The sequence below is a fragment of the Bos indicus genome, chromosome 29, assembly GCF_029378745.1.
Source record: "Bos indicus isolate NIAB-ARS_2022 breed Sahiwal x Tharparkar chromosome 29, NIAB-ARS_B.indTharparkar_mat_pri_1.0, whole genome shotgun sequence".
Classification (NCBI taxonomy): domain Eukaryota; kingdom Metazoa; phylum Chordata; class Mammalia; order Artiodactyla; family Bovidae; genus Bos; species Bos indicus.
Genome location: NC_091788.1, coordinates 42,323,420 through 42,461,835, shown reverse-complemented (window position 1 = coordinate 42,461,835; position 138,416 = coordinate 42,323,420). Strand labels below are relative to the sequence as shown.

At 44.8% G+C, this 138,416-nt stretch overlaps 5 protein-coding genes across 8 annotated transcripts; 2 read left to right on the top strand and 3 right to left on the bottom strand.

The window, feature by feature from the left end:
* Positions 1 to 6,055: 6,055 nt before the first annotated feature.
* On the bottom strand, positions 6,056 to 20,523 carry LOC109554705 (phospholipase A and acyltransferase 3-like). Of its 4 annotated transcripts, XM_070782545.1 has the most exons (6): positions 20,438 to 20,466; positions 16,535 to 16,637; positions 14,699 to 14,902; positions 11,128 to 11,547; positions 6,692 to 6,799; positions 6,056 to 6,295 (listed from the first exon to the last, which is right to left on the bottom strand). In XM_070782545.1, exons 4-6 carry the CDS (start codon positions 11,458 to 11,460, stop codon positions 6,218 to 6,220), a joined length of 519 nt encoding a protein of 172 aa, XP_070638646.1. In that variant the 5' UTR covers positions 11,461 to 11,547; positions 14,699 to 14,902; positions 16,535 to 16,637; positions 20,438 to 20,466; the 3' UTR covers positions 6,056 to 6,217. The 4 variants fall into 4 exon arrangements, 3 of the variants coding, with proteins under 3 accessions (XP_070638646.1, XP_070638645.1, XP_019810932.2); XM_070782544.1 differs by lacking the exon at positions 14,699 to 14,902 and having other exon boundaries at positions 11,128 to 11,396; positions 20,438 to 20,523; XR_011564851.1 differs by lacking the exons at positions 6,056 to 6,295; positions 14,699 to 14,902 and adding an exon at positions 8,658 to 8,741 and having other exon boundaries at positions 11,128 to 11,396; positions 20,438 to 20,523.
* A 4,630-nt stretch (positions 20,524 to 25,153) lies between these two features.
* LOC139180686 (phospholipase A and acyltransferase 3-like) lies at positions 25,154 to 45,155 on the top strand. Its single transcript, XM_070782806.1, has 2 exons — positions 25,154 to 25,390; positions 45,048 to 45,155. The coding sequence occupies exons 1-2, from the start codon at positions 25,154 to 25,156 to the stop codon at positions 45,153 to 45,155; spliced, it is 345 nt and encodes a 114-aa protein (XP_070638907.1).
* Positions 45,156 to 68,236: 23,081 nt separating this feature from the next.
* LOC139180633 (phospholipase A and acyltransferase 3-like) lies at positions 68,237 to 83,040 on the bottom strand. Its single transcript, XM_070782583.1, has 5 exons — positions 82,869 to 83,040; positions 79,087 to 79,189; positions 73,688 to 73,956; positions 69,003 to 69,110; positions 68,237 to 68,606 (listed from the first exon to the last, which is right to left on the bottom strand). Exons 1-5 carry the CDS (start codon positions 82,875 to 82,877, stop codon positions 68,529 to 68,531), a joined length of 567 nt encoding a protein of 188 aa, XP_070638684.1. The 5' UTR covers positions 82,878 to 83,040; the 3' UTR covers positions 68,237 to 68,528.
* Positions 83,041 to 86,404: 3,364 nt separating this feature from the next.
* Positions 86,405 to 97,366, top strand: LOC139180685 (phospholipase A and acyltransferase 3-like). Its single transcript, XM_070782805.1, has 3 exons — positions 86,405 to 86,414; positions 87,731 to 87,999; positions 96,753 to 97,366. The coding sequence occupies exons 1-3, from the start codon at positions 86,405 to 86,407 to the stop codon at positions 96,870 to 96,872; spliced, it is 399 nt and encodes a 132-aa protein (XP_070638906.1). The 3' UTR covers positions 96,873 to 97,366.
* A 22,637-nt stretch (positions 97,367 to 120,003) lies between these two features.
* On the bottom strand, positions 120,004 to 138,040 carry LOC109554185 (phospholipase A and acyltransferase 3-like). The gene is made up of 4 exons (XM_019954490.2): positions 137,954 to 138,040; positions 134,038 to 134,140; positions 128,640 to 128,908; positions 120,004 to 120,928 (listed from the first exon to the last, which is right to left on the bottom strand). Exons 1-4 carry the CDS (start codon positions 137,960 to 137,962, stop codon positions 120,830 to 120,832), a joined length of 480 nt encoding a protein of 159 aa, XP_019810049.2. The 5' UTR covers positions 137,963 to 138,040; the 3' UTR covers positions 120,004 to 120,829.
* Between the last annotated feature and the right edge of the window lie 376 nt (positions 138,041 to 138,416).

Here is a 138,416-nt window from a genome sequence, read left to right as displayed (position 1 = left end):
CAAATCCCAGAGTCCACCCAAACCCATGTCCATTGAGTCAGTGATGCCATCCAGCCATCTCATCCTGTCGTCCCCCCTCCTCCTGCCCCCAATCCCTCCCAGCATCAGGGTCTTTTCCAATGAGTCAGCTCTTCACGTCTGGTGGCCAAAGTAGTGGAGTTTCAGCTTCAACATCAATCCTTCCAAAGATACCCAGAACTGAAATCCTTTAGGATGGACTGGTTGGATCTCCTTGCAGTCCAAGGGACTCGCAAGGGTCTTCTCCAACACCACAGTTCAAAAGCATCAATTCTTTGGTGCTCAGCTTTCTTTATAGTCCAACTCTCACATCCATACTTGACCACTGGAAAAACCACAGCCTTGACTAGACGGACCTTTGTTGACAAAGTAATGTCTCTGCTTTTTAATATGCTGTCAATGTTGGTCATTGGAGAAGGCAACGGCACCCCACTCCAGTACTCTTGCCTGGAAAATCCCATGGACGGAGGAGGCTGGTGGCTATAGTCCATGGGGTCGCAAAGAGTCGGACACGACTGAGCGACTTCACTTTCCCTTTTCACTTTCATGTATTGTAGAAGGAAATGGCAACCCACTCCAGTGTTCTTGCCTGGAGAATCCCAAGGACTGGGGGAGCCTGATGGGTTGCCGTCTATGGGGTCGCACAGGGTCGGACATGACTGACGGGACTTAGCAGCAGCAGCAGCAGGTTGGTCATAACTTTCCTTCCAAGGAGTGTTTTTTAATTTCATGGCTGCAGTCATCATCTGCGGTGATTTTGCAGCCCAGAAAGATAAATCAGCCACTGTCTCCACTGATTCCCCATCTATTTGCCATGAAGTGATGGGACTGGATGCCATGATCTTAGTTTTCTGAATGTTGAGTTTTAAGCCAACCTTTTCACTCTCTTCTTTCATTTTCATCAAGAGGCTCTTTTGTTCTTCACTTTCTGCCATAAGGGTGGTGTCATCTGCATATCTGAGGTTATTGATATTTCTCCTGGCAATCTTGATTCCAGCTTGTGCTTCCTCCAGTCCAGCATTTCTCATGATGTACTCTGCATATAAGTTAAATAAGCTGGGTGACAATATACGGCCTTGATGTACTCCTTTTCCTATTTGGAACAAGTCTGTTGTTCTGTGTTCAGTTCTAACTGTTGCTTCCTGATCTGCATACAGATTTTTTCAAGAGGCAGGTCAGGTGGTCTGGTATTCCCATCTCTTGAAGAATTTTCCACAGTTTATTGTGATCCACACAGTCAAAGGCTTTGACATAGTCAATAAAGCAGAAATAGATATTTTTCTGTTATTCTCTTGCTTTTTCTATGATCCAACGGATATTGGCAATTTGATCTCTGGTTCCTCTGCCTTCTCTAACTTTCAGCTTGAACATCTGGAAGTTCACGGTTCACATATTGCTGAAGCCCGACTTGGAGAATTTTGAGCAATACTTTACTAGAATGTGAGATGAGTGCAATTGTGCAGTAGTTTGAGCATTCTTTGGCATTGCCTTTCTTTGGGATTGGAATGAAAACTGACCTTTTCCAGTCTTGTGGCCACTGCTGAATTTCCCAAATTTGCTGACATATTGAGTGCAGCACTTTCACAGCATCATCTTTCAGGATTTGAAATAGCTCAACTGGAATTCCATCACCTCCACCAGCTTTGTTCACAGTGATGCTTCCTAAAGCCCACTCGACTTCACATTCTAGGATGTCTGGCTCTAGGTCAGTGATCACACCAGCATGATTATCTGGATTGTGAAGATCTTTTTTGTACAGTTCTTCTGTGTATTCTTGCCACCTCTTCTTAATATCTTTTGCTCCTGTTAGGTCCATACCATTTCTGTTCTTTATTGAGCTCATCTTTGCATGAAATGTTTCCTTGGTATCTCTAATTTTCTTGAAGAGATCTCCAGTCTTTCCTGTTCTTTTGTTTCCCTCTATTTCTTTGCATTGATTAACTCATTAATTTACACCTTTTTCTTTCTTTCTTTTTTACATCTTTTTCTTTCTTAATGTTAGAATTCATGGTATAAACTTCTTTCTAGGTGTCTCTTTAGTGGAGTAACCGAAATACTAATATCTTTATATTTTTGTTATCATCTAGTTCTAAATGTGGAGAAGGCAATGGCACCCCACTCCAGCACTCTTGCCTGGAAAATCCCATGGATGGAGGAGCCTGGTAGGCTGCAGTCCATGGGGTCGCTAAGAGTCGGACACAACTGAGCGACATCACTTTCACATTTCATTTTCATGCACTGGAGAAGGAAATGGCAACCCACTCCATTGTTCTTGCCTGGAGAATCCCAGGGATGGGGAAGCCTGGGGGGCTGCCGTCTATGGGGTCACACAGAGTCGGACACGACTGAAGTGACTTAGCATAGCATAGCATAGTTCTAAATATTGTCTAGTTTCCCTCGTGTTTCTTTCTCTGACTCATAATTTATCGAACAGTGTGTTCTAAAATGTCTTAAAGTATAGGGTTTTTCTAGCTATCTCTTTGTTATTGATTTCTAACTTAATTGTCTTATGGTTAGAAAAAACGATCTTTGTCTTACCGGTCCCTTGAAATTTGTTCAGACTTGCTTCAAGGTCAAGGACATGGTCAGTTTCATAAGCATTCCTTTGTGTGTGGTCAAAAAGAATCTGTATTCCACAATTGTACTGTATGTGTTCATTAAACCAGCGTGTAGGTAACTTCTTCAAAGCTTCTGTATCTTTACTGATTTTTATGTACCCTTAATTTATCAGTTCCTGAGAGAGGCATCTGTAGATCTCCCACTGTCATGGTGAATTTGTTATTTTCTCCTTGCAACAGGTTAACATTTCAATACCTATTTGAGGACTGTTATGAGATGCAAACAATTTTAGAATTATCGTACTTTCCTACCAAGTTGCAACTGTTATCAGAATTGTTGTGGAGTATTTTTTAACACCAGCCACTAATTCTCCGAGTTCCAGACACCAACTGGTTGCTCAACAAGTCAGTTCGATTTTGACACTAACCACAGACCTTGCAGTGTCAGTGGTCAGCACCCTGACTGCCCTCCTTCACCTTCAGATGCTGTTCACCACTTGCAAGTCCCAGGCCACATGTATTTCTGACAATGGATTAAAAATCACAGGTTCCCACAACCCCTCTGATGGTTCAATAATTTGCTAGAGACGCTCACAGAACTCAGGAAAGCACTTTAATTATGTTTAGTGATTTATTGTAATGGATACAACTCAGGAACCACTAAGTGGAAGGGATGCATAGAGCAAGGCGTGGGGGCAGAGGAGGCAAGCAGCTTCCCTGTCCTCTTCAGGCAGCCACTCCCCAGATACCTTGGTATGTTCACCACCAGGAAGTTCAAGTCTCCTTACTGAACAGTTTTTATAGAGCTTAATCTTCAGCACCCCCTCCCACGTTCCCTTCTTAGAGATCTGTAGCCTGAAATGTCCAACCCTCTAATCACTGGGTCTTTTCGATGACCAGCCCCATCGTAAGGCTATCTTAGGGTCTAAGTCACCCCATTAGCACAAACTCAGGTTGATCAAAGGGGTTCCTTAGAAATAGCAAAAGACAAGCCTATCACTTGGGAAAGTCTGAGGGTTTTAAGCACTCTGGCCAGAACCAAGGACAAAGGCCAAGTGTAGTTCTTATTATGCCACACTTTTTATCCTCTTTCTGTCTAGTAATCATTTTTTGCTTTAAAGCTGATATATAAGATATGAAAGTGCTATACAAGCTTTTAGCTAATTAGTATTACTAATTAGTAATTAACCAATTTTTAGTTAGTACTTGCCTAGCATATCTTTTAATTAAAAATAATTATATAATATATTGAAATAATTTCAATTTTCAATTGAACAATTAAATTTTCAAGTTCAAATTTCAGAAATTTTAAAGACGTTTTATGTGAAAATTTTAATATACACAAAGTACTAGAAAGACTAGTACAATGACTATTTATATACCCATTGCATAGATTAAAAATTTGTTTTTTGTCATAATTTGCTTTATCTGCATCTATTTTTAAACTGGATCATGTGCTTTACATAAAATTTCATGCCTATCACATTTAATAAAATTCATAATTTCTTAATATTGTAAAATACTCATTCCATATTTAAATTTCCCCAGTTATTCCAGATTGTTTTATCATCATTTTTCACATTTAATTGTTTTGCCTCCAACATATTTTTCCATCTAGGACAATTTATACACACTCTCAATTTTTCTTTTTGATAACATTAACATTTTAAAGTCATCAGATGAGTTGTCATGTAAAATGTCCATCATTTTAATTTGTGTTCTTATATTTCATTTTATCTGCTGTACACAGTATTCCCTGGTTAGTTTTGTAATCCAGTGTAATGTTTGCTTTTGCTTGGCAAGTTTGGCAACTTTAATCCATTTCTATTTATGGTCATGACTAATACATTTGGAATTAGTTCTTCCATCTTATCTGGTTATTTCTACCCACCACAGTTTTTGAGTTTTCTTTATTTTTAACTTGAACTGGGCATTCTGACTTGCTTTCTTGTGTTTAGTTTTCCTCATTCCTCTTTTCCTACATAGCTAGTTTGGAGGTTTATATCTATGTGTCCACATCACATTCTGCCCCATGTGAGAGAAGGGGCTCTAAGATACCCACCCTTTTATGTTTGGCCTGTGTCTCTTGGGTTTGGGGAGCTTGAGAGCTGGCATGACATGTTACATCAATAGGGCTGAACCAAAAAAGAAAAAAAAAGCTACATCAGGAGAAAATTATTCGTATATCAACACTGGGCATAAAAGGGCACAAGCTTATCCTAGGCCACATATGGTCCAAGCAGGAGGAAGCTGGCAAGGGGCCGTTTATAAGTTCTGTCCAGGATTCCACAGACAGATGGTCCCCATAGAGCGGAGCTGATCAAGGAAACACTGTCAACTAGATGGAGCAGAAGACTTGTCCTGTGGACTGAAGGACAAATTGGTCCCATCAGGGTGCTTTTGAGGAACACATGAAAGCTCTTTTCAGGAAAATGGTCACTTTGAACATCTGCCAAGCCCAGTGAGTGATAGCAAATCTCAAGGGTCCAACCGGGAATGGTCATAACTCCTGCCCTAACCCCTCCCCAGAGGCCTCAGCACCAGCAGGTCAGGTATAAGACCATCCACACCCACACTCCATAAGGTCTGAGGCAGCCTTGTACCATGTGACCTGGCTCCACTGGGCAGAGCTGATTGGTCTAGTGGGGCCACTTGACCCAATGGCAGTCAACCAATCAGTAGACAGCTCAGTGTGGTGAGGGAGCCAATCTGATTCTGTCTTAGGAGATTGTGCTAGGAGCTCTTCTCAGGCCAGGGGTAGAGATGGCGCTGAGCGGATATGGGAAGAGAAGCCACAGGAGTGGGTGTGGGATCAGAGACTTGGGGGCCTTGACAAGCCCCAAGAGGAGAGGACACAGGATCACTGCGGGCTGCAAGTGGTAAGGCAGAGAAAAGCTGTGGAGAGCAGGGGAGGTTTTAAACAGAATTGGCCAGAGCATATAATTTTCATTATGGCTGTGGTTTGGTTTGGTTTGAGCCCCACTGGACATCTACAGACTCCGGCTGCTGACTCCTGGAAGCCAGCCTGGGTCTAGTTCCAGGTCAAGGGTCCTGGTTTCCCTTGCTTCCTGTTCTTGCATATCAGTCAGGTTTGCCTATCTCTCTTGCTGCCGACCTCTTCCTATACAACTGGAAACACCTATTACTTGAGATAACCAGAGCTGGACCTTGTTTTCTGCAGGCAAAGAACACAGCCCACAAATCGAAAGTGAGAAAAAAATCATCAAAGAGCCAGAGCAGAGCCTGGCATCAGCAGGAACACAGCCTTGCTGCACCCTCAACAGACTTCATGCCAGGCAGTTCTTGATGCATGTCCTCCAATAAAATCCTCCTTTACTGGGTTTTGTTTTTATTATTGTAAGAAAAAATGAAATCCACAAAGCAAACCAGAAACTGATAGCTTATGGTGTTTGGTGTCGAATTTGTGGTCTCCAAAGGAGAAGATTTAACTCCAGAACCAAAGATGCAGTTTCAGTCACTCAGAGTTTTGCACAGCAAAGATATTTATTTAAAGTAAAAGGAGAGAGAAAGCTTCTGACATAGATATCAGAAGTAAAGTAGAAAGAGTGCCCACTTCACTAGTTTAAGCAAGGCATTATATACTTTTCTACTGGCTGCTAAGAATAGATTAAAAAAATGCCTCAAGACCGAGATTTTGGAGTGATTTTGTATAACAGGTTCAGTATCATGATGATAGCTGCTGGGACAGCATCTATGACCTGCAAGAGAGAGGAGAGTGAGTCAGACTCTGTGTCAGTAAGCTGAGTACCCACTGTACATTCAACAAGGATGTCCAGCTCAGGGAGCTTCATGTGCCTCATAGCCTCCTTGACAAACTCAGGAGTCAACAAGTATTGGCTGGGAAGTGCAGAGAGGAGGGCAGCATGAGGAAGGAATTTGTGAATGGGGCAGCTGGCCAATGACATACACAGGCCTGAAGAGGGAAATTCCCTTCAGCCTGCGGGTTTTTAAAGCAGACAGATCCCCAGAGGGTGACTGTGGAAAGGACAGGGAGATGAAGCCAGACGGTTGAAATCCTGGCTGATCAACAGGGAGCTCTTGAGATACACATAAAGTTGAAGAGGAATTGCTATTGAACCTCAGTGAACTCTGACCTGGGTCCTAGCAGAGCCCTCACTTGTCTTCAGCTTTGCTGTATCCCCAGCGCCCAGACCTGTTAAGGCTGCAAGTGCTGTCTGCACTTTCTTCCATACATGACTCACCTATGAAAAAGAGTGGTGATGTTATACTTTAAATTATTAAGATATCTTACTTATATTGCTTGTATTAGAAAAAAACCCCAGAAAAGTAAGAGTAAGTTTCAGGGTAAAAACAGAACATGTATCAAATTTCACTCCTTCCTGAACTCCAAATAAAAACAAAATAAGACATTAGTTTTAGGCATAATTCCACTAGGACTCAGAGAACACTAAAGGCTAAGGCAGCTGTGAAAAAAGCTGAATATTAATCCTAAATACATTAAGTCCCCTACATAGTAACCTGGTCAGTTCTGAGAGCACGTTCTTACGTCCAATTTGTTCATAAGTTCAACAAAGTTAGCTTAGGTACCCAAGTAACACAATGAACTATACAGTACTGTACTGTAAAAGATTTATAATACTTTTCACACAAAAAATACATAAAAAACAAAAACAAAGAATAAAGAATACTTTTTTTAAAAAAATTCAACTTAAATTCTTTATTATCACACTCAAAGATAGTTATTGAAAGTGAAAGCTTTAGCTGCTCAGTAGGTTCTTTGGGAACTCATGGACTGCAGCCTGCCAGGCTCCTCTGTCAATGGAATTCTCCAGGCAAGAATACTGGAGTAGGTTGCCACTCCCTTCTCAAGGCAGACTTCCTAACCCAGGGATCGAACCCCAGTCTCCTGCATTGAACACGGATTCTTTACCATCTGAGTCATCCTCTTAAAAGGGTTCTCATACATTAAAAAAAATTATTCACTTATTTTTGGCTGCACTGGGTCTTCATTGCTATGCTCAGACTTTCTCCAGTTGCAGGAAGTGGGGACTCCTCTTTGTCATGGAGCATAGGCTCTAAACTTGGGCTCGGTAGTTTTGGGCTCAGCAGTTGTGGCACACGGGATCCTCCTGGACCAGGGATCGAACCTGTGTCCCCTGCATTGGCAGGTGAATTCTTTACTGCTGGGACCACCAGGGGTGGCCCTCTGATGTATTTTTAATCTTACAGTATAGTACGTTGAAAAGGACAGTAGTGAAGAACAACAGCTGGCATCCAGGGGCTGGTGTCACGTGAACAAGCAAGAAGAGTTACTGACTGGAGGAGGGAAGGAGGTGGGAGATGGTGGAACTGAAGGATTGTCAGCAATAGGAGACGGAGGGCACGCTTCAATGCCACTCATTCCTGACTTTGCTGGGACCCAAGTTCGCATCTTTGAAAGTTCAAAACTTGAATGTTTATATGTCGGGGGCTAACTGTGTACAACAGAATCCCAGAAAAAGATCACATATTAACATCACCAGGTACTTCTGGAAGCGGGTGAAAGAAAGAGAGAGTTGAGGCCGCTCCCTAACCTCAATGAAAATCAGAAGATTTGGGGTCTGAAGCACATGTGAGGGTGTGGGTATCATACCTCCAAAAAGGGATTGAAAGGCCATAAATATGCTAAATGGAGACTCTTGGCCTTCCCATCCCCTCTGCTTCCAGTACTTTACCCTCTACATAAGAGTCAGGAAAACTCTTCTGGGGAATCGGACTGGCCCAAGTGGAAACAATGAAAGGTACCAATATGAGGGTTCCCAGTCTACTCTGAAGTGAACCTCAAAGTCAACAAGTCACTGTCCCCTCTGAGCTCACTCTGCAAGCCCCCTACTCTTAATCATGAGTGCACAATCTAGATGTAGCAGACATCTAGCTGCTGCTACTGTCACTTCAGCGTGTCTTCCCCATAGACGGAAGCCCACCAGGCTCCCCTGTCCCTGGGATTCTCCAGGCAAGAACACTGGAATGGGGTGCCATTTCCTTCTCCAAGGCATGAAAGTGAAAGTGAAGTCACTCAGTCATGTCCAACTCTTTGTGACCCCGTGGAGTGCGGCCTACCAGGCTCCTCTGTCCATGGGATTTTCCAAGCAAGAGTACTGGAATGGGGTGCCATTGCCTTCTCCGAGACATCTAGCAGGACCTCTGAAATAGAAGACAGACAGCAAAACAAAAGGAAAAGGCAATCTGGAGAAAGAAAAGACAACATTTTTTTAAAAAAAACTGTCTTTAGAGAACAGAATGTATACAGTAAAGAAGAGGGACTTCCTGGTGGCTCAGTGATAAAGAATCCACCTGGCAATTCAGCATCCCTAGGTTGGGAAGATCCCCTGGAAAAGGCACTCCAGGATTCTTGCCTGGGAAATCCCACGAACAGAGGCACCTGGTGGGCTATGGCCCATGGGGCTGCAAAAGAATCAAATATGACTAGAGACTAAACAACAACAATAATAAAGAAGGACACAGTGCTATTAAAAATAAGGGAATGTTGAGAGAAAAAAGGCAATTCTCAGAAAATAAAAATATGATGGAAATTACAAACTCCATTTTAGAGATAAAGTTGGGGAAATCTCTCAGAAGGAACAGCAGAAAAGATGAAGCTATAGAAAACAGCTTCCAAAGGCAAAAATAAAGAAATAATGTGGTCAGTATAACATTTGAATAACAAACTTTCCAAAAAGAGGGACTAGAGGAAACTCAGAGGAGGGGAAGCAAGAGTGAAATAACTCATGAAAATTTACTAGGACCAAAGGATATATGTTTTCAGATTGAAATGGTGCTTTGAGGATAAAAGCAGACCTATGCCAAGACACATTAAAGTGAGATTTTAGAACACTGGGTAAAGACAAGACATTACATCTTCTAGAGCAGGAGAGAAAAACAGGAAACCGAGAAAAGATCAGGAATCAGAATTACTTTAGATTTCTACATAGCAATGCTGGAAGCAAGAAGACAATGGAAGAATGCCTTCAAAATCTTAAAGTAAAACAATTTCTAACCTAGAATTACATACCTATGTGCTTAGTTGCTCAGTCGTGTCCGAATCTTTGCAACCCTATGGACGATAGCCCACCAGGCTCCTCTGTCCATGGAGAATCTCCAAGCAAGAATACTAGAGTGGGTTGCCACGCCCTCCTCCTCCAGGGGATCTTCCCAACCCAGAGTTTGAACCCAGGTTTCCTACATTGCAGGCAGATTCTTTCCTGTCTGAGCCACCAGGGAAGCCCAAAAATACTGTAGTAGGTAGTCTATCCCTTTTCTAGGGGATCTTCCTGACCCAGGAATCAAACCAGGGTCTCCTGCATTTCAGGAGGATTGTTTACCAGTTGAGCTACCAGGGAAGCCTTGGCATTCTATACCAATACAGACTATTAAATCAAGTGGGAGGGTAAATTGAAAAATAATTCAGACATACAGGATCTCAAAAAAAATTCTTCCATGCATCCTTTTTTAGGAAGCTGCTGAAGGAGTTTCCACCACAAGAACTGTGTAAACCAAGACAGGGCTTCCCAGGTGACTCATTGGTAAAGAATCCACCTGCCAAAGCAGGAGACATGGGTTTGGCCCCTGGATTGGGAAGATCCTCTGGAGAAGGAAATGGAACCCCCTCCAGTATTCTTGCCTGGGAAATCCCATTCACAGAGGAGCCTAGAGGGCTAAAGTCCTTGGTGTCGGAAAAGAGTCAGACACAGTTTAGCTATTCAACACTAAAAACAAACCAAGAAAGAGGACATGAGATTGGAAGATGGTGCTCTGGTGCAGGAGACAAGAGAGGGAAATCTTTCTAGAATAACAGCAAGAGGATCTCCCAGGACAATAACTGTACCCAGTGTAAAGAGTAACTGGTAGGCAGTAAAAATATCCCCCAAAGATGTCTAGGTCTTAATTCCATAATATGTCCTCATTCCTAATACTTGTAAATACATTATGCTACATGGAGAGAGAGAATTAAGATTGCAGATAGAATTAAACTTGCTAATCAATTTACCTTAGAATAGGAAGATTATTCTGGATTTCCAGTAAGCCTAATGTAATCACAAAGTTTCTGATGGATGTGGGAAGGAGTAGAGTCAGTATCATAGTGATGCAATGGGAGAGAGACTCAACCAGCCATTTCTAACTTTGAAGACAAAAGAGAGCCACAAGGCAAGAAATGCAAGCAGCCTCTTGAAGCTGGAAAAGACTAGAAAACAGGTTCTCTGTGAGAGCCTCTAGAAAATAACACAGCCTTGCTGACACCTTGATTTTAGCCCCGTGAGACCTGTTTCAGATTTCTGACCTCCAGAAGTATAAGACAATACATTTGTGTTGTGTTAAGCCACTGAATTTCTGGCCATTTGTTACGGCAGCCACAGGAACTCATACAGCAATCAATTCAAGTTCGATCCTGGCATGTAGAGTTAACTGTTGTCACCATTATCCTATATATCTTACTGCAACTTCTGGGGGATGCGTCCTACCTGAGTAAGAGAAACAGAAGAGAAATTAAAAAATAAGAGACCATGGATCTAGGGACACACTGAGGACCCACCTGGTCGCTGCGGGAGACCCCGTAGCGCAGCTCATTGACGAAATGCTCGCAGTTGGCGCAGAGCACATGGTAGAAATACTCGTGGCCCGCCAGCTTCTCTGCCAGCTGGACGATTTTGCTGGGAGGGAATGGGTTGTACTTGTCATCGTGCTTGTTGTTGACCTTGTACGGATCTTTGCCAACCACGTTACACAGCCGCTCCTTCTTTACTCTGGCCTTGTCGGCCAAGGAAGACCCGATAGTGGACCAACCAATTCCAGAGATTTTGCCTGTGGATTCAGGGTGAGGAACACGATTGGTCTTGGGCCAGCAGGAGCCTAGCATCCACCACATCCACAATGGTATGAGCAGATGAGTCAGGGTCAGAGCTATGTGGCTTTGGATAAGACCATTGTGGTCTCTGGTCCCTGGTTTTCTTATCTGAAATAAAGAGGAGTAAAATCCTGTGAATTGTTGTGATTTTTTTTTTAAACATAGAGAAGCTGGTCTTGTACACCCTGTGACTCTTCAGAGGCCCTCTTGATTGTGCAGTATGGGCCCTGAGTACACCCACTTCCCTGGGGGAAGAGAGTGTGAATTTTTTGTGACCCTGCCAAGGCTCCACTTTTCTGACACACACAAAGCTGATTACTGCAGAAAACTTGAATGGGTTTGCAGAAGGGGATTCCATCCTTCTGGGAATAAAGGGACCAAAACCCCACAGCTGCTCCCAGAGGAGTGACACCAGGGAGGTCAAGGAGGGGTACATTCGCACAGCCCTGGTCAATGCTGAGGGCCTGGAAGGTGCAACAGATTTCCAGAAATAAAGCTGCCTTGAAGAAAGGGATCTGGGGTCAAAACAGGGGCCAGAATGGTGTGGAGCGAAAGCTGGTACCTGCACAGAGATCCCTGTTGAGGTCACCAGCTTGTATCATGTAGGGAGGGTATGATGACTGAAAACTGGGCTTGCATTAATGAGGTGGACCCCAGGGAACATCGCAGCAGAGACTCATGTCCCTCAGAGAGCCTCTGTGGCCCTGCCATGATCGGGAACCCCTGGTCTCTCCCAGGAGGGGAAGAATCCCATGAGACGGGGCAGGACACATGTTGCACTGTGACACCACGTGACAGCAACAAGTAACGGCCAGAGGGTCTGATCAGAGTGCAGGTCCTGTTCTGCTCAGCTTTCCAGAGAGGACTGAACCCCTCTGCCCAGAGAACAACCATGAGATTTGGAAAATCAGAGGAATTCAGATTTCCTCCTAGTAGGGCAGGAGGTGCTTAATGGATTCAGTGAGGTAAATAGAAGATGATGCTGTGTTTGAGCCCCGAGTCTATTGAAAGGGTCAGCGTGGGGACTGGATCAGGGGAACTCTGGAGACCCATCCAACTTCAGCCCCTCGGCAAGCAGGTAGGAGGCTGGGACAAGGGGAGAGGCAAGCAAGGTGCCTGGGGCACAGAATTTCAGGAGTTTCCAGCTCCAGAGGTGCAAGTTCAGAGTCGACACCCAACAGTGAGGGCTTCCTTACACTCCACACGCTGGGTGCCACCCTGGTGAGAGTGTGTGCAGGCTCAGAGGCAGAAGCAATGGGTGCTGATTCTGGTTCCATCACTGCATGGTCTTGACATGTCACTTAACTTAGCTGAGCCACCGCTGGGAATTCACAAATACAAGCTAAGATGGAATCATTAACACACATCAATTTAGGAATTTAAGGCTCCTTTTAAAAGAATTATTTTCCTTTTTAAAGTTAGTCATGAGAGACTGTTTTCTTGGGCTCCAAAATCACTGTGGATGGTGACTGCAGCCATGAAATTAAAAGACAGTTGCTCTTTGGAAGAAAAGTTATGACAAACCTATACAGCATATTAAAAAGCAGAGACATTACTTCACTGACAAAGGTCCATGTAGTCATGTATGGATGTGAGAGCAGGACAATAAAAAAGGCTGAGTGCCAAAGAATTGATGCTTTTGCAGCTGGTGTTGGAGAAGACTCTTGAGAGTTCCTTGGACTGCAAGGAGATGAAACCAGTCAATCTTAAAGGAAATCAATCCTGAATATTCACTGGAAGGACTGATGTTAAAGCTGAAGCTCCAACATTTTGGCCACCTGGCTCAAAGATCTGACTCATTGGAAAAGACCCTGATGCTGGGGAAGACTGAAGGCAGGAGAGGGGCATGTCAGAGGATGAGATGGATGGTTGGTATCACTGACTCATTGGACATAAGTTTGAGCAAACTCTGGGAGATGGTAAAGCACAGAGAAGCCTGGTATGCTGCAGTCCATGGGGTCACAGTGAGTCGGACACGACTGAGGAAGTGAACACAACATTAAAGAAAATACCAATTAAACAATTGGAGAAAGAGCACATGAATATGGCAAATAATCAATGAATGAAATTTGGGGAACCTCAGATTTCATAGCAGAGCATCAGGTTTAAAGGCAGGAGATAGGGTCAGGGCCAGGGTTTCAGTCCCACCACTGCGACACTCTGCTATATGACTGTGGACAAGTTGCTTAACTTCTCTGAGTCCCCAGTTCCTTGTCGAACAGGTCCAATAAGTCCCACCTGTGCCTACAGCTGTGGATAAGGAGCTGCAAGGATTGAAGAAACAGATTAGGTAATGTGCCCCCACCAGTGCCTGGCATAGGGTTAGTGCCCAGCAAGTGTTGGCTCTCATTAGCACTGGGCCGTTCTCTAAGTTTCCTTCCAGCTCTGGCTTCCACCATTTTCTCAGTAGTATGAGGTCAATCCCCCTGCCTCACCTATTTCACAAAATTCCTGTGAAGCTCCAATGAGGAGATGCAGATAGAAGCATCTTTTCCCTTTAAGGAGCATTGCTCACCCATGATGGGTGTCACACTGTCCACCAAGACCTCTGTCATGCTTTTCCTGTCTCCTGTCCAGCATTTACACCCACTCAGCACAGTCAGTCAATACTGAGGCCCTACTATGTGCCAGGCCTTGTCCAAGGTGCTGAAGCCTTCCATGAACTTGACAGCGTACCTGCCCTCAACTAGTATACACTCTAGTGAAAGGACACTGACAGTGAACAAATAAAACAAAGAAAACACTTTCAGGTTTTGAAAAGGCTGTGGGGAAGATTAAGTGAAGTCACACAGGAGAGGATGACCAGGGGAGGCTGCCCTCGCTCAGGCTGGGGAGGGCCATGCCCAGGAATGGCCATGTGAGTTGAGACTTGAATGATGAAAGGGAGGCAGCCTTGGTGAGAGCCAGGAAAGAGCATCACAAGCAGAAGGGAGAACAAAAGCAAGGACCTCAGGAAGGAAGGCTGCCAGGAGGCCAGTGAAGTCTGGAGACCCAAGAAGAGAGAAGAAGAGGAAGATCAGATAGGCAGCCTGGGCCAGACCATGCCAGGCTCAGAGGCCACAGCACAGATTTGAAACTTTTTCTATATGTGACAGAAATGCCAGTTGAAATTTTAGGGAGAGGAGTGACATAATCAGATTTATATTTTTCAATGATCATGCTGGCTGCCCAGTAAAGGAAGGACTGACAATCGTGGACAAGAGGCAGAGAGACCAAGCAGAACTGCAGTAGCATCAGGTGAGAGAGCATGGTATCTTACCCCAGGCACATCAGTGGAGATGCTGAGAAGTGATCAGATTGCGGGTCTGCTTTGGAGATAAAGCCAATGGGATTTCCTGATGGATTAGGTACAGGTGAAAAGGATCAAGGATGATGTGTAGACTTTGGTCTAAGCAACTGAATGGTGTTGTCATCTGGAGCCCTCCATCTGAGGTGTGTCAAGTTCAACATGCCAGTTCGACACCTAAGTGAAGATGCCAAGTAGTCAAGAGGTTATACAAGTCTGAAGCTGAGCAGGATGAAGCCTAAGTTAAGGTTGTGGTCTTAGGGAGATATCAACAAATAGAAGGTATTAGAATTCAGGACACAGATGAAGGAGGAGTAAAAATGAGAGATATGGGAGAGCAAGAGGAACCCACCCTACCCGCCTCCCACAGGAGGCCACAAGGAAGGGCCTAGTGGGAAAGGAAGAAAGGCAGTGCCAGGGGAAGCATAGAGAGAGGTCACTCGTACTAAATGCTGCAGAGAAGCAAGAAGACGTGGAACCAGGATATTGATGAAACCTTGATAAAAGATGTTCCAGGAGGGGCATAAATACCCCCTGGTGGAACAGAAGAGAGGATGGGAAGTGAGGAGCCAGCAATGGCCACGGCAGACAAGAGATCTACCCCATGGGAAGTTAGGTAGAGAGAATGTGTGGTCAAGGGGGTCTTTGTTTACCAGTGGGAGATATTCCAGTGGTTTCAAAGGCAAGAGGAACAACACAGAAGGCAGGGGGGAATTTGAGGGCAAATGCCTATCAAAGTTAGAGGAGGAGTCCAGGGCCCTAGTCCAACCCAGGGCTGGCTTTACAAATAAGGGCAAAGGCAGATTCTGTGGATGTTGAGATTGGTGGTTTGGTTGATCAGGGTGGGGATGGTGACTTCTACTGTGGTTACTTTGATTTCTCTATAAATACAGCATGAGGTCACTGATTTTGCTACCACCCTAAGTCAGCAGAAGACACACCCAAGAATGTTCACAGCAGCCACATGCGGAGCAGCCTACAACTGGAAACATCCAATGCCAATCAGCAGAAGAGTGGTTAACAAATTGAGGGATTCCCATTGTCTGAGGATACACAGCAATGGAGAAGTAAGAACAGCATGGGTGACTTCATGGGGCCAGTGAAAGAGCTGGACACAAGAGTTGCCCTGAAGTTCTAGAACAGGCAAAAAAAAGCAGGAGAATCTAGGGGAGTGGCTGCCTCTCGGGAGGGAGAGAGGGTCCTGAAGAGCTATGAGGGGCTTTTAAGGGCCGTGGAGATGTTCTAGGCTTTGATCTGTTCATCGTCACATGGATGGGTATATTTTTAAAAATTCATTGACTATATACTTGACTATATTGTTCATTTTACTGCATTTAGATTTGTCCACAGTTAAATAGTTTAGGAAAAGGGAGTGGGGGAATCCTTACAACAATACCCCAAGTTAAGAATTTTCAACCTCAGTTTACAGATGAGGAAACAGAGGGTGGAGAATGAAACTGGATCCACAGTCACCTCTGCTGCCCAAACACCTGTGCTCTTTCCAAGTGATTTATTTAATTAAGATTAAAGTTAAAAGTTGAATGTGTTTTATACAAGGTCATAACATATAAAATGCATTACAGTAGAAATGCACCCTTGGAATCCCACCTCAATTTCTCTGCACACCCCTTGGGTTCCAAGGAGCAGAGTTTGAAAACCATGGCCCTACACCAAGATGTCTTCTTGTAGCATTCAGGAACCAACTGCCAGTTGGGGAGCAAGAGGAATGTTGGGGTCCCTGGTTACCCACAGCTCCCCTATCCCCTCTGCTTCCAGCCTCAGCATGGTGGAGGCCCTGGGTGCCCTTACTTAAGGGTGCCAGGTGGACCACATATCCGCCGCCAACGTAGACAGCCCAGTGTGAGTAGGGACCGCGGACGATCTCAATCAGGTCTCCAAGCTGGGGTTCGGGCTGCAAAACCAAGAAGAAGGCTGTTAGAGGTGATGGGAGAGCTGGGAACCAGGGTGGGCTCAGACCCGAGGGAGCAGCTGAGCGGCCTTCATCTCACAGCTCTCCAGGACGTCCTTCTGAGCCCTCCCAGCCACGCTGGTGCCCGGCCCACTTCACATGTCTGCCAGGGACTATGGGCCTGCCCACCTGTCATTACTACTTGCAAAGTGTACACCTTGCTGGGACTTCTACCTTATTGTTATTCTTTCTAGTATATTATTTACTGAACGCTTACTCTGAGCCAAGGACTCTGCTGACCAGTTTTACAGGAATAGTTCAATAAATTTACACAACCCGCCTATGAGGTAGGCTCTGTTGTGAACCCCGTGTGATGAAAGAGGAAATCAAGGGTCAGAGATGGAGAGGAGATTTTGCAAAACCACCCAGCCCTGAGTGATGTGAGCAGGACTCAGCGCTATGCCGCCTGATTCCCAGGCCATCGTCTTGACCACCATAGTGACCAATATGCAAGCACATGGGTTATCTGACTACTGCCCACCTGTGGGCCCTGCAGAGGCTGCCAAATCTAGGGGCAATGGTATTCCACAGACACTCCCCCTACCTGACCCAGAGCCTGGCAGACAGGTGGAGTCTGCCTCTGGCAGTAATGTCCCCCTGGCTGCTCCTCCTAAAGGTGAGAGTGCGTGCATGAGCGTGTGACAAGCAATGGAAAACTCTCTCTGCACTGTGCTCACTCCTCTACTTCTGACACCGGATGTGTGGGTTTCCCACACTAAGCAGTTCAATCCTCGGTGCACACTGACTGGGTGTCCCACTGTTTAACTCGGTTCTGACACTCACGGCTCAGAGTCAGCGCAGACCCTACAGGCTTAGTCCCAGGAGACTGAGCTTCAGATGCCAGGTGCAAGTTGAAGTTGTTTCCTGCGCTCTCAATAACTGGCTGTAAATTGATGGTTCCCACAGTCCCCTCCCTTGGGTTCAGTGGTTTGGTGGAACAGCTCATAGAACTCAGGAAAACAGTTTACTTGCTAGATGACCCATTTACTAGAAAATATGCAACTCAGGAATGCAGAGGGCAAGCTGTGGGGCAGAGGGGGATTCAGAGCATCCTTGCCCACTCCAAGGAACTCTGCTCTCCAGCACCTCCACGCTCTCACCAACACCCCAGCTTAGCAGTTTTATGGAAGCTTTATTATGTAGGCTCGGTTGATGAGATCATTGGCCATTGGTGATTAATGCTACTTCCAGCTCTTTGATCACTTGGTCAGTTGAAAGGGGCTTCTTCTGAATGATGAAACGGATTCCTCTCTTCCCTGCTGCTGCTGCTAAGTCACGTCAGTCGTGTTTGACTCTGTGCGACCCCATAGATGGCAGCCTACCAGGCTCCGCCATCCCAGGGATTCTCCAGGCAAGAACACTGGAGTGGGTTGCCATTTCCTTCTCCAATGCATGAAGGTGAAAAGTGAAAGTGAAGTTGCTCAGTCATGTCTGACTCAGCGACCCCATGGACTGAAGCCTACCAGGCTCCTCCATCCATGGGATTTTCCAAGCAAGAGTATTGGAGTGGGTTACCATTGTCTTCTCTGCCTCTCTACTCTACTGCTCAGGAAATTACTCGGGTTTTAGAAGCTCTGTGGCAGGAACCCAGGACCAAGACTAAATATACATTTCTCATTACATCACAGTGGGCATGTGTGGGAGTGAGGGTTTGCGTGCGTTTGCAGGGGAAGGTGGGAAGGATGCTGAAACACTCATCAGAGCCCCGCCCTGTGATGGGAGCAGTGGCCCAGAGCCTGAGAACAGTCAGGAGATTTTCAAGATCATTGTCATTCAATGTACTGAGGTCCCAATACCAGACACTGTGCTGAGAGCTGCAGGTAGGGGCACTCCGATCTGGACTTCCCTCGTCTAAACCAACCATAAATCCCTTTGGGACACCTGGAGACAGAGCTCCTCAGAGGTTGTTCCAGCCCTCTGTCCTTTTCCACTCACCCCTTGCTCTTAGGGGACAGACCCATAGGGGCCTGCCCACATCCCACCTCCAAACTCTGGCCTGACTGAGAGACTCCATCAAAGATGAGTAGGGAGTGTGGACTCCCCCATGTATGGCCTCCCCTAGGATAGCAATGATGGGCAGTGGGAATAGCTCATCACCAGTCTCTAGTGGCTGTGAAGCAGGGTCAAGGGCAGTTCATTTCTATTTATAGAAGCACTAAAACTGCAAAGAAGTATCCCATGTGGCAGGAAAAATATCTTTTTTTGCTGCAATTTTACAGACAAGTCATGCTATCTTATTGCAGTAACTATAATTTATCTTCCTAGAAGAAGTCACCCAGACCTTACTGAGAACCAATTTCAGAACACTGGACAATGGTCACAATTTATGAACCTCATTTGTTTTCCAGAATAGAAGAAAAAAAAAGTACATTAATTGTTGGGTGAGAGTTAGGAGGTTGTCAGGGATCTCAGTGGAGAAGGAAATGGCAACTCACTCCAGTATTTTTGCCTGCAGAATCCTATGGACAGAAGAGTCTGGCAGGCTACCTTTCATGGGGTTGCAAAGAGTCAGACACGACTGAGCGACTGAGCACAGGGCTCCCCAAAGGGGAATTTAAATGAGTTTTTCCATGAATAATCCAGGACTTAAAGGCAAGGCAGAGACCCAACCCTCAAGGAGTTTATAGATTAGAAAAAGACATTTTGGACATGAGTACTATGGGGTCAAGTAATAAGCTGCCAGTAGGTACACAGACTCAAGGAGTTCACTGTGTCCCAGGAAATGCCAGTGAAAGGAGAGCTATACAGAGAAACAAGCTTGTAAATATATAGATATGTGTGTGTGTGTGTGTATACACCCAGCAGCAAAATTATCTACAGAGAAACTTGGACTCATCTCACCCCCCCTTTCTTTCTTAAGTTCATGTCCAACTGAGAAGGCTGACCCTAAAAATTGTCCCTGAATTCACTGTCTCCTCATCTCCCGTCCACTGACTTGGTCCGGGGCAGCCCCTGTGACTCCCTCTGACCCCTGAGCTCCCCACCCCCACCCCACTTCCTGTCTCCATCTGGAGAACATATAGATGGACTGTTCACTCCATCCCTAAGTAATCCCAGATGTCTAAGACCATGGCCAGGGTACTGGCAACAGCAGACAGGGAAAAGGCAGAACATCAGCTGTGTCTCTACTTGGAAAGGAAATGGGGCAGGAACCAGGCATGAAGTAGCTCAGAGCGAGGCTTGATCCCTCCTTTCTTTAGAAATATGACATCTCTTCCCAGAATTGGTTGATTTTCAGTAATGGCAGGAATCTGGCTTGTTCCTTTCCAGCAGCACCCTAGGTAAGGAGCCTGCCCCCCCACGGAAACTTCTCTCATTCAGAAACACTGGCTGCTTGGGAGAGAGCTTTTCAGTAACAGAACGCTGAAATGCAAGTGCATTCTCTGCAGCAGGACTGATGCCTTGGGTGATGGAGGAGGCAGAGCAGGTGGGCCGCATTCATCTCCCTTGTCCCAGGGTTGCCCCCTCTGCTGCCACGCCAGCTTCCTCCCTGCGGCCCCCAGAGCACCCACCACTCCTCCCCATGGAAGTCCCTACCCCCCACTGCACTGGGTGCAGACAGGAAGCTCACTCTGCCCCAAGACCTTGCGGTTCCAGCAGGAAAAGGGAGTTTTAAACAACCAATATATTTTCCTATGAAAGCCGAATCCAGACAGGCTCTAGGAAGAGTAAGATCCGGCCTTTACAGGAGGGGAGCTGCCCTCTCATTTAGAGTCAGTGGTGGGGAGTTTCAGGGGACTTACCGAAGCCATCACAAGCCAGAGTAGTACTGCAATCTTTCTGCTCTCATATCAGCTTTTATGTTAAAGCTAAGAATTTCGCTTTCGCTTTTCTTCTCTTCTTAAAAACTACAAAGCTGTAAACTTTTTTTCTTCTTTTTTTAAAGGGAGACTATGGTTTGCTGTAAGTGGAAAGGTCAATGATTACCTACCTCAAAACATAAAGTCACTGGGACTTTAAAGCCCCCTGGAAGTAGAGTAGGAGGCTGGTGCTATCATCTGGCCTTGCTTGAGAAACACAAGGTCTCTTTCAACAAAATCCTGGATGACTGTTCCTACTCCAGGAAGAGGGGCATTTAGAGGCTCAGAGGTGCCAACCCCCTAGTACACCTTCTAGGCCATTGTAATGACTCTATGAGATACTGGGGCAGAAGCCATGGGGTGGGCCAGATGGGGTGTTGCACTCCACGGGACAAGCATTCAGGAGGTGGGTGCCTCGTGGCATGTGGGACCCAGGACCTCGATGCCCCTGTAGGATGTGTTTGGCTGCAAGAAACAGAACTTAACTAAAACAGGTTTTGACAGCCTGGGCAGTCACTGACTCTGTAATAGGAAGACAGAAGCTGGTGACTCAGATCCATTTCAGTAGCTCATCGAGGCCACTAAGGACCTAGGCTTTTCCATCATGCTGGTGCTGTGTCCCCAGTGACACCCTGGTGGTCACCATGGCTGCAGCAGCCTCAAGCGGCACATTTTTTCCTGGCCATGTCCAAATGCACTAAAGGAACATCTTTCTCGTCACTTGTCTTTTTTTTTTCTTTTCCTCCAGGGAATACAGTCTTTCCTATAACCCCCTGGCTGGCCTGCTCTCCCTCTTCACTGGCCAGAACTGAGTCATGCTTCCCCTTCCAAACCAATCGTGGGCAAAGAGAAAGGGGCTTCCAGAGCAGCTTCAGACTACTCACGGTGCATCAACTGGAGCTGGAGGGTTGCCTGCTGCCTGATTAACAGCAGGATTGTGAGCCTGGGAGAAGGTGAATGACTGTGGTATATGCGTGCATCACGGGGAGGGATGGCTACTGACTATCCAATCAACATATGGGATGCACTCACTTGCTTCTCATCTGGGTGAAAACCAACTTATTTCAAGGCTACAAACAGACAGGAACCAGTTCTCCAACAATCAGACAGCATCTGGATGGAAAATCAGGGGCAATTGACTCACTGGGAATGGGAGGAGGATGCAAAGCAGGCTTGTGGATATGTAGAGAGCCCCCGAGTTACTGAAACTCAGTCAATTCCTGGAAAAGGTATCATATTTCTCAGAAGGGCGGGCCTGTGTGGCTTTGCTCTGTGGTGCTCTGCACCTTCATCCTGTCCATTTCCTTTCTAAGTAGAGACACAGCTGACTGCCTTTGTTAGTATCTGCTATTGTTAGCTGTTGTTACCATCCCAGCTGTGGTCTTAGACAACTGGGGACATTTGGGGATTGAATGATGGATATAGGAGGTCTCGGGGGCAGTCAGAGGGTAGAGGGGGTCACAGAGGCAGGGTAGGGGCTGGCCTGGATCAAGTCAGTGGATGGGAGATGGGCAAGGCAGTGAATTCAGGATAAACTTCCAGGGTGGGCACTGACTGGACTTTGTGGTTGGATGCAGGTGGCAGGGGTGGGTGTGAGTGTGGGGAAGAAGGAAAGGATGTGTAAGGGAGCTGGAGGACTTCGGATGGCCCTCTCTGGGGACTAGAAAACCTGGAAGAGGGGTTGGAACAGGGAACATCATTCCCCAGATCAGGAATGTAGCGGGAACAGAAAAATGATCCGTTTTTGCAGCTGGGGTGCCCTGGGGTGGAACACAGACCATGAGGAATGGGGTGAGGAAAGGGAATCAGGCAGGACTGTGGGGTGCCTAGTGGGTGATGTGGACAAAGGCCCGGCTTGGGCTCTTGGCACAAGTGACCTTGAGCAGGGCATCGCCCTCTGGGAACCCTGGTTCCTGTGCCTCCACAATGGGATGATGCTTCTTGTCAGGTTGTGTGGGTGGAAGGGCCACGTGGCAGGTGTCCACCCCATTGCTGACTGCTGTGTGATCCCACAAGGTTCTGGTCCCTGAACTGCACGTTGGGTCACATTAAGATCTCTCCAACTTGCATCTCTCAAGACATCAGGTATGAGAGACGGGCATCCTGAGGGCAGGAGGGGACCTAAAGATGGGGCTGAAGGAGGCCATGGACACCATGAGCACAGGGTGGTGGGCTTGGGGGTCTGTCCACAGACTGACTGCCCAGCATTGCCCTGGGTGGGCCTGGTGCTGGGACATGTTGGGAAAATGCTGTGCATGCTGTGTCTTGAGTACACACGTGCAGAAACACATCCGCACAGCCCCGGGCATGTGAAGGTACACCTGAGTGAACACGGACTCAGCCAACACAGTCCCAGGACCCTCCCTCCTTTCCCATGTCTCAGCAGGGGTGGGGGCTGGTGCCCAAGACAAGTGCTTGCACCGTCCTGGTTGCCCATCACGTGATGAAGACTAAGCATCACCCCTTCTCCCCAAAGAAGCCACTCTCTGGGAGATGGATGGCTTAGGTTCATGTTCATCTGGTTTTTCTAGGGCAGGCAGGCCAAACGCTCTACCTGGAGATCTGGCTGAGATGTTTTCAAAGTGGCTATTAGACAACAACGTGGTCCATCTGGTCCCTGAAAGCAAGGAAGGATTTTCTGTCTAAATGTCAGTCCTGTCTGACTCTCAGTCATGTCCGACTCTTTATGATCCCATGACCTATAGCCTGCCAGACTCCTCAGGCAGGAAGTCTCAATGGATGTTAGCAAACATTGTAAAATGAACAAAAAAGCAAACACAAAATATCAAAATTTGTGTGCTATAGATAAAGTGCTGAGAAAAAATGTATTATCTTAAATGCTTATAGTAGAAAAGAAGAAAAGTTTAAAATCAGTACTCTGAGCTTTCAACTGAAGAAATTAGAAAAAGAGAGCAAAATAAACCAAAGCAAGTAAAAAGAAGGAAATAGAAAAGATAAGGGCAGACATCTATAAAGTTGGAGACAGGAACCAGTAGAGAAAATCAATAGGATCAAAGCTGTTTTTCTGAAAATACCATTAAATTGGTCAAACTCTAGTGAGACTGACAAAGAAAAAAAGGGGAAAAGATTCAAATTACCATCATCAGAAATGAAAGAAGGATTTTCACTAAAGACCCCACAGACATTGAAAAGATAAGAAAATCTTATGCACTGAGTGTATGTATTACATTTGATGACTAAGATTAAATGTAGATTGGTACAGCCACTATGGAGAACAGTATGAAGATTCCTTAACAAATTAGGAATAAAATTACCATATGACCAACAACCCCACTACTGGGCATATGCTCTGAGAAAAGCACAATTCAAAAAGACACATGTACCCCAGTGTGCGTTGCAGCACTATTTATAATAGCCAGGACATGGAAGCAACCTAGATATTCATCGATAGATGAATGGATAAAGAAGATAGTGTACATCAGTACAATGGAATATTAATCAGCCATAAAAAGGAATGAATTTGAATCTGTTGTAGTGAGGTGGATGAACCTAGAACCTGTTTTACAGAGTAAAGTAGTCAGAAAGAGCAAAACAAATATTGCATAGTCATGTATATATATGGAATCTGCATTAAATGGACCAATTTCTTAAAAAACAGAAACTATCAAAAGCAACCCAAGATAAAATAGATACACGGTCTATTTCTATGTCCTATTAAAGGAATTGAATTTTTTTTAAATTTTATTTTATTTTTAAACTTTACATAATTGTATTAGTTTTGCCAAATATCAAAATGAATCTGCCACAGGTATACATGTGTTCCCCATCCTGAACCCTCCTCCCTCCTCCCTCCCCATACCATCCCTCTGGGTCATCCCAGTGCACTAGCCCCAAGCATCCAGTATCACGCATCGAACCTGGACTGGCATCTCGTTTCATACATGATATTTTACATGTTTCAATGCCATTCTCCCAAATCTTCCCACCCTCTCCCTCTCCCATAGAGTCCATAAGACTGTTCTATACATCAGTGTTTTTTTAATTAAAAAATCTTCCAAAGGAAATATCCAGGTCTAGATAGCTTCCCCAGCAAATTTCATGAACAGTTTAAGGAAACAGTCCCAATTTTTACAAAATTTCAGGAAGTAGAGAAGGGGACAGCACTTCTGAGAGAACACACAGATGGAAAATTAGCACATGAAAAGATGCTCAACATCTTTAGCTGCTAGGGAAATACAAATTAAAGCCACGAGATACCTCTACACATCAAGAATGGATCTGTTCCCCAAATCCATACACCTTTTGTGCAGTAATCAGCTTTGTGTGTGTCAGGGAAGTGGAGTCTTGGCAGGATCACAACAAATTCACACTCTATTCTCCCAGGGAGGTGGGTGTGCTCAGAGCCTGTATTTGCACAATCAAGAGGGCCACTGGGGTGTCACAGGGTGTGCAAGGCCAGCTGCTGTAGGTTAAAAAAATCCCAACAAATTATGGAACTTCATTCCTCATTTCAGATAAGGAGACCAGGGACCAGAGACTACAAGGGCCTTATCCAAAGCCACACAGCTCTGACCCTGACTCATCTGCTCATCCCCTTGTGGATGTGGTGGGTGCTGGGCTGGGGGCCAGCCCAGGACCAATCGTGGTCCTCATCCTGAATCCACAGGCGGAATCTCGGGAGCTGGTGGGTCCAGTATCATGTCTTCAGTGGCCGACAGGGCCATAGTAAAGAAGGAGCGGCTGTGTGACGTGGTTGGGAGAGATTTGTACAGGGTCAACAACAAGCATGGTGACAAGTACAACCCATTCCCTCCCAGGAAAATCGTCCAGTGGGCGGAGGAGTTGGTGGGCCAGGAGTTCTGCTACAGTCTGATCAGCAACAACTGTGACCATTTTGTTAATGAGCTGTACTACGGGGTCTCCTGCAGCCACCAGGTGGGTCCTCAGTGTGTCCCTAGCTCCATGGTTTCTTAGTTTCTTATTTCTCTGCTGCTTCTCTCACTCAGGTAGGCCACATGCCCCAGAAGTTGCCTTAAGATATATAGGATAATGGTGACAACAGTTAGCTCTACATGCCAGGCTCAAACTTGAATTGGTTGTTGTATGAGTTCCTGTGGCTGCTGTAACAAATGGCCAGAAATTCAGTGGCTTAACACAACACAAATGTATGGTCTTATAGTTCTGGAGGTCAGAAGTCTGAAACAGGTCTCACGGGGTAGAATCTAGGTGTCAGCAAGGCTGTGTTATTTTCTAGAGGCTCTCACAGAGAACCTGTTTTGTAGTCTTTTCCAGCTTCAAGAGGCTGCCTGCATTTCTTGGCTTGTGGCTCCCTTTCGTCTTCAAAGTTAGAAATGGCTGGTTGAGTCTCTCTCAATTGCATCACTATGCTGACTCTACTCCTTCCCCCTTCCATCAGAAACTTTGTGATTACATTGGGCTTACCTGGAAATCCAGAATAATCTTCCTACTCTAAGGTAAACTGATTAGCAACCTTAATTCTATCTGCAATCTTAATTCTCTCTCTCCATGTAGCATAATGTATTTACCAATATTAGGAATGAGGACATATCATGGAACTAAGACCTAGACATCTTTGGGGGCTATTTTTCTGCCTACCAGTTACTCTTTACACTGGGTACAGTTATTGTTCTGGGAGTTCCTCTTGCTGTTATTCTAGAAAGATTTCCCTCTCTTGTCTCTTGCACCAGAGCACCATCTTCCATATCTCATGTCCTCTTTCTTGGTTTTTTGTTAGTGTTCAATAGCTAAATTGTGTCTGACTCTTTTCTGACACCTTGGACTTTAGCCCTCCAGACTCCTCTGCCCATGGGACTTCCCAGGCAAGAATACTGGAGGGGGTTCCGTTTCCTTCTCCAGAGGATCTTCCCAATCCAGGGACCAAACCCATGTCTCCTGCTTTGGCAGGTGGATGCTTTACCAATGAGTCACCTGGGAAGCCCTGTCTTGGTTTACACAGTTCTTGTGGTGGAAACTCCTTCAGCAGCTTCCTAAAAAAGGATGAATGGAAGAATTTGTTTGATATCCTGCATGTCTGAATTATTTTTCAATCTACCCTCCCACTTGATTTAATAGTGTGTATAGGTATAGAATTCCAGGGCTTCTCTGGTAGATCAACTGGTAAAGAATCCTCCTGAATTGTAGGAGACCCTGGTTTGATTCCTGGGTCAGGAAGATCCCCTGGAAAAGGGATAGACTATCTACTGCAGTATTCTTGGGCTTCCCTGGTGGCTCAGACAGGAAAGAGTCTGCCTGCAATGTGGGAAACCTGGGTTCAATCCCTGGGTTGGGAAGATGCCCTGGAGGAGGAGGGCCTGGCAACCCACTCTAGTATTCTTGCTTGGAGATTCTCCATGGACAGAGGAGCCTGGTGGGCTATCGTCCATAGGGTCACAAAGAGTTGGACACGACTGAGCAGGTAAGCACATAGGTATGTAATTCTAGGTTAGAAATTGTTTTACTTCAAGATTTTGAAGGCATTCTTCCACTGTCTTCTTGCTTCCAGCATTGCTACGATGAAAGCTAAAGTAATTCTGATTCCTGATCTTTTCTCAGTTTCCTGTTTTTCTCTCCTGCTCTAGAAGATGTAATGTCTTGTCTTTACCCAGTGTTCTAAAATCTCACACTAATGTGCCTTGACATAGGTCTGCTTTTATCCTCAAAGCACCATTTCAATGTGAAAACATATATCCTTTGGTCCTAGTAAATTTTCATGAGTTAGTTCACTCTTGCTTCCACTCCTCTGAGTTTCCTCTAGTCCCTCTTTCTGGAAAGTTTATTATTCAAATGTTATACTGACTGGATTTTCCTTCATTTTTACCTTTGGAAGCTGTTTTCTATAGCTTCATCTTTTCTGCTGTTCTTTGTGAGAGATTTCCCAACTTTATCTCTAAAATGTCTATTGAGTTTGTAATTTCCATCATATGTTTTATTTTCTGAGAATTGCTTTTTTTCTCTCAACATTCCGTTATTTTTAATAGCACTGTGTTCTTCTTTATTGTTGTTGTTGTTTAGTCTCTAAGTCATATTTGATTCTTTTGCTGCCCCATGGGCTATAGCCCACCAGTGCCTCTGTCCGTGGGAGAAGAATCGTGGAGTGCCTTCTGCAGGGGATTTTCCCAACCTGGGGATCCTGAATTGCCAGGTGGATTCTTCACCACTCAGCCACCAGGAAATCCCTCTACTTTACTGTAAACATTCTATTCTCTAAAGACAGTTTTTAAAAATATGTTTTCTTTTCTTTCTCCAGGTTGCTGTTTCCTTTTTGTTTTGCTCTCTGTCTTCTATTTCAGAGGTCCTGCTAGATGTCTTGGAGAAGACAACGGCACCCTACTCCAGTACTCTTGCCTGCAAAACCTGATGAATGGAACAGCTGGCTAGGCTGCAGTCCATAGGGTCGCAAAGTGTTGGACATGACTGAGTGACTTCAGTTTCATTTTCACTTTCATGCCTTGGAGAAGGAAATGGCAACCCCCTCCAGTGTTCTTGCCTGGAGAATCCCAGGGACGGGGAAGCCTGGTGGGCTGCTGTCTATGGGGTTGCACAGAGTCGGACATGACTAAGTGACTTAGCAGTAGCAGCAGCAGCAGCTATATGTCTGGTACATCTGGATTGTGGGCTCATGATTAAGAATAGGGGGGTTGAGGAGTGAGCTCAGAGGGCAGTGTCTTGTTGACTTTGAGGTTCACTTCAGAGTAGACTGGGAACCCTCATATTGGTACCTTTCATGTTTCCACTTGGGCCAGTGCGATTCCCTGGAAGAGTTTTCCTGACTCTTATTTAAAGGGTAAAGTACTGGGAGCAGAGGGGATGGGAAGGCCAAGAGTCTCCATTTCGCATATTTATGGCCTCACAATTCCTTTTTGGAGGTATGATACCCACACCCTCACATGTGCTTCTGTTTTCAGACCCCCAAATCTCCTGATTTTCATTGTGGTTAAGGAGGGACCTCAGCTCTCTCTCTCTTTCACCCACTTCCAGAAATACCTGGTGATGTCAATATGTGATCTTTTTTAGGGATTCTGTTGTACACAATTCAGTTCAGTTCATTTCAGTCACTCAGTCGTGTCCGACTCTTGCCAACCCCATGAATCGCAGCTCCGCAGGCCTCCCTGTCAATCACCAACTCCCGGGGTTCACTCAAACTCATGTCCATCGACTCCGTGATGCCATCCAGCCATCTCATCCTCGGTTGTCCCCTTCTCCTCCTTCCCCCAACCCCTCCCAGCATCAGAGTCTTTTCCAATGAGTCAACTCTTCGCATGAGGTGGCCAAAGTACTGGAGTTTCAGCTTTAGCATCATTCCTATCAAAGTACAACCAGGGCTGATCTCCTTTAGAATGGACTGGTTGGATCTCCTTGCAGTCCAAGGGACTCTCAAGAGTCTTCTCCAACACCACAGTTCAAAAGCATCAATTCTTTGGCACTCAGCTTTCTTCACAGTCCAACTCTCACATCCATACATGACCACTGGAAAAATCATAGCCTTGACTAGATATCTGGACCCTTGTTGGCAATGTAATGTCTCTGCTTTTGAATATGGTATCTAGGTTGGTCATAACTTTCCTTCCAAGGAGTAAGTGTCTTTTAATTTCATGGCTGCAATCACCATCTGCAGTGATTTTGGAGCCCCCCAAAATAAAGTCTGACACTGTTTTCACTGTTTCCCCATCTATTTCCCATGAAGTGATGTACACAGTTAGCCCCTGACATACAAACATTCAAGTTTTGAACTTTCAAAGATGCCAACTTGTGTCCCAGCAAAGTCAGGACTGAGTGACATTGAAGCGTGCCCTCCATCTCCTATTGCTGACGATCCTTCAGTTCCTCCATCTCCACCTCCTCTCCCTCCTCCAGTCAGTAACTCTTCTTGCTTGTTCACGTGACACCAGCCCCTGGATGCCAGCTGTTGTTCTTCACTACTGTACTTTTCAATGTACTATATAGAAACTCCCCAGGTCAGTAGGTGCCCAATATGCTACTGGGGATCAGTGGAGAAATAACCCCAGAAAGAATGAAGGGATGGAGCCAAAGCAAAAAGAATACCTAGCTGTGGATGTGACTGGTGATAGAAGCAAGGTCCGATGCTGTAAAGAGCAATATTGCATAGGAACCTGGAATGTCAGGTCCATGAATCAAGGCAAATTGGAAGTAGTCAAACAAGAGATGGCAAGAGTGAATGTTGACATTCTAGGAATCAGCGAACTGAAATGGACTGGAATGGGTGAATTTAACTCAGATGACCATTATATCTACTAATGCAGGCAGGAATCCCTCAGAAGAAATGGAGTAGCTATCATGGTCAACAAAAGAGTCCGAAATGCAGTACTTGGATGCAATCTTAAAAAGGACAGAATGAACTCTGTTCGTTTCCAAGGCAAACGCTGAAGAAGCTGAAGTTGAACGGTTCTATGAAGACCTACAAGACTTTTAGAACGAACATCCAAAAAAGATGTCCTTTTCATTATAGGAAACTGGAATGCAAAAGTAGGAAGTCAAGAAATACCTGAAGTAACAGGCCAATTTGGCCTTGGAATACGGAATGAAGCAGGGCAAAGACTAATAGAGTTTTGCCAAGAAAATGCACTGGTCATAACAGGCACCCTCTTCCAACAACACAAGAGAAGACTCTATACATGGATATCACCAGATGGTCAACACCGAAATCAGATTGATTATATTCTTTGCAGCCAAAGATGGAGGAGCTCTATACAGTCAGCAAAAACAAGACCAGGAGCTGACTGTGGCTCAGACCATGAACTCCTTATTGCCAAATTCAGACTTAAATTGAAGAAAGTAGGGAAAACCACTAGACCATTCAGGTATGATCTAAATCAAATCCCTTATGATTATACAGTGGAAGTGAGAAATAGATTTAAGGGCCTAGATCTGAGAGAGTGCCTGATGAGCTATGGAATGAGGTTCGTGATATTGTACAGGACACAGGGATCAAGGTCATCCCCAATAAAAAGAAATGCAAAAAAGCAAAATGGCTATCTGGGGAGGCCTTACAAATAGCTGTGAAAAGAAGAGAAGCGAAAAGCAAAGGGGAAAAGGAAAGATAAAAGCATTTGAATGCAGAGTTCCAAAGAATAGCAAGGAGAGATAAGAAAGCCTTCTTCAGTGATCAATGCAAAAAAAATAGAGGAAAACAACAGAATGGGAAAGACTAGAGATCTCTTCAAGAAAATCAGAGATACCAAAGGAACATTTCATGCAAAGATGGGCTCGATAAAGGACAGAGATGGTATGGACCTAACAGAAGCAGAGATATTAAGAAGAGATGGCAAGAATACACAGAAGAACTGTACAAAAAAGATCTTCAAGACCAAGATAATCATGACGGTGTGATCACTGACCTAGAGCCAGACATCCTGGAATGTGAAGTCAAGTTGGCCTTAGAAAGCATCACTATGAACAAAGCTAGTGGAGGTGATGGAATTCCAGTTGAGCTATTCCAAATCCTGAAAGATGATGATGTGAAAATGCTGCACCCAATATGTCAGCAAATTTGGAAAACTCAGCAGTGGCCACAGAACTGGAAACGTTCAGTTTTCATTCCAATCCCAAAGAAAGGCAATGACAAAGAATGCTCAAACTACCGCACAATTGCACTCATCTCACACGGTAGTAAAGTAATGCTTAAATTCTCCAAGCAGGCTTCAGCAATATGTGAACCATGAACTTCCAGATGTTCAAGCTGGTTTTAGAAAAGGCAGAGGAACCAGAGATCAAATTGCCAACATCTGCTGGATCATGGAAAAAGCAAGAGAGGTCCAGAAAAACATCTACTTCTGCTTGATTGATTATGCCAAAGCCTTTGACTGTGTGGATCACAATAAACTGTGGAAAATTCAGAAAGAGATGGGAATACCAGACCACCTGACCTGCTTCTTGAGAAATTTGTATGCAGGTCAGGAAGCAACAGTTAGAACTGGACATGGAACAACAGACTGGTTCCAAATAGGAAAAGGAGTACATCAAGGCTGTATATTGTCACCCTATTTATTTAACTTATATGCAGAGTACATCATGAGAAACGCTGGACTGGAAGAAACACAAGCTGGAATCAAGATTTCCGGGAGAAATATCAATAATCTCAGATATGCAGATGACACCACCCTTATGGCAGAAAATGAAGAGGAACTAAAAAGCCTCTTGATGAAGGTGAAAGTGGAGAGTGAAAAAGTTGGCTTAAAGCTCAACATTCAGAAAATGAAGATCATGGCATCCAGTCCCATCACTTTACAGGAAATAGATGGGGAAACAATGGAAACAGTGTCAGACTTTATTTTTCTGGGCTCCAAAATCACTGCAGATGGGGACTGCAGCCATGAAATTAAAAGACACTTACTCCTTGGAAGGAAAGTTATGACCAACCTAGATAGCATATTCAAAAGCAGAGACATTACTTTGCCAACACAGGTTCGTCTAGTCAAGGGTATGGTTTTTCCTGTGGTCATGTATGGATGTGAGAGTTGGACTGTGAAGAAGGCTGAGCACTGAAGAATTGATGCTTTTGAACTGTGGTGTTGGAGAAGACTCTTGTGAGTCCCTTGGACTGCAAGGAGATCCAACCAGTCCATTCTGAAGGAGATCGGCCCTGGGATTTCTTTGGAGGGAATGATGCTAAAGCTGAAACTCCAGTACTTTGGCCACCTCATGCGAAGAGTTGACTCATTGGAAAAGACTCTGATGCTGGGAGAGATTGGGGGCAGGAGGAGAAGGGGACAACAGAGGATGAGATGGCTGGATGGCATCACTGACTCGATGGACATGAGTTTGAGTGAACCCGGGAGTTGGTGATGGACAGGGAGGCCTGGCTTGCTGCTATTCATGGGGTCACAAAGAGTCGGACACGACTGAGCAACTGATCTGATCTGATACTGTAAGATTAAAAATATGAGATGGCCATCCCTGGTGGTCTCAGCGGTAAAGAATTCACCTGCCAATGTGGGGGACATAGGTTCGATCCCTGGTCAAGAGGATCCCACATAAGGTGAGATAACTAAGCCCTTGTGCCACCTCTACTGAGCCTGAAACTACTGAGCCCAAGTTCTAGAGCCTATGCTCCACGACAAAGAGGAGTCCCCACTTCCTGCAACTCAAGAAAGTCTGAACACAGCAATGAAGACCCAGTGCAGCCAAAAATCAATGAATAAATCTTTTTTTGTGTGTAATGTATGAGAACCCTATTAAAAGGATGGCTCAGATGGTAAAGAATCTGCGTTCAATGCATGACACTGGGGTTCAATCCCTGGGTTAGGAAGTCTCCCTTGAGAATGGAGTGGCAACCTACTCCAGTATTCTTGCCTGGAGAATTCCATGGACAGAGGAGCCTGGCAGGCTGCAGTCCATGAGGTTGCAAAGAATCAGACACAACTGAGCAGCTAATGCTTTCACTTTCAATAAGTATCTTTGAGTGTGCTAATGAAGAATTTAAGTTGAAGTAAGAAAAATGTGTTCTTTATTCTTTGTTTTTGTTTTATGTATTTTTTGTGTGAAAAGTATTATAAATCTTTTACACTACAGTACTGTATAGTTGATTGTGTTACTTGGGTACCTAAGCTAACTTTGTTGAACCTATGAACAAATTAGTGTTAAGAACGTGCTCTCAGAACTGACCAGGTTAGTATGTAAGGGACTTACTCTATTTAGGATTAATATTCGGCTTTTTTCACAGCTGCCTTAGCCTTTAGTCTTCTCTGAGTCCTAGTAGAATTATGCCTAAAACTAATGTCTTACTTTATTTTTATTTGGAGTTCAGGAAGGAGTGAAATTTGATACATGTTCTGTTTTTACCCTGAAACTTACTCTTACTTTGCTGGTTTTTTTTCCTACTACAAGCAATATAAGTAAGATATCTTAATAATTTAAAGTATAACATCACCACTCTTTTTCATAGTTGAGTCATTTATTGAAGAATGTGCAGAGAGCACTTGGCGCCTGGCAGGTCTGGGCGCTGGGGATACAGCCAAGATGAGGACAAGTGAGGGCTCTGCTAGGACCCAGGTCAGAGTTCATTGAGGTTCAATAGCAATTCCTCTTCAACTTTATATGTATCTCAAGAGCTCACTGTTCATCAGCCAGGATTTCAACCATCTGGCTTCATCTCCCTGTCCTTTCCACAGTTACCCTCTGGGGATCTGTCTGCTTTAAAAACCCGCAGGCTGAAGGGAATTTCCCTCTTCAGGTCTGTGTATGTCATTGGCCAGCTGCCCCATTCACAAATTCCTTCCTCATGCTGCCCTCCTCTCTGCATTTCCCTGTCAATATTTGTTGACTCCTGAGTTTGTCAAGGAGGCTATGAGGCACATGAAGCTCCCTGAGCTGGACATCCTTGTTGAATGTACAGTCTGTACTCAGCTTACTGACACAGAGTCTGACTCACTCTCCTGTCTCTTGCAGGGCAGAGATGCTGTCACAGCAGCTACCATCTCAGGAGTGGGCCTGATAGCCCTATCTGCCTGAGTCATGTTCTCAAGAAACCAGAAGCAAAGTCAATGACCTGAAGGGAGTGTCTTGTCAGCAGTGACATTATACATTGAGGGGAGTCTTGTTTTGCTATACAGTTTTGAGAGAGTTAACAGGCAGGTTGATAGGGAGTCCAAGGCCCCTTTTAGGAGGAAGTAAACTTTCTTTCTTTTTCATATCCTTTTGCCTTAGTCTCTTAGGCTCTGAAAGCTATGATATATCTTTCCAAGGATGGGCTAATTTGAAAAGCTCTGTGTTAACTTTGCAACAGTCTATTTCTTTTGAAAACTGGCCTTTTAAGCATAATATATCTTACTGCTGGGTATGCTTTTCTCAGACTCTGTGTCTCTGTTAGTCATTATAACTGTAACAAATGTTGCCTGGGAACCTGTTTCCTCACTGCCTACACAGCCATAACACATCTCTGCCAGGGACAGAGTGCTTGAAATCCATTTTACCAGACTAGTCTTGGGCCACTGTGATCTCAAGATGTATGCTGTGGAAGAGGGTCTGGATAAAACTTTCTCAGTCTTGAGGCATTCTTTTTATCTATTCTCAGCAGCCAGTTGAAAAGTATATAATGCCTTGCTTAAACTAGTGAGGTGGGCACTCTTTATACCCCCTTCTGATATCTATGTCAGAAGCTTTCTCTATCCTTTTACTTTAAATAAAAATCTTTGCTGCACAAAACTCTGAATGATGGAGACTGCATCTTTGGTCCTGGAGTTCAATCTTCTCCTTTGGAGACCACAAATTCGACACCAAACACCATAGGCTATCAGTTTCTGGTTTGGTTTGTGGATTTCATTTTTTCTTACAATAATAAAAACAAAACCCAGTAAGGGAGGATTTTATTGGGGGACATGCATCAATAACTGCCTGGCTGGAGTCTGTTGAGGTTGCAGCGAGGCTCTGCTCCTGCTGATGCCAGGCTGTGCTCTGGCTCTTTGGTGATTCTCTCTCATTTTCTATTTGTGGACTGTGTTCTTTCAGTTCAGTTCAGTTTAGTTCAGTCACTCAGTCGTGTCTGACTCTTTGCCACCCCATGAATCGCAGCATTCCAGGCCTCCCTGTCTATCACCAACTCCCGGAGTTCACCCAGACTCAAGTTCATCGAGTCAGTGATGCCATCCAGCCATCTCATCCTCGGTCGTCCCCTTCTCCTCCTGCCCCCAATACCTCCCAGCGTCCGAGTCTTTTCTAATGAGTCAACTCTTCGCATAAGGTGGCCAAAGTACTGGAGTTTCAGCTTTAGCATCATTCCTTCCAAAGAAATCCCAGGGCTGATCTCCTTCAGAATGGACTGGTTGGATCTCCTTGCAGTCTAAGGGACTCTCAAGAGTCTTCTCCAACACCACAGTTCAAAAGCATCAATTCTTCAGTGCTCAGCCTTCTTCACAGTCCAACTCTCACATCCATACATGACCACAGGAAAAACCATAGCCTTGACTAGATGGACCTTTGTTGGCAACGTAATGACTCTGCTTTTGAATATGCTATCTAGGTTGGTCATAACTTTCCTTCCAAGGAGTAAGCGTCTTTTAATTTCATGGCTGCAGTCACTATCTGCAGTGATTTTGGAGCCCCCCAAAATAAAGTCTGACACTGTTTCCACTGTTTCCCCATGTATTTCCCAGGAAGTGATGGGACCAGTTGTCATGATCTTCGTTTTCTGAATGTTGAGCTTTAAGCCGACTTTTTCACTCTCCACTGTCACTTTCATCAAGAGGCTTTTTAGTTTACCTGCACGAAACAAACTCCAGCTCTGGTTATCTCACGTAATGGGTGTTTCCAGTTGTGTAGGAACAGGTCAGCAGCAAGAGAGATAGACAAACCTGACTGATATGCAAGAACACGAATCAAGGGAAACCAGGACCCTTGACCTGGAACTAGACCCAGGCCGGCTTCCAGGAGTCAGCAGCTGGAGTCTGTAGATGTCAGTGGGGCTCAAACCAAACCCAACCACAGCCATAATGAAAATTATATGCTCTGGCCAATCTTGTTTAAAATCTCCCCTGATCTCCACAGCTTTTCTCTGCCTTATTACTTCCACCCTGCAATGATCCTGCATCCTCTCCTCTTGGGGCTTGTCACGGCCCCCAAGTCTCTGATCCCATACTCACTCCTGTGGCTTCTCTTCCCATATCCGCTCATCTTCATCCCTCCCTGTGGCCTCTGAGGCCTCCTAGCACAAGCTCCTGAGAGAGAATCTGATTGGCTCCCTCACCACACTGAGCTGTCTACTGATTGGTTGACAGCCATTGGGTCAGGTGGCCCACTAGACCAATCAGCTCTGCCCAGTGGAGCAGGTCACGTGGTACAAAGGCTGCCTCAGACCTCACGGAGCGTGGGTGTGGATGGTCTTATCCCTGACCTGCCTGCTGCTGAGGCCTCTGGGGAGGGGTTAGGGAAGGAGGTGTGACCATTCGTGATTGGTCCCTTGAGGTTTGGCTCTGTTACTAGTTGGGCTTGGCAGATGTTCAAAGTGACCAGATTCCTGCAAGGGGCTTTTGTGGGCTCTCGGAAGCACCCTTCTGGGGCCAATTGTCCTTCCCTCCACAAGGCAAGTCATCTCCTCCATCTGGTTGCCAATGTTTCCCTTGGCAGCCTTGGTTGTCTGGGGACCATCTGTGTGTGAAATCCCGGACAGGACTTATAAATGGCTCCTTTCTAGTTTGCTCCTGCTTGGACCATACCTGGTCTAGGAAAAGCTTATGCTCATTCTTTCCCCAGTGTTGACATAAGCATAGTTTTCTCCTAGTTAGTTTCTTTTCGTTTTATCTTAGCTCTATTGATATAACATCTCATGCCTGTTTTCAAGTGTGCCAAGCTCAAGGGACACAGGCCAAAATTAAAGGGGAGTCTCTTGAAGGCTCTTCTCTCACACTTGGGAGAATATGATATGGACCCATGGAGTATAGATCTCCAAATTAATTATGGAATAAAAAGGAATGAGGTAGACTAAACACAAGAAAGCAAAACAGAAGCCCCCTGTTCAATTAAAAAATAGTGAAACATTACCTATAAAAAGTGAGATTGTGCAAATAATCAGATAAGATGGAAGAACTCATTCCAAATATATTGATAGTGACCATAAATATAAATGAACTAAACTTGCCAAGTAAAAGACAAACATTATACTGGATTAGAAAACGAATCCAGGGAATACTGTTTACAGCAGATACAATTGAAATATAAGGACATAAAGACTGAAGGTTACGTGACAAGTTATTTGACATCTTGAAAACATTAATGCTAGGGAGAGGGTGGGATGATTTGGGAGAATGGCATTGAAATATGTATAATATCATATATGAAACGAGTCGCCAGTCCAAGTTCGATGCACGATACTGGATGCTTGGGGCTGGTGCACTGGGACAACCCAGAGGGATGGTATGGGGAGGAAGGAGGGAGGAGGGTTCAGGATGGGGAACACATGTATACCTGTGGTGGATTCTTTTCGATATATGGCAAAATCAATACAATATTGTAAAGTTAAAAAATAAAACAAACAAACAAAAATAAAACATTAATGTTATCAAGGAAAAATATTGAGGGTGTGTATAAAGTGTCCTAGACTGAAAGACATGTTGGAGACAAAGTAAGTAAATGTGAGAAAGGACTCTAAAAGCAATTTGGGTTTCCTGGGGAAATTTGAATGTGAATTGGATAATGAAGAATATTAAGGAATCATGTATCTTATTGAGTGTGATAAAGTTATGAGGCTTATGTAAAACACATGGCATAAAAAATAGATGCAGATAAAGCAAAATTACCAAAAATCAGATTTTAACCCATGCCTTAGGTATATGGGTGGCAATTTTACTGCTACCTTTGTATATGAAAACATTTACATGCTATATACCTTATAAATAGTTGAAACTTGAAAATTTAAACAAAAGAAAACTTTCCAAATTATTTCAATAAATTTTATAGTAATATTTTTAATAGAAGATATACTAGGCAATTACTAGCTAAAAACTGGTTAATTAGTTGATATTAATTAACTGAAAGCTGGCATAGGTATATTGATATCAGAAAATATAAGCTTTAAACCAAAAATGACTATTAGACAGAAAGGATGAAAAGTGTGGCATAATAAGAAATACATTTGGTCTTTGTCCTTGGTTCTTGGACAGAGCGCTTAAAACCCTCAGAATTTCCTTGTTGATAGGCTTTATCTTTTGCTATTTCTAAGGAACCCCTTTGATCAACCTGAGTTTGTGCTAATGGGCTGACTTAGACCCTAAGATAGCCTTAGGATGGGGCTGGTCATCAGAAAGACCCAGTGATCAGAGAGTTGGAAATTTCAGGCTACTGATCTCTAAGAAGGGAATGTGGGAGTGGGTGCTAAAGGTTAAGCTCTATAAAAACTGTTCAGCGAGGAGGCTTGATGAACTTCCTGGTGGTGAACATACCAAGGTATCCGTAGAGTGGCTACCTGAAGAGGAGAGGGAAGCTCCTTGCATCTTCTGCCCCCATGCCTTGCCCTCCACCTCTCTTCCATTTGGTTGCTTGATGAAAGTGAAAGTGGAGAGTGAAACAGTTGGCTTAAAGCTCAACATTCAGAAAACAAAGAGCGTGGCATCTGGTCCCATCACTTCATGGGAAATAGATGGGGAAAAAGTGGAAACAGTGTCAGACTTTATTTTGGGGGGCTCCAAAATCACTGCAGATGGTGACTGCAGCCATGAAATTAAAAGACGCTTACTCCTTGGAAGGAAAGTTATGACCAACCTAGATAGCATATTCAAAAGCAGAGACATTACTTTGCCAACAAATGTCCGTCTAGTCAAGGCTATGGTTTTTCCTGTGGTCACATATGGATGTGAGAGTTGGACTGTGAAGAACCTGAGTGCCGAAGAATTGATGCTTCTGAACTGTGGTGTTGGAGAAGACTCTTGAGAGTCCCTTAGACTGCAAGGAGATCCAACCAGTCCATTCTGAAGGAGATCAGCCCTGGGTGTTCTTTGGAAGGAATGATGCTAAAGCTGAAACTCCAGTACTTTGGCCCCCTTATGCGAAGAGTTGACTCATTGGAAAAGACTCTGATTCTAGGAGGGATTGGGGGCAGGAGGAGAAGGGGATGACCGAGCATGAGATGGCTGGATGGCATCACTGACTCGATGAACTTGAGTCTGGGTGAACTCCGGGAGTTGTAGATGGACAGGGAGCCCTGGCGTGCTGCAGTCCATGGGGTTGCAAAGAGTCGGACACAACTGAGTGACTGTACTGAACTGAACTGAATTGTATCCATCCTAATAAATTGGTAAACATTTAAGCTGCCTTTCTGAGTTCTGTGAGCCTTTCTGGAAAACTGCTGAAATGTAGGAGGGGTTTTGACAAAAATACAGGTGAGTGGTGAAAGACATCTGATGTGAAGGAAGACAGTCTTAGGGGACTGAGCACTTAGGCTGTGAAGTCTGTGTTTAGTGTCAAAATCGAACCGATTCATGGAGCACCCAGTTGCTGTCTCGAAACTCAGAGAATTAACTGCTGGTGTCAAGAAACGCTCCACAAAGATTCCGAAAAAACTTTCAATTCCCTAGGAAGGTATGATATTAAGAATTCTAAAATTGTTTGCATCTAATAAAAGTCCTAAAAGAGATATTAAAATTTTTGGTCTGTTGTAAGGAGAAAATGACTAGTTCACCATAGTGGGAGATCTACCTATTCCTCTATCAGGATCTGATAAATCAAGGGGACACAAAAATCAGTTAAGATACAGAAACTTCGCAAAAGATACTGACAAGCTGATTCAATGAGCACATAGAGTGAACTGTGAAATACAGATTCTTTCTGACCACACACAAGGGAATGCTTATGAAAACTGACCATGCCTGGGTAGGAGGCAGGAGGCCCTTTAGGAGGCATTTCAGACCTCCTGGGAGTCAAGACTCATTCTCTGACACACACACACTCTGCACATACAGTGCACTCACACCCAACCTGTGTACATCACTCAGACTCACTCCCCTGCTGCATGTCCACCCACACTGCCTTCTGGACCCCTCTCCATCTCGCCTTTGTCCTCTAAAGAGCACCTTTCCAGCACAGTCATCCCAGTAAAGAGAGGGACTTCTCACCAGTGCAAGAAGGGCTCCCAACTGTTGACTGCAGTTGATTTACAGAGGGAGCCTGCAGGCTTGACTGGGGCTCCTTGAGGGTCAGGTTCTAAAATGTTCCCTGCCAGGGCTCCCCTCTGCCTGTCTCTGGTTTTCCTGTCTCAGGCCAAGCCAAAACTGAGACTTGGAGACCTGACTGAGATTTCTGCCTCTGGCTATGAACACTGGCCTTCTCTGTAAACAGGGGCTGTGTGAGCCATCTGTCTCCCTCAAGCAAGGATGGGTTCTCTGTTTAAGTCCCAGGGTTGAGATGGAGAAGGGGAACAGTTGCACCATCATGCACTGGTTCTCCCTTCAGTGCCTGGCACAACAGGCACTCAAGGGCCATTTGCTGAATTCATCATGCTCCCACCCTCACAGTGTACCAAGGGCTCATCTTCATTAGAAGTGAGTTCATGGGCAGACTGTTGACTTTATTCCATTGGAGAGGGGTTCAGTTCAAGGCAACCCCTGGTTCTTGGAAAGCATCACATCTTGGGTCCAGTCTCCTATATATTAGTTGTTTTGGAGTGATGAACAGAAATAAGACACAGTTACTTCCTTTCAATAGTTAACAACTGGGTGCACAGTGTAAGGAAAGGAGCATGGGCCTCCCAACTGGTCAGAAGCAGTTGGGGTCCTCGGTCTCCTGCTCCCTGACTGTGCAACTTGCACATGTGACTTCCCCCACCCCCCTGCTAAGTTCAGCTGCACCCTCTGCAGAGCAGATAATAATCCCTACCTCTAGGCTGTGTAGGGATGGAGTGAAAGCCTACGTGGGAAGGCACTGGGGCAGGCTTGGCCAAGTCCTGGACCAACTCCTTACTGCCTTCCATAGCATCGCAGCATTAAAGGGAATGTCCAATCCCTGGAAACCACTAAAGGAACTGGCCAAATAAAATAGACACCTGCATTTAATGGCATGTTATTCAACCATTAAAACAGATGGACAGCACGTGAGCGTATACACATGTAGGCATATGTGTTTATATATATATATATATATATATGTGTGTGTGTGTGTTTATATTCAAAATAAGTATAAATGTTAGAGTAAATTGACCATTTTTGTATATAGTTCTTTGACTGTTGACACTCTCATGTATCCATGTGACCGTCAGGAGAACACAGATCACAGGAGATTCACTCGCCCCTAAAGCTCCCCAGGCCCATTTGTCATCAGCCAGCCCCTCACCCCAGCTCCACACCTCAACTCCTGCAATCTCTTTTCTCTCCCTATAGCTTTGCCTTTTCTAGAATGTCGTACAAATGGAATCATATAGAAGCTTGCTTTTTGTGTCTGGGTTCTTTAACTTAGCAGAATGCGTCTGACGTTCATTTTTGTTGTAGCACGTGACATGCTTTGTTCCTTGTTTCTGCTGAGTGGTATCCTGCTGCATGCATGGGCCAGCCTTTCTTTATTCACCAGCTGAAGGACATTTGTGTAGTTTTTGATATTTGACAATAATTATTACAGCCACTATAGATATTCCCATATAGGTTTGTTTGTGTGCATGAACATGGATTTTAATTTCTTTTGGGTAAGCACTAGGTGTAGGATTGCAGAATCATAAACTAAGATTATGGCATCCAGTCTCATCACCTCATGGCAAACAGAAGGTGAAAAAGTGGAAGCAGCAGAAGGTTTTATTTTCTTGGGCTCCAAAATCCCTGCAGACTGTGACTGCATCCATGAAATTAAAAGTCACTTGCTCCTTGGGTGGAAAGCTATGACCAACCTAGACAATATATATATTAATAAGCAAAGACATCACTTTGCCGATCAAGGTCCATATGGTCAAGGCTATGGTTTTTCCAGTAGTCAGGTACAGATGTGAGAGTCAGACCATAAAGAAGGCTGAGTGCCGAAGAATTGATGCTTTCTAACTGTGGTGCTGGAGAAGACACTTGAAGGTCCCTTGGACTGCAAAGGGGATCAAACCAGTCAATTCTAAAGGAAATCAATGAACATTCCAATGAATATTCATTGGAAGGACTGATGCTGAAGCAGAAGCTCCAATACTTTGGCCACCTGATGAGAAGAGCCAATTCATTGGAAAAGACTAATGCTGGGGAAGATTGAGGGCAAAAGGAGAAGAGGGTGGCAGAGAATGAGATGTTTAGATAGCATCACTGACTCAATGGACATGAATCTGGACAAACTCCAGGAGGTGGTGAAGGACAAGGAAGCCTGGCATGCTGCCATCCATGGGGTCACAAAGAGTTGGACAGTACTTAGATACTGAACAACAGCAACGGTAAGTGAATGTTTATTAGAAAAAATGACTCAGTTGTTGTCCAAGTACCTCACAGCACTGCAGGAGCGCACGCCCTCTACTGGGGAGAGAAGAGGCCCTCAAGATTGCAGGAAGCGCTCGGGGCTGTGTATGTTCATCTGTTCGTTTTCCCTGGCCCTGGCACCTCTATTTCTGAACTCTTTCCACTGAAGGTAACTCACTAACTTGCCTTTCTTTCTCTCCCTCACCCCTTCCTTTTCATCACACTGTTTCTCTAGAAAGATTCTCCTCTCTCTCCTTCTCTCCAAGTAAGACCGTGGGCCTGTGAGAACAGTGGAACTCGAGCCACAGAACAAACGCATCCAGACTTTTGCACCAAGGGACCGTTAAACTCCAGCAGGGCTTCTGGCAACATGAGGCCACGTCTGCAGGATGACCCCTCAGATGCCTGCCTGAAAAAGCTCAATGCTGCCAGGACCTGAAGCCATCCCTTTGAACGTCATCCCCAGGAAGGATGGGGCCACTGTCTCCAAGTCTCTGTTGGGTATAGAAGCCCAGCTTCCAATCTTACCAGCTGGCCCACCCCTGTCCATGTTACCGTGTCAGTGAACTCAGTGGAGCTGGGCTGAGTACACTGGTCTTTAGGGATCATCCTCACATAGCTACTGCATTCTTTTGTTTTTTTGAGTATCCTTGTCTTTATCTAGAACCGTTTTCTGACCAGTGCTGTTGGGACTTGGGGTGGACTACTCCCAAATATATTACAATGGAACATTGCTTCTTTTTAATTAAAGTTAAGAAATGGCCAAGGCAAGAGGGATGCTCTGACTCTCCTTTATGATCCCCTGAAAGCAGGAAATACACCCCTCATGTGAAAGGTGCCCTCACTGCATCTGGACGTAGAAGGACATCCTTATTGCCAGGGACGGGGAATCCGGGGGAAGAAGCCTGGATAAACGCCTCGTTACTTCTTTAGTTTTACCACCACAAGTGCAAACTCTGCTTAGATTCCTCACTAATGAACACACAATACCTAAGTTTTGGGACTTCTCTGGTGGTCCAGTGGTTAAGAATCCGTCTTCCAATGTGGGGGATTTGGGTTCGATCCCTGGTCAGGATACTAAGATCCCACATGCCTCAGAGCAACTAAACCTGTGCAGTGCAACGGAAGGAAGCCTGCAACCAGAGCAAGCCTTCAGCTAGAGGAATCTGTGCACTACATCCAGGAGCCCTTGTGCTGCAACAAAGACACAGGGCAGCCAAACAAACAAACAGCAACAATAACAACAACACAAACCACCCAATACTCAGAACACAGTAGTTTCTTTGTCCTGTCAATTTCTCACAAATGTATTGTTTCTTTGTCTAAAATGTCTAAAAGCTGCCTGCTTTGGCTACTTCTGAGGGACCGTTTCCATGAGGCTCTGTGTATGCATTAAAATGTTTTTCTTTTTCTCTATGAGTCTATCTTGAGTCGATTTTATCATTCAGTTTGGTTCAGTCGGTCAGTCATGTCCGACTCTACGTGACCCCATGGACTGTTGCATGCCAGCCTTCCCTGTCCATCACCAACTCCCGGACCCTACTCAAATTCATGTCCACGCGTCAGTGATGCCATCCAACCATCTCATCCTCTGTCATGCCCTTCTCCTCCCGCCTTCAATCTTTCTCAGCATCAAGGTCTTTTCCAATGAGTTGGTTCCTCACATTAGGTTGCCAAAATATTGGAGTTTCAACTTCAGCATCAGTCCTTCCAATGAACATTCAGGACTGATTTCCTTTAGGATTGACTGATTTGATCTCCTTGCAGTCCAAGGGACTCTCAACAGTCTTCTCCAGCACCATAGTTCAAAAGCATCAATTCTTCAGTGCTCAGCTTTCTTTGTAGTCCAACTCTCACATCCATACATGACTACTGGTAAAACCACAGCCTTGACTAGACAGACCTTTGTCCGCAAAGTAATGTGCCTGCTTTTCACTATGGTGTCTAGGTTGGTCATAGCTTTTCTTCCAAGGAGCAAGCATCTTTTAATTTCATGGCTGTAGTCACCATCTGCAGTGATTTTGGAGCCCAGAAAAATAAAGTCTGTCACTGTTTCCATTGTTTTGTCATTTTATCATTAGTTTTATCTTTAGTTCAGCCACAATAACACAAGAGGCACAGAGGGGGAAATTTCCTCTCCCCAACAGCACACAAATGAGACAATATTATCTCATAAAAGCAGAACCTCAGTGCTACCCAGCGTTCAGTCACTTGTTCAGCTGGTCAGTCACAAGCCTGCTATGCGCCTGAAGGTGGTCGGGCACCTGGGACACAGGGCGGTCCAGGCGAGCTTCCTGCCCACACACTCTGGGCAGTGAGAGGTCACGGGGTGGTTTCCTCCCCTTTACACCGGCTTCCAGGCTCCCAGTTGGTCAGCCCTGACCTACGTCATCTGGGCACCCATGCCCTCTGGGGGTAATACATCCACAGGGCCATTGAGTTTCCCTCCCTTGACCCCTCCCTTCCCTGCATTTCACACCTGCGGCCCCTCCTCCCACTTACTCTTTCCCCTCTGGCTGGCCACTTTCTCCCCTCCTTCCTGGGTGGCTGGCTTTCTCCGGATGTCCCCTTTCATGGCCGTATTTATTCCTGCTGGGGTTGCCTTGAAGAGGACCAGACCAAATGGGTCTTCCCTGAGCTGAAGGTTCTTGGTGTTCTATGCATCCGTGGTCAGACCCCTCGTATTGAGCGTTACCCCACTTCTCTTCTTGCTGCAGGTCACTGATGTGCTCATGACTGCAGGTGTGACAGCAGGTGCCATCGTAGAAGTGGGCCTGGCCCCTGCCTCACTGCGATCCTGCAGAAGCAAGAGGGAAAAGCAATAAGTTCGAGGAATTGTCATGAAGGCAGCCAGTTGGGAAATCTGGCTTAGCTAGCAGGCATGGAGTTTAGTTTATCGATTTCCCTGTTTTGTGATCATTTAGGCTTATTTTAATGGAACTCAATAAAAGCACAGGAAGATTTTATTTGGGGAAATGCAGACTAGCATGATTCTATTAAAGACACAGTTGAGGGCTTCCCTGGTGGTCCAGTGGTGAAAAATTTGCCTTCCAAAGCAAGGGGCACATGTTCAGTCCCTAGTTGGGGAACTAAGATCCCACATGCCTCGGGGCAATAAATCTGAGTGGGGCAACTACTGAGTCCAGGCCCTCTGGAGCTCGAATGCTGCAACTGGAGAGTCCATAGTGAAAGTGAAAGTTGCTCAGTTGTGTCCGACTTTTATGATCCCATGGACTGTACAGGACTGGATCACTTTTGTGATCCCAGGACTGTACAGGAATTCTCCAGGCCAGAGTACTGGAGTGGGTAGCCTTTCCGTTCTCCAGGGGATCTTCCCAACCCAGGGATCAAACCCAAGTCTCCCACATTGCAGGCAGATTCTTTTTTTAAATTTTTATTTTGTTTTATTTTTTAATTTTACAATATTGTATTGTTTTTGCCATATATCAACATGAATCTGCCACAGGTATACACATGTTCCCCATCCTGAACCCTCCTCCCTCCTCCCTCTCTGTACCATCCCTCTGGGTCGTCCCAGTGCACCAGCCCCAAGCATCCAGTATCGTGCATTAAACCTGGACTGGTGACTCATTTCATATATGATATTATACATGTTTCAATGCCGTTCTCCCAAATCATCCCACCCGGTCCCTCTCCCACAGAGTCCAAAAGACTGTTCTATACATCAGTGTCTCTTTTGCTGTCTCATATACAGGGTTATTGTTACCATCTTTCTAAGGCAGATTCTTTACCAGCCGAGCACAAAGGGAAGCCCAACAAGAGAGTCCATGTGCTGCAAGAAAAGATTTTGTATGCTGCAACTAAGACTCGATGCAGTAAAAAAAAAAAAAAAGACAATTGAACTCTGTTACGGACTGCTATTTTGTCTTGTTTATGCCCCTCTCCCTATGCCAGCCACTGTCAGTTGAGGTTCCTGGCTCATTTGCTGTGTGGTTCCAGATAAGTCCTCCTTTTCTCACTGCTTTTATTTATTTTTCAAAAAATGTATTTATTTAGTTTTGGCTGTGCTGAGTCTTCGTTGCTGCACAGACCTTTCTCTCATTGCGGAAAGTGGGGATTACTCTCCAGTTGTGGTGCACATGGTTCTCATCATGGTGGCTGTTTTTGGTTGCAGGATGCGGGCTCTAGGGCTCCTGGGCTCAGTAGCTGCGGCTCCTGGGCTCTATAGCACAGACTCAGTAGTTGTGGTGCCCGGGCTTATTTGGTCCGCAGCATGTGGGATCTACCCAGACCAGGGATTGAACCCATGTCTCCTGCATTGGTAGGCGAATTCTTTACCACTGAGCCACCAGGGAAGCCCTCACCTGCTTTTATCATGTGTAAATGGAAAGCACTGGGCCTGGTGTTGTCCACATTCTCCCAGCTCTAAATTCTCTGATTCACCTCTAAAGGCTGGCTGCCTGCCTCACCCAGTTTTTTTTCAGTCTTCAAATATATTTTTATTGGAAGGCCACGCGTTGCCTTCATTTATTGGATTTCAAAAAACAGTACGTCTACTTTGGTGAAACATGCCTGCATTTTCTAGTACAAAAAAGCTTTACAAATTGTTTCAGGCATGAAAAGAAACATCCAAATTAAATTGCGAAAAAGTGCAGCATACTTCCTACTGCCCTGCACTCATTTCAGCATTCCCTGTGTTTCTTAAGTAACTATTGTCTGATTGCACACAATGTGAAGAGCAAGTATGAAAATCAGACATTTACACATACTTCTAAAGTCCTCTTGAGAATATCCTGTTGGCATTAAAGGCTCAGCTGCGGTGGTAGGATATGCATGTGCCTGTAGGAAAGATGGGATGACCGCCCAGTGATGCGCCTGGAACCGTCAGGGAGGGGCCGCTGGACCTGCAGGGCGCAGTGGGACTCAGGAAGCCTGCGGAGGAATGTCCGTCTCTGAACAGGCGAGTTATCGAATGACCAGGTTCTAAATCCACTCGTGCGTGTTTCCCCTTTAGCTCACCTGTTTTATTTTTTTTCAAAACGCCATTTTAAAAAAGTCCCTGCCCCAGCTCGCTCCAGCTATAGGAGCGGGGATGGAGGTAGAAAAAGAGACTCTGCTGAGTCAGTACCAAGAGGGGCAGCGCTTAAGTTTTGCCAGGGTTGCCGATCCCAACGAGAAGGGGAAGGTGGAGGAAACAAGGTTAATATAGGTATGGGTATACGTCGCCAAGAACTGATTCTTTTTCATGAGAAAAGCACATTGTCTCCTCTGTCTCTACTCCTGAGAGTCCCCCAACCTTGAGTCTCTCCTGGGTTCATTTTCCTTTTTCTGCCTCCCAGACTCCGCATCTCCGCGATGGGCTTCTTCCTTTCCCCAGTAGAGGGCGCCCTCTCCTATGTTGCTGAGGGGAACTTGAACAACAGCATTTTGTGCTCTTTTTTTGAGGGGGTGAGTAGGCAGTTTCTTAAGATTAACCATTCACTTACCGGTAACTCCACAACCTTACTTGTGTTTACCCCAAAGAAATGAAAACATACGTTCATGCATGCAAACAAACCGGTATAGTAACGTCCATCAGTTCACTTCAGTTCAGTTCAGTCGGTTAGTCGTGTCCGACTCTGCGACCGCATGGATTGCAGCACCCCAGACTTCCCTGGAGTCTTCTCAAACTCACGACCATCGTGTCGGTGATGCCATGCAACCATCTCATCCTCTGTCGTCCCCCTCTCCTCTCGCCTTCAATCTTTCCCAGCATCAGGGTCTTTTCCAGTGAGTCAGTTTTTTTGCCTCAGGTGGCCAAAGCATTGGAGTTTCAGCTTCAACATCAGTCCTTCCATTGAATATTCAGGCCTGATTTCCTTTAGGATTGACTGGTTTGATCTCCTTGTAGTTCAACGGACTCTCAAGAGTCTTCTCCAACACCACAGTTCAAAAGCACCAATTCTTTGGTGCTCAGCTTTCTTCACAGTCCAACTCTCACATCCATACATGACCACTGGAAAAACCACAGCTTTGACTAGGCAGACCTTTGTTGGCAAAGTCATGTCTTTGCTTTTTAATATGGTCTTTACCCTGGTCATTGCTTTGCTTCCAAGGAGCAGGCATCTTTTAATTTCATGGCTGCAGTCCCCATCTGCAGTGATTTTCAGTTCAGTTCAGTTCAGTTCAGTCGCTCAGTCGTGTCCGACTCTTTGAGACCCCATAAATCACAGCACGCCAGGCCTCCCTGTCCATCACCAACTCCTGGAGTTCACTCAGACTCACATCCATCGAGTCAGTGATGCCATCCAGCCATCTCATCCTCTGTCGTCCCCCTTCTTCTTCTGCCCCCAATCCCTCCCAGCATCAGAGTCTTTTCCAATGAGTTAACTATTCGCATGAGGTGGCCAAAGTACTGGAGTTTCAGCTTTAGCATCATTCCTTCCAAAGAACACCCAGGGCTGATCTCCTTCAGAATGGACTGGTTGGATCTCCTTGCAGTCTAAGAGACTCACAAGAGTCTTCTCCAACACCACAGTTCAAAAGCATCAATTCTTCAGTGCTCAGCTTTCTTCACAGTCCAACTCTCACATCCACACATGACCACTGGAAAAACCATAGCCTTGACTAGACGGACCTTTGTTAGCAAAGTAATGTCTCTGCTTTTCAATATGCTATCTAGGTTGGTCACAACTTTTCTTCCAAGGAGTAAGTGTCTTTTAATTTCATGGCTGCAGTCACCATCTGCAGTGATTTTGGAGCCCCCCAAAATAAAGTCTGACACTGTTTCCACTGTTTCCCCATCTATTTCCCATGAAGTGATGGGACCGGATGCCATGATCTTCGTTTTCTGAATCTTGAGTTTTAAGCCAACTTTTTCACTCTCCTCTTTCACTTTCATCAAGAGGCTCTTGAGTTCCTCTTCACTTTCTGCCATATGGGTGGTGTCATCTGCGTATCTGAGGTTATTGATATTTCTCCTGGCAATCTTGATTCCAGCTTCTGCTTCTTTCAGCCCAGCATTTCTCATCATGTCCTCTGCATAGAAGTTAAATAAGCAGGGTGACAATATACAGCTTTGACGTACTCCTTTTCCTTTTTGGAGCCAGTCTGTTGTTCCATGTCCAGTTCTAACTGTTGCTTCCTGACCTGCATACAGATTTCTCAAGAAGCAGGTCAGGTGGTCTGGTATTCCCAACTCTTGAAGAATTTTCCACAGTTTATTGTGATCCACACAGTCAAAGGCTTTGGCATAGTCAATAAAGCAGTAACAGATGTTTTTCTGGTACTCTCTTGCTTTCTCGATGATGCAGTGGATGTTGGCAATTTGGTCTCTGGTTCCTCTGCCTTTTCTAAAACAAGCTTGAACATCTGGAAGTTCACGGTTCATGTATTGTTGAAGCCTGGCTTGGAGAAGTTTGAGCATTACTTTGCTAGTGTGTGAGGTGAATGCAATTGTGTGGTAGTTTGAGCATTCTTTGGCATTGCCTTTCTTTGGGATTGGAATGAAAACTGACCTTTTCCAGTCCTGTGGCCACTGCTGAGTTTTCCAAATTTGCTGGCATATTGAGTGCAGCACTTTCACAGCATCATCTTTCAGGATTTGAAAGAGCTCAACTGGAATTCTATCACCTCCACTAGCTTTATTCATTGTGATGCTTTCTAAGGCCCACTTGGCTTCACATTCCTTGATGTCTGGCTTTAGGTGAGTGATCACACCATCGTGATTATCTGGGTCATGAAGATCTTTTTTGTACAGTTCTTCTGTATATTCTTGCCACCTCTTCTTAATATCTTCTGTTTCTGTTAGGTCCATTCCATTTCTGTCCTTTATCGAGCCCATCTTTGCATGAAATGTTCCCTTGGTATCTCTAATTTTCTTGAAGAGATCTCTAGTCTTTCCCATTCTGTTGTTTTCCTCTATTTCTTTGCATTGATCACTGAGGAAGGCTTTCTTATCTCTTCTTGCTATTCTTTGGAACTCTGCATTCATGCTTATATCTTTCCTTTTCTCCTTTGCTTTTCGCTTGTCTTCTTTTCACAACTATTTGTAAGGCCTCCCCAGACAGCCATTTTGCTTTTTTGCATTTCTTTTCCATGGGGATGTTCTTGATCCCTGTCTCCTGTACAATGTCACGAACCTCCGTCCATAGTTCATCAGGCACTCTATCTATCAGGTCTAGTCCCTTAAATCTATTTCTCCCTTCCACTATATAATCATAAGAGATTTGATTAAGGTCATACCTGAATGGTCTAGTGGTTTTTCCTACTTTCTTCAAATTAAGTGTGAATTTGGCAATAAGGAGTTCATGATCTGAGCCACAGTCAGCTCCTGGTCTTGTTTTTGCTGACTGTATAAAGCTTCTCCATCTTTGGGTGCAAAGAATATAATCAATCTGATTTTGGTGTTGACCATCTGGTGATGTCCATGTGTAGAGTCTTCTCTTGTGTTGTTGGAAGAGGGTGTTTGCTATGACCAGTGCGTTCTCTTGGCAAAACTCTATTAGTCTTTGCCCTGCTTCATGCCATATTCCAAGGCCAAATTTACCTGTTACTCCAGCTGTTTCTTGACTTCCTACTTTTGCATTCCAGTCCCCTATAATGAAAAGGACATCTTTTTTGGGTGTTAGTCCTAAAAGGTCTTGTAGCTCTTCAGAGAACCGTTCAACTTCAGCTTCTTCAGTGTTACTGGTTGGGGCACAGACTTGGATTACTGTGATATGGAATGGTTTGCCTTGGAAATGAACAGAGATCATTCTGTCGTTTTTGAGATTGTATTCAAGTACTGCATTTTGAACTCTTTTGTTGACCATGATGGCTACTCCATTTCTTCTGAGGTATTTCTGCCCACAGTAGTAGATATAATGGTCATCTGAGTTAAATTCACCCATTCCAGTCCATTTTAGTTTTCTGATTCCTAGAATGTCGACGTTCAGTCTTGCCATCTCTTGTTTGACCACTTCCTATTTGCCTTGATTCATGGACCTGACATTCCAGGTTCCTATGCAATATTGCTCTTTACAGCATCGGACCTTGCTTCTATCACCAGTCACATCCACAACTGGGTATGGTTTTTGCTTTGGCTCCATCCCTTCATTTTAGAGCCCCCCAAAATAAAATCTGCCACTGCTTTCACTGTTTCCCCATCTATTTGCCATGAAGTGATGGGACCAGATGCTATGATCTTAGTTATCTGAATGTTGAGTTTAAGCCAACTTTTTCACTCTCCTCTTTCACTTTCATCAAGAGCCTCTTCAGTTCTTCTTCACCTTCTGTCATAAGGGTGGTGTCACCTGCATATGAGGTTATTGATATTTCTCCTGGAAATCAAATATCAAAAGTCACAAAAATGTCCTTCTGCTGGTGAACAAACAAACGCTGGGACATGCATAAAACAATATACCATTCAGCAGTAACAAGGAACAAAGTTCATTTGCTACAACATAAATGAACACCAGACATTTGTTAACTCAGCATTCTGCTAAGTTAAAGAAACCAGACACAACAAGCAAGATTCTGTATGATTCCATTTCTATGACGTTCTAGAAAAGGCAAAGCTATAGGGAGAGAAAAGAGATCACGTGAGCGGAGGTGTGGAGCTGGGGGTGAGGGGCTGGCTGACAACAGTGGGGCGTGGGCGAACTTTAGGGGTGAGTGACTCTCCTATGATGCGTTCTGCTGATGGTCACATGGATATGTGAGTTTGTCAACAGTCAAAGAACTATATACAAAAGGGGTCAATTTACTATTAGTAAATGTTCTTCAATAAGTCTACTTTATATATTTATTTTGAATATAAACATATATATATACAAATACATGCACACATATGTATATGCATATGTGCTGTAAAGCTGTTTTAATGGTTGCATAACATGCCATTCATGCAAGGGCTTCCCTTGTAGCTCAGCTGGTAAAGAATCCACCTGCAATGCAGGAGACCCCGGTTCTATTCTTGGGTAGGAAAGATCTGCTGGAGAAGGGATAGGCTACCCACTCCAGTATTCTTGGGTTTCCCTGTTGGCTCAGCTGATGAAGAATCCAACTGCAATGTAGGAGACTTGGGTTCAATCCGTGGGTTGGGAAGACACCTTGGAGAAGGGAATGAATGACTACCCACTCCAGTATTCTTGCCTGGAGAATTCCATGGACTGTATATCTATGGGGTTTGGAAGAGTTGTACATGACTGAACAACTTTCACTTTCACTTAACATGCCATTCCATGCAGGTATCTATTTTATTTGGCCAATTCCCTGCTATTTCCAGGGTTTGGGCATTCTCTTTGATGCTGTGATGCTGTGGAAGGAAGCAGGGATTTGGTCCAGGACCTATCCAAGCCTGCCCCAGCGCCTCCCCACACATGCCTTCACTCCATCCCTACACAGCCTGGAGGTAGGGATTATTATCTGCTCTGCAGAAAGTGCAGCTGAACTTAGCAGGGGGGTGGCCAAAGTCACATGTGCAAGTTGCACAGTCAGGGAGCAGGAGACTGAGGATCCCCAACTGCTTCTGTCCAGTTGAGAGGCGCACGCTCCTCGCCTTACACTGTGCAGCCAGTTGTTAACGATCGGGAGGAAATAGCTATTTCTTACTCTTGTTCCTCCCTCCAGAACAACTAATATATAGGAGACTGGACCCAGGAAGGGATGCTTCCCAAGAACCGGGGGTTGGTTGGAACTGAATCCCATTTTCCAATGGAATAAAGTCAACAGTCTGCCCATTAACTCACTTCTAATGAAGACAAGCCCTTGGTACACTGTGGGGGTGGGGAGCACGACGAATTCAGCAAATGGCCCTTGAGTGCCTGTTGTGCCAGGCACTGAAGGGAGAACCAGTGCATGATGGTGCAACAGTTCCCCCTCTCCACCTCAACTCTGGGGCTTAAACAGAGAACCTGTCCTTGCTTGAGGGAGCCAGATGGCTCACACAGCCCCTGCTCACACAGAAGGCCCAGTGTTCATAGCCAGAGGCAGAAATCTCAGTCAGATCTCCAAGTCTCGGTCTTGGCTTGGCCTGAGACAGGAAAACCAGAGACAGGCAGAGGGGAGCCCTGGCAGGGAACATTCTAGAACCTGACCCTCAAGGAGCTCCAGTCCAGTCTGCAGGCTCCCTCTGTTCATCACCTGCAGTTGGGAGCCTTTCTTGCACTGGTGAGAAGTCCCTCTCTTTACTGGGATGACTGCACTGGAAAGGTGCTCTTTAGAGGACAAAGGCGAGATGGAGAGGGATCCAGAAGGCAGTGTGGGTGGACATGCAGCAGGGGAGTGAGTCAGAGTGATGTACACAGGTTGGGTGTGAGTGCACTGTATGTGCAGAGTGTGTGTGTGTCAGAGAGTGAGTCCTGACTCCCAGGAGGTCTGATATGCGTTCTAAAGGGCCACCTGCCCTGTTCCCTGGGCAAGTGATATGAGTGATGGAGCTCCAACCTGCAAAGCCCTACATGCCAGACATGGTGCTCAGCATGGAGCCGCATTATCATCATTCCTGCCAGTAAGACCTGTCACTATCCCACTTTACAGATGGGAAGACTGAGGCTCAAGGAGGTTAGATGGCCTTTCTCACCTGTAAGTAAAAGAGCAAGACCAAAAGCTAGTTCTGAATGTTTCCAATGTTATGCCCTTCACGAACCCGGAACATCCCAGGCCATCCTGGGACAGCTCAAGTCTGGGCTCCAGGCCTTGAGCCGGCTGGGGATCACAGAGTGTGGTTGGGGTTGGCGGTGGTCAGTGCCTTTTTGGAGTTTGCAGGAACAGGAGGTATGTTGCCCTGGTCACACTCAGAATGCAAGATACGCCCTTCCCGCAGGAGTTCTTTTTCAGGAACGCTCTGAGGTCAGCCAGCGCCATAGCTCCCTGTGACCTGGCTGAGCCAGCCACACCCTGACCAGGGGGCTGAGCGACTGCTGTGGGCAGAGGATGCCAGCTGACTAGTGGGGAGACATGGCTGAGAGCAAAGCCTTTGATTATAGGAGTCAAGACTCAACTTGGCCAAAGATGCGACAGTTTACACATTAAAAAGAATAACTACACATAGATTGAAATGTATCCAGTATATTTAAATCTATGTGCTCATAATGATATTTTTAAATGTATTTGTCACCTTTGGAGGATATGAAAGACTCACCATATCATTTGAAAAACTGATAAACAAAGGAAAAGATCCAATCGATCATTTCTTAAATGAGCTATACTCAGGGAACCAGACGAAAAACTGCAGCAAAATCTAAAGTCATAACACAACACTGCAAAGGTAGCCATACTTATGTATGCAAATGAGTAGAAAAGTTCTCTGGAAGGGCACACACCCAGCTGTCTAAAGGAGAAACTGTCCATATAGGAGATGATGGTGGAAAGGGATTTCAGCCTTAATGCTGACAGTTTTGATTGGGCTTTGGTTTTGTTTTGTTGTGGTGTTGTTATTGTTAACAAAGAAAATGTATTTACATGTTACTTGTTAAATTAAAGAAATTAATTAATTGTTTTTTAGGTTTGGGCTTTGGAGTCAGAGTCTAGGGTCAGATTCCCGCTCTCCCTCTTGAAGTTCCTTTACCACAGCCTTCGTGCCCTGGAGTGTGAACTTGGGGGTAATTAGTCCTACTTCAGAGCTTCCCTGGTGGCTCTGTGGTAAAGAATCTGCCTGCAATGCAGGAGATCAAGAGACGTGGGTGCGATCCCTGGGTCGGGAAGACCCATTGGAGGAGGAAATGTATACCCATTCCAGTATTCTTGCCTGGAGAATCCCATGTACAGAGGAGTCTGGTGGGCTACAATCCCTCAGGTTGCAAAGAGTTGTCACGACTGAGCAACTGAGCATGCACACACACATTCGTACATCACAGGGTTGTTACAAAAGCTAAATAAAAGCCTTTCTCACACTGCAGGCTATGGTGAGCACTCAGGGAGTGTGGATATTTTTGATCCAGAAGGGAGAAGGAACACGTGGAGGAGGATAAAGGGGTGGAGGGAAAGCAGAGGGGCTGCTGTGATGGAAGATGAGGGGGGACAAGGACGCCTTCTGACAGCCCACCCAGGCCCCCTGCTGTGAACCACGCTCCTGGTCCCACTGATACGGACAGCATGACCGAGGAGGTGGGGCTGGGCTCCCCGAGCCCACCACTCCTGCCTTCTCAGGACTGCCCGTAGGAATGCTCCCCACCCAACCTGGACCCTCAGGTCTCAGCTTGTACCTGCGCTCCTCTGAGCCAAAGCTGCAGACCAACAAGGAAATCACCACAACAGAGTTTTTGTTTTTGTTTTTTTTAAATAAAAGCTTATCTGCAGTTTAGACTGACCAAGGCCATCTTTCTGTCAAGATGATGTCTGTCTGTTTTGTTGCCTGGACGTCCAGCCTTTATTGTTTTAAGAGTTTGGTTTTTCCTCTGACGTTCCAGGCATACAAATCTTTAGAAACGTGAGTTAGAGTTCACATGAGAACTGCTCTGTGTTTAAGCGGACCCAGGCTATGTGCTGGGTAGACAAGCAGGCCCTGAAGAAGAGCCCTCAGAGTTGGAGATGTAGATTCAGAAGGAGCTGGTCTGGTCAAGGTCATGGTCAACACTCACCAAGTTTCAGGGCAGAGAGGAGAGGGGAAGAGTTGGTGATGGACAGGGAGGCCTGTTGCGGTCCATGCGGTCGCAAAGAGTTGGACACGACTGAGCGACTGAATGAACTGAACTGAACATTCTGCTTTATTGAATGATTTTTAAAATACTGACTGTGACCCACTAAATAAAAGTTATCACTTGCTAAAGGGTCATAAACCAGAGTTGCTGGATTGTAGGGTATGACCTTTGGCTTTGTTAGAAAAAGAATGGAAAATTCTGCTTTTCACTGGCAGAATACCAGAGGTGTGACTGCTCAGTATTTGAATATTTGCCAGCATGGTAGCTGCAGCATCCAGGGTCTTTCTATAATTGCTTATGAAGTGCTTCATTTTGTCATGTGTTTGTGAGACATTTGTATTCACTGCTCTGTGAAAAGCCCATTAACGTATTTGTCCACTTTTCTGTTGGGTTGTCTTTCTCTTATTGATTTCTTTATGCATACTGAATATTAATCCTTTGTCAGTTTTTGTGTTACAAATATCTTCTCCCAGATGGTGCTTGCCTTTTCATTTACTTAATTATTCTTATTTGATGGAATCAAATTTACCTTTTTGTGCTTTATTATTTTTTTCTGTATTATTTTGTGCTACAGAATTACAGAAAGGTCATAAAGATGTTCTTCTGCATTTTCTTCTAAAAATTTTATACATTTGCCTGTGATGGTTAATTTTGAGTCAACATGACTGGGCCAAGGGATGCTCAGACAGCTGATAAAACATTATTTCTGGGTGTATCTGTAAGGGTGTTTCCAGGTGAGATGAAGTGTTTGAATTAGTAGACTAAGTAAAGGTCTGCTCTCACGTGTGGGCAATGAGAAATGTGAAACAAAATGGAATCACGAAGGTCAAGTTTTTTTTTAGTGGAACCAGAAGGCCATTAAGTAGGTGGACCTTTCCCACATGCTACTTGGATGGAACCTCAACTTTTGAACTGCATGAAACCACAAATCCCAAGGACTCTGCAAAAATTCCTAAAACTTGTTGTGTGTGTGTGCTCAGTTCTCCAGGCAAGAATACTGGGGTGGGTTGCCATTTCCTTCTCCAGAGGCTCTTCCTTACCCAGGGACTGAACCCACGTCTCTTGAGTCTCCTGTACTGGCAAGCCTATTCTTTACCACTGTGCCACCTGGGTAATCCCCCAAACAGGATTTCACCTTGCTCTAGTCATAGCTTTAGTAATCCTGTTCAGCCAGGACTAGTTTCTGCATTCAGCACCAATTAAAATTCTTTGCCGTACAAGCCTCCCTTCTTTGTCTTTAGAAGCCCATGACTATTACTCCTTAGTAGGACACAGTTTAGGTTGCTACTCACATCTGTGCGCTCTGCTTTGTAGTTTTTTGATCCCAAATAACAGCTTTCTACCTCATTATCGCCTTCTAGGCTTCCATGGTGGCTCAGATGGTAAAGAATCTGCCTGCAATGCAGGAGACCTGTGTTCGATCCCTGAGCTGGGAAGATCCCCTAGAGAAGGAAATGGCAACCCACTCCAGTATTTTTCCCTGGAAATTCTATGGACAGAGGAGTCTGGCAGGCTACAGTCCATGGGGTCGCAAAGAGTCGGACATGACTGACTGACTATCAGTCACTCACTCAGGTTTATTTAGGTTGACAATGAGCATCATCCCATCTACTGATGGCCCAAATAGAATAAAGAAGGTGAAGGAAGAACTCTCTCTCTTCTTGAGCTGGGAGGTCCATCTTTTCCAGCTTTCTCAGCCATCAATGCAAAGAAATAGAGGAAAACAACAGAATGGGAAAGACTAGGGATCTCTTCAAGAAAATCAGAGATACCAAAGGAACATTTCATGCAAAGATGGGCTCGATAAAGGACAGAAATGGTATGGACCTAACAGAAGCAGAAGATATTAAGAAGAGATGGCAAGAATACACCGAAGAACTGTACAAAAAAGATCTTCACGACCCAGATAATCATGATGGTGTGATCACTGACCTAGAGCCAGACATCCTGGAATGTGAAGTCAAGTGGGCCTTAGGAAGCATCACTATGAACAAAGCTAGTGGAGGTAATGGAATTCCAGTTGAGCTATTCCAAATCCTGAAAGATGATGCTGTGAAAGTGCTGCACTCAATATGCCAGCAAATTTGGAAAATTCAGCAGTGGCCACAGGACTGGAAAAGGTCAGTTTTCATTCCAATCCCAAAGAAAGGCAATGCCAAAGAATGCTCAAACTACCGCACAATTGCACTCATCTCACACGCTAGTAAAGTGATGCTCAAAATTCTCCAAGCCAGGCTTCAGCAATATGTGAACCGTGAACTTCCTGATGTTCAAGCTGGTTTTAGAAAAGGCAGAGGAACCAGAGATCAAATTGCCAACATCCGCTGAATCATAGAAAAAGCAAGAGAGTTCCAGAAAAACATCTATTTCTGCTTTATTGACTATGCCGAAGCCTTTGACTGTGTGGATCACAATAAACTGTGGAAAATTCTTCAAGAGATGGGAATACCAGGCCACCTGATCTGCCTCTTGAGAAATTTGTATGCAGGTCAGGAAGCAACAGTTAGAACTGGACATGGAACAACCGACTGGTTCCAAATGGGAAAAGGAGTTCATCAAGGCTGTATATTGTCACCCTGCTTATTTAACTTATATGCAGAGTACATCATGAGAAATGCTGGACTGGAGGAAACACAAACTGGAATCAAGAGTGCTGGGAGAAATATCAGTAACCTCAGATATGCAGATGACACCACCCTTATGGCAGAAAGTGAAGAGGAACTCAAGAGCCTCTTGATGAAAGTGAAAGTGGAGAGTGAAACAGTTGGCTTAAAGCTCAACATTCAGAAAATGAAGATCATGGCATCCGGTCCCACCACTTCATGGGAAATAGATGGGGAAACAGTGGAAACAGTGTCAGACTTTATTTTTCTGGGCTCCAAAAGCACTGCAGATGGTGACTGCAGCCATGAAATTAAAAGACGCTTACTCCTTGGAAGGAAAGTTATGACCAACCTAGATAGCATATTCAAAAGCAGAGACATTACTTTGCCAACAGAGGTCCATCTAGTCAAGGCTATGGTTTTTCCTGTGGTCATGTATGGATGTGAGAGTTGGACTGTGAAGAAGGGTGAGTGACGAAGAATTGATGCTTTTGAACTGTGGTGTTGGAGAAGACTCTTGAGAGTCCCTTGGACTGCAAGGAGATCCAACCAGTCGATTCTGAAGGAGATCGGCCCTGGGATTTCTTTGGAGGGAATGATGCTAAAGCTGAAACTCCAGTACTTTGGCCACCTCATGCGAAGAATTGACTCATTGGAAAAGACTCTGATGCTGGGAGGGATTGGGAGCAGGAGGAGAAGGGGACAACAGAGGATGAGATGGCTGGATGGCATCACTGACTCAATGGACATGAGTCTGGGTGAACTCCGGGATTGGTGATGGACAGGGAGGCCTGGCATGCTGCGGTTCATGGGGTCGAAAAGAGTCGGACACGACTGAGAGACTAATCTGATCTGATCTGATATCAGTTTTCCTGGTTCTCTGACCTTTAGACTCTGGAGCTTACCCTAGTACCCCACGCTGCAAGTTCTCAGGCCAGGAACTGGGACTTAGACCATCAGCTCCCTTGGTTCTCAGGCCTTTGGGCTTGGATTCAGTTATAACACTAGCTTTCTGTTCTCTGCTTGCAGATGGTGGATCATGGGACTTCTCAGTCTCTTTAGCCATGTGAACCAATTCCTATAATGAGCCTCTTCTTGCATCTATCTATCTATCTATCCCTGCCCCTTGTTTTGATCACAATAATAATTTATAATAAATCTTGATATTTGAAAGTGCAAGTCTTCCTGTCTGGTATTTCTTCTTGGCAATGAAAAAGCTAATCTTGCCTCTTTACTTTTTGGAGGTCCACTTGAGAATCTGGCAGCAAATTTCAGCAAAGACCCTGTTGGAATTTGGTTTGGAATTGCATTGAATCTAGAGATGAAACTTGGAAAGAAACTGACATTTATGATATTGAGGTTTCTTATCCATGAATACTGTATCTCTGTCCAATCACAGATTTCCTTGGATGTCCTTAAATACTTTTTCCACAGAGATGTCATCCATATATTGCTTGAATGTTTGGTAAGACTCATCTGTAAAACAATCCAGGCCTGCCTTTTTTTGTAGGACAATTTTTAACTACTGATTTAATTCCTTTAAGGGTAATAGAGCTGCTTAGATTTTTTTGACTCATCCTGAATTCAATTTTGATAACATGTTTTCCTTAGAATGGTGGCCCAAATGGTAAAGCATCTGCCTACAATGCAGGAGAGCCAGTTTCAATCCCTGGGTGGGGAAGATCTGGAGAAGGAAATGGCAACCCACTCCAGTATTCTTGCCTGGAAAATCCCTTGGATGGAGAAACATGACTGAGTGACTTCACTTTCCTTTCCTTTTCCTTAGACTGTATTAATTACATCCAAATTTACTAATTTATTGTCTTCAAGTTATTTATTGATTTCTTCTTGTTTGATCTCCTTAGCCTCTGTAGTTGTATCTCCATTTTCCCCTAAAACATTAACTTGTGCATTCTCTTTTGTTGCTTATTTTGATTCATTTCTTTTGGTTCCTATCTTTTTACTTTCTTCCTATTTCCCCCTTCTGCCTCTTTCTGTCTTCTTTTTTTTTTTCTTCAGTCTTTTAAAGGTGTAATTAACATACACCATTGTCTTAGTTTATCTTAGTTTCAGGAGCACAACATAATGATTTGATATTTGCATATATTGCAAATGATCACTACAATAAATCTGGTTAACATCTGTCATTATACATAGTTACAAACTTTTCTTTTTCTTGTGATGAGCACTTTTAAGATCTACTCTCCTAGAAACTTTCAAATATGCAATGCAGTATTTTAGCTATAGTCACCACTGTGGTGTTGGAGAAGAGTCTTGAGAGTCACTTGGACTGCAAGGAGATCCAACCAGTTCACTCTAAAGGAGATCAGCCCTGGGTGTTCTTCGGAAAGAATGATGCTAAAGCTGAAGCTCCAGTACTTTGGCCACCTCATGCAAAGAGTTGACTCATTGAAAAGACTCTGATGCTGGGAGGGATTGGGGGCAGGAGGAGAAGGGGACGACAGAGGATGAGATGGCTGGATGGCATCACCGACTCAATGGACATGAGTTTGAATGAACTCCGGGAGTTGGTGATGGACAGGGAGGCCTGGTGTGCTGCGATTCAGGGGGTCACCAAGAGTCGGACATGACTGAGCGACTGAACTGAACTGAGCTGAGCCATGTGGTATGTTACGTCCTCATAACTTATTTATCTTATAACTGTAAGTTTGTACCTTTGACCTCCTTCACCCATTTTGCCCACCCCTCAAGCCCCACCTCTGCCAACCACCATCTGTTCTTTGTGTCAATAAGCATGAGTCTTTTTAAAGATCCAATATATAAGTAAGATCATACAGTATTTGCATTTACCTGACTTATTTCACTTAGCATAATGCCCTCAAGGTCAATTTATACTGTTAGAAATGGCAAGATTTCATTCTTTCCTATGACTGAATACTGTCCTGTTCCATATGTGTGTGTGTGTGTGTATATATATATATATGTATATATATATACATATACACATGTATATACCACAATTTTTTTCATTTTTTGTTTTGCAGTGAGTCAGCACCTTTTTAAAATTAAAAAAAAATTTTTTTAACCACCAAAAACGTTTTGTATACCACAATTTCTTCATCCATTTATCGATTGATGGACACTTGGGTTGTTTCCGTATCTTGGATGTTGTGAATAATGCTGTGACAAACATGGGCGTGCACATATCTTTTCAAATTAATTTTTTCTTTTCCTTGGATAAATACCTGGAAGGGGGATTGCTGGCTCATATGGTAGTTCTATTTTTAATTTTTTGAAGAACCTTCTTACTGTTTTCCATAGTGGTTCCACCAATTTACATTCCCTCCAACAGGGGACAGGGTTTGTCTTTTCTGCACGTTCTCACCAACATCTGTTATTTCTTGCCTTTATGATAATAGCCATGAACTGATATCTTATTGTAGATTTGATTTGCATTTCCGTGATGATTATTACTGTTAAGTATTTTTTCATTTACCACCTATTGGCCGTCTGGGCTTCCCTTGTGGCTCAGCTGGTAAAGAATCTGCCTGTAATGTGGGAGACCTGGCTTAGATCCCTGGGTTGGGAAGATCCCCTGGAGAAGGGGAAAGCTATCCACTCCAGTATTCTGGCCTGGAGAAATCCTTGAACTGTATAATCCATAGGGTCTCAAAGAGTCAGACATGGCTGAACGACTTTCACTTCCCTTCACTTCATTGGCCATCTATATGATTCTTTCTGTTAATATCTTCTTAAATTGGATGATTAATTCATTCAGTTCAGTTCATTTGCTCAGTCGTGTCCGACTCTTTGCCACCCCATGAACCGTAGCACACCAGGCCTCCCTGTCCATCACCAAATCCCAGAGTCCACCCAAACCCATGTCCATTGAGTCAGTGATGCCATCCAGCCATCTCATCCTGTCATCCCCCCTCCTCCTGCCCCCAATCCCTCCCAGCATCAGGGTCTTTTCCAATGAGTCAGCTCTTCACGTCTGGTGGCCAAAGTAGTGGAGTTTCAGCTTCAACATCAATCCTTCCAAAGATACCCAGAACTGAAATCCTTTAGGATGGACTGGTTGGATCTCCTTGCAGTCCAAGGGACTCGCAAGGGTCTTCTCCAACACCACAGTTCAAAAGCATCAATTCTTTGGTGCTCAGCTTTCTTTGTAGTCCAACTCTCACATCCATACTTGACCACTGGAAAAACCACAGCCTTGACTAGACGGACCTTTGTTGACAAAGTAATGTCTCTGCTTTTTAATATGCTGTCAATGTTGGTCATTGGAGAAGGCAACGGCACCCCACTCCAGTACTCTTGCCTGGAAAATCTCATGGACGGAGGAGGCTGGTGGCTATAGTCCATGGGGTCGCAAAGAGTCGGACACGACTGAGCGACTTCACTTTCCCTTTTCACTTTCATGTATTGTAGAAGGAAATGGCAACCCACTCCAGTGTTCTTGCCTGGAGAATCCCAAGGACTGGGGGAGCCTGATGGGTTGCCGTCTATGGGGTCGCACAGGGTCGGACATGACTGACGGGACTTAGCAGCAGCAGCAGCAGGTTGGTCATAACTTTCCTTCCAAGGAGTGTTTTTTAATTTCATGGCTGCAGTCATCATCTGCAGTGATTTTGCAGCCCAGAAAGATAAATCAGCCACTGTCTCCACTGATTCCCCATCTATTTGCCATGAAGTGATGGGACTGGATGTCATGATCTTAGTTTTCTGAATGTTGAGTTTTAAGCCAACTTTTTCACTCTCTTCTTTCATTTTCATCAAGAGGCTCTTTTGTTCTTCACTTTCTGCCATAAGGGTGGTGTCATCTGCATATCTGAGGTTATTGATATTTCTCCTGGCAATCTTGATTCCAGCTTGTGCTTCCTCCAGTCCAGCATTTCTCATGATGTACTCTGCATATAAGTTAAATAAGCTGGGTGACAATATATGGCCTTGATGTACTCCTTTTCCTATTTGGAACAAGTCTGTTGTTCTGTGTTCAGTTCTAACTGTTGCTTCCTGATCTGCATACAGATTTTTTCAAGAGGCAGGTCAGGTGGTCTGGTATTCCCATCTCTTGAAGAATTTTCCACAGTTTATTGTGATCCACACAGTCAAAGGCTTTGACATAGTCAATAAAGCAGAAATAGATATTTTTCTGTTATTCTCTTGCTTTTTCTATGATCCAACGGATATTGGCAATTTGATCTCTGGTTCCTCTGCCTTCTCTAACTTTCAGCTTGAACATCTGGAAGTTCACGGTTCACATATTGCTGAAGCCCGACTTGGAGAATTTTGAGCAATACTTTACTAGAATGTGAGATGAGTGCAATTGTGCAGTAGTTTGAGCATTCTTTGGCATTGCCTTTCTTTGGGATTGGAATGAAAACTGACCTTTTCCAGTCTTGTGGCCACTGCTGAATTTCCCAAATTTGCTGACATATTGAGTGCAGCACTTTCACAGCATCAACTTTCAGGATTTGAAATAGCTCAACTGGAATTCCATCACCTCCACCAGCTTTGTTCACAGTGATGCTTCCTAAAGCCCACTCGACTTCACATTCTAGGATGTCTGGCTCTAGGTCAGTGATCACACCAGCATGATTATCTGGATTGTGAAGATCTTTTTTGTACAGTTCTTCTGTGTATTCTTGCCACCTCTTCTTAATATCTTTTGCTCCTGTTAGGTCTATACCATTTCTGTTCTTTATTGAGCTCATCTTTGCATGAAATGTTTCCTTGGTATCTCTAATTTTCTTGAAGAGATCTCCAGTCTTTCCTGTTCTTTTGTTTCCCTCTATTTCTTTGCATTGATTAACTCATTAATTTACACCTTTTTCTTTCTTTCTTTTTTACATCTTTTTCTTTCTTAATGTTAGAATTCATGGTATAAATTTCTTTCTAGGTGTCTCTTTAGTGGAGTAACCGAAATACTAATATCTTTATATTTTTGTTATCATCTAGTTCTAAATGTGGAGAAGGCAATGGCACCCCACTCCAGCACTCTTGCCTGGAAAATCCCATGGATGGAGGAGCCTGGTAGGCTGCAGTCCATGGGGTCGCTAAGAGTCGGACACAACTGAGCGACATCACTTTCACATTTCATTTTCATGCACTGGAGAAGGAAATGGCAACCCACTCCATTGTTCTTGCCTGGAGAATCCCAGGGATGGGGAAGCCTGGGGGGCTGCCGTCTATGGGGTCACACAGAGTCGGACACGACTGAAGTGACTTAGCATAGCATAGCATAGTTCTAAATATTGTCTAGTTTCCCTCGTGTTTCTTTCTCTGACTCATAATTTATCGAACAGTGTGTTCTAAAATGTCTTAAAGTATAGGGTTTTTCTAGCTATCTCTTTGTTATTGATTTATAACTTAATTGTCTTATGGTTAGAAAAAACGATCTTTGTCTTACCGGTCCCTTGAAATTTGTTCAGACTTGCTTCAAGGTCAAGGACATGGTCAGTTTCATAAGCATTCCTTTGTGTGTGGTCAAAAAGAATCTGTATTCCACAATTGTACTGTATGTGTTCATTAAACCAGCGTGTAGGTAACTTCTTCAAAGCTTCTGTATCTTTACTGATTTTTGTGTACCCTTAATTTATCAGTTCCTGAGAGAGGCATCTGTAGATCTCCCACTGTCATGGTGAATTTGTTATTTTCTCCTTGCAACAGGCTAACATTTCAATACCTATTTGAGGACTGTTATGAGATGCAAACAATTTTAGAATTATCGTACTTTCCTACCAAGTTGCAACTGTTATCAGAATTGTTGTGGAGTATTTTTTAACACCAGCCACTAATTCTCCGAGTTCCAGACACCAACTGGTTGCTCAACAAGTCAGTTCGATTTTGACACTAACCACAGACCTTGCAGTGTCAGTGGTCAGCACCCTGACTGCCCTCCTTCACCTTCAGATGCTGTTCACCACTTGCAAGTCCCAGGCCACATGTATTTCTGACAATGGACTAAAAATCACAGGTTCCCACAACCCCTCTGATGGTTCAATAATTTGCTAGAGACGCTCACAGAACTCAGGAAAGCACTTTAATTATGTTTAGTGATTTATTGTAATGGATACAACTCAGGAACCACTAAGTGGAAGGGATGCATAGAGCAAGGCGTGGGGGCAGAGGAGGCAAGCAGCTTCCCTGTCCTCTTCAGGCAGCCACTCCCCAGATACCTTGGTATGTTCACCACCAGGAAGTTCAAGTCTCCTTACTGAACAGTTTTTATAGAGCTTAATCTTCAGCACCCCCTCCCACGTTCCCTTCTTAGAGATCTGTAGCCTGAAATGTCCAACCCTCTAATCACTGGGTCTTTTCGATGACCAGCCCCATCGTAAGGCTATCTTAGGGTCTAAGTCACCCCATTAGCACAAACTCAGGTTGATCAAAGGGGTTCCTTAGAAATAGCAAAAGACAAGCCTATCACTTGGGAAAGTCTGAGGGTTTTAAGCACTCTGGCCAGAACCAAGGACAAAGGCCAAGTGTAGTTCTTATTATGCCACACTTTTTATCCTCTTTCTGTCTAGTAATCATTTTTTGCTTTAAAGCTGATATATAAGATATGAAAGTGCTATACAAGCTTTTAGCTAATTAGTATTACTAATTAGTAATTAACCAATTTTTAGTTAGTACTTGCCTAGCATATCTTTTAATTAAAAATAATTATATAATATATTGAAATAATTTCAATTTTCAATTGAACAATTAAATTTTCAAGTTCAAATTTCAGAAATTTTAAAGACGTTTTATGTGAAAATTTTAATATACACAAAGTACTAGAAAGACTAGTACAATGACTATTTATATACCCATTGCATAGATTAAAAATTTGTTTTTTGTCATAATTTGCTTTATCTGCATCTATTTTTAAACTGGATCATGTGCTTTACATAAAATTTCATGCCTATCACATTTAATAAAATTCATAATTTCTTAATATTGTAAAATACTCATTCCATATTTAAATTTCCCCAGTTATTCCAGATTGTTTTATCATCATTTTTCACATTTAATTGTTTTGCCTCCAACATATTTTTCCATCTAGGACAATTTATACACACTCTCAATTTTTCTTTTTGATAACATTAACATTTTAAAGTCATCAGATGAGTTGTCATGTAAAATGTCCATCATTTTAATTTGTGTTCTTATATTTCATTTTATCTGCTGTACACAGTATTCCCTGGTTAGTTTTGTAATCCAGTGTAATGTTTGCTTTTGCTTGGCAAGTTTGGCAACTTTAATCCATTTCTATTTATGGTCATGACTAATACATTTGGAATTAGTTCTTCCATCTTATCTGGTTATTTCTACCCACCACAGTTTTTGAGTTTTCTTTATTTTTAACTTGAACTGGGCATTCTGACTTGCTTTCTTGTGTTTAGTTTTCCTCATTCCTCTTTTCCTACATAGCTAGTTTGGAGGTTTATATCTATGTGTCCACATCACATTCTGCCCCATGTGAGAGAAGGGGCTCTAAGATACCCACCCTTTTATGTTTGGCCTGTGTCTCTTGGGTTTGGGGAGCTTGAGAGCTGGCATGACATGTTACATCAATAGGGCTGAACCAAAAAAGAAAAAAAAAGCTACATCAGGAGAAAATTATTCGTATATCAACACTGGGCATAAAAGGGCACAAGCTTATCCTAGGCCACATATGGTCCAAGCAGGAGGAAGCTGGCAAGGGGCCGTTTATAAGTTCTGTCCAGGATTCCACAGACAGATGGTCCCCATAGAGCGGAGCTGATCAAGGAAACACTGTCAACTAGATGGAGCAGAAGACTTGTCCTGTGGACTGAAGGACAAATTGGTCCCATCAGGGTGCTTTTGAGGAACACATGAAAGCTCTTTTCAGGAAAATGGTCACTTTGAACATCTGCCAAGCCCAGTGAGTGATAGCAAATCTCAAGGGTCCAACCGGGAATGGTCATAACTCCTGCCCTAACCCCTCCCCAGAGGCCTCAGCACCAGCAGGTCAGGTATAAGACCATCCACACCCACACTCCATAAGGTCTGAGGCAGCCTTGTACCATGTGACCTGGCTCCACTGGGCAGAGCTGATTGGTCTAGTGGGGCCACTTGACCCAATGGCAGTCAACCAATCAGTAGACAGCTCAGTGTGGTGAGGGAGCCAATCTGATTCTGTCTTAGGAGATTGTGCTAGGAGCTCTTCTCAGGCCAGGGGTAGAGATGGCGCTGAGCGGATATGGGAAGAGAAGCCACAGGAGTGGGTGTGGGATCAGAGACTTGGGGGCCTTGACAAGCCCCAAGAGGAGAGGACACAGGATCACTGCGGGCTGCAAGTGGTAAGGCAGAGAAAAGCTGTGGAGAGCAGGGGAGGTTTTAAACAGAATTGGCCAGAGCATATAATTTTCATTATGGCTGTGGTTTGGTTTGGTTTGAGCCCCACTGGACATCTACAGACTCCGGCTGCTGACTCCTGGAAGCCAGCCTGGGTCTAGTTCCAGGTCAAGGGTCCTGGTTTCCCTTGCTTCCTGTTCTTGCATATCAGTCAGGTTTGCCTATCTCTCTTGCTGCCGACCTCTTCCTATACAACTGGAAACACCTATTACTTGAGATAACCAGAGCTGGACCTTGTTTTCTGCAGGCAAAGAACACAGCCCACAAATCGAAAGTGAGAAAAAATCATCAAAGAGCCAGAGCAGAGCCTGGCATCAGCAGGAGCACAGCCTTGCTGCACCCTCAACAGACTTCATGCCAGGCAGTTCTTGATGCATGTCCTCCAATAAAATCCTCCTTTACTGGGTTTTGTTTTTATTATTGTAAGAAAAAATGAAATCCACAAAGCAAACCAGAAACTGATAGCTTATGGTGTTTGGTGTCGAATTTGTGGTCTCCAAAGGAGAAGATTTAACTCCAGGACCAAAGATGCAGTTTCAGTCACTCAGAGTTTTATGCGGCAAAGATATTTATTTAAAGTAAAAGGAGAGAGAAAGCTTCTGACATAGATATCAGAAGTAAAGTAGAAAGAGTGCCCACTTCACTAGTTTAAGCAAGGCATTATATACTTTTCTACTGGCTGCTAAGAATAGATTAAAAAAATGCCTCAAGACCGAGATTTTGGAGTGATTTTGTATAACAGGTTCAGTATCATGATGATAGCTGCTGGGACAGCATCTATGACCTGCAAGAGAGAGGAGAGTGAGTCAGACTCTGTGTCAGTAAGCTGAGTACCCACTGTACATTCAACAAGGATGTCCAGCTCAGGGAGCTTCATGTGCCTCATAGCCTCCTTGACAAACTCAGGAGTCAACAAGTATTGGCTGGGAAGTGCAGAGAGGAGGGCAGCATGAGGAAGGAATTTGTGAATGGGGCAGCTGGCCAATGACATACACAGGCCTGAAGAGGGAAATTCCCTTCAGCCTGCGGGTTTTTAAAGCAGACAGATCCCCAGAGGGTGACTGTGGAAAGGACAGGGAGATGAAGCCAGACGGTTGAAATCCTGGCTGATCAACAGGGAGCTCTTGAGATACACATAAAGTTGAAGAGGAATTGCTATTGAACCTCAGTGAACTCTGACCTGGGTCCTAGCAGAGCCCTCACTTGTCTTCAGCTTTGCTGTATCCCCAGCGCCCAGACCTGTTAAGGCTGCAAGTGCTGTCTGCACTTTCTTCCATACATGACTCACCTATGAAAAAGAGTGGTGATGTTATACTTTAAATTATTAAGATATCTTACTTATATTGCTTGTATTAGAAAAAAACCCCAGAAAAGTAAGAGTAAGTTTCAGGGTAAAAACAGAACATGTATCAAATTTCACTCCTTCCTGAACTCCAAATAAAAACAAAATAAGACATTAGTTTTAGGCATAATTCCACTAGGACTCAGAGAACACTAAAGGCTAAGGCAGCTGTGAAAAAAGCTGAATATTAATCCTAAATACATTAAGTCCCCTACATAGTAACCTGGTCAGTTCTGAGAGCACGTTCTTACGTCCAATTTGTTCATAAGTTCAACAAAGTTAGCTTAGGTACCCAAGTAACACAATGAACTATACAGTACTGTACTGTAAAAGATTTATAATACTTTTCACACAAAAAATACATAAAAAACAAAAACAAAGAATAAAGAATACTTTTTTTAAAAAAATTCAACTTAAATTCTTTATTATCACACTCAAAGATAGTTATTGAAAGTGAAAGCTTTAGCTGCTCAGTAGGTTCTTTGGGAACTCATGGACTGCAGCCTGCCAGGCTCCTCTGTCAATGGAATTCTCCAGGCAAGAATACTGGAGTAGGTTGCCACTCCCTTCTCAAGGCAGACTTCCTAACCCAGGGATCGAACCCCAGTCTCCTGCATTGAACACGGATTCTTTACCATCTGAGTCATCCTCTTAAAAGGGTTCTCATACATTAAAAAAAATTATTCACTTATTTTTGGCTGCACTGGGTCTTCATTGCTATGCTCAGACTTTCTCGAGTTGCAGGAAGTGGGGACTCCTCTTTGTCATGGAGCATAGGCTCTAAACTTGGGCTCGGTAGTTTTGGGCTCAGCAGTTGTGGCACACGGGATCCTCCTGGACCAGGGATCGAACCTGTGTCCCCTGCATTGGCAGGTGAATTCTTTACTGCTGGGACCACCAGGGGTGGCCCTCTGATGTATTTTTAATCTTACAGTGTAGTACGTTGAAAAGGACAGTAGTGAAGAACAACAGCTGGCATCCAGGGGCTGGTGTCACGTGAACAAGCAAGAAGAGTTACTGACTGGAGGAGGGAGAGGAGGTGGAGATGGTGGAACTGAAGGACCGTGAGCAATAGGAGTCGGAGGGCACGCTTCAATGCCACTCATTCCTGACTTTGCTGGGACCCAAGTTCGCATCTTTGAAAGTTCAAAACTTGAACTTGGGGGCTAACTGTGCACAACAGAATCCCAGAAAAAGATCACAAATTGACATCACCAGGTACTTCTGGAAGTGGGTGAAAGAGAGAGAGAGCTGAGGCTGCTCCCTAACCTCAATGAAAATCAGAAGATTTGGGGTCTGAAGCACATGTGAGGGTGTGGGTATCATATCTCCAAAAAGAGACTGAGAGGCCATAAATATGCTAAATGGAGACTCGTGGCCTTCCTGTCCCCTCTGCTTCCAGTACTTTACCCTCTACATAAGAGTCAGGAAAACTGTCCTGGGGAATCGGACTGGCCCAAGTGGAAACAATGAAAGGTACCAATATGAGGGTTCCCAGCCTACTCTGAAGTGAACCTCAAAGTCAACAAGCCACTGTCCCCTCTGAGCTCACTCTGCAATCCCCCTACTCTTAATCATGAGTGCACAATCTAGATGTACCAGACATCTAGCTGCTGCTACTAAGTCACTTCAGCATGTCTGACTCTGTGGGACCCCATAGATGGAAGCCCACCAGGCTCCCCCATCCCTGGGATTCTCCAGGCAAGAACACTGGAGTGGGGTGCCATTTCCTTCTCCAAGGCATGAAAGTGAAAGTGAAAGTGAAGTCGCTCAGTCATGTCCAACTCTTTGCGACCACATGGAGTGCAGCCTACCAGGCTCCCCTCTCCATGGGATTTTCCAAGCAAGAGTACTGGAATGGGGTGCCATTGCCTTCTCCGAGACATCTAGCAGGACCTCTGAAATAGAAGACAGACAGCAAAACAAAAGGAAAAGGCAATCTGGAGAAAGAAAAGACAACATTTTTTTTAAAAATCTGTCTTTAGAGATTAGAATGTATACAGTAAAGAAGAGGGACTTCCTGGTGGCTCAGTGGTAAAGAATCCACCTGGCAATTCAGCATCCATTGGTTGGGAAGATCCCCTGGAAAAGGTACTCCAAGATTCTTGCCTGGGAAATCCCATGGACAGAGACACATGGTGGGCTATGGCCCATGGGGCTGCAAAAGAATCAAATATGACTTAGAGACTAAACAACAACAATAATAAAGAAGGACACAGTGCTATTAAAAATAAGGGAATGTTGAGAGAAAAAAAGCAATTCTCAGAAAATAAAACATATGATGGAAATTACAAATTCAATAGATATTTTAGAGATAAAGTTGGGGAAATCTCTCAGAAGGAACAGCAGAAAAGATGAAGCTATAGAAAACAGCTTCCAAAGGTAAAAATAAAGAAATAATCTGATCAGTATAACATTTGAATAATAAACTTTCCATAAAGAGGGACTAAAGGAAACTCAGAGGAGGGGAAGCAAGAGTGAAATAACTCATGAAAATTTACTAGGACCAAAGGATATAGGTTTTCAGATTGAAATGGTGCTTTGAGGATAAAAGCAGACCTATGCCAAGGCACATTAGTGTGAGATTTTAGAACACTGGGTAAAGACAAGACATTACATCTTCTAGAGCAGGAGAGAAAAACAGGAAAACAAGAAAAGACAAGGAATCAGAATTACTTTAGCTTTCATCGTAGCAATGCTGGAAGCAAGAAGACAGTGGAAGAATGCCTTCAAAATCTTGAAGTAAAACAATTTCTAACCTAGAATTACATACCTATGTGCTTAGTTGCTCAGTCGTGTCCGACTCTTTGTGACCCTATGGACGATAGCGCAACAGGCTCCTCTGTCCATGGAGAATCTCCAAGCAAGAATACTAGAGTGGGTTGCCATGCCCTCCTCCTCCAGGGCATCTTCCCAACCCAGGGATTGAACCCAGGTTTCCCGTATTGCAGGCAGATTCTTTCCTGTCTGAGCCACCAGGGAAGACCAAGAATACTGCAGTAGGTAATCTGTCCCTTTTCCAGGGGATCTTCCTGACCTAGAAATCAAATCAGGGTCCCCTGCATTTCAGGAGGATTCTTTACCAGTTGAGCTACCAGGGAAGCCCTGGAATTCTATACCTATACACACTATTAAATCAAGTGGGAGGGTAAACTGAAAAATAATTTAGACATACAGGAACTCAAGAAAATTCTCCTTCCATGCATCCTTTTTTGGGAAGCTGCTGAAGTAGTTTTCACCACAAGAACTGTGTAAACCAAGACAGGGCTTCCCAGGTGACTCATTTGTAAAGGATCCTCCTGCCAAAGCAGGAGACATGGGTTTGGCCCCTGGATTGGGAAGATCCTCTGGAGAAGGAGATGGAACCCCCTCCAGTATTCTTGCCTGGGAAATCCCATGGGCAGAGGAGCCTGGAGGGCTAAAGTCCTTGGTGTCGGAGAAGAGTCAGACACAATTTAGCTATTCAACACTAAAAACAAACCAAGAAAGAGGACATGAGATTGGAAGATGGTGCTCTGGTGCAGGAGACAAGAGAGGGAAATCTTTCTAGAATAACAGCAAGAGAAGCTCCCAGGACAATAACTGTACCCAGTGTAAAGAGTAACTGGTAGGCAGAAAAATACCCTCCAAAGATGTCTAGGTCTTAATTCCATAATATGTCCTCATTCCTAATACTCATAAATACATTATGCTACATGGAGAGAGAGAATTAAGATTGCAGATAGAATTAAGGTTGCTAACCAATTTACCTTATTATTATCATTATTTTTTAAATTATTTTCTCCTGCTCTCCGGCTGGCGGGTCGGGGCGGCGGGAAGAAAGAACGGGGGCCGGGAGCCGAGCCGACGGCGTTCGGGGACCGGGGTTCGGCCGGGCCTCCGGGGCGGCAGGCGGAGGTGAGGGCGCGGCGCGGGAGGCAGGCGGCGCGCCTGGTCCGCGGGCGCCGTGGCCGCGCCGGGAGATGTGTGTTCTCAATTTACCTTAGAATAGGAAGATTATTCTGGATTTCCAGTATGCCTAATGTAATCACAAAGTTTCTGATGGAAGGGGGAAGGAGTAGAGTCAGTATCATAGTGATGCAATTGAGAGAGACTCAACCAGCCATTTCTAACTTTGAACACAAAAGGAAGCCACAAGCCAAGAAGTGCAGGCAGCCTCTTGAAGCTGGAAAAGACTAGAAGACAGGTTCTGTATGAGATCCTCTAGAAAATAACACAGCCTTGCTGACACCTTGATTTTAGCCTCGTGAGACCTATTTCAGATTTCTGACCTCCAGTACTATAAGACATTACATTTGTGTTGTGTTAAGCCACTGAATTTCTGGCCATTTGTTACGGCAGCCACAGGAACTCATACAGCAAGCAATTCAAGTTCGATCCTGGCATGTAGAGCTAACTGTTGTCACCATTATCCTATATATCTTAATGCAACTTCTGGGGGATGCGTCCTACCTGAGTAAGAGAAACAGCAGAGAAATTAAAAAATAAGAGACCATGGATCTAGGGACACACTGAGGACCCACCTGGTCGCTGCGGGAGACCCCGTAGCGCAGCTCATTGACGAAATGCTCGCAGTTGGTGTGGAGCAGATGGTAGCAAAACTCGCGACCCACCAGCTTCTCCGCCAGCTGGACGATTTTGCTGGGAGGGAATGCGTTGTACTTGTCATCGTGCTTGTTGTTGACCCTGTACGGATCTTTGCCAACCACATCACACAGCCGCTCCTTCTTTACTCTGGCCCTGTCGGCCAAGGAAGACATGATACTGGACCAACCAGTTCCAGAGATTTTGCCTGTGGATTCAGGATAGGAACACGATTGGTCTTGGGCCGGCAGGAGCCTAGCATCCACCACATCCAAATGGGGATGAGCAGATGAGTCAGGGTCAGAGCTGTGTGGCTTTGGATAAGACCATTGTGGTCTCTGGTCCCTGGTTTTCTTATCTGAAATAAGGAGGAGTAAAATCCTGTGATTTGTTGTGATTTTTTTTTTTAACATAGAGAAGCTGGCCTTGCACACCCTGTGACACTTCAGGGGCCCTCTTGATTGTGCAGTATGGGCCCTGAGCACACCCACCTCCCTAGGGGAATAGAGTGTGAATTTTTTGTGACCCTGCCAAGGCTCCACTTTTTTGACACACACAAAGCTGATTACTGCAGAAAACTTGAATGGGTTTGCAGAATGGGATTCCATCCTTCTGGGAATAAAGGGACCAAAACCCCACAGCTGCTCCCAGAGCAGTGACACCAGGGAAGTCAAGGAGGGGTACATTCGCACAGCCCTGGTCAATGCTGAGGGCCTGGAAGGTGCAACAGATTTCCAGATATAAAGCTGCATTGAAGAAAGTGATTTGGGGTCATACAGGGCCCAGGATGGTGTAGAGCGAAAGCTGGTGCCTGCACAGAGATCCCTGTTGAGGTCACCAGCTTATATCATGTAGGGAGGGTATGATGACTGAAAACTGGGCTTGCATTAAAGAGGTGGACCCCGGGGAACATCACAGCAGAGACTCATTCCCTCAGAGAGCCTCTGTGGCCCTGCCGTGATCGGGAACCCCCGGTCTCTCCCAGGAGGGGAAGCATTCCATTACATGGGGCAGGACCCATCTTGCACTGTGACACCACGTGATAGCAACAAGCAATGGCCAGAGGCTCTAATCAGAGTCCAGGTCCTGTTCTGCTCAGCTTTCCAGAGAGGACTGAACCCCTCTGCCCAGAGAACAACTGTGAGATTTGGAAAATCAGAGGAATTCAGATTTCCTCCTAGTAGGGCAGGAGGTGCTTAATAGATTCAGTGAGCTAAATAGAAAATGATGCTGTGTTTGAGCCCCTAGTCTACTGAAAGGGTCAGCATGGGGACTGGATCAGGGGAGTTCTGGAGACCCATCCACCTTCAGCTGCTTGGCGGGCAGGTAGGAGGCTGGGACTGAGGAGAGGCAAGCAAGGTGCCTGGGGCACAGAATTTCAGGAGTTTCCAGCTCCAGAGGTGCAAGTTCAGAGTCGACACCCAACAGTGAGGGCTTCCTTACACTCCACACGCTGGGTGCCACCCTGGTGAGAGTGTGCATAGGCTCAGAGGCAGAAGCAATGGGTGCTGATTCTGGTTCCATCACTGCATGGTCTTGACATGTCACTTAACTTAGCTAAGGCACTGCTGGGAATCCACAAATACAAGCTAAGATGGATTCATGAACACACATCACTTTAGGAACTTAAGGCTCCTTTTAAAAGAATTATTTTTCTTTTTAAAGTTAGTCATGAGAGACTGTTTTCTTGGGCTCCAAAATCACTGTGGATGGTGACTGCAGCCATAAAATTAAAAGACTGTTGCTCTTTGGAAGAAAAGCTATGTCAAACCTATACAGCATATTAAAAAGCAGAGACATTACTTCACTGACAAAGGTCCATGTTGTCATGTATGAATGTGAGAGCTGGACAATAAAAAAGGCTGAGTGCCAAAGAATTGATGCTTTTGCACTTGGTGTTGGAGAAGACTCTTGAGAGTTCCTTGGGCTGCAAGGAGATGAAACCAGTCAATCCTAAAGGACATCAATCTTGAATATTCACTGGAAGGACTGATGTTAAAGCTGAAGCTCCAACATTTTGGCCACCTGGCTCAAAGATTGACTCATTGGAAAAGACCCCGATGCTGGGGAGGACTGAAGGCAGGAGAAGGGGATGTCAGAGGATGAGATGGATGGATGGTATCACTGACTCACTGGACATGAGTTTGAGCAAACTGGGAGATGGTAAAGCATAGAGAAGCCTGGTATGCTGCAGTGCATGGGGTCACAATGAGTTGGATACGACTGAGCAACTGAACAACAACATTAAAGAAAATACCAATTAAACAATTGGAGAAAGGGCACATGAATATGGCTAATAATCAATGACTGAAATTTGGGGAACCTCAGACTTCACAGCAGAGCATCAGTTTTAAAGGCAGGAAATAGAGTCAGGGCCAGGGTTTGAGTTCCACCATTGGCTCTTTCTGCTACAGGGCTGTGGGCAAGTTGCTTAACTTCTCTGAGTCCCCAGTTCCTTGTCGAACAGGTCCAATAAGTCCCACCTGTGCCTACAGCTGTGGATGAGGAGCTGCAAGGATTGAAGAAACAGATTAGGTAAGGTGCCTCCACCAGTGCCTGGCATAGGGTTAGTGCCCAGCAAGTGTTGGCTCTCATTAGTACTGGGCTGTTCTCTAAGCTTCCTTCCAGCTCTGACTTCCACCGTTTTCTCAGTAGTATGAAGTCAGACCCCTTGCCCCACCTATTTCACAAGATTCCTGTGAAGCTCCAATGAGAAGATGCAGATAGAAGCATCTTTTCCCTTTAAGGAGAATTGCTCACCCAGTGACAGGTGTCACACTGTCCACCAAGACCTCTGTCATGCCTTTCCTGTCTCCTGTCCAGCATTTACACACACTCAGCACAGTCAGTCAATACTGAGGCCCTACTATGTGCCAGGTCTTGTCCAAAGTGCTGAAGCCTTCCATGAACTTGACAGCATACCTGCCCTCAACTAGTATACACTCTAGTGAAAAGACACTGACAGTGAACAAATAGAACAAAGAAAATACTTTTAGGTTTTGAAAAGGCTGTGGGAAAGATTAAGTGAAGTCACACAGGAGAGGATGACCAGGGGAGGCTGCCCTGGCTCAGGCTGGGGAGTGCCATGCCCAGGAATGGCCATGTGAGTTGAGACTTGAATGATGAAAGGGAGGCAGCTGTGGTGAGAGCCAGGAAAGAGCATCACAAGCAGAAGGGAGAACAAAAGCAAGGACCTCAGGAAGGAAGGCTGCCAGGAGGCCAGTGAAGTCTGGAGACAAGAGGAGAGAAGAAGAGGAAGATCAGATAGGCAGCCTGGGCCAGACCATGCCAGGCTCAGAGGCCGCAGCACAGATTTGAAACTTTTTATATATGTGATGGAAATGCCAGCTGAAATTTTAGGGAGAGGAGTGACATAATCAGATTTAGAATTTACAATGATCATGCTGGCTGCCCAGTGAAGGAAGGACTGACAATCGTGGACAAGAGGCAGAGAGACCAAGCAGAACTGCAGTAGCATCAGGTGAGAGAGCATGGTATCTTACCCCAGGCACATCAGTGGAGATGCTGAGAAGTGATCAGATTGAGGGTCTGCTTTGGAGATAAAGCCAATATGATTTCCTGATGGATTAGATACAGGGTGAAAAGGATCAAGGATGATGTGTAGACTTTTGGTCTAAGCAACTGAATGGTGCTGTCGTCTGGAGCCCTCCATCTGAGGTGTGTCAAGTTCAACATGCCAGTTAGACACCTAAGTGAAGATGCCAAGTAGTCAAGAGGTTATACAAGTCTGAAGCTGAGCAGGATGAAGCCTAAGTTAAGGTTGTGTCTTAGGGAGACATCAACAAATAGAAGGTATTAGAATCCAGGGCACAGATGAGGGAGGAGTAAAAATGAGAAATAGAGATAAGGGAGAGGAGGAGGAACCCACCCCACCCTCCTCCCACAGGAGGCCACAAGGAAGAGCCTAGTGGGAAAGGAAGAAAAGCAGTGCCAGGGAGCACAGAGAGAGGTCACTCGTACTAAATGCTGCAGAGAAGCAAGAAGGCGTGGAACCAGGATATTGATGAAGCCTTGATAAGAGCTGCTCCAGGAGGGGCGTAAATACCGTCTGGTGGAACAGAAGAGAGGATGGGGAGTGAGGAGCCAGCAATGGCCATGGCAGACCAGAGACCTACCCCATGAGAATTTAGTTAGAGGAATGTGTGGTAAGGGGGTCTTTGTTTACCAGTGGGAGATATTTCAGTGGTTTCAAAGGCAAGAGGAACAACACAGAAGGTAGGGGGGAATTTGAGGGCAAAATACTTATCAAAGTAAGAGGAGGAGTCCAGGGCCCTAGTCCACCCCAGGGGCTGGCTTTATAAATAAGGGCAAAGGCAGATTCTGTGGATGTCAAGATTGGTGGTTTGGTTGATCAGGGTGGGACAGTGACATCTACCCTGGTTACTTTGATTTCTCTATAATACAGCATGAGGTAACTGATTTTGCTACCATCCTAGGTCAGCAGAAGACACACCCAAGAATGTCTAAAGCAGCTGCACGCAGATCAGCCTACAACTGGAAACATCCAATGCCAATCAGCAGAAGAGTGGTTAACAAAGTGAAGGATTCCCATTGTCCGAGGATACACAGCAATGGAGAAGTAAGAACAGCATGGGTGACTTCATGGGGCCAGTGAAAGAGCTGGACACAAGAGTTGCCCTGAAGTTCTAGAACAGGCCAAAAAAAGCAGGAGGACATAGAGGAGTGGCTGCCTCTCAGGAGGTAGACAGGGTCCTGAAGAGGCATGAGGGGCTTTTAAGGGCCGTGGAAATGTTCTAGGCCTTGATCTGTTCATCGTCACATGGATGGACACATTTTTAAAAATTCATTGACTATACACTTGACTATATTGTGCATTTTACTGCATTTAGGTCGGTCCACAGTTAGATAATTTAGGAAAAGGGAGTGGGAGAATCCTCACAACAATACCCCAAGTTAAGAATTCTCAACCTCAGTTTACAGATGAGGAAACTGAGGGTGGAGAATGAAACTGGATCCACAGTCACGTCTGCTGCCCAAGCACCTGTGCTCTTTCCAAGCGATTTATTTAATTAAGATTAAAGTTTAAAGTTGAATGTGTTTTATCCAAGGTCATAATATATAAAATACATTACAGTAGAACTGCCCCCTTGGAATCCCACCTCAATCTCTGTGCACACCTCTTGGGTTCCAAGGAGCAGAGTTGAAAACCATGGCCCTACACCTAGATATCTTCTTGTAGCACTCAGGAACCAACTGCCAGATGGGGAGCAAGAGGAATGTTGGGGTCCCCGTTTACCCACAGCTCCCCCAACCCTGTTTCCAGCCTCAGCATGGTGGAGGCCCTGGGTGCCCTTACATAATGGTGCCAGGTGGACCACATATCCGCCACCACCGTAGACAGCCCAGTGTGAGTAGAAACAGCGGGAGATTTCAGTCAGGTCTCCAGGCTGGGGTTCGGGCTGCAAAACCAAGAAGAAGGCTGTTAGGGGTGATAGGAGAGTGGGAACCGAGGGTGGGGCTCAGCCCAGAGACAGCAACTCAGCGTCCTTCATCTCACAGCTCTCCAGGACGTCCTCCCGAGCCCGCCCCCCTTCACATGTCTTCACCCTAACCCTAACCCCACCCTAACCCTAACCCCTAACCCCTAACCCTAACCCTAACCAGGACTATGGGCCTGCCCACCTGTCATTACTACTTGCAAAGTGCACACGTTGCTGGGACTTCTACATTATTGTTACTCTTTCTAGTATATTATTTACTGAACACTTAGTCTGAACCAAGGACTCTGCTGAGCAGTTTTACAGGAATAGTTCAATAAATTCAAACAATCCACCTATGAGGTGGGCACTGTTGTGAACCCCGTGTGATGAAAGAGGAAATCAAGGCTCAGAGATGGAGAGGAAATTTTGCAAAACCACCCAGCCCTGAGTGATGTGAGCAGGAGTCAGCGCTAGGCCTCCTGGTTCCCAGGCCTTCGTCTTGACCACCACAGTGACCATCAGACAAGCACATGGGTTATCTGACTACTGCCCACCTCAGCATGGTGGAGGCCCTGGGCGCCCTTAGTAGAGGGTGCCAGGTGGACCACATATCTGCCGCCAGCGTAGTCAGCCCAGTGTGCGTAGAGAAGGCGGACGATTTTAATCAAGTCTTCAAGCTGGGGTTCAGGTTGCAAAACCAAGAAGAAGGCTGTTAGAGGTGATGGGAGAGCTGGGAACCAAGGGTGGGGCTCAGAGGCTGCCAAATCTGGGGGGTCAGTATTCCACAGACACTCCCCTATGTGACCTAGAGCCTGGCAGACAGGTGGAGTCAGCCTCTGCCAGTAATGTCCCCCTGGCTGCTCCTCCTGAGGGTGAGAGTGCATGCATGAGTGTGTGACAAGCAAAGGAAAACTCTCTCTGCACTGTGCTCACTCCTCTACTTCTGACACCGGATGTGTGGGTTTCCCACACTAAGCAGTTCAATCCTCGGTGCACACTGACTGGGTGTCCCACAGTTTAACTCAGTTCTGACACTCACGGCCCAGAGTCAGTGCAGACCCTACAGGCTTAGTCCCAGGAGACTGAGCTTCAGATGCCAGGTGCAAGTTGAAGTTGTTACCTGCGCTCTGAACAACTGGCTGTAAATTGATGGTTCCCACAGCCCCTTCCCTTGGGTTCAGTGGTTTGCTGGAATAGCTCATAGAACTCAGGCAAAGAGTTTACTTGCTAGATAACCCATTTGCTAGAAAATATGCAACTCAGGAATGCAGAGGGCAAACTGTGGGGCAGGGGGGGATTCAGAGCATCCTTGCCCACTCCAAGGAACTCTGCTCTCCAGCACGTCCATGCTCTCACCAACACCCTAGCTTAGCAGTTTTATGGAGGCTTTATTATGTAGGCTCAGTTGATGAGACCATTGGCCATTGGTGATTAATTCTACTTCCAGCTCTTTGATCTCGGTTGGTTGAAAGTGGCTTCTTCCGAATGATGAAATGGATTCCTCTCTCCCCAACTGTTCAGGAAATTACTCGGGTTTTAGAAGCTCTGTGGCAGGAACCCAGGACCAAAACTAAATATACATTTCTCATTACATCACAGTGGGCATGTGTGGGAGTGAGGGTTTGCATGCGTTTACAGGGGAAGGTGGGAAGGATGCTGAAACGCTCATCAGAGCTCCACCCTATGATGGCAGCAGTGGCCCAGAGCCTGAGAGAACTCAGGAGAGCTTCAAGATCACTGTCATTCAATGTACTGAGGTCCCAATACCAGACAGGTGGGGGCACTCCGATCTGGACTTCCCTCGTCTAAACCAACCATAAATCTCTTTGGGACACCGGGAGACAGCCCCTCAGAGGTTGTTCCAGCCCTCTGTCCTTTCCAACTCACCCCTTGCTCTTAGGGGACAGACCCATAGGGGCCTGCCCACATCCTACCTCCAAACTCTAGCCTGACTGAGAGACTCCATCAAAGATGAGGAGGGAGTGTGGACTCCCTCATGTATGGCCTCCCCTAGGATAGCAATGATGGGCAGTGGCTGTGAAGCAGGGTCAAGGGCAGTTCATTTCTATTTATAGAAGCACTAAAACTGCCAAGAAGTATCCCATGTGGCAGGAAAAATATCTTTTTTGCTGCAATTTTACAGACAAATCATGCTGTCTTATTGCAGTAACTATAATTTATCTTCCTAGAAGAAGTCACGCAGACCTTACTGAGAACTGATTTCAGAACACTGGACAATGGTCACAATTTATGAATCTCATTTGTTTTCCAGAATAGAAGAAAAAAAATGTACATTAATTGTTGGGTGAGAGTTAAGAGGTCATCAGGGATCCCCAGTGGAGAAGGAAATAGCAACTCACTTCAGTATTTTTGCCTGGAGAATCCTATGGACAGAGGAGTCTGACAGGCTACTATTCATGGGGTTGCAAAGAGTCAGACACGACTGCGTGACTGGATACAGTGATCCCCAAAGGGGAATTTAACTGGGATTTTCCATGGATAATCCAGGATGTAAAGGCAAGGCAGAGACCCAGACCTCAAGGAGTTTATGGATTAGAAAAAGAGATATTTTGGACATGAGTACTATGGGGTCAAGTAATAAGCTGCCAGTAGGTACACAGACTCAAGGAGTTCACTGTGTCCCAGGCAAATACCAATGAAAGGAGAGCTATATAGAGAAACATACATATATGTACATACCCAGCAGCAAAATTATCTATAGAGAAACTTGGACTCATCTCACCTCACCTTTCTTTCTTAAGTTCATGTCCAACTGTGAAGGCTGACCCTAAAAGTTGTCCCTGAATTCACTGCCTCCTCATCTCCCATCCACTGACTTGGTCGGGGGCAGCCCTGTCCCTGCCTCTGTGACTCCCTCTGACCTCTGAAGCCCCCACCCCACCCCACTTCCTGTCTCCATCTGGAGAACATATAGATGGACTGTTCACTCCATCCCTAAGTAATCCCAGATGTCTAAGACCATGGCCAGGGTACTGGCAACAGCAGACAGGGAAATGGAGGATATCAGCTGTGTCTCTACTTGGAAAGGAAATGGGGCAGGAACCAGGCAGGGAGTACCTCAGAGCGAGGCTTGATGCTGCCTTTCTTGAGAAATATGACACCTCTTCCCAGAATTGGTTGATTTTCAGTATTGGCAGGAATCTGGCTTCTTCATTTCCAGCTGCACACTAGGAAAGGAGCCTGCCCCTCCACTGAAACTTCTCTCATTCAGAAACACTGGCTGCTTGGGAGAGAGCTTTTCAGGAACAGAACGCTGAAATGCAAGTGAATTCTCTGCAGCAGGACTGATGCCTTGGGTGATGCAGGAGGCAGAGGAGGTGGGATACACTCATCTCCCTTGTCCCAGGGTTTCCCTCTCCGCTGACATCCCAGCTTTCTCCCCACAGCCCCCAGAACACCCACCACTCCTCCCCTTGGAAGCCCCTACCCCCGACTGTGCTGAGTACAGACAGCAAGCTCACTCTGCCCCAAGACCTCGCGGTTCCGGCAGGAAAAGGGAGCTTTAAACAACCAATAAATATATTTTCCTATGAAAGTCTTCTCCAGACAGGCTGTGGGAAGAGTAAGCCCAGGCCTTTACAGGAGGGGAGCTGCCCTCGTGTTTAGAGTCAGTGGTGGGGAATTTCAGGGGACTTACCGAAGCCATCGCAAGCCAGAGTAGTACTGCAATCTTTCTGCTCTCACACCAGCTTTTGTGTCAAAGCTAAGAATTTTGCTTTCCCTTTTCTTCTCTTCTAAAAAATTACAGAGCTGTGAACTTTTTTTTTTTTTTTTTTAACGGAAGACTGGAAGGGCAATGGCACCCCACTCCAGTACTGTTGCCTGGAAAATCCCATGGAAGGAGGAGCCTGGCTGCAGTCCATGGGGTCGCTAAGAGTCGAACACAACTGAGTGACTTCACTTTCATTTTTCATTTTCATGCAATGGAGAAGGAAATGGCAACCCACTCCATTGTTCTTGCCTGGAGAATCCCAGGGATGGGGGAGCCTGGTGGGCTGCCGTCTAAGGGGTCACACAGAGTTGGACACGACTGAAGCGACTTAGCAGCAGCAGCAGCAGCATGATTTGCTTTAAGTGGAAAGGTCAATGATTACCTACCTCAAAACATAAAGTTGCTGGGATTTATAGCCCCCTGGAAGTAGAGTAGGAGGCTGGTGCTATCAATTGGCCTGCTTGAGAAACCCAAGGTCTCTTTCAACAAAATCCTGGATGACTGTTCCTACTCCAGAAAGAGGTGCATTTAGAGGCTCAGAGGTGCCAACCCCCTAGTACACCTTCTAGGCCATTGTAACGACTCTAGGAAATACTGGGTCAGAAGCCATGGGGTGGGCCAGATGGGGTGTTGCGCTCCATGGGACAAGCCTTCAGGAGGTGGGTGCCTCGTGGCATGTGGGACCCAGGACCTCGATGCCCCTGTAGGATGCATTTGGCTGCAAGAAGGAGAACTTAACTAAAACAGGTTTTGACAGCCTGGGCAGTCACTGATTCTAACAGGAAGACCGAGGCCGGTGACTCAGATCCATTTCAGTAGCTCGTTGAGGCCACTAAGGACCTAGGCTTTTCCATCATGCTGGTGCTGTGTCCCAGTGACACCCTGCCTGGTCACCATGGCTGCAGCAGCCTCAAGGGGCACATTTTTTCCTGGCGATGTCCAAATGCACTAAAGGAAGATCTTTCCCATCACTTGTCTTTTTTTTTTTTTCCCTCCAGGGAATAGTCTTTCCTATAACCCCCTGGCTGGCCTGCTCTCCCTCTTCACTGGCCAGAACTGAGTCATGCTTCCCCTTCCAAACCAACCGTGGGCAAAGAGAAAGGGGCTTCCAGAGCAGTTTCAGACCACTCACGGTGCATCGACTGGAGCTGGAGGGTCACTTGCTGCCTGATTAACAGCAGGATTGTGAGCCTGAGAGAAGGTGAGTGACTGTGGTGTGTGCGTGCATCACGGGGAGGGATGGCTACTGACTATACAATCAACATATGGGATGCACTCATCTGCTTCTCATCTGGGTGAAAACCAACTTATTTCAAGACTACAAACAGACAGGAATCAGTTCTCCAACAATCAGACAGCATCTGGCAAAAATCAGGGGCAATTGACTCACTGGGAATGGGAGGAGGATGCAAAGCAGGCTTGTGGATATGTAGAGAGCCTCCAAGTTACAGAAACTCAGTCAATTACTGGAAAAGGTATCATATTTTTCAGGAAGTGCAGGCCTGTGTGGCTTTGTTCTGTGCTCTGAGCCTACATCCTGCCCCATTTCCTTTCTAAGTAGAGACACAGCTGACTGCCTTTCCACTGTCTGCTGTTGTTAGCGTCCCAGCTGTGGTCTTAGACAACTGGGGACATTTGGGGATTGAATGATGGAGAAAGGAGGTGGGGGGGTGCTGTCAGAGGGTAGAGGGGGTCACAGAGGCAAGGATGGGGCTGGCCTGGACCAAGTCAGTGGATGTGAGATGGACAACGCAGTGAATTCAGGATAAACTTCCAGGGTGGGCACAGACTGGACTTTGTGGTTGGATGCAGGTGGCAGGGGTGGGGGTGAGGGTGGGGCAGAAGGAAAGGATGTGTTAGGGAGCTGGAGGACTTAGAATGGCCCTCTCTGGGGACTAGGAAACCTGGAAGAGGGGTTGGAACAGGGGACATCATTCCTCAGATCAGGAATATAGGGGGAACAGAAAAATGATTCATTTTTGCAGCTGGGGTGCCCTGGGGAGGAACACAGACCATGAGGAATGGGGTGCGGAAAGGGAGTCAGGCAGGACTGTGGGGTGCCTAGTGGGAGATGTGGACAAAGGCCCGGCTTGGCCTCTTGGCACAAGTAACCCTGAGCAGGGCATCACCCTCTGGGAACCCTGGTTCCTGCGCCTCTACAATGGGATGAAGCTTATTGTCAGGTTGTTGTGTGGGTCAAAGGGCCACGTGGCAGGTGTCCACCCCATTGCTGACTGCTGTGTATCCCACAAGGTTCTGGTCCCTGAACTGCGCGTTGGGTCACATTAAGTTCTCTCCAACTTGCATCTCTCAAGACATCAGATATGAGAGACGGGCATCCTGAGGGCAGGAGGGGACCTAAAGATGGGGGTCAATCAGGCCATGGGCACCATGAGCATAGGGTGGTGGGCTTGGGGGTCTGTCCACAGACTGACTGCCCAGCATTGCCCTGGGTGGGCCTGGTGCTGGGACATGTTGGGAAGATGCTGTACATGCTGTGTCTTGAGTACACACGTGCAGAAACACATCCACAAAGTCCTGGGCATATGAAGGTACACCTGAGTGAACACGGACTCAGCCAACACAGTCCCAGGACCCTCCCTCCTTTCCCATGTCTCAGCAGGGGTGGGGGCTGGTGCCCAAGACAAGTGCTTGCACCGTCCTGGTTGCCCATCACGTGATGAAGATAAGCATCATCCCTTCTCCCCAAAGAAGCCACTCTCTTCGAGATGGATGGCTTAGGTTCATGTTCATCTGGTTTTTCTAGAGCAGGCAGGCCAAACGCTCTGCCTGGAGATCTGGCTGAGATGTTTTCAAAGTGGCTATTAGAAAAGAACGTGGTCCATCTTGTCCCTGAAAGCAAGGAAGGATTTTCCGTCTAAATGTCAGTCCTGTCCGACTCTCAGTCGTATCCAACTCTTTATGGCCTATAGCCTGCCAGGCTCCTCTGGCAGGAAGTCTCAATGGACATTAGCAAACATATCAAAATGAACAAAAATGTAAACACAAAATATCAAAATTTGTGTGGTATAGACAAAGTGCTGAGAAAAAATGTATTATCTTAAATGCTTATAGTAGAAAATAAGAATAGTTTAAAATCAGTACTCTGAGCTTTCAACTGAAGAAATTAGAAAAAGAGAGCAAGATAAACCAAAGCAAGTAAAAAGAAGGAAATAGAAAAGATAAGGGCAGACAGCTATAAAGTTGGAAACAGGAACCAGTAGAGAAAATCAATATGGTCAAAGCTGTTTTTCTGAAAATACCAATTAAGTTGTTAAAACTCTAGTGAGACTGACAAAGAAAAAATAGGGGAAAAGATTCAAATTACCATCATCAGAAATGAAAGAAGGGTTTTCACTAAAGACCCCACAGACATTGAAAAGATAAGAAAATCATATTATGCACTGAGTGTATGTATTACATTTGATGACTAAGATTAAATGTAGATTGGTACAGCCACTATGGAGAACAGTATGAAGATTCCTTAACAAATTTGGAATAAAATTACCATGTGACCCAACAACCCCACTAGTGGGCATATGCTCTGCTGCTGCTGCTAAGTCACTTCAGTCATGTCTGATTCTGTGCGAACCCATAGATGGCAGCCCAACAGATTCCCCCATCCCTGGGATTCTCCAGGCAAGAACACTGGAGTGGGTTGCCATTTCCTTGTCCAATGCATGAAAGTGAAAAAGTGAAAGTGAAGTCGCTCAGTCGAGTCTGACTCTTAGCAACCCCATGGACTGCAGCCCACCAGGCTCCTATCTCCATGTTCTGAGAAAACCACAATTCAAAAAGACACATGTACCCGAGTGTGCATTGCAGCACTATTTTTAATAGCCAGGACATGGAAGCAACCTAGATGTTCATTGATAGATGAGTGGATAAAGAAAATAGGGTACATATGTACAATGGAATATTAGTCAGCCATAAAAAGGAATGAATTTGAGTCACTTGTAGTGAGGTGGATGAACCTAGAACTTGTTATATAGAGTAAAGTAGTCAGAAAGAGTAAAACAAATATTGCATAGTCATGCATATATATGGAATCTAGATTAAATGGACCAATTTCTTGAAAAAACACAAACTATCAAAAGCAACCCAAGATAAAATAGATACACAATCTATTTCTATGTCCTATTAAAGGAATTGAATTTTTAATTAAAAAATCTTCCAAATGGAAATACCCAGGTCTAGATAGCTTCCCCAGAAAATTTTATAAACAGTTTAAAGAAACAGTCCCAATTTTTACAAAATTTCAGGAAATAGAGAAGGGGACAGCACTTCTGAGAGAACACACAGATGGAAAATTAGCACATGAAAAGATGCTCAACATCTTTAGCTGCTAGGGAAACACAAATTAAAGCCATGAGATATCTCTACACATCAAGAATGGGATCCGTTCCCCAAATCCATCCACCTTTTGTGCAGCAATCAGCTTTGTGTGTGTCAGGGAAGTGGAGTCTTGGTGGGATCACAACAAATTCACACTCTATTCTCCCAGGGAGGTGGGTGTGCTCAGAGCCTGTATTTGCACAATCAAGAGGGCCACTGGAGTGTCATAGGGTGTGCAAGGCCAGCTTCTGTGGGTTAAAAAAATCACAACAAATTATGGAACTTCATTTCTCATTTCAGATAAGGAAACCAGGGACCAGAGACCACAAGGGTCTTATCCAAAGCCACACAGCTCTGACCCTGACTCATCTGCTCATCCCCTTGTGGATGTGGTGGGTGCTAGGCTGGGGGCCAGCCCAGGACCAATCATGTTCCTCATCCTGAATCCACAGGTGGAATCTCGGGAGCTGGTGGGTCCAGTATCTTGTCTGCAGTGGCCGACAGGGCCATAGTAAAGAAGGAGCGGCTGTGTGATGTGGCTGGGAGAGATTTGTACAGGGTCAACAACAAGCACGATGACAAGTACAACCCATTCCCTCCCAGCAGAATTGTCCAGTGGGTGGAGGAGCTGGTGGACCAGGAGTTCTGCTACAGTCTGACCAGCAAAAACTGTGAGCATTTCGTCAATGAGCTGCGCTACGGGGTCTCCCGCAGCGACCCGGTGGGTCCTCAGTGTGTCCCTAGCTCCATGGTCTCTTAGTTTCTTATTTCTCTGCTGTTTCTCTTACTCAAGTAGGCCACATCCCCCAGAAGTTGCCTTAACATATATAGGATAATGGTGACAACAGTTAGCTCTACATGCCAGGCTTGAAGTTGAATTGGTTGCTGTATGAGTTCCTGTGGCTGCTGTAACAAATGGCCAGAAATTCAGTGGCTTAAGACAACACAAATATATTGTCTTATAGTTCTGGAGGTCAGAAGTCTGAAACAGGTCTCATGGGGTAGAATCAAGGTGTCAGCAGGCTGTTTTATTTTCTAGAGGCTCTCACAGAGAACCTGTTTTGTAGTCTTTTCCAGCTTCAAGGGGCTGCCTGCATTTCTTGGCTTGTGGCTCCCTTTTGTGTTCAAAGTTAGAAATGGCTGGTTGAGTCTCTCTCAATTGCATCACTATGATACTGACTCTACTCCTTCCCACTTCCATCAGAAACTTTGTGATTACATTGGGCTTACCTGGAAATCCAGAATAGTCTTCCTATTCTAAGGTAAACTGATTAGCAACCTTAATTCTATCTGCAATCTTAATTCTCTCTCTCCATGTAGCATAATGTTTTTACGAGTATTCGGAATGAGGGCATATTATGGAATAAAGACCTAGACATCTTTGGGGGCTATTTTTCTGCCTACCAGTTACTCTTTACACTGGGTACAGTTATTGTCCCGGGAGCTCCTCTTGCTGTTATTCTAGAAAGATTTCCCTCTCTTGTCTCCTGCACCAGAGCACCATCTTCCATTTCTCATGTCTTCTGTCTTTGTTTGTTGTTAGTGTTGAATAGCTAAATTGTGTCTGACTCTTTTCGGACACCATGGACTTTAGCCCTCCAGGCTCCTCTGCCCATGGGATTTCCCAGGCAAGAATACTGGAGGGGGTTCCGTTTCCTTCTCCAGAAGATCTTCCAAATCCAGGGACCAAACCCATGTCTCCTGCTTTGGCAGGTGGATGCTTTACCAATGAGTCACCTGGGAAGCCCTCTCTTGGTTTACACAGTTCTTGTGGTGGAAACTCCTTCAGCAGCTTCCTAAAAAAGGATGCATGGAAGGAGAATTTGTTTGAGATCCTGTATGTCTGAATTATTTATCAGTTTACCCTCCCACTTGATTTAATAGTCTGTATAGGTATAAAATTCCAGGGCTTCCCTGGTAGCTCAACTAGTAAAGAATCCTCCTGAAATGCAGGAGATCCTGGTTTGATTCCTGGGTCAGGAAGATCCCCTGGAAAAGGGATAGACTAACTACTGCAGTATTCTTGGGCTTCCCTGGTGGCTCAGACAGGAAAGAATCTGCCTGCAATGTGGGAAACCTGGGTTCAATCCCTGGGTTGGGAAGACCCCCTGGAGGAGGAGGGCATGGCAACCCACTCTAGTATTCTTGCTTGGAGATTCTCCAGGGACAGAGGAGCCTGGTGGGCTATAGTCCATAGGGTCGCACAGAGTCAGACACGACTGAGCAACTAATCACATAGGTATATAATTCTAGGTTACAAATGGTTTTACTTTAAGATTTTGAAGGCATTCTTCCGTTGTCTTCTTGCTTCCAGCATTGCTATGATGAAATCTAAAGTAATTCTGATTCCTGAACTTTTCTCATTTGCCTGTTTTCCACTCCTGCTCTAGAAGATGTAATGTCTTGTCTTTACCCAGTGTTCTAAAGTCTCACACTAATGTGCCTTGACATAGGTCTGCTTTTATCCTCAAAGCACCATTTCAATCTGAAAACATATATCTTTTGGTCCTAGTAAATTTTCATGAGTTATTTCACTCTTGCTTCCCCGCCTCTGAGTTTCCTCTAGTCCTTCTTTCTGGAAAGTTTATTATTCGAATGTTATACTGACTGGATTTTCCTTTGCTTTTACCTTTGGAAGCTGTTTTCTATGGCTTCATCTTTTCTGCTGTTCCTTCTGAGAGATTTCTCAACTTTATCTCTAAAATGTCTATTGAGTTTGTAATTTCCATCATATATTTATTTTCTGAGATTTGCTTTTTTTCTGTCAACATTCTCTTATTTTTAATAGCACTGTGTTCTTCTTTATTGTTGATGTTGTTTAGTCTCTAAGTCATATTTGATTCTTTTGCAGCTCCAAGGGCCGTATAGCCCACCAGTGCCTCCGTCTGTGGGAGAAGAATCCTGGAGTGCCTTTACCAGGGGATCTTCCAAACCCTGGGATCCTGAATTGCCAGGTGGATTCTTCACCACTGAGCCATGAGGAAATCCCTCTTCTTTACTGTATACATTCTCTTCTCTAAAGACAGTTCTTAAAAATATGTTATCTTTTCTTTCTCCAGGTTGCTGTTTCCTTTTTGTTTTGCTCTCTGTCTTCTATTTCAGAGGTCCTGCTAGATGTCTCGGAGAAGGCAATGGCACCCCACTCCAATACTCTTGCCTGGAAAATCCCATGGTTGGAGCAGCCTGGTAAGCTGCAGTCCTTGGGGTCGCAAAGTGTTGGACATGACTGAGCGACTTCAGTTTCATTTTCACTTTCATGCCTTGCAGAAGGAAATGGCAACCCCTCCAGTGTTCTTGCCAGGAGAATCCCAGGGACAGGGGACACTGGTGGGCTGCCGTCTATGGGGTCGCACAGAGTCATACATGACTGAAGTGACTTAGCAGTAGCAGCAGCAGCAGCTATATGTCTGGTACATCTGCATTGTGGACTCATGATTAAGAATAGGGGGGTTGAGGAGTGAGCTCAGAGAGGGCAGTGGCTTGTTGACTTTGAGGTTCACTTCAGAGTAGACTGGGAACCCTCATATTGTTAACTTTCATTGTTTCCACTTGGGCCAGTTCGATTCCCCAGAAGAGTTTTCCTGACTCTTATGTAAAGGATAAAGTACTGGGAGCAGAGGGGATGGGAAGTCCAAGAGTCTCCATTTAGCACATTTATGGCCTCTCAATCCCTTTTTGGAGGTATGATACCCACACCCTCACATGTGATTCTGTTTTCAGGCCCCCAAATCTTCTGAGTTTCATTGTGGTTAAGGAGGGGCCTCAGCTCTCTTTCTCTCTTTCACCCACTTCCAGAAGTACCTGGTGATGTCAATAATGATCTTTTTTAGGGATTCTGTTGTACACAGTTCAGTTCAGTTCACTTCAGTCTCTCAGTCGTGTCCGACTCTTGGCGACCCAATGAATTGCAGCTCCGCAGACCTCCCTGTCCATCACCAACTCCCGGGTTTACCCACAAGTCACGTCCATCGAGTCCGTGATGCCATCGAGCCATCTCATCCTCGGTCGTCCCCTTTTCCTCCTATCCCCAATCCCTCCCAGCATCAGAGTCTTTTCCAATGAGTCAGTTCTTCACATGAGGTGGCCAAAGTACTGGAGTTTCAGCTTTAGCATCAGTCCTTCCAAAGAACACCCAGGGGTGATCTCCTTTAGAATGGAGTGGTTGGATCTCCTTGCAGTCCAAGGGACTCACAAGAGTCTTCTCCAACACCACAGTTCAAAAGCATCAGTTCTTCAGTGCTCAGCTTTCTTCCCAGTCCAACTCTCTCATCCATACATGACTACTGGAATAACTATAGCCTTGATTAGACCGACCTTTGTTAGCAAAATGATATCTCTGCGTTTGAATATGGTGTCTAGGTTGGTCATAACTTTCCTTCCAAGAATTAAATGTCTTTTAATTTCATGGCTGCAATCACCATCTGCAGTGTTTGGAGCCCCCAAAAATAAAGTCTGACACTGTTTCCACTGTTTCCCCATCTATTTCCCATGAAGTGATGTACACAGTTAGCCCCTGACATACAAACATTCAAGTTTTGAACTTTCAAAGATGCCAACTTGTGTCCCAGCAAAGTCAGGACTGAGTGACATTGAAGCTTGCCCTCCATCTCCTATTGCTGACGATCCTTCAGTTCCACCATCTCCACCTCCTGTCCTTCCTCCAGTCAGTAACTCTTCTTGCTTGTTCATGTGACACCAGTCCCTGGATGCCAGCTGTTGTTCTCTACTGTACTTTTCAATGTACTATACTATAAGATTAAAAATATATAGAGGGACATCCCTGGTAGTCCCAGTGTTAAAGAATTCACATGCCAATGCAGGGGACACAGGTTCGATCCCTGGTCCAGGAGGATCCCACATGAGGTGAGGTAAGTAAACCCGTGCCACAACTACTGAGCCAAAAACTGCTGAGCCCAAGTTCTAGAGACTATGCTCCACGACAAAGAGGAGTCCCCACTTCCTGCAACTCAAGAAAGTCTGAACACAGCAATGAAGACCCAGTGCAGCCAAAAATTAATGAATAATTCTTTTTAAAAAAAAATGTATGAGAACCTTATTAAAAGGATGGCTCAGATGGTAAAGAATCTGCTTTCAATGCAGGACACTGGGGTTCAATGCCTGGTTAGGAAGTCTCCCTTGAGAATAGAGTGGCAACCTACTCCAGTATTCTTGCCTGTAGAATTGCACGGACAGAGAAGCCTGGCCGGCTGCAGTCCATGAGGTCGCAAAGAATCAGACACAACTGAGCAGCTAATGCTTTCACTTTCAATAAGTATCTTTGAGTATGATAATAAAGAATTTAAGTCGAAGTAAAAAAAAAAAATGTTCTTTTGCTGGGGTCCAGCCCCAGTGGATCCAGGGAATTCGAAGGGGAGATGGCTTCAGCTTTCAGGATACAACAGAATTATAGATATAAAGGGTGGTTAAATAAGGATAGCTCAGCGAAGAAATTCAGTGAAGAAAAGAGGCTGAATAACTTGGTTTACGTGGAAAGCCAAAAAACTCCAAGACAAGGAGTTTGCATCACCTACATAGGCCGCAGGCTCCTCCTATTCTCCCGAAGGAGAGGAGACACTAAGGCCTCCCTGGTCAGATCTTAGAAGCCCAGGCAAAATTAATAGGCTTGGCGAGCCTCCACGCCCCAGATGGGAATTCATCAAGAAGGTGAGAGAAAGAACGACATGGGGAGACCAAGCTTCGTTGAACAAGGCCCGCACTTTATTTTCCAAAGTAGTTTTTATACCTTAAGTTGTGCATAGAGGATAATGGGGGATGGGGTAGAGTCATGCAAGGACAGCAGTCCTTGATCCCTATCGAAGCCAGGCTTTCAAACTTATCATATGCAAAAGTTTAGGTGATTTACATCATCTTCTGGCCAGGAGGCCTGTTAACATTTTATGACCCTTTCTTCAGAAAACTTATTTTCCTCTAAAGGTGATTATTCTAAAGTTATTTCGGTGCCACCCTCTGAAAGCATTAGATAAAGTTGCATTTCTATAGGGCGAAAGTGTGGTGGGCTATAACAAGGAAAGAATTAACTCAAGGGTCCAAGGTTACAAACATTAAAGCTATTATTTATATTCCTATACACCAATTATATTAATCAATACACTCCCAGGGACACAGTAGGTAAGGGATATGGAAACTTAGCAGCAAACATTGGCCCAACAAGTGAAAAACCCTTCACCAATACAATTTCTAATCAATCTGTTAACTGCTCAAAGGAATCTGTATTTAGACAGTTTAGAACATCTCATGCCTCTCACTGCTGGGAGGCTGTGAACAATCACATGTGGCCGGAAGAACCTGTTAAGGCAGGCTAGGGAACTTCCAAAGGAGTTTGTGAGTTGAAACACTCTTGTCATGCCCAGGAACTTTATTAACTGGAGCTGTAAGTTAACTCCTTTTCAGAGAAAGGTGGTGGGGGACAGCCCCCCGTAAAGTCAGAGGTGTAGGTGAGAGCACAAAACAGTAAAGTAGGCAGACTCTGGCTTTGGGGGTAGATGCTTGAGAATTTCCAGGGGGACTCCTGAGGCATGATCCCGCCTTTGCGTATGCCGAGCCTCCTTCCTCATGACCTTTGCCACGGGCGGAGTTCCTCACGCTGGCTCCCGGCATCTCCCCCTTTTTTATTTCTTAAAACAGCCAGATGCAGCTCAGTCGCGAGCTTCTGAATGTTCTGCCAAAGAATCCTGACAATACACGAAGAATGATTATGAGAAGCAAAATTAGAGCACCAACAGCAGCATAACTAAAGATATTAGACAGAATGTTTTTTCCTGAAATGAAGTTAGAAAAAGTGTGAAAAAAGTCATTAGCTGCTCCAGCGGCGGTAAAATCCAGTTGAGAGTGTTCCAAGGTCTGTATTTGATTATGAAGTTTCCCTAAGTCCAGGCCAATGTCAGAGCTGTTCCAAACACCCGAAATATGATTTTTAATTTTCTCCCATTCATAATCTGTCTCGTTTCTTTCAAAGATGTCATGCATATCCACCGGTAATCAGCGTGGCATGACAGAGCCATTTTCACTTTTAAAGCCTGTGACTCAGTCCCAATATGCATTATTGCCTCCTCCAAGGCATCTACCCTCATCTCCAACTTTCTATCTATAGCTTCCTGTATTGCTAGATTTAGAGAAACATTTTTAGACATGGTATCAACATATTGGGTAGTATGCACTTTTTGAGTCAATGATATTGCTGCCACAGTAACAGAAGTAATTGCTGCTATTAAAGCTGATGTTCGTAAAATAAGTAAGCCCACAAACTGTCACGATCGCATTAAATCCTACAGTTGTTGTAATACAGCAAGACCATAATTATCATATCAATAAGTGGTTACATCATAAAATAAGGTGGACATTGTAAGACTACAAAGGGGCAAACATTATATTGAGGGTTTAAACAAGATGAAAACGTACATTGTTCACAAGTTACTATATTAGGTCCACCTCTTTTTTAGTGACTGCTTTAGCCCTGATCACTACATCTGCATTGCAAAACACCTGTTGTGGGTGCACTGGGGAACAGCTGCAGGCATCGGCCGGAGGGAGCAATGTCCCCAGTAGCAGGAGGCAGAACTCGAGTGGCAGGCTGTGGGCTGCGGTGCCTATGGCGGACGTTAGTGGACTCGGGCTAGCTGCCGCCTGGGCTCGGGGCGTTCCCCTCTCATTGGCGGGGCTGCGCTGGTCTGCACGGCACTCCGCGGGCACCCTTTCCTCTCTGGCCCTCACTCGCCACACAAACTTCTTTGTTCTAGGTCGCCAGGTGCAGTGAGGAGGGTGTGAGGCGCAGCTGCTGGCACGGAGGCAAGAGCTGGCTAGGGGGCGGGGCGAACGAGTGTGCGCGCTGCGGATCTGGTCTCTGGGGGGCTGTGACATGATGAATTAGTCTGTCTGGAATCCAAATTGGAGAATCTCTGTCCTGAGGAAGAATACAAGCATACCCTCTCCCACAAGTTAGCAACATATCTGGGATATGAAATTCATACCTTAAACCAGCTGCATTTTGATGGTGAATTTTGTGAGAATTTTTGGCCTTATCAATCTTTTATGTAAGTTTAAAGTGATTAGTTTAGTCAATGTATCTGCCAAAGCATTTCTTTCATGTAAAGGGCCGGACAAGCCGGAATGGGCTCCAATATGTCCCACAAAATACTTGTGTGTGTGTGTGTGTGTTTAATCACTTTCTGTAAATCAGATAACAAGGATAAAATAGTAGTTTTATTTTCTGGAATACTAGCAGTCTCTATATGAGGAAACAACCCTACAATATATCTGGAGTCAGTCAAAAATTGAAGGTGTGGTCTCTTAAATATTGAAGAGCCTAAATAACTGCCCGTAACTCAGCCCTGACATTTTATTCCCTGGAATTAAAAGATGTTTTAAAGGCCTTGGAGCTGTAATTTCCTGCACCCAAAAGGCTAGATCACTAGATCCAAATGCTTTGTGGCTCCTAGCTTGAGAAGTCAAGTTTTTTCCTGTCTGATAATAAGGTAAAAGCAAAAGCTGTGTTACTCTTTGACCTTTATTAATTTGTACAGTTTTTGTTTTTATGTATTTTTTGTGTGAAAAGTATTATAAATCTTTTACAGTACAGTACTGTATAGTTCATTGTGTTACTTGGGTACCTAAGCTAACTTTGTTGAACCTATGAAGAAATTGGACTTAAGAACGTGCTCTCAGAACTGACCAGGTTGGTATGTAAGGGACTTACTGTATCTAGGATTAATATTCAGCTTTTTCCACAGCTGCCTTAGCCTTTAGTGTTCTCTGAGTCTTAGTGGAATTATGCCTAAAACTAATGTCTTACTTTATTTTTATTTGGAGTTCAGGAAGGAGTGAAATTTGATATATGTTCTGTTTTTACCCTGAAACTTACTCTTACTTTTGCTGTTTTTTTTTTCCTACTACAAGCAATATAAGGAATGTATCTTAATAATTTAAAGTATAACATCACCACTCTTATTCATAGTTGAGTCATTTATTGAAGAACGTGCAGAGAGCACTTGGTGCCTGGCAGGTCTGGGCGCTGGGGATACACCAAAGATGAAGACAAGGGAGGGCTCTGCTAGGACCCAGGTCAGAGTTCATCGAGGTTCAATAGCAATTCCTCTTCAACTTTATACGTATCTCAACAGCTCCCTGTCGATCAGCCAGGATTTCAACCATCTGTCTTCATCTCCCTGTCCTGTCCACAGTCACCCTCTGGGGATCTGTCTGCTTTAAAAACCCGCAGGCTGAAGGGAATTTTCTTCTTCAGGCCTGTGTATGTCATTGGCCAGCTGCCCCATTCACCAATTCTTTCTTCATGCTGCCCTCCTCTCTGCATTTCCCTGCCAATATTTGTTGACTCCTGAGTTTGTCAAGGAGGCTATGAGGCACATGAAGCTCCCTGAGCTGGACATCCTTGTTGAATATATAGTGTGTACTCAGCTTACTGACACAGAGTCTGACTCACTCTCCTCTTTCTTGCAGGTCAGAGATGCTGTCACAGCAGCTACCATCTCTGGAGTGGGCCTGATAGCCCTATCCACTGGAGTCATGTTCTCAAGCAGCAAAATCAATGACCTGAAGGGAATGTCTTGTCAGCAGTGACATTATACATTGAGGGGAGTCTTGTTTCGCTAGACAGTTTTGAAAGAGTTAACAGGCAGGTTGATAGGGAGTCCAAGGCCCCTTTAAGGAGGAAGTAAACTTTCTTTCTTTTTCATATTCTTTTGCCCTAGTCTCATAGGCTCTGTAAGCTATGATATATCTTTCCAAGGACGGGTTAATTTTAAAAGCTCTGTGTTAATTTTGCAACAGTCTATTTCATCTGAAAACTGGCCTTTTAAGCATAATATATGTTACTGCTGGGTATGCTTTTCTCAGACTCTAGGTCTCTATGTTAGTCATTATAACTGTAACAAATGTTGCCTGGGAGCCTGTTTCCCCACTGCTTACACAGCCATAACACATCTCTCCCAGGGACAGAGTGCTTGAAATCCATTCTACCAGACTAGTCTTGGGCCAATGTTATCTCAAGATGTATGCTGTGGGTGAGGGTCTGGATAAAACTTTCTCAGTCTTGAGGCATTCTTTTTATCTATTCTCAGCAGCCAGTTGAAAAGTATATAATGCCTTGGTTAAACTAGTGAGGTGGGCACTCTTTCTACCCTCTTCTGATATCTATGTCAGAAGCTTTCTCTATCCTTTTACTTTAAATAAAAATCTTTGCTGCACAAAACTCTGAGTAAGTGAGACTGCATCTTTGGTCCTGGAGTTCAATCTTCTCCTTTGGAGACCACAAATTCGACACCAAACACCATAAGCTATCAGATTCTGGTTTGGTTTGTGGATTGCATTTTTTCTTACAATAATAAAAACAAAACCCAGTAAGGGAGGATTTTATTGGGGGACATGCATCAAGAACTACCTGGCTGGAGTCTGTTGAGGTTGCAGCAAAGCTCTGTTCTTTCTGATGCCAGGCTGTGCTCTGGGTCTTTGATGATTTTTCTCTCACTTTCGATTTGTGGGCTGTGTTCTTTACCTGCAGGAAACAACGTCCAGCTCTGGTTATCTCAAGCAATGGGTGTTTCCAGTTGTGTAGGAACAGTTCAGCAGCAAGAGAGAGAGACAAACCTGACTCATATGCAAGAACAGTAATCAGGGGAAACCAGGACCCTTGACCTGGAACTAGACCCAGGCCGGCTTCCAGGAGTCAGCAGCTGGAGTCTGTATATGTCCAGTGGGGCTCAAACCAAACCAAACCAAACCACAGCCATAATGAAAATTATATGCTCTGCCCAACCTTGTTTAAAACCTCCCTGCTCTCCACAGTTTTTCTCTGCCTTATCACTTCCACCCTGCAATGATCCTGCATCCTCTCCTCTTGGGGCTTCTTATAATGCCCAAGTCTCTGATCCCACACTCACTCCTGTGGCTTCTCTTCCCATACGCGCTCAGCTTCATCCCTCCCTGTGGCCTGCGAGGCCTCCTAACACAAGCTCCTGAGAGAGAATCTGATTGGCTCCCTCACCACACTGAGCTGTCTACTGATTGGTTGAAAGCCATTGGGTCAGGTGGCCCACCAGCCAATCAGCTCTGCCCAGTGGAGCCAGGTCACGTGGTACAAAGGCTGCCTCAGACCTTCCAGAGTGTGGGTGTGGATGGTCTTACCTCTGACCTCCCTGCTGCTGAGGCCTCTGGGGAGGGGTTAGGGACGGAGGTATGACCAGTCGTGATTAGTCCCTTGAGGTTTGCCTCTGTTACTAGCTGGGCTTGGCAGATGTTCAAAGTGACCATTTTTCTGAAAGGGGCTTTTGTGGGCTCCTCAGAAGCAGCCTTCTGGGGCCAATTGTCCTTCCCTCCACAAGGTAAGTCATCTCCTCCATCTGGTTGCCAATGTTTCCCTTGGCAGCCTTGGTTGTCTGGGGAGCATCTGTGTGTGGAATCCCGGACAGGACTTATAAATGGCTCCTTTCTAGTTCACTCCTGCTTGGACCATACCTGGTCTGGGAAAAGCTTATGCTCATTCTTTCCCCAGTGTTGACATAAGCATAGTTTTCTCCCAGTTAGTTTCTTTTCGTTTTATCTTAGCTCTATTGATAAAACATCTCATGCCTGTTTTCAAGTGTGCCACGCTCAGGGGACACAGGCCAAAATTAAAGGGGAGTCTCTTGAAGGCCCTTCTCTCACACTGGGCAGAATGTGATGTGGACCCATGGAGTATAGATCTCCAAATTAATTATGGAATAAAAAGGAATGAGGTAGACTAAACACAAGAAAGCAAAACACAAGCAGCCCGTTCAATTAAAAAATAATGAAACATTACATATAAAAAGTGAGATTTGTGGAAATAATCAGATAAGATGGAAGAACTCATTCCAAATATATTGATAGTGACCATAAATATAAATGAACTAAACTTGTCAAGTAAAAGACAAACATTATACTGGATTAGAAAACGAATCCAGGGAATACTGTTTACAGCAGATACAATTGAAATATAAGGACATAAAGACTGAAGTTAATAAGATGGACAGTTTATGTGACAAGTCATTTGACATTGTGAAAACATTAATATTATCAAGGAAAAAATTTGAGGGTGTGTATAAAGTGTCCTAGACTGAAAGACACGTTGGAGACAAAGTAACTAAAGTGAGAAAGGACTCTAAAAGCAAATTGGGTTTCCTGGGGAAATTTGATTGTGAACTGGATAATGAAGAATATTAAGGAATCATGAATCTTATTAAATGTGATAAAGGTATGATGTTCACATAAAACACATGGCATAAAAATAGATGCAGATAAAGCAAAATGACCAAAAATCAGCTTTTGACCCACGCCTTAGGTATGTGGGTGGCATTTTACTGCTACTTTTGTAAATTAAAACATTTACATGCTATATACCTTGTAAATAGCTGAAACTTGATAATTTAAACAAAATCAAACTTTCCAAATTATTTCAATAAATTTTATAGTAATATTTTTAATAGAAGATATATTAGGCAATTACTAACTAAAAACTGGTTAATTAGTTGATATTCATTAACTGAAAGCTGGCATAGCTATATTGATATCAGAAAATATAAGCTTTAAACCAAAAATGAGTACTAGACAGAAAGGATGAAAAGTGTGGCATAATAAGAAATACACTTGGTCCTTGTCCTTGGTTCTGGGCCAGAGCTCCTAAAACCCTCAGAATTTCCTTGTTGATAGGCTTTATCTTTTGCTATTTCTAAGGAGACCCCTTTGATCAACCTGAGTGTGCTAATGGGGTGACTTAGACCCTAAGATAGCCTTAGGATGGGGCTGGTCATCAGAAAGACCCAGTGATTAGAGGGTTGGAAATTTCAGTCTACTGATCTCTAAGAAGGGAATGTGGGAGTGGGTGCTGAAGATTAAGCTCTATAAAAACTGTTCAGCGAGGAGACTTGATGAACTTCCTGGTGGTGAACACACCAAGGTGTCCAGAGAGTGGCTGCCTGAAGAGGAGAGGGAAGCTCCTTGCATCTTCTGCCCCCACGCCTTGCCCTCCACCTCTCTTCCATTTGGTTGCTTCTGAATTGTATCTATCCTAATAAATTGGTAAACATTTAAGGTGCCTTTCTGAGTTCTGTGAGCCTTTCTGGAAAACTGCTGAAATGTAGGAGGGGTTTTGACAACAGTACAGGTGAGTGGTGAAGGACATCTGATGTGAAGGAAGACAGTCTTAGGGGACTGAGCACTTAGGCTATGAAGTCTGTGTTTAGTGTCAAAATCAAACCGATTCAGTGAGCACCCAGTCAGTGTCTGGAAACTCAGAGAATTAACTGCTGGTGTCGAGAAACGTTCCACAAAGATTCTGATAAAACTTTCAATTCCCTAGGAAGGTATGATATTAATACTTCTAAAATTGTTTGCATCTAATAAAAATCCTAAGATAAGAGATATTAAAAATTTTGGTCTTTTGTAAGGAGAAAATGACCAGTTCACCATAGTGGGAGATTTACCTATGCCTCTGTCAGGATCTGATAAATCAAGGGGACACAAAAATCAGTTAAGATACAGAAACTTTGCAAAAGGTACTGACAAGCTGACTCAATGAGCACATAGAGTGAACTATGAAATACAGGATCTTTCTGACCACACACAAGGGAATGCTTACGAAAACTGACCATGCCTGGGTAGGAGATAGGTGGCCCTTTAGGAGGCATATCAGACCTCCTGGGAGTCAGGACTCACTCTCTGACACACACATACTCTGCATATATAGTGCACTCACACCCAACCTGTGTACATCACTCTGACTCACTTTCCTGCTGCATGTCCACCCACAATGCCTTCTGGACCCCTCTCCATCTGTTCTTTGTGCTCTAAAGAGCACCTTTCCAGCCCAGTCATCCAAGTAAGGAGAGGGACTGCTCACCAGTGCAAGAAGGGCTCCCAACTGTTGACTGCAGGTGATGAACAGAGGGAGCCTGCAGGCTGGACTGGGACTCCTTGAGGGTCAGGTTCTAGAATGTTCCCTGCCAGGGCTCCCCTCTGCCTGTCTCTGGTTTTCCTGTCTCAGGCAAGCCAAGACCAAGACTTGGAGACCTGACTGAGATTTCTGCCTCTGGCTGTGAACACTGGGCCTTCTGTGTGAGCAGGGTCTGTGTGAGCCATCTGTCTCCCTCAAGCAAGGATGGGTTCTCTGTTTAAGCCCCAGGGTTGAGGTGGAGAGGGGGAACAGTTGCACCATCATGCACTGGTTCTCCCTTCAGTGCCTGGCACAACAGGCACTCAAGGGCCATTTGCTGACTTCATTATGCTCCCCACCCCCACAGTGTACCAAGGGTTCGTCTTCCCTAGAAGTGAGTTCATGGGCAGACTGCTGACTTTATTCCATTGGAGAGTGGGGTTCAGTTCAAGCCAACCCCGGTTCTTGGGAAGCATCTCATCTTGGGTCCAGTCTCCTATATATTAATTGTTCTGGAGGGACATAATAAGGGAACAGGAATAAGACGCAGTTACTTCCTTTCAATAGTTTACAACTGGCTGCACAGTGTAAGGAAAGGAACGTGGGCCTCCCAACGGGACAGAAGCAGTTGGGGATCCTCGGTCTTCTGCTCCTTGAGTGTGCAACTTGCACACGTGACTTCCCCCACCCCCCTGCTAAGTTCAGCTGCACTTTGTGCAGAGCAGATAATAATCCCTACCTGCGGGCTGTGTAGGGATGGAGTGAAAGCCTGCGTGGGGAGGCACTGGGGCAGGTTGGCCAAGTCCTGGACCAACTCCTTACTGCCTTCCATAGCATCACAGCATTAAAGAGAATGTCCAAACCCTGGAAACCACTCAAGGAACTGGCTAAATAAAATAGACGTCTGCATTTAATGGCGTGTTATTCAACCATTAAAACAGATGGACAGCATGTGTGTGTATACACATGTAGGCATCTATGTTTATATATATATATGTTTATATTCAAAATAAGTATAACTGTTAGACTTACTGAAGAACATTTAGTAATAGTAAATTGACGCTTTTTGTATATAGTTCTTTGACTGTTGACACTCTCACATATCCATGTGACCATCAGGAGAACGCAGGTCACAGGAAAGTCACTCACCCCTGAAGCTCCCCAGGCCCCTTTGTCCTCAGCCAGCCCCTCACCCCAGCTCCACACCTCAGCTCCTGCGATCTCTTTTCTCTCCCTATAGCTTTGCCTTTTCTAGAATGTCATACAAATGGAATCATACAGAAGCTTGCTTTTTGTATCTGGGTTCTTTAACTTAGCAGAATGTGTCTGACGTTCATTTTTGCTGTAGCACGTGGCGCACTTTGTTCCTTGTTACTGCTGAGTGGTATCCTGCTGCATGCATGGGCCAGCCTTTCTTTATTCACCAGCTGAAGGACATATGTGTAGTTTTTGATATTTGACAATAATTATTACAGCCACTCTAGATATTCCCATATAGGTTTGTTTGTGTGCATGAACGTGGATTCTAATTTCTTTTGGGTAAGCACTAGGTGTAGGATTGCAGAATCATAAACTAAGATTAGTGAAGTCCCATCACTTCATGGCAAACAGAGGGTGAAAAAGTGGAAGCAGTGGCAGATTTTATTTTCTTGGGCTCCAAAATCCCTGCGGACTGTGACTGCATCCATGAAATCAAAAGTCGCTTGCTCCTTGGATGGAAAGCTATGACCAACCTAGACAATATATATATTAAAAAGCAAAGACATCACTTTGCCGACCAAGGTCCATATAGTCAAGGCTATGGTTTTTCCAGTAGTCATGTGCTGATGTGAGAGTCAGACCATAATGAAGGCTGAGTGCTGAAGAATTGATGCTTTCTAACTGTGGTGCTGGAGAAGACACTTGAGAGTCCCTTGGACTGCAAAGGAGATCAAACTAGTCAATCCTAAAGGAAATCAATGAACATTCCAATGAATATTCATTGGAAGGGCTGATGCTGAAGCAGAAGCTCCAATACTTTGGCCACCTGATGCGAAGAGCCAACTCATTGGAAAAGACTCTGATGTTGGGGAAGATTGAGGGCAAAAGGAGAAGAGGGTGGCAGAGAATGAGATGTTTACATAGCATCACCAACTCAATGGACATGAATTTGGCCAAACTGCAGGAGGTGGTGAAGGACAAGGAAGCCTGGCATGCTGCCGTCCATGGGGTCACAAAGAGTTGGGCAGTACTTAGATACTGAACAACAACAAGGGTAAGTGAATGTTTATTATAAGAAATGACCCAGTTGTTGTCCAAGTACCTCACAGCACTGCAGGAGCACATGACCTCTATTGGGGAAAGAAGAGGTCCTTGAGAATGCAGGAGGCGCTTGGGGGTGTGTGTAGTCCCTTCATCTGTTCGTTTTCCCTGGCCCTGGCATCTCTATTTCTGAACTCTTCCCACTGAAGGTAACTCACTAACTTGCCTTTCTTTCTCTCCCTCACCCCTTCCTTCTCATCACCTGTTTCTCTAGAAAGACTCTCCTCTGTCTCATTCTCTCTAGGTAAGAACGTGGGCCTGTGAGAGCCGTGGAACTCGAGTCACAGAACAAACGCATCCAGACTTTTGCACCAAGGGATCGTCAAACTCCAGCAGGGCTTCTGGCAACATAAGGCCATATCTGCAGGATGACCCCTCAGATGCCTACTTGAAAAAGCTCAATACTGCCAGGACCTGAAGCCATCTCTTTGAATGTGGTCCCCAGGAAGGATGGGGCCACTGTCTCCAAGTCTCTGTTGGGTATAGAAGCCCAGCTTCCAGTCTTACCAGCTGGCCCACCCCGTCCATGTCACTGTGTCTGTGAGTACAGCGGAGCTGGGCTGAGTACACTGGTCTCCGGGGTCATCCTCACATAGCTACTGCATCCTTTTGTTTTTCTGAGTATCCATGTCTTTATCTAGATTCGTTTTCTGACCAGTGCTGTTGGGACTTGGGGTGGACTACTCCCAAATATATTACAATGGAATATTGCTTATTTTGAATTAAAGTTAAGAAATGGCCAAGGCAAGAGGGATGCTCTGACTCTCCTTTCTGATGCCCTGAAAGCAGGAAATACACCCCTCGTGAAAGGTGCCCCCGCTGCCCCTGGACGTAGAAGGACATCCTTATTGCCAGGGACAGGGAATCCGGGGGAAGAAGCCTGGATAAACACCTCATTACTTCTTTAGTTTACCACCCCAAGTGCAAACTCTGCTTAGATTCCTCACTAATTGAACACGCAATACCTAAGTTTTGGGACTTCCCTGGTGGTCCAGTTCAGGATGGGGAACACATGTATACCTGTGACGGATTCATTTTGATATTTGGCAAAACTAATACAATTATGTAAAGTTTAAAAAAAAAAAAAAAAGAATCCGTCTTCCAATGCAGGGGACTCGGGTTCGATCCCTGGTCAGGATACTAAGATCCCACATGCCTCAGGGCAACTAAACCTGCGCAGTGCAACGGACGGAAGCCTGCAACCAGAGCAAGCCTTCAGCTAGAGAAACCTGTGCACTACAACCAGGAGCCCTTGTGCTGCAACAAAGACGAAGGGCAGCCAAACAAACAAACAGCAACAATAACGACAACACAAACCACCCAATACTCAGAACACAGTAGTTTCTTTGCCCTGTCAGTTTCTCACAAATGTATTGTTTCTTTGTCTAAAATGTCTAAAAGCTGTCTGCTTTGGCTACTTCTTAGGGACCGTTTCCACGAGGGTCTGTGTATGCATTAAAATGTTTTTCTTTTTTTCTATGAGTCTATCTTGAGTCGATTTTATCATTCAGTTCAGTTCAGTCACTCAGTCATGTCCGACTCTTCGCGACCTCATGGACTGCAGCATGCCAGCCTTCCCTGTCCATCACCAATTCCCGGACCCTACTCAAACTCATGTCCACGAGTCAGTGATGCCATCCAACCATCTCATCCTCTGTCATGCCCTTCTCCTCCCACCTTCAATCTTTCTCAGCATCAGAGTCTTTTCCAATGAGCTGGTTCTTCATATCAGGTGGCCAAAGTATTGGAGTTTCAGCTTCAGCATCAGTCCTTCCAAGGAACATTCAGGACTGATTTCCTTTAGGATTGACTGATTTGATCTCCTTGTAGTCCAAGGGACTCTTAAGACTCTTCTCCAGTACCACAGTTCAAAAGCATCAATTCTTCAGTGCTCAGCTTTCTTTGTAGTCCAACACTCACATCCATACATGACTACTGGTAAAACCATAGCCTTGAGTAGACAGAGCTTTGTCCGCAAAGTAATGTGTCTGCTTTGTAATATGTTGTCTAGGTTGGTCATAGCTTTTCTTCCATGGAGCAAGCGTCTTTTAATTTCATGGCTGCAGTCACTACCTGCAGTGATTTTGGCGCCCAAGCAAATAAAGTCTGTCATGGTTTCCACTGTTTTTTGATTTTATCATTAGTTTTATCTTTAGTTCAGCCACAATAACGCAAGAGGCAGAGAGGGGAAATTTCCTCTCCCCAACAGCACACAAGTGAGACAATATTATCTCATAAAAGCAGAACCTCAGTGCTACCCCGAGTTCAGTCATTTGTTCAGCAGGTCAGTCACGAACCTGCTATGCGCCTGGAGGTGGCTGGGCACCTGGGACACAGGGCGGTCCAGGCGAGCTTCCTGCCCACAAACTCTGGGCAGCAAGAGGGCACGGGGTGGTTTCCTCCCCTTTACACCGGCTCCCAGGCTCCCAGTTGGTCAGCCCTGACCTACGTCATCTGGGCACCCACGCCCTCCGGGGGTATTACACCCACAGGGCCATTGAGTTTCCCTCCTTTGATCCTTCCCTTCTCTGAATTTCATATCTTGGCTCCTCCTCCCACTTACTCTTTCCCCTCTGGCCAGCCAGTTTCTGCCCTCCTTCCTGGGTGTCCGGCTTTCTCCGGATGTCCCCTTTCATGGCTGTATTTATTCCTGCTGGAGTTGCTTTGAAGAGGACCAGATCAGATGGTCTTCCCTGAGCTTAAGGTTCTTGGTGTTCTATGTATCTGTGGTCAGACCCCTGGTATTGAGTGTTACCCTGCTTCTCTTCTTGCTGCAGGTCACTGATGTGCTCATGAGTGTAGGTGTGATCGCAGGTGTCATTGTACAAGTGGGCCTGGTCCCTGCCTCACTGCGATCCTGCAGAAGCAAGAGGGAAAAGCAATAAGTTTGAGGAGTTGTCATGAAGGCAGCCAGTTACTATAGGGAAATCTTGCTTAGCTAGCAGGCATGGAGTTTAGTTTATTGATTTCCCTGTTTTGTGATCATTTAGGCTTATTTTAATGGAACTCAATAAAAGCACAGGAAGATTTTATTTGGGGAAATGCAGACTAGCATGATTCTATTAAAGACACAGTTGAGGGCTTCCCTGGTGGTCCAGTGGTGAAAAATTTGCCTTCCAAAGCAGGGGGCACATGTTCAGTCCTTAGTTGGGGAACTAAGATCCCACATGCCTCGGGGCAAGTAAATCTGAGTGGGGCAACTACTGAGCCCATGCCCTCTGGAGTCCACATGCTGCAACTGGAGAGTCCATAGTGAGAGTGAAAGTCGCTCAGTTGTGTCCGACTTTTGTGATCCCATGGACTGTACAGGACTGGATCACTTTTGTGATCCCAGGACTGTACAGGAATTCTCCAGGCCATAATACTGGAGTGGGTAGCCTTTCTGTTCTCCAGGGAATCTTCCCAACCCAGGGATCGAGCCCAGGTCTCCCACATTGCAGGCAGATTCTTTACCAGCCGAGCACACAAGGGAAGCCCAACAAGAGAGTCCATGGGCTGCAACAAAAGATTTTGTATGCTGCAACTAAGATGCGATGCAGTGAAAAACAACAAAAAAAGACAATTTAACTCTGTTACGGACTGCTATCGGAGAAGGCAATGGCACCCCACTCCAGTACTCTTGCCTGGAAAATCCCATGGACGGAGGAGCCTGGTAGGCTGCAGTCCATGGGTTCGCTAAGAGTCGGACACAACTGAGCGACTTCACTTTCACTCTTCACTTTTATGCATTGGAGAAGGAAATGGCAACCCACTCCAGTGTTCTTGCTTGGAGAATCCCAGGGACAGGGGAGCCTGATGGGCTGCCGTATGGGGTCGCACAGAGTTGGACTCGACCGAAGTGACTTAGCAGCAGCAAGGGACTGCTATTTTGTCTTGTTTATGCCTCTCTCTCCATGCCAGCCACTGTCAGTTGAGGTTCCTGGCTCCTTTGCTCTGTGGTTCCATATAAGTCCTCCTCTTCTCACTGCTTTTATTTATTTATTTTATTAAATGCATTTATTTAGTTTTGGCTATGCTGGGTCTTCGTTGCTATACAGGCCTTTTTTTGGTTGCGGAAAGTGGGGATTACTCTCTAGTTGTGGTGCACACGGTTCTCATTGTGGTGGCTTTTTTTGGTTGCAGGACACGGGCGAGTAGCTGCAGCTCCTGGGCTTTATAGCACAGACTCAGTAGTTGTGGTGCCCGGGCTTATTTGCTCCACAGCATGTGGGATCTACCCAGACCAGGGATTGAACCCATGTCTCCTGCATTGGTAGGCAAATTCTTTACCAATCAGCACCAGGGAAGCCCTCACCTGCTTTTATCACATGTCAATGGAAAGCACTGGACCTGGTGTTGTCCACATTCTCCCAACTTTAAATTCTCTGATTCACCTCTAAAGGCTGGCTGCTTGCCTCACCCAGTTTTTTTCAGTCTTCAAATATATTTTTATTGGAAGGCCACGCGTTGCCTTCATTTATTGGATTTCAAATCACAGTACGTCTACTTTGGTGAAACATGCCTGCATTTTCTAGTACAAAAAAGCTTTACAAATTGTTCAGGCATGAAAAGAAATATCCAACTTAAATTGCAGAAAAAGTGCAGCATACTTCGTGCTGCCCTGCAGTCATTTCTGCATTCCCCATGTTTCTTAAGTAACTATTGTCTGACTGCACACAATGTGAAGAGCAAGTATGAAAATCAGACATTTACATATACTTCTAAAGTCCTCTTGAGAATATCCTGTTGGCATTAAAGGCTCAGCTGCGGTGGCAGGATATGCATATGCCTGTTGGAAAGTTGGAATGACCGCCTGGTGATGCGCCTGGAACTGTCAGGGAGGGGCCGCTGGACACTCAGGACACAGCGGAGCTCACAGGAAGGCGGCGGACGAATGTCCGTCTCTGAACAGCCGAGTTATCGAACGACCAACTTCTAAATGCACTCGTGTGTGTTTCCCCTTTAGCTCACCTGTTTTATTTTCTTTCAAAAAGCCATTTAAAAAAAGTCCCTGCCCCAGCTCGCTCCAGCTATAGGAGCAGGGATGGAGGTAGAGAAAGAGACTGCTGAGTCAGTACCAGGAGGGGCAGCGCTTAAGTTTTGCCAGGGTTGCCGATCCCAACGAGAAGGGGAAGGTGGAGGTAACAAGGTTAATATAGGCATGGGTATACGTCGTCAAGAACTGATTCTTTCCCATGAGAAAAGCACGTTGTCTCCTCTGTCTCTACCCCCGAGAATCCCCCAACCTCGAGTCTCTCCTGGGTTTATTTTCCTTTTTCTGTCTCCCAGACTCCGCATCTCCGCGATGGGCTTCTTCCTTTCCCCAGTAGAGGGCGCCCTCTCCTAGGTTGCTGAGGGGAACTTGAACAATAGCATTTTGTTTTCTTTTTTTGACGGGGTGAGTAGGCAGTTTCTTAAGATTAACTATTCACTTACCGGTAAGTCCACAACCCTACTTGTGTTTACCCAAAAGAAATGAAAAAATACGTTCATGCATGCAAACAAACCGATATAGTAACGTCCATCAGTTCACTTCAGTTCAGTTCAGTCGCTCAGTTGTGTCTGACTCTGTGACCCCATGGATTGCAGCACCCCAGGCTTCCCTGGAGCCTACTCAAACTCACGTCCATCGTGTCGGTGATGCCATGCAACCATCTCATCCTCTGTCGTCCCCCTCTCCTCTCGCCTTCAATCTTTCCCAGCATCAGGGTCTTTTCCAGTGAGTCAGATTTTTACATCAGGTGGCCAAAGTATTGGAGTTTCAGCTTCAACATCAGTCCTTCCATTGAATATTCAGGACTGATTTCCTTTAGGATTGACTGGTTTGATCTCCTTGCAGTTCAACGGACTCTCAAGAGTCTTCTCCAACACCACAGTTCAAAAGCACCAATTCTTCAGCTTCCCTGATGGCTCGGCGGTAAAGAATCTGCCTGCAATGCAGGAGACACAAGAGACGTGGGTGCAATCCCTGGGTTGGGAAGATCCCTTGGAGGAGGAAATGTATACCCATTCCAGTATTCTTGCCTGGAGAATCCCATGTACAGAGGAGTCTGGTGGGCTACAATCCCTCAGGTTGCAAAGAGATATCACGACTGAGCAACTGAGCGTGCACGCACACATTCGTACATCACAGGGTTGTTTCAAAAGCTAAATAAAAGCCTTTCTCACACTGCAGGCTGTGGTGAGCACTCAGGGAATGTGGATATTTTTGAGCCAGAAGGGAGAAGGACCACGTGGAGGAGGATAAAGGGATGGAGGGAGAGCAGAGGGGCTGCTGCGATGGCAGATGAGCGGGGACAAGGACGCCTTCTGACAGCCCACCCAGGCCCAACGTTGTGAACCACGCTCCTGGTCCCACTGATACAGACAGCGTGACCGAGGAGGTGGGGCTGGGCTCCCCGAACCCACCATTCCTGCCTTCTCAGGACTGCCCATAGGAATGCTCCCCACCCTACCTGGACCCTCAGGTCTCAGCTTGTACCTGTGCCCCTCTGAGCCAGAGCTGCAGACCAACAAGGAAATCACCACCAACAGAGTTTGTTTTTAATTCCTTTAATGGTAATAGTGCTGCTTAGAGTTTTTTGATTCATCCTGGATTCAATTTTGATTACATGTTTTCCTTAGAATATATTAATTACATCCAAATTTACTAATTTATTGTCTTCAAGTTATTTATTGATTTCTTGTTGTTTGATCTTAGCATCTGTAGTTATATCTCCATTTTCTAAAACATTAACTTGTGCATTCTCTTTTGTTGCTTATTTTGATTCATTTCTCTTGGTTCATATCTTTTTACTTTCTTCCTATTTTTTCCCTTCTGCTTCTTTCTAGCTTCTTTTTTTTTTTCAGTCTTTTAAAGGTATAAATAACATACAACATTGTCTTATTTTATCTTAGTTTCAGGAGCACAACATAATGACTTGATATTTGGATATATTGCAAATCATTGCTACAACAAATCTGGTTAACATCTGTCATCATATATAGTTATAAACTTTTCTTTTTCTTTTGATGAGCACTTTTAAGATCTACTCCTAGAAACTTTCAAATATGCAATGCAGTATTTTAGCTATAGTCACCACGTGGAACATTACATCCTCATAACTTATTTATATATAACTGTAAGTTTGTACCTTTTGATCTCTTTCATCCATTTTGCCCACCCCCAAGCCCCACCTCTGCCAACCACCATCTGTTCTTTGTGTCAATAAGCATGAGTCTTCTTAAAGATCCAGTATATAAGTAAGGTCATACAGTATTTGCATTTATATGACTTATTCACTTAGCATAATGCCCTCAAGGTCAATTTATACTGTTACAAATGGCAAGATTTCTTCTTTCTTATGACTGAATACTGTCCTGTTCCATATATATATATACCACAAATTTTTTCATTTTTTAGTTTGCAGTGAATCAACACCTTTTTAAAATTAAAAAAACATTTTTTTAACCACCAAAAACATTTTGTATACCACAATTTCTTCATCCATTTATTGATTGATGGATACTTGGGTTGTTTCCGTATCTTGGATGTTGTGAATAATGCTGTGACAAACATGGGAGTGCACATATATTTTCAAATTAATTTTTTCTTTTCTTTGGATAAATACCTGGAAGGGGGATTGCTGGATCATATGGTAGTTCTATTTTTAATTTTTTGAAGAACCTTCTTACTGTTTTCAATAGTGGTTCCACCAATATACATTCCCACCAACAGGGGACAGGGTTTGTCTTTTCTCCACATTCTCACCAACATTTGTTATTTCTTGCCTTTATGTTAATAGCCATGAACTGTTATCTCGTTGTCGATTTGATTTGCATTTCCATGATGATTATTGCTGTTAAACATTTCTTCATTTACCTATTGGCCATGTGGGCTTCCCTTGTGGCTCAGCTGGTAAAGAATCTGCCTGCAATGAGGGAGACCTGGGTTAGATCCCTGGGTTGGGAAGATCCCCTGGAGAAGGGAAAAGCTATCCACTCCAGTATTCTGGCCTGCAGAATTCCTTGCACTGTGTAGTCCATAGGGTCTCAAAGAGTTGGACATGACTGAACGACTTTCACCTCCCTTTACTTCATTGGCCATCTATATGATTCTTTCTGTTAGTATCTTCTTAAATTGGATGATTAATTCATTCAGTTCAGTCACTCAGTCGTGTCCGACTCTTTGCCACCCCATGAACCACAGCACGCCAGGCCTCCTTGTCCATCACCAACTCCCAGAGTCCACCCAAACCCATGTCCATCGAGTCAGTGATGCCATCCAGCCATTTCATCCTGTCATCCCCTTCTCCTTCTGCCCCCAATCCCTCCCAGCATCAGAGTCTTTTCCAATGAGTCAGCTCTTTGCATCAGGTGGACAAAGTATTGGAGTTTCAGCTTCAGCAGCTTCAGCATCAGTTCTTCCAAAGAACACCCAGGACTGATTTCCTTTAGGATTGACTGGTTTGGTCTCCTTGCAGTCCAAGGGACTCGCAAGAGTCTTCTCCAACACCACAGTTCAAAAGCATCAATTCTTCAGTGCTCAGTTTTCTTTATAATCCAACTCTCACATCCATACATGACCACTGGAAAAACCATAGCCTTGACTAGATGGACCGTTGTTGACAAAGTAATGTCTCTGCTTTTTAATATGCTGTCTAGGTTGGTCATAACTTTCCTTCCAAGGAGTAAGTGTCTTTTAATTTCATGGCCGCAGTCATCATCTGCAGTGATTTTGCAGCCCAGAAAGATACAGTCAGCCACTGTTTCCACTGATTCCCCATCTATTTCCCATGAAGTGATGGGACTGGATGCCATGATCTTAGTTTTCTGAATGTTGAGCTTTAAGCCAACTTTTTCACTCTCTTCTTTCACTTTCATCAAGAGGCTCTTTAGTTCTTCACTTTCTGCCATAAGGGTGGTGTCATCTGCATATCTGAGGTTATTGATGTTTCTCCCGGCAATCTTGATTCCAGCTTATACTTCCTCCAGTCCAGCATTTCTCATGATGTACTCTGAAGATAAGTTAAATAAGCAGGGTGACAGTATACAGCCTTGACGTACTCCTTTTCCTATTTGGAACAAGTCTGTTGTTCTGTATCCAGTTCTAACTGTTGCTTCCTGACCTGCATACAGATTTCTCAAGAGGCAGGTCAGGTGGTCTGGTATTCCCATCTCTTTCAGAATTTCCCACAGTTTATTGTGATCCACACAGTCAAAGGCTTTGACATAGTCAGTAAAGCAGAAATAGATATTTTTCTGTTATTCTCTTGCTTTTTCTATGATCCAACGGATGTTGGCAGTTTGATCTCTGGTTCCTCTGCCTTCTCTAACTTTCAACTTGAACATCTGGAAGTTCACGGTTCACATATTGCTGAAGCCTGGCTTGGAGAAGTTTGAGCATTACTTTACTAGAATGTGACATGAGTGCAATTGTGCAGTAGTTTGAGCATTCTTTGGCATTGCCTTTCTTTGGGATTGGAATGAAAACTGACCTTTTCCAGTCCTGTGGCCACTGCTGAGTTTTCCAAATTTGCTGGCATATTGAGTGCAGCACTTTCACAGCATCATCTTTCAGGATTTGAAATAGCTCAACTGGAATCTTTCACCTCTACTAGCTTTGTTTGTAGTGATGCTTCCTAAGGCCCACTTGACTTCACATTTCAGGATGTCTGGCTCTAGGTCAATGATCACACCATCGTGATTATCTGGATTGTGAAGATCTTTTTTGTACAGTTCTTCTGTGTATTCTTGCCACCTCTTCTTAATATCTTCTGCTTCTGTTAGGTCCATACCATTTCTGTCCTTTATCGAGCCCATCTTTGCATGAAATGTTTCCTTGGTATCTCTAATTTTCTTGAAGAGATCTCTAGTCTTTCCTGTTCTATTGTTTCCCTCTATTTCTTTGCATTGATTAACTCATTAATTTGCACCTTTTTCTTTCTTAATGTTAGAATTCATGGTATAAATTCCTTTCTAGGTATCTCCTTAGTGCAATAACCCAAGTACTGATATCTTAATATTTTTGTTATCATCTAGTTCTAAATATTGTCTAGTTTCCATCGTGTTTCCTTCTCTGACTCATAATTTATCGAACAGTGTGTTCTGAAATGTCTTAAAGTATAGGATTTTTCTAGCTATCTCTTTGTTATTGATATCTAACTTAATTGCCTTAGGGTTAGAAAAAATGATCTTTGTCTTACCGGTCCCTTGAAATTTGTTCAGACTTGCTTCAAGGTCAAGGACATGGTCAGTTTCATAAGCATTCCTTTGTGTGTGGTCAAAAGGAATCTGTGTTGCACAATTGTACTGTATATGTTCATTAAACCAGCGTGTAGGTAACTTCTTCAAAGCTCCTTTATCTTTACTGATTTTTGTGTACCCTTAATTTATCAGTTCCTGAGAGAGGTGTCTGTAGATCTCTCACTGTCATGGTGAATATGTTATTTTCCCCTTGCAACAGGCTAACATTTCAATACCTATTTGCGGACTTTTATGAGATGCAAACAATTTTAGAATTATCGTACTTTCCTACCGAGTTGCAACTTTTATCAGAATTGTTGTGGAGTATTTTTTAACACTAGTCACTAATTCTCTGAATTCCAAACACCAACTGGTTGCTCAACAAGTCAGTTCGATTTTGACACTAACCACAGACCTCACAGTGTCAGTACTCAGCACCCTAACTGCCCTCCTTCACCTTCAGATGCTGTTCACCACTTGCAAGTCCCAGGCCACATGTATTTCTGACAATGGATTAAAAATCACAGGTTCCCACAACCCCTCCGATGGTTCAGTAATTTACTAGAGAAGCTCACAGAACTCAGGAAAGCACTTTAATTATGTTTAGTGATTTATTGTAATGGATACAACTCAGGAACCACTAAGTGGAAAGATGCATAGAAAAAGGCGTGGGGGCAGAGGAGGCAAGCAGCTTCCCTGTCCTCTTCAGGCAGCCACTCTCCAGATACCTTGGTATGTTCACCACCAGGAAGTTCAAGTCTCCTCACTGAACAGTTTTTACAGAGCTTAATCTTCAGCACCCCCTCCCATGTTCCCTTCTTAGAGATCTGTAGCCTGAAATTTCCAACCCTCTAATCACTGGGTCTTTCCGATGACCAGCCCCATCGTAAGGCTATCTTAGGGTGTAAGTCACCCCATTAGCACAAACTCAGGTTGATCAAAGGGGTTCCTTAGAAATAGCAAAAGACAAGCCTATCACTCGGGAAATTCTGAGGGTTTTAGGAGCTCTGGCCCAGAACCAAGGACAAGGACCAAGTGTATTTCTTATTATGCCACACTTTTTATCCTCTTTCTGTCTAGTACTCATTTTTGCTTTAAAGCTGATATATAAGATATGAAAGTGCTATACAAGCTTTTAGCTAATTAGTATTACTAATCAACCAATTTTTAGTTAGTACTGGCCTAGCATATCTTGTAATTAAAAATAATTATATAATTTATTGAAGCCATTTTGAAAGTTTTATATAAATTTTCAAGTACAAATTTCGAAAATTTTAAGATGTTTTATGTGAAAATTTTAATATACACAAAATACTAGAAAGACTAGTACAATGACTATTCATATATCCAGTGCATGGATTAAAAATTTATTTTTTGTCATAATTTGCTTTATCTGCATCTATTTTTAAACTGGATCATGTGCTTTACATAAAATTTCATGCCTATCACATTTAATAAAATTCATAATTTTTAATATTGTAAAATACTCATTCCATATTTAAATTTCCCGAGTTATTCCAGATTGTTTTATCATCATTTTTCATATTTAATTGTTTTGCCTCCAACATGTTTTTCCATCTAGGACAATTTATACACACCCTCAATTTTTCTTCTTGATAAAATTAACATTTTAAAGACATCAGATGAGTTGCCATGTAAAATGTCCATCATTTTAATTTGCCTTCTTATATTTCATTTTATCTGCTGTAAACAGTGTTCCCTGCATTAGTTTTCTAATCCAGTGTAATGTTTGCTTTTACTTTGCAAGTTTGTCAAGTTTAATCCATTTCTATTTATGGTCATGACTAATACATTCGGAATTGGTTCTTCCATCTTATCTGGTTCTTTCTACCCACCACAGTTTTTGTGTTTTATTTATTTTTAAATGGAACTGGGTGTTTTGATTTGCTTTCTTTTTTTTAAAAATTTTATTTTATTTTTAAACTTTACAATATTGTATTAGTTTTGCCAAACATCAAAATGAATCCTCCACAGGTCTACATGCGCTCCCCATCCTGAACCCTCCTCCCTCCTCCCTCCCCATACCATTCCTCTGGGTCGTCCTAGTGCACAAGCCCCAAGCATCCAGTATCGTGCATCGAACCTGGACTGGCAACTCATTTCATACATGATATTATACATGTTTAAATGCCATTCTCCCAAATCTTCCCACCCTCTACCTCTCCAACAGAGTCCATAAGACTGATCTATACATCAGTGTCTCTTTTGCTGTCTCGTACACAGGGTTATTGTTACCATCTTTCTAAATTCCATATATATGCGTTAGTATACTGTATTGGTGATTTTCTTTCTGGCTTACTTCACTCTGTATAATAGGCTCCAGTTTCATCCACCTCATCAGAACTGATTCAAATGTATTCTTTTTAATGGCTGAGTAATACTCCATTGTGTATATGTACCACAGCTTTCTTATCCATTCATCTGCTGATGGACATCTAGGTTGCTTCCATGTCCTGGCTATTATAAACAGTGCTGCGATGAACATTGGGGTACACGTGTCTCTTTCCCTTCTGGTTTCCTCAGTGTGTATGCCCAGCAGTGGGATTGCTGGATCATAAGGCAGTTCTATTTCCAGTTTTTAAAGGAATCTCCACACTGTTCTCCATAGTGGCTGTTCTAGTTTGCATTCCCACCAACAGTATAAGAGGGTTCCCTTTTCTCTACACCCTCTCCAGCATTTATTGCTTGTAGATTTTTGGATCACAGCCATTCTGACTTGCTTTCTTGTGTTTAGTTTTCCTCATTCCTCCTTTCCTACATAGCTAGTTTGGAGGTTTATATCTATGTGTCCACATCACATTCTGCCCCATGTGAGAGAAGGGGCTCTAAGATACCCACTCTTTTATGTTTGGCCTGTGTCTCTTGGGTTTGGGGAGCTTGAGAGCTGGCATGACATGTTACATCAATAGGGCTGAACTAAAAAAGAAAAAGAAAAACTACACTGGGTGAAAATTATTCTTTATCAACACTGGGGCATAAAAAGGCACAAGCTTATCCTAGGCCAGATATGGTCCAAGCAGGAGGGAGCTGGCAAGGGGCCATTTATAAGATCTGTCCAGGATTCCACAGACAGATGGTCCCTATACAAGCAGAGCTGATCAAGGAAACACTGGCAACTAGATGGAGGAGAAGACTTGTTCTGTGGACTGAAGGACAAATTGGCCCCATCAGGGTGCTTCTGAGGAATGCATGAAAGCTCTTTTCAGGAAAATGGTCACTTTGAGCATTTGCCAAGCCCAGTGAGTGATAGCAGCAAATCTCAAAGGTCCAACCAGGAATGGTCGTACCTCCTTCACTAAGCCCTCTCCAGAGGCCTCAGCAGCAGGCAGGTCAGGTATAGGACCATCCACAACCATACTCCATAAGGTCTGAGACAGCCTTGTACCATGTGACCTGGCTCCACTGGGCAGAGCTGATCGGTCTAGTGGGGCCACCTGACCCAATGGCAGTCAACCAATTGGTAGACAGCTCAGTGTGGTGAGTGAGCCAATCAGATTCTTTCTCAGGAGCTTGTGCTAGGAGCTCCTCTCAGGCCAGGGTAGGGATGGAGCTAAACGGATGTGGGAAGAGAAGCCACAAGAGTGGGTGTGGGATCAGAGACTTGGGGGCCATGAAAGCCCCAAGAAGAGAGGATGCAGGATCACTAGAGGGTTGAAGTGATAAGGCAGAGAAAAGCTGTGGAGAGCAGGGGAGGTTTTAAACAAGATTGGCCACAGCGTATAATTTTCATTATGGCTGTGGTTTGGTTTGGTTTGAGCCCCATTGGACATCTACAGACTCCAGCTGCTGACTCCTGGAAGCCGGCCTGGGTCTAGTTCCAGGTCAAGAGTCTGGTTTCCCTTGGTTCCTGTTCTTGCATATGAGTCAGGTTTGTCTGTCTGTCTTGCTGCTGACCTGTTCCTACACAACTGGAAACACCCATTACTTGAAATATCCAGAGCTGGACTTTGTTTCCTACAGGTAAAGAACACAGCCCACAAATCGAAAGTGAGAGAAAATCACAAAAGAGCCAGAGCACAGCCTGGCATCAGCAGGAACAGAGCCTCACTGCAACCTCAACAGACTTCATGCCAGGCAGTTCTCGATGCATGTCCCCCAATAAAATCCTCCCTTATTGGGTTTTGTTTTATTATTTGCAGAATTTCAAAGAATAGAAAAAAGAGATAAGAAAGCCTTCCTTAGCCATCAATGCAAAGAAATAGAGGAAAACAACAGAATGGGAAATGCCGGGAGCCAGCATGAGGAACTCCGCCAGTGGCAAAGGTCATGAGGAAGGAGGCTGGGCACATGCAAAGGCGGGATCGAGCCTCAGGAGTCCCCCTGGAAATTCTCGAACATCTACCCCCAAAACCAGAGCCTGCCTACTTTACTGCTTTGTGCTCTCACCTACACCTGTGACTTTACGGGGGCTGTCCCCCACCACCTCTCTCTGAAAAGGAGTTAACTTACACCTCTAGTTGATAAAGTTTCTGGGCGTGACAAGAGTGTTTCAACCTACAAACTCCTCTGAAGGTATTCCGGCCACATGTGATTGTTCACAGCCTCCCAACCATGAGACGCATGAGATGTTCTAAACTGTCTAAATACAGATTCCTTTGAGCAGTTAAAAGATTGATTAGAAATTGTATTGGTGAAGGGTTTTTCACTTGCTGGGTCAATGTTTGCTGCTAAGTTTCCATATCCATTACTTACTGTGTCTCTGTGAGTGTATTGATGAATATAATTGGTGTATAGGAATGTAAGTAGTACCTTTAATGTTTGTAACCTTGGACCCTTGAGTTAATTCTTTTCTTGTTATAGCCCACCACACCTTTGCCCTATAGGAATGCAACTCTATCTAATGCTTTTGGAGGGTGGCACCTGACTTTAGAATAATCACCTTTAGAGAAAAATAAGTTTTCTGAAGAAAGGATCTTAAAATGTTAACAGGCCTCTTGGCCAGAAGATGATGTAATTCACCTAAACTTTTGCATATGATAAGTTTTCAGGAAGAAAGCCTGGCTTACTGCTAACTCTACCCCTTCCCCCATTATCCTCCATGCACAACTTAAGGTATAAAAACTACTTTGGAAAATAAAGTGTGGGCCTTGTTCACCAAAACTTGGTCTCCCCATGTCGTTCTTTCTCTCACCTTCTTGCTGAATTCCCATCTGGGGCATGGAGGCTCGTCAAGCCTACTAATTTTGCCTGGGCTTCTAAGATCTGACCGGGGAGGCCTTAGTATCTCCTCTCCTTCGGGAGAACAAGAGGATGCCTGCGGCCTAGGTAGGTGATGTAAATTCCTTATTTTGGAATTTTATTAGCTTTCCACATAAACCAAGTTATTCAGCCTCTTTTCTCCACTGAATTTTCTCACTGAGCTATCCTTATTTAACCACTCTTTATATTTTTAATTCTGTCATATCCTGATCGCCGATGCTGTCTCCCCTTCGAATTCCCTGGATCCACCGGGGCTGGACCCTGGTAGGGAAAGACTAGAGATCTCTTCAAGAAAATTAGAGATACCAAGGGAACATTTCATGCAAAGATGGGCTCGATAAAGGACAGAAATGGTATGGACCTAACAGAAGCAGAAGATATTAAGAAGAGGTGGCAAGAATACACAGAAGAACTGTACAAAAAAGATCTTCAAGACCAAGATAATCATGATGGTGTGATCACTGACCTAGAGCCAGACATCCTGAAATGTGAAGTCAAGTGGGCCTTAGAAAGCATCACTACGAACAAAGCTAGTGGAGGTGATGGAATTCCAGTTGAGCTATTTCAAATCCTGAAAGATGATGCTGTGAAAGTGCTGAACTCAATGTGCCAGCAAATTTGGAAACCTCAGCAGTGGCCACAGAACTGGAAAAGGTCAGTTTTCATTCCAATCCCAAAGAAAGGCAATGCCAAAGAATGCTCAAACTACTGCACAATTGCACTCATCTCACACGGACCTGTGGTGTTGGAGAAGACTCTTGAGAGTCCCTTGGACTGCAAGGAGATCAACCAGTCCATTCTGAAGGAGATCAGCCCTGGGATTTCTTTGGAAAGAATGATGCTGAAGCTGAAACTCCAGTACTTTGGCCACCTCATGCGAAGAGTTGACTCATTGAAAAAGACTCTGATGCTGGGAGGGATTGGGGGCAGGAGGAGAAGGGGATGACAGAGGATGAGATGGCTGGATGGCATCACTGACTCGATGGATGTGAGTCTGAGTGAACTCCAGCAGTTGGTGATGGACAGGGAGGCCTGGCGTGCTGTGATTCATGGGGTCACAAAGAGTCGGACACGACTGAGTGATTGAACTGAACTGAACTTTTATTATTGTAAGAAAAAATGAAATCCACAAACCAGACCAGAATCTGATAGCTTATGGTGTTTGGTGTCGAATTTGTGGTCTCCAAAGGAGATTTAACTCTGGGACCAAAGATGCAGTCTCAGTCACTCAGAGCTTTGTGCAGCAAAGATTTTTGTTTAATGTAAAAGGACAGAGAAAGCTTCTGACATAGGTATCAAAAGGGGGTAGAAAGAGCACCCACCTCAGTAGTTTAAGCAGGGCATTATATACTTTTCAACTGGTTGCTGAGACTAGATAAAAAGAATGCCTCAAGACTGAGAAAGTTTTATCCAGACCCTCTCCACAGCATACATCTTGAGATAGCGTTGGCCCAAAACTAGTCTGGAATAACGGGTTTCAAGTACTCTGTCCCTGAGAGAGATGTGTTATGGCTGTGTAAGCAGTGAGGAAACAGGCTCCCAGGCAACATTTGTTACAGTTATAATGACTAACATAGAGACATATAATGACTAACATAGAGTCTGAGAAAAGCATACCCAGCAGTAAGATATATTATGCTTAAAAGGCCAGTTTTCAAATGAAATAGACTGTTGCAAAATTAACACAGAGCTTTTCAAATTAGCCCATCCTTGGAAAGATATATCATAGCTTACTGAGCCTACGAGACTAAGGCAAAAGAATATGAAAAAGAAAGAAAGTTTACTTCCTCCTTAAAGGGGCCTTGAACTCCCTATGAACCTGCCTGTTAACTCTCTCAAAACTGTCTAGCGAAACAAGACTCCCCTCAATGTATAATGTCACTGCTGACAAGACACTCCCTTCAGGTCACTGACTTTGCTTCTTGTTTCTTGAGAACATGATTCCAGCGGATAGGGCTATCAGGCCCACTCCAGAGATGGTAGCTGCTGTGACAGCATCTCTGACCTGCAAGAGACAGGAGAGTGAGTCAGACTCTGTGTCAGTAAGCTGAGTACACACTGTACATTCAACAAGGATGTCCAGCTCAGGGAGCTTCATGTGCCTCATAGCCTCCTTGACAAACTCAGGAGTCAACAAGTATTGGCAGGGAAGTGCAGAGAGGAGGGCAGCTTGAGGAAGGAATTTGTGAATGGGGCAGCTGGCCAATGACATACACAGGCCTAAAGAAGGAAATTCCCTTCAGCCTGTGGGTTTTTAAAGCAGACAGATCCCCAGAGGGTGACTGTGGAAAGGACAGTGAGATGAAGCCAGATGGTTGAAATCCTGGCTGATCAACAGGGAGCTCTTGAGATACGTATAAAGTTGAAGAGGAATTGCTATTGAATCCTCCTCAATGAACTCTGACCTGGGTCCTAACAGAGCCCTCCCTTGTCTTCATCTTTGGTGTATCCCCAGTGCCCAGACCTGCCAGACGCCAAGTGCTCTCTGCACGTTCTTCAATAAATGACTCAACTATGAAAAAGAGTGGTGATGTTATACTTTAAATTATTAAGATACCTTACTTATATTGCCTGTAGTAGAAAAAAAAACAGCAAAAATAAGAGAAAGTTTCAGGGTAAAAACAGAACATGTATCAAATTTCACTCCTTCCTGAATTCCAAATAAAAATAAAGTAAGACATTAATTTTAGGCACAATTCCACTAGGACTCAGAGAACACTAAAAGCTAAGGCAGCTGTGGAAAAAGCTGAATATTAATCCTAAATACAATAAGTCCCCTACACACTAACCTGGTCAGTTCTGAGAGCACGTTCTTAAGTCCAATTTGTTTATAAGTTCAACAAAGTTAGCTTAGGTACCCAAGTAACACAATGAACTATACAGTACTGTACTGTAAAAGATTTATAATACTTTTCACACAAAAAATACATAAAAAACAAAAACAAAGAATAAAGAACACATTTTTTTTTACTTCAAAAATTTTACTTTAAATTCTTTATTATCACACTCAAAGATACTTATTGAAAGTGCAAGCTTTAGCTGCTCAGTTGTGTCTGTTTCTTTGCAACCTCATGGACTGCAGCCTGCCAGGCTCCTGTGTCCATGGAATTCTCCAGGCAAGAATACTGGAGTAGATTGCCACTCCCTTCTCAAGCGAGACTTCCTAACCTAGGAATCGAACCCCAGTGTCCTGCATTGAACGCAGATTCTTTACCATCTGAGCCATCCTTTAAATAGAGTTCTCATACATTTAAAAACAATATTTATTCATTTATTTTTGACTGCACTGGTCTTCATTGCTGTGTTCAGACTTTCTTGAGTTGCAGGAAGTGGGGACTCCTTTCTGTTGTGGAGCATAGGCTCTAAACTTGGGCTCAGTAGTTTTGGGCTCAGCAGTTGTGGCACAGGGGATCCTCCTGGACCAGGGATCAAACCTGTGTCCCCTACATTTGCAGGTGAATTCTTTACCACTGGAATCACCAGGGATGTCCCTCTGATATATATTTTTTATTTTATTTTTTAACTTTACAATATGGCAAAACCTCTGATATATTTTTAATCTTACAGTATAGTATGTTGAAAAGGACAGTAGTGAAGAACGACAGCTGGCATCCAGGGGCTGGTGTCACGTGAACAACAAGAAGAGTTACTGACTGGACGAGGGAGAGGAGGTGGAGATGGTTGAACTGTCAGGAATAGGAGATGGAGGGCAAGCTTCAATGTCACTCATTCCTGACTTTGCTGGAACACAAGTTAGCATCTTTGAAAGTTCAAAACTTGAATGTTTATATGTCAGGGGCTAACTGTATACAACAGAATCCCTGAAGAAGATCACATATTGACATCACCAGGTACTTCTGGAAGTGGATGAAAGAGAGAGAGAACTGAGGCCCCTCCTTAACCACAATGAAAATCAGAAGATTTGGGGGTCTGAAAACAGAAGCACATGTGAGGGTGTGGGTATCATACCTCCAAAAAGGGATTGAGAGGCCATAAATGTGCTAAATGGAGACTCTTGGACTTCCCATCCCCTCTGCTCCCAGTACTTTACCCTCTACATAAGAGTCAGGAAAACTTTTCTGGGGAATCGGACTGGCCCAAGTGAAAACAATGAAAGGTACCAATATGAGGGTTCCCAGTCTACTCTGAAGTGAAAGTCAAAGTCAACAAGCCACTGTGCCCTCTGATCTCACTCCGCAAGTCCCCTACTCTTAATCATGAGCCCACAATCCAGATGTACCAGACATCTAGCAGGACCACTGAAATAGAAGACAGAGAGCAAAACAAGAAGGAAAATGCAATCTGGAGAAAGAAAAGATAACATCTTAAAAAACCTGTCTTTAGACAATGGAATGTATACAGTAAAGAAGAGGGACTTCCTGGTGGCTCAGTGGTAAAGAATCCACCTGGCAATTCAGGATCCCTAGGTTGGGAAATATGAACAGTATGAAAGGCAAAATGATAGGATACTGAAAGGGGGACTCCCTGGGTCGGTAGGTGCCCAATATGCTACTGGAGATCAGTGGAGAAATAACTCCAGAAAGAATGAAGGGATGGAGCCAAAGCAAAAACAATACCCAGTTGTGGATGTGACTGGTGATAGAAGTAAGGTTCGATGCTGTAAAGAGCAATATTGCACAGGAACCTGGAATGTCAGGTCCATGAATCAAGGCAAATTGGAAGTGGCCAAACAGGAGATGGCAAGAGTGAATGTCGACATTCTAGGAATCAGTGAACTAAAATGGACTGGAATGGGTGAATTTAACTCAAATGACCATTATATCTACTACTGTGGGCAGGAATCCCTTAGCAGAAATGGAGTAGCCATCATGGTCAACCAAAGATTCTGAAATGCAGTACTTGGATGCAATCTCAAAAACGACAGAATGATCTCTGTTTGTTTCCAAGGCGAACCATTCAATATCACAGTAATTCAAGCCTATGCCCCAACCAGTAACGTTGAAGAAGCTGAAGTTGAACGGTTCTATGAAAACCTACAAGACCTTTTAGAACTAACACCCAAAAAAGATGTCCTTTTCATTATAGGTGATGGGAATGCAAAAGTAGGAAGTCATGAAACAGCTGGAGTAACAGGCAAATTTGGCCTCGGAGTATGGAATGAAGCAGGGCAAAGGTTAATAGAGTTTTGCTAAGAGAACGCACTGGTCAAAGCAAACACCCTCTTCCAACAACACAAGAGAAGACTCTACACATGGACATCACCAGATGGTCAACACCGAAATCAGATTGATTATATTCTTTGCAGCCAAAGATGGAGAAGCTCTATACAGTCAGCAAAAACAAGACTGGGAGCTGACTGTGGCTCAGATCATGACTCCTCTTTGCCAAATTTAGAATCAAATAGAAGACAGTGGGGAAAACCACTAGACCATTCAAGTATGACCTAAACCAAATCCCTTATGATTATACAGTGGAAGCGAGAAATAGATTTAAGGGACTAGATCTGATAGATAGAGTCCCTGATGAACTATGGATGGAGGTTTGTGACATTGTACAGGAGACAGGGATCAAGACCATCCCCATGGAAAAGAAATGCAAAAAAGCAAGATGGCTGTCTGAGAGGCCTTACAAATAGTTGTAAAAAGAAGACAAGTGAAAAGCAAAGGAGAAAAGGAAAGATATAAACATCTGAATGCAGAGTTCCAAAGAATAGCAAAGAGAGATAAGAAAGCCTTTCTCAGCAATCAATGCAAAGAAATAGAGGAAAACAACATAATGGGAAAGACGAGAGATCTCTTCAAGAAAATTAGAGATACCAAGGGAACATTTCATGCAAAGATGGGCTCGATAAAGGACAGAAATGGTATGGACCTAACAGAAGCAGAAGATATTAAGAAGAGGTGGCAGGAATACACAGAACTGTATTTGGCCTTGGAGTACAGAATGAAGCAGGGCAACAAAAAAGATCTTCATGACCCAGATAATCATGATGGTGTGAAAGTGACCTAGATCCAGACATCCTGGAATGTGAAGTCAAGTGGGCCTTAGAAACCATCACTATGAACAAAGCTAGTGTAGGTGATGGAATTCCAGTTAAGCTATTTCAAATCCTGAAAGATAAGGCTGTGAAAGTGCTGCACTCAATGTGCCAGGAAATTTGGAAAACTCAGCAGTGGCCACAGGACTGCAAAAGGTCAGTTTTCATTCCAATCCCAAAGAAAGGCAATACTAAAGAATGCTCAAACTACCACACAATTGCACTCATCTCACACGCTAGTAAAGTAATGCTCAAAATTCTCCAGCTAGGCTTCAGCAATATGTGAACTGTGAACTTCCAGATGTTCAAGCTGGCTTTAGAAAAGCCAGAGGAACCAGAAATCAAACTGCCAACATCTGCTGGAGCATTGAAAAAGCAAGAGAGTTCCAGAAAAACATCTGTTTCTGCTTGATTGACTATGCCAAAGGCTTTGACTGTGTGGATCACAATAAACTGTGGAAAATTTTGAAAGAGATGGGAATACCAGACCACCTGATCTGCCTCTTGAGAAACCTATATGTAGGTCAGGAAGCAGCAGTTAGAACTGGACATGGAACAACAGACTGCTTCCAAATAGGAAAAGGAGTATGTCAAAGCTGTGTACTGTCACCTGCTTATTTAACTTATATGCAGAGTACATCATGACAAACATTGGGCTGGAAGAAGCACAAGCTGGAATCAAGATTGCCGGGAGAAATATCAATAACCTCAGATATGCAGATGAGACCACCCTTATGGCAGAAAGTGAAGAGAACTAAAAAGCCTCTTGATGAAAGTGAAAGAGGAGAGTGAAAAAGTTGGCTTAAAACTCAACATTCAGAAAATGAAGACTGTGGCATCTGGTCCCATCACTTCATTAGAAATAGATGGGGAAACAGTGGAAACAGTGTCAGACTTTATTTTTTGGGGCTCCAAAATCACTGCAGATGGTGATCACAGCCATGAAATTAAAAGACGCTTACTCCTTGGAAGGAAAGTTATGACCAACCTAGATACCTATTAAAAAGCAGAGATATTACTTTGCCAACAAAGGTCCGTCTAGTCAAGGCTATGGTTTTTTCCGGTCATCATATATGCACATGAGACATGGACTGTGAAGAAAGCTGAGCGCCAAAGAATTGATGCTTTTGAACTGTGGTGTTGGAGAAGACTCTTGTGAGTGCCTTGGACTGCAAGGAGATCCAACAAGTCCATCCTAAAGGAGATCAGTCCTAGGTGTTCATTGGAAGGACTGATGATAAAGCTGAAACTCCAATACTTTGGCCATCTGATGTGAAGAGCTGACTCATTGGAAAAGACCCTGATGCTGGGAGCGATTGGGGGCAAGAGAAGAAGGGGACAACAGAGGATGAGATGGCTGGATGGCATCACTGACTCGATGGACATGAATTTGAGTGAACTCCGGGAGTTGGTGATGGACAGGGAGGTCTGGCGTGCTGAGATTCATGGGGTCGCAAAGAGTCGGACATGACTAAGCGACTGAACTGAACCGAAGGTTGGGAAGATCCCCTGGAGGAGGCACTCCAGGATTCTTGCCTGGGAAATCCCATGGACAGAGGCACCTGGTGGACTATGGCCCATGGGGCTGCAAAAGAATAAAATATGACTTAGTGACTAAACAACATCAACAATAAAGAAGAACACAGTGCTATTAAAAATAATGGAATATTTAGAGAATAAAAGCAATTCTCAGAAAATAAAAATATGATGGAAATTACAAACTCAATAGACATTTTAGAAATAAATTTGGGGAAATCTCTCAGAAGGAACAGCAGAAAAGATGAAGGTATAGAAAACAGCTTCCAAGGTAAAAATGAAGGAATAATCCAGTCAGTATGACCTTTGAATAATAAACTTTCCAAAAAGAGGGACTAGCGGAAACTCAGAGGCGGGGAAGCAAGAGTGAAATAACTCATGAAAATTTACTAGGACCAAAAGGATATATGTTTTCAGATTGAAATGGTGCTTTGAAGATAAAAGAGGACCTATGCCAAGGCACCTTAGTGTGAGATTTTAGAACACTGGGTAAAGACAAGACATTACATCTTCTAGAGCAGGAGAGAAAAACAGGAAACCGAGAAATGATCAGGAATCAGAATTACTTTAGCTTTCATCATAGCAATGCTGGAATCAAGAAGACAATGGAAGAATGCCTTCAAAATCTTAAAGTAAAACAATTTCTAACCTAGAATTATATACCTATGTGATTAGTTGCTCAGTCGTGTCCAACTCTTTGTGACCCTATGGACGATAGCCCACCAGGCTCCTCTGTCCATGGAGAATCTCCAAGCAAGAATACTAGAGTGGGTTGCCAGGCCCTCCTCCTCCAGGGGGTCTTCCCAACCCAGGGATTGAACCCAGGTTTCCCACATTGCAGGCAGATTTTTTCCTGTCTGAGCCACCAGGGAAGCCCAAGAATACTGCAGTAGGTAGTCTATCCCTTTTCCAGGGGATCTTCCTGACCCAGGAATCAAACCAGGGTCTCCTGCATTTCAGGAGGATTCTCTACCAGTTGAGCTACCAGAGAAGCCCTGGAATTCTATACCTATACAGACTATTAAATCAAGTGGGAGGGTAAATTGAAAAATAATTCAGACATGCAGGATATCAAAAAAATTCTCCTTCCATGCATCCTTTTTTAGGAAGCTGCTGAAGGAGTTTCCACCACAAGAAATGTGTAAAGCAAGACAGGGCTTCCCAGGTGACTCATTGGTAAAGCATCCACCTGCCAAAGCAGGAGACATGGGTTTGGTCCCTGGATTGGGAAGATCCTCTAGAGAAGGAAATGGAACCCCCTCCAGTATTCTTGCCTGGAAAGTCCCATGGACAGAAGAGCCTGGGGGCTAAAGTCCATGGTGTCAGAAAAGAGTCAGACAAAATTTAGCTATTCAACAATAACAACAAACCAAGAAAGAGGACATGAGAAATGGAAGATGGTGCTCTGCTGCAGGAGACAAGAGAGGGAAATCTTTCTAGAATAACAGCAAGAGGAGCTCCCAGGACAATAACCGTACCCAGTGTAAAGAGTAACTGGTAGGCAGAAAAATATCCCCCAAAGATGTCTAGGTCTTAATTCCATAATATGTCCTCATTCCGAATACTTGTAAATACATTATGCTACATGGAGAGAGAGAATTAATATTGCAGATAGAATTAAGGTTGCTAATCAGTTTACCTTAGAGTAGGAAGATTATTCTGGATTTCCAGATAAGCCCAATGTAATCACAAAGTTTCTGATGGAAGGGGGAAGGAGTAGAGTCAGTATCATAGTGATGCAATTGAGAGAGACTCAACCAGCCATTTCTAACTTTGAAGACGAAAGGGAGCCACAAGCCAAGAAATACAGGCAGCCTCTTGAAGCTGGAAAAGACTACAAAACAGGTTGTCTGTGAGAGCCTCTATAAAATAACACAGCCTTGCTGACACCTTGATGTTAGCCCCGTGAGACCTGTTTCAGACTTCTGACCTCCAGAACTATAAGACCATACATTTGTGTTGTGTTAAGCCACTGAATTTATGGCCATTTGTTACAGCAGCCACAGGAACTCATACAGCAACCAATTCAAGTTCGATCCTGGCATGTAGAATTAACTGTTGTCACCATTATCCTCTATATCTTAAGGCAACGTCTGGGGCATGTGGCCTACCTGAGTGAGAGAAGCAGCAGAGAAAGAAGAAACTAAGAGACCATGGAGCTAGGGACACACTGAGGACCCACCTGGTCGCTGCGGGAGACCCCGTAGCGCAGCTCATTGACGAAATGCTCGCAGTTCTTACTGGTCAGACTGTAGCACAACTCCCGGCCCACCAGCTCCTCTGCCCACTGGACGATTTTGCTGGGAGGGAATGGGTTGTACTTGTCATCGTGCTTGTTGTTGACCCTGTACGGATCTCTCCCAACCACGTCACACAGCCGTTCCTTCTTTACTATGGCCCTGTCGGCCACTGCAGACATGATACTGGCCCCACCAGCTCCCGCGATTTCACCTGTGGATTCAGGATGAGGAACACGATTGGTCTTGGGCTGGTGGGAGCCTAGCATCCACCACATCCACAATGGGATGAGCAGATGAGTCAGGGTCAGAGCGGTGTGGCCTTGGATAAAACCCTTGTGGTCTCTGGTCCCTGGTTTTCTTATCTGAAATAAGGAGGAGTAAAATCCTATGATTTGCTGTGATTTTTTTTTTAACATAGAGAAGCTGGCCTTGTACACCCTGTGACACTTCAGTGGCCCTCTTGATTGTGCAGTATGGGCCCTGAGCACACCCACTTCCCTGGGGGAAGAGAGTGTGAATTGTTTGTGACCCTGCAAAGGCTCCACTTTTCTGACACACACAAAGCTGATTACTGCAGAAAACTTGAATGGTTTTGCAGAAGGGGATTCCATCCTTCTGGGAATAAAGGGACCAAAACCCCATAGCTGCTCCCAGGGGAGTGACACCAGGGAAGTCAAGGAGGGGTACATTCGCACAGCCCTGGTCAATGCTGAGGGGCTGGAAGGTGCAACAGATTTCCAGAAATAAAGCTGCCTTGAAGAAAGGGATTTGGGGTCAATACAGGGGCCAGGATGGTGTGGAGCAAAAGCTGGTGCCTGCACAGAGATTCCTGTTGAGGTCACCAGCTTATATCATGTAGGGAGGGTATGAAGACTGAAAACTGGGCTTGCATTAAAGAGGTGTACCCCAGGGAACATCACAGCTGAGACTCATTCCCTCAGAGAGCCTCTGTGACCCTGCCATGATTGGGAACCCCTGGTCTCTCCCAGGAGGGGAAGCATCCCATTACATGTGGCAGGACCCATGTTGCACTGTGACGCCATGTGACAGCAACAAGCAATGGCCAGAGGGTCTGATCAGAGTCCAGGTCCTGTTCTGCTCAGCTTTCCAGAGAGGGCTGAACCCCTCTGCCCTGAGAACAACTCTGAGGTTTAGAAAATCAAGGAATTCAGATTTTCTCCTAGTAGGGCAGGAGGTGCTTAATAGATTCAGTGAGGTAAATAGAAGAAGATGCTGTGTTTGAGCCCCAAGTCTATTGAAAGGGTCAGCATGGGAACTGGGTCAGGGGAGCTCTGGAGACCCATCCACCTTCAGCCCTTTGGCGGGCAGATAAGATCCTGGGACTGGGGAGAGGCAAGCAAGGTGCCTGGGGCACAGAATTTCAGGAGATTCCTGCTCCAGAGGTGCAAGTTCAGAGTCAACACCCAACAGTGAGGGCTTCCTTACACTCCACATGCTGGGTGCCACCCTGGTGAGAGTGTGCGCAGGCTCAGAGGCAGAAGCAATGGGTGCTGATTCTGGTTCCATCACTGCATGGTCTAGACACATCACGTTACTTAGCTGAGCCAGTGCTGGGAATCCACAAATACAAGCTAAGATGGATTAATGAACACACATCAATTTATGAATTTAAGGCTCCTTTTAAAAGAATTATTTTCCTTTTTAAAGTTAGTCATGAGAGACTATTTTCTTGGGCTCGAAAATCACTGTGGATGGTGACTGCAGCCATGAAATTAAAGGACGGTTGCTCTTTGGAAGAAAAGCTATGACAAACCTAGACAGCATCTTAAAAAGCAGAGACATTACTTCACTGACAAAGGTCCATGTAGTCATGTATGGATGTGAGAGCTGGACAATAAAAAAGGCTGAGTGCCAAAGAATTGATGCTTTTGCACTTGGTGTTGGAGAAGACTCTTGAGAGTTCCTTGGGCTGCAAGGAGATGAAACCAGTCAATCCTAAAGGAAATCAATCCTGAATATTCACTGGAAGGACTGATGTTAAAGCTGAAGCTCCAACATTTTGGCCCCCTGGCTCAAAGATCTGACTCATTGGAAAAGACCCTGATGCTGGGGAAGACTGAAGGCAGGAGAAGGGGATGACAGAGGATGAGATAGATGGATGGTATCAGTGACTCAATGGACATGAGTTTGAGCAAACTCTGGGAGATGGTGAAGGACAGGAAAGTCTTATATGCTGCAGTCCATGGGGTCACAATGAGTCGGACACGACTGAGAAAGTGAACAACAACATTAAAGAAAATACCAATTAAACAATTGGAGAAAGGTCACATGAATATGGCCAATAATCAATGAATGAAATTTGGGGAACCTCAGACTTCATAGCAGAGCATCAGGTTTAAAGGCAGGAGACAGAGTAAGAGCCAGGGTTTGAGTCCCACCACTGCGACACTCTGCTATATGACTGTGGACAAGTTGCTTAACTTCTCTGAGTCCCCAGTTCCTTGTTGAACAGGTCCAATAAGTCCTACCCGTGCCTACAGCTGTGGATGAGGAGCTGCAAGGATTGAAGAAACAGATTAGGTAAGGTGCCTCCACCAGTGCCTGGCATAGGGTTAGTGCCCAGCAAGTGTTGGCTCTCATTAGTACTGGGCTGTTCTCTAAGTTTCCTTCCAGCTCTGACTTCCACCATTTGCTCAGTAGTATGAGGTCAATCCCGCTGCCTCACCTATTTCACAAGATTCCTGTGAAGCTCCAAAGTGAAGATGTAGATAGAAGCATCTTTTCCCTTTAAGGAGCATTTCTCACCCAGTGACGGGTATCACACTGTCTACCCAGATCCCTGTCATGCCTTTCCTGTCTCTGGTCCAGCAGTTACACCCACTCAGCACAGTCAGTCAATACTGAGGCCCTACTATGTGCCAGGTCTTGTCCAAGGTGCTGAAGCCTTCCATGAACTTGACAGCGTACCTGCCCTCAACTAGTATACACTCTAGTGAAAGGACATTGACAGTGAACAAATAGAACAAAGAAAATACTTTTAGGTTTTGAAAAGGCTGTGGGGAAGATTAAGTGAAGTCACACAGGAGAGGATGACCAGGGGAGGCTGCCCTGGCTCAGGCTGGGGAGTGCCATGCCCAGGAATGGCCATGTGAGTTGAGACTTGAATGATGAAAGGGAGGCAGCTGTGGTGAGAGCCAGGAAAGAGCATCACAAGCAGAAGGGAGAGCAAAAGCAAGGACTCAGGAAGGAAGGCTGCCAGAAGGCCAGTGAAGTCTGGAGACCCAAGAGGAGAGAAGAAGAAGAGGAAGATCAGATAGGCAGCCTGGGCCAGACCATGCTAGGCTCAGAGGCCACAGCACAGATTTGAAACTTTTTCTATACGTGACAGAAATGCCAGTTGAAATTTTAGGGAGAGGAGTGACATAATCAGATTTATATTTTACAATGATCATGTTGGCTGCCCAGTGAAGGAAGGACTGACAATCATGGACAAGAGGCAGAGAGACCAAGCAGAACTGCAGTAGCATCAGGTGAGAGAGCATGGTATCTTACCCCAGGCACATCAGTGGAGATGCTGAGAAGTGATCAGATTGAGGGTCTGCTTTGGAGATAAAGCCAATAGGATTTCCTGATGGATTAGATACAGGGTGAAAAGGATCAAGAATGATGTGTAGACTTTTGGTCTAAGTAACTGAATGATGTTGTCGTCTGGAGCCCTCCATCTGAGGTGTGTCAAGTTCAATATGCCAGTTAGACACCTAAGTGAAGATGCCAAGTAGTCAAGAGGTTATACAAGTCTGAAGCTGAGCAGGATGAAGCCTAAGTTAAGGTTGTGGTGTTAGGGAGACATCAACAAATAGAAGGTATTAGAATCCAGGGCACAGATGAGGGAGGAGTAAAAATGAGAGATAAGGGAGAGGAGGAGGAACCCACCCCACGCCCCTCCCACAGGAGGCCACAAGGAAGGGCCTAGAGGGAAAGGAAGAAAGGCAGTGCCAGGGAGCATAGAAAGAGGTCACTCATACTAAATGCTGCAGAGAAGCAAAAAGGTGTGGAACCAGGATATTGATGAAGTCTTGATAAGAGCTGTTCCAGGAGGGGCGTAAATACCCCTCAGAACAGAAGAGAGGATGGGAAGTGAGGAGCCAGCAATGGCCATGGCAGACAAGAGATCTACCCCATGGGAAGTTAGTTAGAATGTGTGGTCAAGGGGGTCTTTGTTTACCAGTGGGAGATACTCCAGTAGTTTCAAAGGCAAGAGGAACAACACAGAAGGCAGGAGGGAATTTGAGGGCAAAATGCTTATGAAAGTAAAAGGAGGAGTCCAGGGCGCCAGTCCACCCCAGGGGCTGTCTTTATAAATAAGGGCAAAGGCAGATTCTGTGGATGTCGAGATTGGTGGTTTGGTTGATCAGGGTGGGACAGTGATTCTACCCTGGTTACTTTGATTTCTCTGTAAATGCCGCATGAGGTCACTGATTTTGCTACCATCCTAGGTCAGCAGAAGACACACCCAAGAATGTCCACAGCATCCACACACAGAGCAGCCTACAACTGAAACATCCAATGCCAATCAGCAGAAGAGTGGTTAACAAATTGAGGGATTCCCATTGTCTGAGGATACACAGCAATGGAGAAGTAAGAACAGCATGGGTGACTTCATGGGGCCAGTGAAAGAGCTGGACACAAGAGTTGCCCTGAAGTTCTAGAACAGGCAAAAAAAGCATGGGGATCTAGGGGAGTGGCTGCCTCTCAGGAGGGAGAGAGGGTCCTGAAGAGCTATGAGGGGCTTTTAAGGGCCGTGGAGATGTTCTAGGCTTTGATCTGTTCATCGTCACATGGATGGATATATTTTTAAAAATTCATTGACTATACACTTGACTATATTGTGCATTTTACTGCATTTAGGTTTGTCCACATTTAAGTAATTTAGGAAAAGGGAGTGGGGGAATCCTCAGAACAAAACCCCAAGTTAAGAATTCTCAACCTCAGTTTACAGATGAGAAAACTGAGGGTGGAGAATGAAACTGGATCCACAGTCACCTCTGCTGCCCAAGCACCTGTGCTCTTTCCAAGTGATTTATTTAATGAAGATTAAAGTTAAAAGTTGAATATATTTTATACAAGGTCATAATATATACAATGCATTATAGTAGAACTGCCCCCTTGAAATCCCACCTCAATCTCTCTGCACACCCCTTGGGTTCCAAGGAGCAGAGTTTGAAAACCATGGCCCTACACCTAGATATCTTCTTGTAGCACTCAGGAACCAACTGCCAGTTGGGGAGCAAGAGGAATATTGGGGTCCCCTGTTACCCACAGCTCCTCCATCCCCTCTGCTTCCAGCCTCAGCACCGTGGAGGCCCTGGGTGCCCTTACTTGAGGGTGCCAGGTGGACCACATATCCACCGCCAACGTAGACAGCCCAGTGTCTGTAGAAAGGGCGGAAGATTTCAATCAGGTCTCCGGGCTGGGGTTCAGGCTGCAAAACCAAGAAGAAGGCTGTTAGAGGTGATGGGAAAGCTGGGAACCAAGGGTGGGGCTCAGCCCAGAGGGAGCAGCTCAGCGGCCTTCATCTCACAGCTCTCCAGGACGTCCTCCCGAGTTTGCCCGGCCATGCTGGTGCCTGGCCCACTTCACATGTCTGCCAGGCACTATGGGCCTGCCCACCTGTCATTACTACTTGCAAAGTGCACACCTCACTGGGACTTCTACATTATTGTTTCTCTTTCTAGTATATTATTTACTGAATGCTTACTCTGAGCCAAAGACTCTGTTGACCAGTTTTACAGGAATAGTCAATAAATTCACACAACCCGCCTATGAGGTGGGCACTGTTGTGAACCCCGTGTGATGAAAGAGGAAATCAAGGCTCAGAGATGGAGAGAAGATTTTGTAAAACCACCCATCCCCTGAGTGATGTGAGCAGGACTCAGCTCTAGGCCGCCTGATTCCCAGGCCATCGTCTTGACCACCACAGTGACTGTCAGGCAAGCACACAGGTTATCTGACTAGAGCTGCCCACCTGGGGGCCCTGCAGAGGCTGCCAAATCTAGGGGCAATGGTATTCCACAGACACTCCCCCTACCTGACCCAGAGCCTGGCAGACAGGTGGAGTCTGCCTCTGGCAGTAATGTCCCCCTGGCTGCTCCTCCTAAAGGTGAGAGTGCGTGCATGAGCGTGTGACAAGCAAAGGAAAACTCTCTCTGCACTGTGCTCACTCCTCTACTTCTGACACCGGATGTGTGGGTTTCCCACACTAAGCAGTTCAATCCTCGGTGCACACTGACTGGGTGTCCCACTGTTTAACTCAGTTCTGACACTCACGGCTCGGAGTCAGCGCAGACCCTACAGGCTTAGTCCCAGGAGACTGAGCTTCAGATGCCAGGTGCAAGTTGAAGTTGTTTCCTGCGCTCTCAATAACTGGCTGTAAATTGATGGTTCCCACAGTCCCCTCCCTTGGGCTCAGTGGTTTGGTGGAACAGCTCATAGAACTCAGGAAAACAGTTTACTTGCTAGATGACCCATTTACTAGAAAATATGCAACTCAGGAATGCAGAGGGCAAGCTGTGGGGCAGAGGGGGATTCAGAGCATCCTTGCCCACTCCAAGGAACTCTGCTCTCCAGCACCTCCACGCTCTCACCAACACCCCAGCTTAGCAGTTTTATGGAGGCTTTATTATGTAGGCTCCGTTGATGAGATCATTGGCCATTGGTGATTAATGCTACTTCCAGCTCTTTGATCACTTGGTCAGTTGAAAGGGGCTTCTTCTGAATGATGAAACGGATTCCTCTCTCCCCTGCTGCTGCTGCTAAGTCACGTCAGTCGTGTTTGACTCTGTGCGACCCCTTAGACGGCAGCCTACCAGGCTCCGCCATCCCAGGGATTCTCCAGGCAAGAACACTGGAGTGGGTTGCCATTTCCTTCTCCAATGCATGAAGGTGAAAAGTGAAAGTGAAGTCGCTCAGTCATGTCTGACTCAGCGACCCCATGGACTGAAGCCTACCAGGCTCCTCCATCCACGGGATTTTCCAAGCAAGAGTATTGGAGTGGGTTACCATTGTCTTCTCTGCCTCTGTACCCTACTGCTCAGGAAATTACTCGGGTTTTAGAAGCTCTGTGGCAGGAACCCAGGACCAAGACTAAATATACATTTCTCATTACATCACAGTGGGCATGTGTGGGAGTGAGGGTTTGCGTGCGTTTGCAGGGGAAGGTGGGAAGGATGCTGAAACACTCATCAGAGCCCCGCCCTGTGATGGGAGCAGTGGCCCAGAGCCTGAGAACAGTCAGGAGATTTTCAAGATCATTGTCATTCAATGTACTGAGGTCCCAATACCAGACACTGTGCTAAGAGCTGCAGGTAGGGGCACTCCGATCTGGACTTCCCTCGTCTAAACCAACCATAAATCCCTTTGGGACACCTGGAGACAGAGCTCCTCAGAGGTTGTTCCAGCCCTCTGTCCTTTTCCACTCACCCCTTGCTCTTAGGGGACAGACCCATAGGGGCCTGCCCACATCCCACCTCCAAACTCTGGCCTGACTGAGAGACTCCATCAAAGATGAGTAGGGAGTGTGGACTCCCCCATGTATGGCCTCCCCTAGGATAGCAATGATGGGCAGTGGGAATAGCTCATCACCAGTCTCTAGTGGCTGTGAAGCAGGGTCAAGGGCAGTTCATTTCTATTTATAGAAGCACTAAAACTGCCAAGAAGTATCCCATGTGGCAGGAAAAATATCTTTTTTTGCTGCAATTTTACAGACAAGTCATGCTATCTTATTGCAGTAACTATAATTTATCTTCCTAGAAGAAGTCACCCAGACCTTACTGAGAACCAATTTCAGAACACTGGACAATGGTCACAATTTATGAACCTCATTTGTTTTCCAGAATAGAAGAAAAAAAAAGTACATTAATTGTTGGGTGAGAGTTAGGAGGTTGTCAGGGATCTCAGTGGAGAAGGAAATGGCAACTCACTCCAGTATTTTTGCCTGCAGAATCCTATGGACAGAGGAGTCTGGCAGGCTACCTTTCATGGGGTTGCAAAGAGTCAGACACGACTGAGCGACTGAGCACAGGGCTCCCCAAAGGGGAATTTAAATGAGTTTTTCCATGAATAATCCAGGACTTAAAGGCAAGGCAGAGACCCAACCCTCAAGGAGTTTATAGATTAGAAAAAGACATTTTGGACATGAGTACTATGGGGTCAAGCAATAAGCTGCCAGTAGGTGCACAGACTCAAGGAGTTCACTGTGTCCCAGGAAATGCCAGTGAAAGGAGAGCTATACAGAGAAACAAGCTTGTAAATATATAGATATATGTGTGTGTGTGTGTGTGTGTGTATACACCCAGCAGCAAAATTATCTACAGAGAAACTTAGACTCGTCTCACCTCCCCTTTCTTTCTTAAGTTCATGTCCAACTGAGAAGGCTGACCCTAAAAATTGTCCCTGAATTCACTGTCTCCTCATCTCCCGTCCACTGACTTGGTCCGGGGCAGCCCCTGTGACTCCCTCTGACCCCTGAACCCCCCACCCCCACCCCACTTCCTGTCTCCATCTGGAGAACATATAGATGGACTGTTCACTCCATCCCTAAGTAATCCCAGATGTCTAAGACCATGGCCAGGGTACTGGCAACAGCAGACAGGGAAAAGGCAGAACATCAGCTGTGTCTCTACTTGGAAAGGAAATGGGGCAGGAACCAGGCATGAAGTAGCTCAGAGCGAGGCTTGATCCCTCCTTTCTTTAGAAATATGACACCTCTTCCCAGAATTGGTTGATTTTCAGTGATGGCAGGAATCTGGCTTGTTCCTTTCCAGCTGCACCCTAGGTAAGGAGCCTACCCCCCCACGGAAACTTCTCTCATTCAGAAACACTGGCTGCTTGGGAGAGAGCTTTTCAGTAACAGAACGCTGAAATGCAAGTGCATTCTCTGCAGCAGGACTGATGCCTTGGGTGATGGAGGAGGCAGAGCAGGTGGGCCGCATTCATCTCCCTTGTCCCAGGGTTGCCCCCTCTGCTGCCATGCCAGCTTCCTCCCTGCGGCCCCCAGAGCACCCACCACTCCTCCCCATGGAAGTCCCTACCCCCCACTGCACTGGGTGCAGACAGGAAGCTCACTCTGCCCCAAGACCTCGCGGTTCCAGCAGGAAAAGGGAGTTTTAAACAACCAATATATTTTCCTATGAAAGCCATCTCCAGACAGGCTCTAGGAAGAGTAAGATCCGGCCTTTACAGGAGGGGAGCTGCCCTCTCATTTAGAGTCAGTGGTGGGGAGTTTCAGGGGACTTACCGAAGCCATCACAAGCCAGAGCAGTACTGCAATCTTTCTGCTCTCACACCAGCTTTTGTGTTAAAGCTAAGAATTTCGCTTTCACTTTTCTTCTCTTCTTAAAAACTACAAAGCTGTAAACTTTTTTTCTTTTTTTTTTAAAGGGAGACTATGATTTGCTGTAAGTGGAAAGGTCAATGATTACCTACCTCAAAACATAAAGTTGCTGGGACTTTAAAGCCCCCTGGAAGTAGAGTAGGAGGCTGGTGCTATCATCTGGCCTTGCTTGAGAAACCCAAGGTCTCTTTCAACAAAATCCTGGATGACTGTTCCTACTCCAGGAAGAGGGGCATTTAGAGGCTCAGAGGTGCCAACCCCCTAGCACACCTTCTAGGCCATTGTAACGACTCTAGGAAACACTGGGGCAGAAGCCATGGGGTGGGCCAGATGGGGTGTTGCACTCCACGGGACAAGCCTTCAGGAG

Coding starts and splice junctions, on each gene's coding strand:
- LOC109554705 (XM_070782544.1), bottom strand. Junction 11,397..16,534: donor GGTCCACCTGGCACCCTTAA/GTAAGGGCACCC, acceptor CTGAATCCACAG/GCAAAATCTCTGGAATTGGT. Junction 6,800..11,127: donor GGGTCTCCCGCAGCGACCAG/GTGGGTCCTCAG, acceptor TCTTTTTCATAG/GTGAGTCATGTATGGAAGAA.
- LOC139180686 (XM_070782806.1), top strand. CDS start 25,154: ATGTCTTCAGTGGCCGACAGGGCCATAGTAAAGAAGGAGCGGCTGTGT. Junction 25,391..45,047: donor GGGTCTCCTGCAGCCACCAG/GTGGGTCCTCAG, acceptor TTCTTGCTGCAG/GTCACTGATGTGCTCATGAC.
- LOC139180633 (XM_070782583.1), bottom strand. Junction 69,111..73,687: donor GGGTCTCCCGCAGCGACCAG/GTGGGTCCTCAG, acceptor TCTTTTTCATAG/GTGAGTCATGTATGGAAGAA. Junction 68,607..69,002: donor AGGGCTCTGCTAGGACCCAG/GTCAGAGTTCAC, acceptor TCTCTCTTGCAG/GTCATAGATGCTGTCCCAGC.
- LOC139180685 (XM_070782805.1), top strand. Junction 88,000..96,752: donor GGGTCTCCCGCAGCGACCCG/GTGGGTCCTCAG, acceptor TCTTTCTTGCAG/GTCAGAGATGCTGTCACAGC.
- LOC109554185 (XM_019954490.2), bottom strand. Junction 128,909..134,037: donor GGTCCACCTGGCACCCTCAA/GTAAGGGCACCC, acceptor CTGAATCCACAG/GTGAAATCGCGGGAGCTGGT. Junction 120,929..128,639: donor GGGTCTCCCGCAGCGACCAG/GTGGGTCCTCAG, acceptor TGTCTCTTGCAG/GTCAGAGATGCTGTCACAGC.